Below are 140839 nucleotides of genomic sequence, written 5' to 3'. Positions count from 1 at the left end.
TCCACAGCAGACAGTCCTCCATGGGCTTCTTCAACGTGAGTCCTTCCCACAGGGGCTGCAGCTCTTCCCCAACTGCCCCAGTGTGTGTCCCTTCCATGGGGGAACTGACTGTTCCAGTGTGGGTCTCCTCATAGGGTCACATGTCCCCCTGACAAACCTGCTCTGGCGTGGGCCACTCTGTCCTTGGGCTGCAGATCCTGCCAGGAGCTTGCTTGGGGTCACAGCGTCCTTCACGTGTCTCCACCTGCCCCACTGTGGGGTCCTTTATGGGCTGCAGGTGGGATCTCTGCTCCCCATCATCCTCCATGGGCTGCAGGGGCACAACCTGCCTCCCCAGGGTCTTCTCCAGGGGCTGCAGGGAAATCTCTGGCATCTGGAGCTCCTCCTGCCCCTCCTTCTGCCCTGGGGGGGCTGCAGAGTTCCTCACATCTTCTCACTCCTTTTTTTTGGCCATGAAAACCTGCCACTTATGGGGCTTTTTCTCCTTTTTAACTCTGTTCCCCTGAGGTGCTGCCACCCTCAGGGGCTTGTCCTTGGGTCCGTCCTTGGGTCAGCCTTTGTTGGCTCTGTGGGACCTGGGGGAAACTCCCAGCAGCTTCTCACAGGAGCCACCCCCACAGCCTCCCACCCCCACTACCAAACCCTCACCATACAAACCCAAAAGAGGAGGGGAAAGCAGGAGCCAAGACAGACAGACACAAGCGTGTGGAGTTACTTCCAGCACCAAGCAACTGTTGCGCAATCCTCATCCCGCCTCTGCTCTGTTGGGGCAGAGATCACCCTGAGGAAGCACCCAGGGGCCTATAAAAGAGGAGAGAAAGAGGAGAAGGCCACACACCTCCTGGGACAGGGAAGGGCGAGCGACAGCAGGTATGTGGGGCTTGGCTTTGCTTGTGCAAGAGCGATAGCACCGAGCCATGGAAACTGCCGGTAGCTGCAGTGGGGCTGCTGGGAAGGGGTGGGAATGGAGGGGAGGATTTTGCTTTTCCTACCTGGAAAACTACTTTTTGAGCTTAGGCAGCTGTGCTGGGCGCTGCTGCTGGGCCCCTCAGTGGAACCCACATCAAGGACAGCAGGTTTTGTGTTTTATTGTGTCTTTGCACGCCCATGCACACTAAAGGGAATGAAATGAAATGCTGCTCCTTGACCTTGGTGGTCAGTGAAACGTGGCCACGTGCCCCCCGTTTTGCTCCCACCAGCCGTTCCGTTGCTGCCGGTGGTGTGGTGGAGTCGTGGGTCGGGTCTGGGGGCATTTGGGGGTGATGCACTGCTGGGTGTGCTGGGTCCAGCCTGCTTCCCAGGGCAGAGGCTCCTCTGGGCTGCTCCTCCAGCGTGGGCAGGGTTTGCCCGTGGAGAAGACTTGGCCAACCCATCACCTGTAACTGGGTTTTTAATCTCAAGCGGGGTGGGAATTCATGCTCAGGGTCCACCAGGGAGTGTGTCTCTGCAGCCTCTTCCCCCATGGAGACCTTTTGTGCTCATACTTGGAGCGAAGAAGGAAGGGAAACTCCATGGTCAGCCTTGCTTGCACAGGGCCCGGTGTGAGCGTGGCGGTGGGTGCTGCTCGGCTGCCTTTTCACTGAGCGCTGCTATTTATTAACCTTAATCACCCAGTGGCAATGGGCAGCATCCTCTAGGACAGGAATCTGTCTGGTGGGGTCCTGGACTGAAACCTTCTCCTGCTGCCGTGGTGTCCCTGCCTGACCTCCCTGTCGCACGGCCTGTCCGTGGGCTGTCCCCTCCTCCATGACTCCTGCTTCTGTGTCCCCAGTTTGGGGTGCCGTGGGGTGTTGTGCTGGCTGCAGAGGTGGTGGGAATTACCCTGTGACAGCCAGGGTAGGGCAGGAGGGGTCCAGCGAGGGATGATGGGCCCTGCTGCACCCATGGGTGGTGGAGTCGCTTGCCCCCTGGAGAGGGCACAGCAGCTTTTTTACTGCTCAGAAGCCCTGTTGGGTGGCAGCAGGAAAACACCCTTCTCTCTTAACCCTCATCAAGGGCTGATGACTGGAATGAACCCATCAGTTGTCAGTTCGCCCTTCAAGGCTGTTTGTTACCTAATGGGAGCAAAGAGAATTATAGAAGAATCCCAGACTGTGTTAGGTGTGAAGGGATCTTCAAAGCCCATCTAGTCCTACCCTGCAGTGAGCAGGGACACCTTCACTAGAGCAGGTTGCTCAGAGCCCCATCAAGCCTGACCTTGAATGTCTCCAGGGATGGCGCCTCCAACACCCCTCTGGGCACCCTGGGCCAGTGTCTCACCACCCTCAGAGGGAAGAACTTTGTCCTAATATCCAACCTGAATCTCCCCTTTTCTAGTTTAAACCCATCACCCCTCATCCTATTGCTCCATGCCCTTGGGAACAGTTCTTCCCCAGCTTTCCTACAGGCACCTTTCAGGTACTGGAAGGGGCTATAAGGTCTCCCCGGAGCCTTCTCCTCTCCAGGCTGAACCAGCCCAACTCTCTCAGCCTGGCTTCACAGGAGATGGGCTCCAGCCCTCACTCATCCTCGTGGCCTCCTCTGGACCTGCTCCAAGAGGTCCATGTCCTCATTGTGCTGAGAACCCCAGAGCTGGATGCAGCACTGCAGGAGGGGTCTCACCAAAGCAGAGGGTGAGAATTACCTCCCATGATCTACTGGCCACGCTTCTTTTGATGCATCCAAAATATGGGTGTCTCAGACAGGGTCAGCCTGGCTGCATTTCCTCTGCCTACAGGAAGCTGCAAAAAGTCACGTGCCGAACACACGGAGACTTTTTACAAGTTTCTTTCCCTTTTATGGAATTATTTGACATCCTTTTTCCTCTCCTTGTATGGCCAGGACAAGGCTTGGCCTGTGTCTGACAGCAGAGATCCATCCGGGCCTGTTACCGAATGACGGGGAGCTGCAAGAGCTGCTGGTAGAACCACCAAGCCCTTTGCCATGCCCGTTGGCGACTGGAGACTTTTTACAAGCTTCTCTTCCTTTTATGGCCTAATTTGACATCCTTTTTCCTCTCCCTGTACTACGAGGGCAAGGGTTGGCCTGTGTCTGACAGCAGAGATCCATCTGGGCCCATCACTGAATGACAGGGAGCTGCAAGAGCTGCTGGCAGAGCCACCAAGCCCTTCACCATGCCCATGGGCAATAGTCAGTACAAATGCAGTGCCTGCATCTCCATGGGTGCTGTGCTCAACCCACACCATCCAAGGGCTGGCAGAGGAATGTTTTTACTCAGCTAGGTGCTGTGTGAGTGTGTGATTCTTACATGACAGCGATCCTGTCCCCTTGAGCAGAACTCACAGGGACTAGCACCATCATCCTTTGCTTCCAGCCCGTGAACGCTGCCCCTGATTCTTCTTTTTGTTCCACCCAGCTTGAACAGGCTGCCCAGAGAGGGGGTGGGTGCCCCATCCCTGGGGGTGTTCAAGGCCAGGTTGGATGGGGCCCTGGGCACCCTTGTGTAGCTCCAGGCCTGGAGGTTGGTGCCCCTGCCTGTGGCAGGGGGTTGGAGCTCTGTGCTCCTTGGGGTCCCTTCCAACCCAGACCAGTCTGGGATTCTGTGATTTTATGATCCCAAAACTCAAGTCCTCCCTTGTCACGCAAGGGCAGGAGGGAGGGGAGGGCTGCTCAGCAGGTAAGGTCACCCACACACACCCATGTACATGCACACCCACGCACCCACACCCACCCACACGCCCTCCCCATCACCCAGACAGGATGCTGTGCTGCTGGCACGGGGAAGGCAAACAGGTTTGAGCTGGGCAGGGTCAGGCAGGACTTGAGCTGTCCAAAGGTGCTCGGTTACACATCCACAGCTGCAGCAAGGCCACCTGGATTTGGTCTTTCCCCGAGCTTCAGAAGCAGGGCTCTGCTTTGACCGCTGAACCCATGTGACCTCGGCGTCCTGTGGAGCTCCAAACCCAGCTCTGAGTTTCTGTTCCCTGGATGTGATGCTGGGGGGGGGTAAGGGGAAGAAGCCCTGCCCAGCCTGGGACCTCATGTGCAGTTTTAGGGAAGGCTCAGGAGCTGGGCTGGGGGCAGCCATCCTCTTGGGAACCATGCCTGAGAGTCCTGCCCCAGTTGTGGGTGGCATCACAGAAGGTGGTAAACTCCCATCACAGAAACACCTGTGGGCTGTGCAGGGATGCGGTGGCTGGAGAGGACCTCCCCAAGGAGCTGCTGGGGGACCCTTCCCAGTAACATGTGGAGCAGCAGCCTGCAGTTGTGGGGTCCAAAGCTCAGGCTGATGTCCCCTTGATGATTTCTTTGTTGAGGACACGTGGCTGTGTGTTGGGAGCAGGAGAAAGCCCTGGTAGCTGTGGGAACCTTTGCATCTTCACCCCCGTGCTTCTTAGAGAGCAGTGCTGAGTTTGGGCACAGGGCAGGGTCCTACAGGACCACCCTCTGTTTTATTTCCCTTTTCATTGAAGCTCCAAAGCTGAAATGAGAATGGCAGCCAGTTGGGCTGGGCCTGGCCTTGCAGGGCACAGCGAGGAGGAAAGGGCCTACACCTGGAGATGGAGATGGGGTGGAGTTGTGATGTGGGTCAGGTGGGGCTGGGGATGGTGTTCTGGAATGGTAGCTGTGCTGCTGTAAGAGGTTGTAGCCCCTTGCTGGGGCAGTAAAGTCCTAAATGAGGGCCCAGGGGCTCTAGGGAACTCTGGAAGAGAATGGCAAGGCTGAGATGCTGGTGGAGACAGGTCAGTAGAGGAAGGCTGGGGACTGGTGAGTGGGCTGATAGTGGAAATGGGCAAGGAAAGTCTGCTGAGGAAGCAGGTGAGGAAGGAAGGGAGAGGGGAAAGTGAGCTCGTAAAGGTAGGGAGGGAAGCAAGAACTGAGGTGACTGCTGAGGACTTGGAAAAGCTAGGGTAGAGCTGTGGTGGCTTTGGGGTGTTGTGAGCTTAAAGGCAACCCTATGTTTTAAGCAGGTAATGGTGAAAGGTAACTGGGGGTGAGAAGACAGGATTGAAGTGTTGAAGCGCTGAGGCTCTGATGGAGAGGACCTCTGGCTCTTACAGAGGTCTTTTACTTGTGTTGGCAGGGGATGAGGTGCTCTGCCTTTGGTGGAGGGCTGGTTTTGGGGAGGGCTCTGCTGCAAAGGACAGTTGCAGCTCTGGGCAGAGCTGTCCCCCCCCCCAGTTTGCCTCAGCAGTGGGGACCCCTTGGGGACCTGTGCTGCCCTCTCCCTCTTCAAATGCAGCAACCTGAGCAAGACTCTTCAGAAACACCTACAGGATCTTTCTCTGATGGCTTTTCCTTCCAGACCACGAACTGCTTGGAGGGACCTGACCCTTTGCTGGCAATGTCATCTCAACACGTGGTCACAGCCCAGCCCCAGTTTTCTGCTGCCCCAGGGGCAGGCCAATGGCAGACAGGGTTGATGGATTGCTTCTCTGACATTGGCATGTGTGAGTATATACACATCCCTTGTTCCTGGTGTTGGTTCATGGTGTGTTTCTAGTGCTTCCCCTGCCCCTTCCCCAGCATTGCCCCCACTGCAAACCCCACTTTTGTGGGCACCAGTGGTGGAGCAGCCCTCATCTGAGGTCAAGAGCCACAGTAGGATTGTTAAGGCTGGAAAAGACCTCCAAGACCATCCAGTCTAACTATCCCCCTACAACCTATATTACTAACCCATGTCCCTAAGGACCTCATCCAACCTTTCCCTGGACATCCTGAGGGATGGTGACTCCACCACCTCCCTGGGCAGCCTGTTCCAATGCCCAACCACTCTGAGAAGGAATTTCTCCTCATTTCTAACCTGAACCTGCCCTGGTGCACCTTGCAGCCATTCCCTCTGGCCTTCTTGCTAGTTCTGTGTCTGCATTGCTGTCTCTTTCCCCTCTCCCCTCTTTCCTTGCACCCCACCACCAAGCCCACGCCTTGCTGTCCCACAGGTATTTTTGGATCCTTCTGCTACCCCTGCCTGGGGTGCCAAGTGGCTGGGGACATGAAAGAGTTCTGCCTGTGTGGGACCAGCGTGGCCATGAGGACCCTCTACCGCACCAGATACAACATCCCAGTCAGTGACCACCCTCTACTGGGACTGCTAGGCTGGGTGCTGGGCTGTGGGCTTGAGGGGAAGAGCAGTGGTGGGAGGTGACACAGGCAGCCCCAAAGGCAGGGGCATGTCTGCATCCCAGCTGTAAGCTGGGGGCTGTCCCATTGGACACCACCTCATCCCAGTCCTCCTTACTGGGCATGACTGGCGATGTGCTGTGGGCCCAGGGGTGAGCTGCTCAGGGTGGGGGGGTGATGATGGAAACTAGGCAGACTTGAAGTGATGTGGGAAGGGGTTATTCTGATGTGCCTCACTCCACAGGGCTCTATTATGGAGGACTTCCTCTCCACCTTGTGCTGCCCCATGTGTGCGCTCTGCCAGCTGAAGAGAGACATCAACCGAAGGAAGGAGCTGAACATGTTCTGGTGAGATGGGTGTGCTGGAGCAGGCTTATGAAGTCACTGCTGTGCAGGGCAGAGTGCCTTCCCAGAGTCTCCCTTTCTGCTGAAGCCTGACTTGAGGCACAGGGCTGCTGTGGGGCCAAAACAGCAGTGGCTGGGTTGCAAGGGTGATGTGCAAGGTTCCTGAGACCCTCTTGCAGGACATGGGATCTGCTCAAGGCCCATCACCTGGGGTCCAGACAGCAAAACACACCTGGGACAGACACACACATGTTGTGGCAGGGCATGACCTTGCTTCCTGACCCTCCTCTCCCATCCTGTTGCAGATACCATCATCCTTGCTGTACCTGTGGAGCTGTTACGGGGAGGAGTTGCCACTGCCCTGGCCCTTGGGAAATGTATCTGGGGGGGGTGAGGGGAGAGGGGTGGGGTGTTGCTTTGACCCTGGTTGATTCCCTCTTCCTTGGGTAGCTCCAGCAATAAACAGCAGAATTTACCTCCCTGCATTGGCACTTATTTCTGTGTGTCCTCCTGCAGCACCAGAGGGTGGTGGTGCACTTGGGTATGTCGTGTGGTCAGAGCAATGCTCAAGCACTGAACCCATCCCTATTGCTACCTGGGCCAGACACAGAAGGTGGTGGTAAGGCACTGATGGTGTGGGGAATCTCAGTTCCACTATGTTTTCTCTGTACAAATCTCACTGGGAGCTTGTCCCATGGGAGCTGCTTCTCTGCAGGGGGAGAACCTCAGGGTTGTGTTATGAATATGTGGTTGGGGGATGCCCTCTTGTTGAATCCTGAGGTTCAGAAAGGACCCTCTTGCTTTCTGAGCTCCTTCTCAGAGAGGAGTCTAGGTGCAGCTAGGTCCAATCTTAGTTCCAGACCTGCTCTCAACAGTTTATGTCCAAAGGATTATGTGTGTGTAGCCACTCAGAGTCAACACTTGCCTGTTGGAGCCTTCTCAAGGACTTTTTCATGGGATGGTTTCACAAAGTTGAAAAGAAAGGTAATTATTAAGGTGATAGATACCAACAGCAGTTCTAAACCGGTTCTAAATACACTGGCTGCAAAAATTGAGCTCAAGCTCAATCAAACCTTCCAGATTGATGCTGTTGGTGAGGTGGGACGAAGTCATTTATCGCTCTTAACAAGGCTTGTTGCCTTGCCAGTCAAGGGTGGGGGAGCAGAGAACAAAGACATTCTCTTCAGGGGTGGGGTGGTCTTATCTTGTTTTCCTGAAGGAATGCTGGACTGTGAGACCTCTGTCTTACCCTGGGTGACACTCAGTTGACTTGAGTGAGACTCAGACTGCAAGCCATGGTGGCTGGCTGGTTCTCTGCAAGGTAAAGTAGCTCTGCTCCAGTGCTTGTCAGGGCAGGGAATGCCCATTGCTGGGTCAACACTCCTGCTGAGCCCTGTTACTCTCTGCTGAGTCACAGTGGCTCTGTATTTGGCACCAGCAAGGCTGGTTCTCCACATCACCCACCCCATGCTTCACTTGCAACTTGCAGAGAGAATGGTCATGTAATTCAGATTTAGGTGGGTCCAGGGATCCATCTCTCTCCTGTGGCTTTTGTCCTGGTACCTTTCAGTTGGGGATGATGTTAAAGGGATGTATTCAGCACCACAGACCTGAGGCATCCCCACTCCTGTAGTTACAGTTCTAATTATCACAGACATCACAACAGTCCAATACCAAGAGTAACAATCAATGGTAGAACCTGAGGGGACGGCGTGAAGCTGCCAGGGGAGGGTCAGGCTGGGTGTCAGGAAGAGGTTCTGTGCTGAGAGGGGGGTCGGGCGCTGGCACAGCCACTGATTTTCAATCAGTCCATATATTGACTGATTGGTTTTATCAGCTGCCAATTCCACTGCTCTTAGAGCTATTAATCCAGCTTTCTGGACCGATGTACCTGATGGAGGAGAGTCTGCCTCCAACATCTCATCATGACAAATCACAGCATACCCTGCCTTGCCCATTCCATGGGCTACAAAGCTGCTTCTGTCAGAGTAATTTTGGCTGACTCCCAAGGTACATCTTTTAGGTTAAGTGGTGTGTACTTGCTCAGTTGTGGTCCAGCAATCATGATGTAGTCCTGCTTCCCCTGGAGAAGGTAAGAAAGTCACAGGACTCAAAACTGAAGATGCTTGTGGTTCCACATCTCTTCAGCCAGGGGACAGGAGATGGGACGAGGGGGAATGGCCTCAAGCTGCGCCAGGGCAGGGTCAGCTCAGATGGGAGGGAAAAGTTCTTCCCTGGCAGAGTTGTGGGGCTGTGGCACAGGCTGCCCAGGGAGGGGGCTGAGTCCCCACCCCTGGGTGTATTTAACAGATGGGGAGATGAGGTGCTCAAGGATCTGGGTCAGCACAGGACAGGAATGATTGGGACTTGATGATCTTAAAGGTCTTTTCCAGCCTTGTGATTCTGTGTTGTCTTTCGTGAATGAACATTTCAAACGGTTCCCCTTCATTAGGCAGTCCGAAGGCTGGTGCAGTCACCAGGACTTGTTTTTATCTGACTGAACCGACGTTGACATCCCGGGATCCATTCGATGAGATTCCTGGGCCCTTTTACAATGACTTAGCCAGGAGTCCGACATTAATTATCCACAGGAGCCACCCTCTGGCCATTCTGAGAAACGCTCTCAGCTCCTGCTCAGAATTAGGCTCTGGAATCTGGCAGATTGATTCCCTCCAATCCATTCCCAGGCTTTATTCTCCTTGAGTAATAGCAAATCCTAAATAAGTATTATTTTCTGGATTATTTTCACCTTTTTTTTGATAACTGGCACCTCCCAGGAAATCCAGCAGTTGGATAGTGTATTGTTCACATTCTTCCCTTGTTCAGGAACCCAGGAGAACGTCATGAATATACTGCAATAAGGTAACTTCTGCGTTTTCTCTGTGTCAATCCTCCAACTCCTCAGCCAGCTGATTACCAGAAAATGTGGGACTATATTTAAATCCTTGTGGAAGGACAGTCCAGCACAAGTGTGTCTTTCAAGTGGTGGTAGGGCCTTCCTGTTCTAAAGCAAACAGTCTCTGACTACCTTCTTCCAATGGGATGCAAAAGAAAGCATCCCTGAAGTCCATAACTGGAAACCTTTGATCTGCCTCTTGTGGCAGTCAACAACGTGTATGGATTTGCTACCCCCAGGTGCATGGTCTGCACAACTTGATTTATAGCTCTCAAATCCTGAACCAATCTATATTCACTTAAAGACAGGCTGGGAGAGTTGGGCTGGTTCAGCCTGGAGAGGAGAAGGCTCCGGGGAGACCTTATAGCCCCTTCCAGTACCTGAAAGGTGCCTGTAGGAAGCTGGGGAAGAACTGTTCCCAAGGGCATGGAGCGATAGGATGAGGGGTGATGGGTTTAAACTAGAAAAGGGGAGATTTAGGTTGGGTATTAGGAAAAAGCTCTTCCCTCTGAGGGTGGTGGATCACTGGCCCAGGGTGCCCAGAGAGGTGGTGGAGGCGCCATCCCTGGAGACATTCAAGGTCAGGCTTGATGGGGCTCTGAGCAACCTGCTCTAGTGAAGGTGTCCCTGCTCACTGCAGGGAGTGAGACTAGATGACCTTTAAAGTTCCCTTCCAACCTTACACATTCTATGACTATAGATGGCTTTTTTTTACTGGCAGTATGGGACTGTTGCATTCTGATTGACATTGCCTTAAAAGTCCATGTTCCATAAAATTCTCTGTTAGAAGTTCAAGCCCTTTCCTGACCTCCAACTTACAGGATATTGTTTTTGTCTTGCTGTTTGGGCTTCAGATTTCAACTTGATTCTTACTGGTTTGTCAGGCTTTGATCATCCAGTTTTTCCCAATGCCCATATGAGAGGAACAACAGCATCTGAAGCTTTTTCTGGGATCTCAGGGGGCAGCTCAGTCTCTCTCTGCTGGAACAGGAAAACTTGCGCTTCCAACATCTTTTCCTCAGGTCAATTTTTTGTAATTACATGAGCTTATCAACTTGCTGATTGAACTGGGTAGCAACAAAAACTGATCAATCACGTCCTTTCACTCATCCAATAGGCCTCAACCTTTGGTCTCCTGTCTTTAATAGCTTTGTGGACTATTTACCTGCCAGTAACTGGTGTACCCGCTCTGTGGACCCCTTGAAAACAGCCAATGAATCAGTGTAGATTGTGGCTGGCACAGTGTTGTGTAGGACTAGCCTAAACTCCACCACTTGTAGGACCACCCTAAACTTCCCCCATGGCCACTATCAGTGCCACAGCCTTGTAATTCCACTCATAATACATTGGGCAACCATCCTTCTACCTTCCCTCAGAGGAGGTGCCTCTTGAATTGGAGGTGGTTTCTTGGAGGGGTTTGGAATAACAATGTGCTGTCCATGTCTCTCTGCAGTTGTTGATACTTCAGTGCTGCCTTCCATAATATAATTTCATGGATAAGCTTCCAGATAGACACACCTACCTGCTAGGTAGGCTTCTGGGCAATGACTGCAGGTGGTGCCATACCCTTGCAAACTACATCTAGGAGACCAATAGACCTTGGAATGATCTCACCCTGTCCTTTGTTACTCCCTTTCACCCATTTCATTGTTTGCAGTAAGGACACTGAGCCTTTTTCAAGACCTGAAGATGTCATTTCTGTGTGGGAGCGAAACTCTGGTAGTATCTCTGACCCTTCTGGTCCCTTGAGCCATTGATTACAATGCTGCTTGTTTCTCCAGGGCATGGTCAGAGTGTTGCTGGGGCTGTGTGGTGAGGTGGGAGGTCTGCAGCACTGCATGGGATGTTGATTTGGGGGGCTGCAGGTGCATCTCTTTGGGCTGACTGGTGCCAAGTGTGTGGGGAGCTGCCCTGGGCAGGTTTCTCCCTTCTCAGGTGGGTTTCTGGGCACAGAGCTGGCCCTGGGGACCTTGTCCTCTGTGCAGAGGCTGTGGGGTGGGCATGGCTACACCAGGCTGAGCTGGGCTGTGCATCTGGGAGCTTGGTTTTTTTCTTTCCTTTGCAGGGAGGGAACTCTGCTCCACACTGCTGCCTCACCTGCACCCTGTGCCCCCTAGCAGCAGGGCTGTCCCAGGAGAGCTGGGGGGGGACCTCACTTACACTTCTGCCCTCAGGACTGGGACAGAGCCCCACCAGAGAGAGAAGCACCCTGCCTAACCTTTGCTAGAACCTGGGGGAGACCCACTGCCCCGGCCCGCAGCACCCATAGGAGGGTTGGCCACTGATGGGCAGTGCCCATGGGAGACAGCTGGGCCCTGGATGCACTGGGCTGGTTCTGGAGGCTGCAGCAGAGCCCAGCTGGGCAGCTGAGGGGGGCACAGCTGGCAGCATCTGCCCCATATGTTGTGTGCTCAAACGCAGCCCCTGTACCGTGCTGCAGCCCTGCCCTGCGCCCCGAAGCTGCCACAGGGATAGTGTGGCCAGCAGGACAAGGGTAGGGATCGTGTCCTTGTGCTGGGTTCAGGTTTGGGCCCTTCCCTACAGGAAAGACACTGAGGTGCTGCAGCAGGTCCAGAGAAGGGCAATGGAGCTGGAGAAGGGTTTGGAGAACAAGTCTGATGGGGAGCAGCTGAGAGAGCTGGGGCTGTTCAGCCTGGAGTGGAGGAGGCTCAGGGGAGACCTTGCTCTCTACAACTACCTGCAAGGAGGGTGTAGCCAGGCAGGGGTTGGTCTCTTCTCCCAGGTAACTAGGAATAGATTGAGAGGAAATCCCCTCAAGTTGTGTCAGGAGAGGTTTAGATTGGATATCAGGAAAAGTTTCTTCACTGAAAGAGCGGTCAGGCCTTGGAACAGGCTGCCCAGGGAGGTGGTGGAGTCACCATCCCTGGAGGGGTTCAATAAATATGTAGATGTGGGGCTCCAGAGTATGGGTTAGTTGACAGACAGTTGGACTTCATGATCTTGAAGACCTTTTCCAACTTTAAAGGCACTATGAAAGCGTCAGTGTGAGCACACAGGAACACTGTGCCCCTCCAGAGAGGCTCTGCCTCAGGGAAGTCGCACGCTTCCTCCACAAGCTCACAGAGGAGCCCTGGCTCACACAGCTCCTCACGCACACCCAGAGCCTCTGTGCAGGCAATCCCCTCCTGGAACAGTCTTCCTGCAGTTCCAGAGTGGTTCCCTGAGGCTTGCAAGAAGCACTTCTGCCATTCCTTGGGTTTTGTTTCTCCTGGGGCAAAGTGGCAGCGGCAGTGGTGATGGGTTGTGCCTGTTCGACGTACAGGAAGTGAAACCAGACTGCCCAGTTCCACATCCCTCACTGATACTAATGAACAAATTCCATGCTAATTACTTTCTTCCTCTGGGCTCTAAGCAGCTCTGTGGTTTAGAAATCCTCTGCACAGCGTCAGTCCATCGCTGGAGGGCATCAGGGAAGAAGGATGCTGAAAAGGCCCCTTGCTTCTCTGCTTAAAAATAGCTGAGCATACAGAGGAGAGAGTTCTTCAGCAATGCCCTTGCTGCTTCTGGTGATTATGATGATCACAGAGTCACTTTCACCAGGTTGGAAAAGACCTTTAAGATCAGAGTCCATGATGTTTGCTGTTGGGCAGCTCCTCCATGACAGAGCCCTGGGACAGGCTGCCCAGGGGGTGTGAAGTCTCCTTCTCTGGAGAGATTCCAGCTCCGTCTGGACCTGTGTGACCTGTCCTAGGGACCCTGCTTTGGCAGGGGGTTGGACCCCATGGGCTCTGGAGGGCCCTTCCAGCCCCTGTGATTCTGGGATTCTATGACAGAACACTTCTGTGCACAAGCTCACAAGCAGCTTACCAGTCAGCCCCCGGTACGTAACAGTGATGGATGGATGTCAGGCTGAGTCTGCCTCTCAAGTTGTCTTTGCCCTGCAGGTGTTGGTGTTATGTCACAGCTGGAGCAGTGCTGGCCACCTGCAGTGCTTCAACTCCCTTCCTGGGACTTTGCTGTCTCAAAGGAATTGGACAGCTTGGAGGCAAAGTACAGCAGCAGACGTGGAGCAGGGTTATCAGCAGCAGCTTCTGGGAAGACCGGTCTGATGAAGCAGCAGTATTTTTACACAGGAAAACAGAGAGCAGCTTCTCCTGGTGCTCATACTGCCTGCTACACCATTTCCAGCAGCAAGTGGGATTACATGTGCATCATGCCCTTTGGCATCTTTCTTTCTCTCTGCAGCTATGGATGCTTCCTGGAGGACTCTCTTTCTCCCTGGGTGGTGGCAGTGAGTGCTCACTGAGTGAGCACAAGAGAGCCATGGTCACCTAATGGCAGGACAAGGGGGAATGGACTAAAGGTGAAGGAGGATGAGATCTTAGGGGGAAGTTCTTTACAGGGAGGGTGGTGAGGGGCTGGAAGGGGCTGCCCAGAGAGAGGGTGGGTGCCCCATCCCTGGGGGTGTTCAAGGCCAGGTTGGATGGGGCCCAGGGCAACCTTGTGTAGCTCCAGGCCTGGAGGTTGGTGGCCCTGCCTGTGGCAGGGGGTCGGAGCTCTGTGCTCCTTGGGGTCCCTTCCAACCCAGACCAGTCTGGGATTCTATCATTCCCCAAGTGCCACTGCAGCCAGTGTGCTGGGGCTGGCGCAGGGTGGCTAGGGGTGATTTCACTGCCATGGGTGGTAACAGCTCCAGGGACTGTTGTGTTTATGGGTCTTAAATGGAAGTTCCAAGTATGGAAGGCTTTGGTCTACAAAGGCAGAGGTAACTCACTTGTGAGACAAAGGACTGCAGGGCTGAGGAGGAGTACAGCTCTGAGCAGAGATTTGGGGGTGGACATGATACATCAGTGAAAGGCAACCCAGCCTGAGCAGCAGAGAACCTGCTGGGAAACCTGCTGCTCGAGGAAAACGCATGATGTTAACATCATGGTGATTCAACTGGTGCTTTTCTGGGCCATGGGTGAAATAATTTAATGGCTGAATGCCCTTACAGGGGAAGAGTCCATCACAGTGTTTCCAGGGTTAATGGGACAGACCAAAGAGACTCCTGGGAGATTTGCATCTGCTGCCAAGCTGTAAGTACCTGGTCCACAGCTCAGGAGTAATTCCTGGTCAGCATCATATTAGATCAGGCTCCCCAGCCCTTCTCAGTGTCCACCACTTTGGGTCTTTCAGTAACAAACACTCATGCAAAATGTACTCTCTTCTCTTCCTAATGAGTTATTCTTTTAAACATTGCCTCCAAGTGCTGGAGTGAAGGTGTAGAGCCCTTCTCACCCCTGAACAAAAAGGGTGCAGACCCAGGGACCTCACCATGCTTGGCATGGTGGCTTCACAGATACTAGCTCTTGTTAATGGACAGCCAGGATGGTGACCTGTTGCCAGATTTAATATTAAACAGCATATGCAACGCACACATGGTGTGTGGAGGCATTGTGTGTGGTAAGGCTAAACCCCACTCCTGGTGTGTACAACATCTCAGGGTTCATCTATTGTGAGCTGACCAAAGGTCAGCTGTATGGCAGGGGTGTGGCCACCCATCTGACCAAGCACAAAACACCAGTCTGAAAGGTTGAACTCCTCTGTGTTTAAACAGTTACTAATATTCAGCATTTTTGTGATACAGCCACAGGTTCGACCCACAGGTAGGTGAGGAAAGCTTTATGAACATGTGTCACGCAGTCTCACCTGATAAATAAGCAGCCATGGCCTTGAGAATGGCAAGATAAAGAATTTATTAGGGTAGAACTTCTTGGTGAGTTCTCTGTGGGCACGAGTTTCGAGCCCTGCTGCAGAACAGCAGCCCTGGGGTCATCCCATGCCCTTGGGAGCCCTGCAATAACAAAGCTGATGAGAGAGCAGAGCCTGCACTCTATCTGTGATGAAATCTGTAATCTTATCACCAGGGAATCATCTTCCTACACTGTCTGCCTTTCTGTCTCCAGTTCTGGGCTCCTCACCATAAGAAGGACATGGAGGTCCTGGAGCGTGTCCAGAGAAGGGCAGCCAGGCTGGAGAAGGGGCTGGAGGGCAAATCCTCTGAGGAGCGGCTGAGGGAGCTGGGGGTGTTCAGCCTGGGGAAGAGGAGGCTGAGGGGAGACCTTCTCCCCACCTCCACTGCCCTGCCAGGAGGGTGCAGAGAGGTGGGCGATGGTCTCTTCAGCCAGGGGACAGGAGATGGGAGGAGGGGGAATGGCCTCAAGCTGTGCCAGGGCAGGGCCAGCTCAGCTGGGAGGGAAAAGTTCTTCCCTGGCAGAGTTGTGGGGCTGTGGAACAGGCTGCCCAGGGAGGGGGCTGAGTCCCCACCCCTGGGTGTGTTTAGAAAAAGGGTAGGTGAGGTACTGTGGCTTTTCTTTAGGTAGTCTACTCGGAGGTGTTGACCCACTCAGAAATGATCTCAAGCATATGTGTGTCCACAGCTGAAAAACAAATAATCACAGTGGGTTTTAACTGTGGTGCAAATATCTGTGAGAACAAAACAACTATAGTTTTTAACCTGTATTTTATTGTTCTTGTTGTTTTGAGAGAGAGAGAGCCACCTCTGACTGCATCCTGTGCAGATGCTCCAGTTTTTCCCCTTCTTACCTGGGAACAGCCCAGATCTAATACCCCAAGGTGTCTGCTGAGGTGCCCTGGTTTAGGCTGGGGAGGTGGAAAAATCCCACTACTGGAATTTTCTTCCTAGTAGTGGGTACAGTGCTGTGTTTTGGGTTTAGGATGAGAATCGTGTTGGTAACACACTGAGGAGTGTTTACACCAAGTCAAGGACCTCTCAGCTCCTCACACTGTCCTGCTGGGAGTGGTCTGGGGGTGCACAAGAAGCTGGGAGGGGACACAGCCAGGACAGCTGACCCCAACTGACCACAGGGCTGTTACATACCCTGTGATGTCATGCTCAGTATGTAATGTGGAGGAAGCTGGCCAAGGGCTTTAGACCGTGTCTGGGGAACCAGCAGGGCATCAGTGGTCTGTGAGTGGTGAGCAATTGTTTGCATATTCTTTTACTGCTATTGTCATCTTCCTTTTCTGTCATAATAAAGTGTCTTTATCTGAAATAGAACAGGCTGCCCAGGGGTCTGTGGAGTCTCCTTCTCTGGAGAGATTCCAGCCCCATCTGGACCCCGACCTGTGTGACCTGTCCTAGGGACCCTGCTTTGGCAGGGGGTTGGACCCCATGGGCTCTGGAGGTCCCATCCAACCCCTACAGTTCTGTGATTCTGTGAATCAACCCATGAGTTTTGCTTTTTTTCCCCAATCCTCTTCCCCAGTCCCGCTGGGGTGGAGGGGTGAACAAACAGCTGTGTGATTGTTTTAGCAGCCTGCTGGGTTAAACCAAGACATGAGGTTTCCACACCAGACTGCAGATATGCTGCTGCTGAGATAGCGACTTTTACATCTATTCAGTCATATGTGCACCTTCTCAAACGCTGCTGGGACTATGCAATGGTCTTCACTAGCTTCTAGGATGCTTTATGAGCCTTGTATAAATACAGTACAGGGTTAATTATGATAAAATTGCTGATAAAGGAAAGAACAAGATCCCAGGAGCATGATTTCTGAGTGATGAGGTACTTACCTATCCCAGGTGACAGCTGGCTTTGTAATGTGCTGATCCAGACAGCTCTTACAGGTAGCCTTGGCGTTTACTCATTGGTGATGGGTCTTGCTAGCAAAATGAGAGCAAAAATCTCCTGCTTTTAACTGGAAACCATCTGTTATGCCTGCTCCCCTGTGTCCCTCTGCCAAGGAGAAGGATTGCAACCACACAAGTTAGTGCTCCTGTCAAAGAACTGGCAGAGCTTTGCCGGGTGGTGCCTGGGATGCTGACCAAGCACAGGCAGCCCAGCTGAACTGGAGTTCCTTCAGCATCCTCCAAAGCCTGGCTGACCTCAGCTTTGGGGTTACTGTACTTAAAAGCCACAGTTGTCCTGGCAAGCAAAACTGTGTCAGGGAGCAAACAGGACAGGCAGTGTGGCTTTGGATGGTAGTGCAGCTCCTGGAAAGCTGAGGTCTGGATGGTTCCCTCCATCCATCACATCAATTACCTGCCCACATATCACCCCATGAAAACCCTGCTCTCAGGGGCTCAGTACAGACTTGGTGTTCTTGCAGGTATTTCGAAGTGAAGGAAAGCATACCAAGGGGGTGCTCACCTGCAGGCCATTGGAGGAGAAGACTTCACAACCAGCTGTACCTCATCCAACGTGCCATGCTGGAATTCATCACACCCTGCCAGCTCTTCCAGGCTCGGCCATTGCTGCAAGCAGAGGTGGCTGGTGATGGGTCTGGGGCAGCTCCTGGTGAGGGGCTGTGCTGCAGCTTGCTTAGAACTTGCTGAACAGAAAAAAAAAACCCAAGGTGAAAGTTGTGCCTTGCGCTGGCCCTGCCCTCCCCATGAAGTCCTCTGGCTTCCCCAGTGAGCTGAGAGAGGGTGGAGACTCCTCCGGGGTGACAGAGTGCGGGGAACCCAGTTCCTGGCTGGCTGCTGCTCTGCTGCAGACGCGATGACACTACGGGTGGGACTGCCCTGCCCGCCCAGCTGAGCGAGCCGCCGGGTCTGTGCTCCTACACTCCACGCTCTTCTCTTCCCTGGCTCCTTCATCCCTTCCACCACCACCTCCTCCTCCTCGGCAGCGCTGACCCAGACCTGCTGCTGGTAAGTGAGACGGTAGCAACGGACCAGCTGGGTTAGTGAGATGTAAGTTTAATTCGGTGTAGCAGCTCACTTCCTCACCCACAAACTGTTTGCTCTGGTATCTCTAAGGAATTCAGTTTTCCTCCAGCAGCCAAGGAAAACACCGCCCAACGCTTGCCGACCTTCTTCCCAGCTGCTTGAGGGATTCTTATGGGGAAATCTGGCAAGAAATTATTGAGCATATTTTATATAGAATGGGGAATGAAAGCTTTGAGGCTTAAAGTAAAGCCAGCAAAAGGGCGATAAGTTAGGATGTTGTGCAGGGGGTTCTGTACTCAGGGTTTGCCCGCGCGTGTTAATGCACCGCGGATAACACACCCGAGAGCCTGCACACCCACCCTGCCGCTTACTCGGCCCCCAATTAACACACAGGGCTCTTTTCACAGCAGGTAGATTACAAATCCCTAGTAAGTCGGCTGGCAATTAACTTGCAGATTGCTTGAATCGCATTATCCTTATTTACTCAAACGGGTTTAATTTCCTACGCGTGTTCCGGAGGGAAAGGAGGGCTGTGCAGTGCTGGGATGGCAGTGCTGGGCTGTAGTGCTGCCTTCACACCCCCTCATCCATCCCCTGGCCTGTTGGCACCCCCTTTAAATGCTTGTGACTAGAGAGGGGAGAAAAAACACCCCATCTACTCACAGCTTCTGTGAATTTATACACATCCAAAGTCTACTGTACTGTACTGCTGCAGCGCAGAGGTTGTGAGGCTAAACTTTGTACCCTTTAAAAATAAGAGAAATAATAGCCTGCTTAATTATGGTTTCTCTGGCAGGTCCAAGTATTTGATAAAAGAAAGAAAACAGGCTGGTTTTTAAAAGGGTTTGAGCCAGCTTCCTTGAGAAAATGCTGCTGAAGGCTGCTTGTGCCTCTAAAACTCTTCCCTCCCTTAAGTCATTTCAATGTGTATTTTCTATAGAGATAAAATACTTTGAACAGCTGCCTGGATTTAAAATAATTGATTCAAATGCACTTCTGAATTTTGCCATTGAAAATTTTCCTGCCACTCCCACAGTGCTGCTGTTTTTCTATTTCTATTGATTCTTTTCAACTTCGGTGCCAAAAACTTTGCTGGAAGGCTGGCAGGAATTAATATGACTTAGCTTCTTATATAGACAATATATATGTGTATAAAATTCTTATATAGACAATATAATACTTTTTCAGTGATATATATATTCTATATATATATATATGCATCTTAAGGTATACAAAAAGGTTTAGTAGAACTGCTTGAAAGACCCCCAGGTGTGGTGTTGCTGTGATTCAACTAGGTTTGAGTCAACAGAACTTGGTGGTACATCTTCTTGTTGGTTTGTGGTTTTGTTTAGTGCCCCTGGGTGTGTAGGGAAAATGGGACTTTATGAGGAGAATCACAGAATTGTAGGGGTTGGGAGGGACCTCAAGAGATCATTGAGTCCAACTCCCCGAGGAGATTACTTGCCTGTGCACTGAAACAGCAGGCAAAGAGATTTCATTGTAGTTTTTAACAAAATAGTTTCTTTCTGCCATTCATAAAAGGTTTAATCTCAAGAGCAGATACTTTGCTTCCTGATAAAATATTCCAAGACTAAAAAATCTCTGAGGAAAAGGGGCTTGAACTGAAACTCGTGCTGAAATCAGTGGCAATCTTTAGAAAGATTTAGGAAAACAAATGAAATGTGTAAGGTTCCCAAAGATACCATAAATGTTATATTTAGCTGATGCAGAAGTAATGTACCCTACCCAGAGTTGATGAGGGTACGCAACACTTCATCGCATTGATGGGTATTACAGCAGGGAGTACCTATCATTGGATCTCCTGCTTATTCCTGATCTTGTCAGCCTCTGGCAATGAATTCTAGGGAACAATTTAAGAAAAATGCATAGAAAGATGATTTGATTATCATTTATCACAATTGTTTCTTTGTCCTGCACAAGCTCTGACTTTCAAATGTCTCAGGGCTCTACGACACATTAAACACAATAAATAATATTTTAATTTACTGTGGAGGCATTTACTCCATGGTGAAAGGTAGGTGTCCAAAAACCAAAAGCTAATGATAAGCCCAACTCCAGCGTGCTGGCATGCCATCTTCTCTGGGTGTGCTTTTAGCTGAGGTCTAAATCAGAGGTTTCCCAGGCAAAGCTTGCATCTCTGGCTGCCCTGATCTCATGGTGGTGGCAGTCCTGCTCAGAGGGAAGGAGCTGGGAGGGAGGGAAGGGAGCTTGGAGGGAAGAAGCTGGACTTCCCAAAGCCCCTTCCCACCAGCATGCCCAGTAATCTTGTCATTTTGTCATCCCAAGGAGCTGCTGTGACAGAGTCGTGGCAACAGTTACGGTCCTCTGAGAAAAGAGAGGGCTAACAGATTTCATAGAGCAACTGAAAAATAACCAGCCAAGTTTTAAGAGAATGAGTATTCTGCAATTTATTTCTGCTCAAAATCTTAAAATGTTATTTAATTGTCAGAATATTATTTTCAGTATTGGCCTGGATAATAATTTAATATTCCTTTCTTTATTCTAATGGTTGTGAGACACTGTCCCAGGGTGCCCAGAGAGGTGGTGGAGGCCCCATCCCTGGAGACATTCAAGGTCAGGCTTGATGTGGCTCTGAGTGACCTGCTCTAGTGAAGATGTCCCTGCTCACTGAAGGGTTGGGACTAGATGGCCTTGGAAGGTTCCTTCCAGCCTATTCCAGTCCCAGATTCTATTATTCTGTGATTATTTAATTGTAAAATATTATTTTCAGTATTAAACTAACCTTTACGATGAGAGGAAATGGTCTCAAGTTGTGTCAGGGAAAGTTTAGATTGGATACTGGGAAAAATTTCTTCACTGAAAGAGTGATCAGGCCTTGGATCAGGATGGTGGTGGAGTCACCATCCCTTTAGGGGTTCAGAAAATGCTTAGACATGGCACTCCAGGATATGTTTTAGTTGACATGGTGGTGTTGGACAGACTGTTGGACTTTATGACCTTGAAGGTTTTTTCCCACCTTAAAGATTCTATGAACATCTGAAATTAATTTTTTTTACTTTGATAAATGGCTTATATCCACAAACACACCTTTCCCCATCAGGAGGGGTGTCACACTGGCAATATCCATTCCTTCCACCTATAGCATCCTACTCTGTCCCTGCAAGTAGCATGAGCTTGCTGCAGCCATGAAGCTGACTTACACCAGTGGTCCAGCTAGACCTGTATCTTCTGCTCCTCACTGCCAGTAACCAGTGCCTTCACAAGGGAAAACATTATTTTTCTCAGTCAGATTTGGTGATCAGTGGCCTGTCTGCAATGGATATGTCTAATCCTTCTTCTAGCTGATTTATTTATCTAGCTTTTGCAATGTTCTTTGCACAGATGTGCACAATCTAACCATAACCTATTGGTAAACTAAATTTAACTTTAACATATCGTACATTCTTAAGAACTAACTCTCTGAAAGTAGTGTGATCCTGTGGTTTATGGCATTAGCTTCTGCTCCTCTGCTTCTTGTCTGACAGTCAAGTGCTGTCTGGAAGGTTGAATCTGTTTCCAAAGACCATCTCTGAAACTTAAGTGCAGGAACTGAAACTTTGAGCTGAGAAAAAGAGAGTCTGATCAAGTAAAATGCCAGTCTAGATGATACCTGATCAATGCAGAGATATATCATGGAATTACAGAATTGTAGGTGTTGGAAGGGCCTCCAGAGCCCATGGGGTCCAACCCCCTGCCAAAGCAGGGTCCCTAGGACAGGTCACACAGGTCGGCGTCCAGACGGGGCTGGAATCTCTCCAGAGAAGGAGATATCAAGGTCAGATTCACGTCCCTTCCTGAAGAACTCTCTGCTCCAGAGTTATCCAGCAGTTGGAGGGATTTTGTAATGTCTGTCTGTGGGGTTGACTTTGATGTTGAGTGTTTGGTACCTTGCTCAGCATCTGCTAGCCAACATCTGCTCCATGTACGGTGAGACTCCAAGTTTGAAGTTCTCTTTGCGTTTCTGAATGCACATCTCTCCTTTGAAATAGCAGTGATTGATGCCCAGCCAGATTAGCCCAGGAACTGCTACATAAATAGCCTTATCAAATTAGCTGCCCTTCTGCAGGTAGGTAAGTCTCCTCCGGCACAAGTCAAGAAGAATGTTGGCAGTTCATCGATAAAACACCTCCAGTCTTCAAATGTTGCATGTTTACTCAATGTTCACCTTACTCAAAAGCCATTTTAGCTTAAATTAGAGCTTGATCTATTACATTTGGAATACAATTTCTTTTCACTCTAGGAAAATGGGGCCAGGATGACTGATTATTACAGAGAAAGGGGTGAGGGGCTGGGATGGGCTGCCCAGAGAGGGGTTGGATGCCTCATCGCTTGGGGTGTTCAAGGCCAGGTTGGATGGGGCCCTGGGCAACCTTGTGTAGCTCCAGGCCTGGAGGTTGGTGGCCCTGCCTGTGGCAGGGGGTTGGAGCTCTGTGCTCCTTGGGGTCCTTTCCAACCCAGACCAGTCTATAATTCTATGATTATTAAAACATTAAGACTTTACATTTTTGCCAGCACAGGAGGCTGTGGTTTTGTCAGCAGAGGCAACTTTGGGCTAGATTTGGGGGTAGCATGATTGGGAGACAGACGAACCGATCTTTAAATGCAGCCAGGACTGCTGCTGAATGTAGGGCTTCCAGTTTCTCTGCGCTGATAGCCCCGAAGGAGAGTTCAGCTCTCTGTCAACAGCCTCAGCAAACTCACGAGATAAGGCCTTGGGTTTTTATGTGCCCATATGACTGTGTTAGATTAAATGGCTTTTTTTTTGGCGCAGCTTATTTTATTAACTGCTCCCAAATTCATTCAGCGTGCCTGGAACAGTCTCACAACGCGCCTCCTGCCTTGCCACAGGCGGTATCACTATGTGAAGGCATGGGGCTGCTCATCCCAGAGCTCCTAGCTGCTCCTCTGCCCTCTCAGTTCCCATGAACTATGGCATTTCCCTAGTGGCAATTAAAGCAATTAGACTCTGATGAGTCAGCATGATATACCAAGAGAGGCCAGATCCTGTCTCTCTCACCTGAACAGCCCTGTGCTGCTTAGGAAGCACAAAGGGGACAAAGGTCTGCATGCACAAGGGACAGCTGGGGATGGCCCCATGGTGCAGGTGGATGGCTCAGCTGGCAGCAGCCTGTCTAACTAACTTTAATTAGTCCACAACTACCTTCTCCTTTTTATATGGAAGGTAAAGCCAAGGAAGGGAATCACTTGGCAGCGGTGTTGGTTTGCATGTTCCTATATGCTTGGCAAAATTATTGTGATTAAAGAACAAAAACCCACAGCTTTTTAGATCTTGTTACTTCTGTGCAGGAGCACTAAAAGTAGGAGGAGTATCTCTACATACAAACCATTCAAAAGTATCTAATGAGCAAACTCTTAAGAACAGCCAAAAGCTAGAAAGAAGCCTGATGAAGTGGATGAGCAGAAGGCTGGCTGCTTTTGGACCTCACTAATTTTGAGCTGATCTCTTTGTGAGTCACCTGTTCTGCTTGTAGTTTCCCAGAAGTGTGTAGTTTATACGGACCTCTCTGCCCTCCAGAAAGAGCTAAATGCTGTGGTAGTGCCCGCTGTGAGAGGTGCCTACTCCTTCATTCAGGGAGAACTGATGCAGTTGGTGCCTGTGGCCAGGCACTGGGGCAGGGACGATGCTGGGATGGACTGTGAGAAGGGACCTGGGGCTGCCCCATGCTGGTGACAGCCGCCTCCAGCCAGCTCCAGTGACTGACTAGAGCCAAGTGTGTCAGGAATGCTGGTGGTGCCTCTCTGGAAACCTACCTAAGGCCGTGTGAAAGACACTGTGCAGCAGCTGTGAGAGAGGAGTGAGGAAACGTGGGAGAAAAGGTCCTGCAGGCACCAAAGGCTGGTGAAGAAGGAGGGGAGGACATGCTTCAGGTGCCTGAGCAGAGGTTCCTTTGAGAGGGCAGCTGGTGGCCAGCCAAGGTCAACCTACCACAAGAGGCCATCAGGGTCTCTACCTCCTCTATCTCTCTACTCTTCTACCTCCCTAACACCACAGGTAGTGAGAAGCCATCTCCCCATCAGCTCCATGTCATCTCGAGGTCTGAGCCCACAGGACCCAAACTTCCTACCTAAAAGAGAGAGTCCTAGATGGACATCTGCAAGGCCTGTAGTAGGCCCAGTGCTGAATGCTGGACCCAGTGGGCACATCTTTCATACCTAATAAAATCTTTATCCGTTTTTTTTTCTCATTTATAGGGGAAAAAATGGCAGAAGACCAGCCACACCTAAGTATTCAGATGTCAGATGCAAGTACAAACGGCATCCCCACCAGGAAGCAGTCCTCTCCAGACTTGGCTGGCGGGGGAGGAAGTGTGCTGACTTTCCACAACATCTGCTACCACGTGAAGATAAAGACTGGGTTCCTATGCTGCAAAAAAACAGCCCGTAAAGAAGTTTTGAGAGATGTCAAGTATGTATCTAACCATTCCTCTAGAGTATGTGTATGGTTCATTTCTGACCCTTGAGTCCAGTCATGTCACTGAGCCGCTAAACACAACGTGCAGAATTTTAGCAAGATTTAATTAAAAATATATGTCTGTTTGGCTTTTTACTCTTTGCTATCAACTTGCTTAAGCTTCTGGCCAGGCTCCAGTGGTGCTCAGTGGTTAGAGCCTCTACAACACACAGCTAACGCTGCTGGGCACGATTGCACATGTGCCTAGGGAGGGGACAGCTTTTCTGGCTGCTATCAGCACAGGGGCACACGAGCTAGCTTGGTTCTTTTTGCCCTACCTGGCAAGTGTCCCACTGCTCTGTGTTGTTTAACAGAGATACTGACAGCCTGGTCTTGATGATTGCTTCTCCTTCCCTGAGGTGGCCTTTGAGAAGGTTAATTTTTGTTTAAGGCAGTAATATCAAGGAGGGTTGGGTTAACTTTGGTGAGGCATTTTGTCTCTTATTCCTCACCCCCCCACCCTCAACATTGAGTGCTCCTGCAGTAAAGGAATCACATCATTATGGTCTTTGTTCAATAAGCAGTGCATAAAGTTTGCCCCTTCACAGTTCAGTAGTTAAGCTAAGTGTACTCACACAATACACCATTCCAAGCCACCCCGGGACTTTCAGCTCCCTAACTCCAATTTCTGTCATAAATATTCACCCTTTTGTGTAGCTCTGTCTGTCCTGCTCTTTGCCAGTGCAATTTCCACACCTCCTAAGCACGACCTCTTCAACTCTTTTCCTACTCTCTTCGAGAGCTGTTAAGTTATGGTGACTGTTGACTGGAGTGGGTCATTTCACAACCGTGTGAGCAGAAGACCCTTCTTGTTGGCTTGTTGTAAAAGGCCAACGTTCAACACCCATTATGCTTTCCCCTTCTAGAATATGCAACATCTGTGTTTGTTTTGTTACCAATGTGGGACACAGGGGGACATGGGCAGCCTCTTCTCAGTGTCTGTGGGGACAGGACAAGGGCCGATGGCCTCAAGTTGGAGCCCGGGAAGTTCCACCCCAATGTGGGGAAGAACTTCTTCCCGGTGAGGGTGAGGGAGCCCTGGGACAGGCTGCCCAGGGGGTGTGGAGTCTCCTTCTCTGGAGAGATTCCAGCCCCGTCTGGACGCCGACCTGTGTGACCTGTCCTAGGGACCCTGCTTTGGCAGGGGCTTGGACCCCATGGGCTCTGGAGGGCCCTTCCAACCCCTGTGATTCTGTGACTCTGTGTTGCACGATGGGGTTTTGTGTATAACTGCATGCTGCTTAATTAGTGGACCCCAAAACTTCCCTAATAAGAAACTGAAGGAAGCAAATCTGCACCAGGAAGAGGAAAAAACAAGAGTCCTAGGTTGCCTGTCATTAGACCCTAAGAACTGCTGTACTGGGCCAGACCCACATCTAAGGACTCAGATCGCTGATACCTGGATTACTGATAACAACCAGTATCAGAGTGCAGTTAAAGATAAACCGGTTATCGTTCACCTACAGACAGGAATTTGGATGTCCAGTGTGATTCTTGTCTACACCAAAGCTTGTACGGTGCAGATTTTAGGGGCTAGTCAGGAAAAAAAATATAGCAGTGATGCCTTCATGTGCTCCAGCAAGAAGACAAAAGAAAGGCAGTGGTATTTCCACATGCTTTCCATCATTTCTACATGAAAAAAATGCCTATTTTTCATCATTTCTATACAGTCTTTTCCACAAATACTTAAAACTATTTTCTATCTGGCTTTTGAGTTTCATGGGGCTTAAATTCAGATGCAAAGCAAACATCCACTGCAGTTTCTGCAGGCAAATCTCTAATATCTTCTGCCTACAGGGACCATTATTCTCTCTGCTGTGGGAATGATAGCTTTAAAACTGAAAGTTTAAAAGGGTGTGCTTCACTTCTGGAGATCCATGGTCCTGGGGAACCTGCTTTGGCAGGGGTGTTGGACCTGATGATCTCTCAAGGTCCTTTCCAACTCTTACAGTTCTGTGATTCTGTGAAAGCATGCACATGGGTTTGCAGCATTTCACTCAAGTTTCTGTGTGATTTTCATTATATGAAGATTAGATCTCCTCGGATTAGGCAGGAGTTAAGGTGGAGTTGTGTTGTAATTATTGTTCACAATCAGGCAGCTTCATTAATTCAAAAGTTAATGGGATGCTGAAGGTAGTTCTACAGGTAACTTACACTAGCCTACCAGATGAACCAGTAAGAGAGACTAAAAGCACTCTGTAAAACCTGTTTTGTCTGACAGTGGCATCATGAGACCAGGACTGAACGCGATTTTGGGACCCACTGGCAGCGGCAAATCTTCGTAAGTGCCTCTTTGCCCTACACAGAAATTACACCAAGGAGGAAACAGACCTGCATGGATTTAGCAGTAATGGACAATACTTTCAGGGAAAGATTTTTGCTTTCCTTTAGGTCTGTGCAAATCTCACTGCTTTTTGAGACATACCCTGAATTGCATCCCAAAGATGCAATCCAATTTTAGTCCACACTTCCCTGATCCATGATCCTCACGTACCATCCTAGGTTGAGCTCACATTACATCATGAGTGGACACAAACACACTGTGAAATTGCACAGAAATCCAGGGGAAAAGAAACTCGGCCCTTGAAAGTAGCTGAGATATTTCTAAATAGCAAATTCTTAAATTTTAATCCCATTTAAATGGGATGCCTTCACACAGCTGTTTGTTCCATGACCTGGGTTTGTGGTACCAGAGAGTTTACCTCTTGCACGCTCAAAGTAACCATCTTTTCTCCTAGTCTACTCGACATTTTGGCTGCAAGGAAGGATCCCCATGGACTTTCTGGTGACATTTTGATCAACGGAGCCCCTCAGCCTGCTAACTTTAAATGCACCTCTGGATATGTAGTACAGGTTAGTCATTTTTATCTCTCTAAGGATTTTATTGACCCCTTCTGGCTGCAGTTGTAAGTCGCTGCAGTGTTGCAAGCACCTTGCCTTGGTCCAAGAATCAAGGCTGGTGCAAAAGCAACTCTCCACATGTCCACCCTCATCAGGAAAGAGACTCTATATTTGAGTGTCCTTCCTTAATGGTCTACAGTCACTGGCAGAGGATGGCTCAGATCCTTCTTTGTTCTCCATGTGGGGGAACAGCCGTAAGCTACCAAGACGACAGGAGTGTTTTTCAAGTGTGATGCTTTCTGGTAACACAGAGCTTATAATTCCACTTGCCCAGGGACAATGTCAGTAAGTCCTCTTCTGAGAAAACCTTGGTCCTGCTGAGGTGGGATGGGGAGAAAGACATGGGATGGGCAAAAGAAGGAAAACCACATACCCAGGGACAGGATAAGAGGCAGTGGGCACCAACTGGAATAGAGGAAGTTCCACCTCAACGTGAGGAGGAACTTCCATACTGTGAAGGTGGCAGAGCTCTGGGACAGGCTGCCCAGAGGGGCTGGGGAGTCTCCTTCTCTGGAGACATTCAAACCTGACTGGATGTGTTCCTGTGTGACCTAAGCTACATGATCCTGCTCTGGCAGGGGGGGTCAGACTAGATGATCTCCAGAAGTCTCTTCCAACCCTTATCATTCTGTGATGCTGCCTCTCCATTTCTTTCCCCTCCCCACTCCCCATGCTCAGTAGCATGCATCAAGACCTGAAGAGGTGAAAACCCCTTAGAAAGGTACTCTCAGCATGTCACAGATAGGTAGTCTCTCAAAACACACGTAACCCTCTGAACTTCCAGCAGGTAACATCTCAAACCCTAACCCTCCTTCCTCCTTTGCTGAAGCGAGCATGGAAAACCTTCACCCTACCCCACAACGTACCCAACCTCTCCTCTCCCTCTCCTCTCCCTCTCCTCTCCCTCTCCTCTCCCTCTCCTCTCCCTCTCCTCTCCCTCTCCTCTCCCTCTCCTCCCCCTCTCCTCCCCCTCTCCTCCCCCTCTTCTCTCCTCCCCCCACGTAGCTGTGGTGGGATGAGGCTACAACAACACATACACGGTGATGGTCACCTGAGCTGTAACTGCTCTTTAGGTCCCCTTAGTCCTTCTTTATCTCACTCAACACCTCCAAAAACCCAAATAAGGTAAGAATACATGAGGGATAGTTTTGAATGCATCTCTACTTAAGCATTTTGATATCATGTGCGAAAGAGGATGTTCCTATATTGCTTTACTTTATGAATAAAGGCAAATATTGTCTGATACCACATCTCTGCTATGATGCAGGCAGTGAAGATGCACCTTACCACAAGTTCTGGCAGTTGCTGCTGTTCCTCTGCATGCAGGACAGCACAAAACACAGGCAGATGCAGTTGTCTCAGGAAAAATAGGAATTGCTAAGTCACCATCAAGTATCTACTCCTTTTTTTTGTTATTTTTAATGAAGGATGATGTGGTGATGGGAACCCTGACTGTAAGGGAAAACCTGAAGTTCTCAGCAGCCCTTCGCTTGCCAAAGTCAGTGAAGGAACAGGAAAAAAACGAACGAGTGAATCAGATCATCAAGGAACTGGGCTTGAGCAAAGTGGCAGATTCCAAGGTAAGGCGTGTAAACATGGGGCTTAAACAATGAGCAGATATCAAGTGATTTGTTTAATTAACCAAATGGCTCAGCGTGGCAGATAACAAGAAGTCAAATTCATCCAAATCTTCCAATAATATGATGATTAATTAAGTTTCTGTACGGAGATCTGTACAGACCCTGTGTCGATGCTGCCAGGTTGTGGGGAAGGGGAAAGGGAACCTGTGGTTGGACAACACCTCAAGTAACACTTAACATTAAGGAATGACCTATGGGTGAGGCAACATCTACACCTGTAGCTGAGAATGGGGTCAGAATTTCTCACAGCCCTTCCCAGATGCTGCCACGCCAGTAGGGTGGTCACCCAAATATTTGTCATCAGGCCAAACAAGACAAGTGTCTTGTTTTGTGACAGGTTGGCACCCAGTTCACTCGTGGTGTGTCTGGAGGAGAGAGGAAAAGGACCAATATCGGGATGGAGCTCATCACAGACCCTGCCATCTTGTTTTTGGATGAGCCAACCACGGGACTCGATGCCAGCACCGCTAACGCTGTCCTGCTGCTACTGAAAAGGTGACAGCCTTGGAACTAACACCGTTCAACTACACTACATTTCAGTGGTGTTTGTCTTAAATTACAGTTAGAATGAGCAAACAGGGAAGTCAGACATGTAATTGTTTACCAGTGAGCCCAGGAGGCACAGGGAGGAGGAAAAAGGCTGCGTGAATTCCCTCACTCCCAAGCAGCTGCTCGTGGTGGTATGCAAAGGGCCTTGTGTGCATGCTGGGACCACAATTTGTCTGTGACATGGACAGCTTCCTTTATTTTCATGTCTGCCTGAACTAGAACAGTGCTAAACACACCTGCTGTACAGTCTGGTGAGGTGGTAGTTAGAACACAGACAGCTGTTTCCTCATCACAAAATGTTGGGCCTACCTTGGGGAAAACAAGCACAACACAAAGCTTTGGCATCATTTTGCATTTCCAACAAGCAAAGAGGACTCAAACACCTCTCTCCAGAGCTTTCTGTTTGCATCAAAAGCTTCCCAGGACCTTCCCCTCCAACAACATGCCCACAAGATGGAACTTTCTTCTCTCACAACATTATAAATATCACTTAATTTTTTTAAAAATACCCCTTCTCTCTCTGGCAGGCCAAGTTAATCAAACTTAACCAAGGCTTATTTGAACTTGCAAATTCTCTTATCTAAATGCCAAATCAATTTGCAAAGCTAACAAGCCTGTCATTCTTCACATTCAGGATGGCAAGACAAGGAAAAACCATCATCTTCTCCATCCACCAGCCTCGGTACTCCATATTCCGCCTGTTTGACAACCTGACGCTGCTGGCTGCAGGGAGGGTGCTGTACCACGGGCCCGCTCAGCACACCATCGGGTACTTCCAGTCTATTGGTGAGCACAACTCACAGCAGGGCCAACTGCAGTAACATCTTTAGCTGGCACTAAACTCACATAAAGTACCAATAGAGCTTGATCAGAATCAGATGTAGCGTGTATTGGCAAGCCCAGGGTCTTAACAGGCTAAGCTTTCTCTTGGTGTTTCACCATTTGGCCCATATGTGGGTTTGGAAGACAGGGCTGACCTCTAATCAACTGCTTCTGGGAACATATTAATTAGACAAAGCCCAGACTAGGGTTGAGAAGAACACACTACCAGATGTCGCCTTGCTTTCACTGACAGAGCTGGTCATCTCCTGCCCTACAAAGAGAGGCTGAGGGAACTGGGCTTGTTCAGCCTGGAGAAGAGAAGGCTGCGGGGGGACCTCATTGCAGCCTTCCAGTACCTGAAGGGAGCAGAGAGACAGGAGGGGAATCAGCTTGTTCAAGGGCAGAGACTGGCAGGACAAGGGGGAATGGACTAAAGCTAAAGGAGGGAAGGTTTAGATTAGATATTAGGGGGAAGTTTTTTACAGAAAGAGTGGTGAGGTGCTGGAACAGGCTGCCCAGAGAGGTAGTGGATTCCCCGTCCCTGGAGGTGTTCAAGGCCAGGTTGGATGGGGCCCTGGGCAGCCTTGTGTAGATCCTGGAGGTTGGTGTCCCTGCCTGTGGCGGGGGGGGTTGGAGCTCTATGATCCTTGGGGTCCCTTCCAACCCAGACCATTGTATGATTCTATGATCTCTTGGGTAGCCATGGCCCTTTTGAAGCCCACAGTGCTTACGGTGCTCAGTGGGCACAACGGGATGGCTGTGTTCGTGATGGCCACCCACAGCCTTCCTGCCAGTCACACAACCGCCGCTTAGCGCTTGTAATTGTCGCCACAGGTTATGAGTGTGAGCCCTACAACAACCCTGCTGACTTCTTCTTGGACATCATTAATGGAGACTCCACAGCGGTGGCAATGAGCAAGACCGATGAAACTAACCCAGGTATGAAACCCAGAGCTGAGTGGGTCTGGAGATGGGCAATGAAACTGGTAAAGGGTCTGGAGCACAAGTCTTATGAGAAGAGGGATTGTTTAGCTGGGAGAAGAGGAGGCTGAGAGGAGACCTTTTTGCTCTCTACAGCTACCTGGAAGAGGGTGTAGCGAGGTGGTGGTTGAACCTTAAAGATTCTATCACAACATGTATTTTGCCAGAAGGCATCTAGCACAACACAGAAGGACCACAAGTGTCAACCAACCAGTAGCTGTCACACAAGCATACGGTGGGTTATTTGTGTGCATGACAGTATTACATACCACTGATCCATGTGGCTTTAACCAACAAAACCCAACCCCAAACAACAACAAAACCACACTATTCCTTTTCGTTTATACATGGAAAAGAATTAGCACAACCTGAAATACCAATTTCACATAAGGCTGTACTATATATAAAGAAGTATTTAGTAATGTATCCTTGCAATTCATTTCCTCATACACTGACCTGTATACTTTTGTGTCACACTCAAATTGCAAGACATTAAAGGCAAAAGAATCTTCTCCTGTGTTGAAGTTATAATGTCTAGGAGTGTATGAAACCATTTTGTTACCTCTTGATGCAGAGAAAGAGCTTCTTTCATCTTCAACTGAAGCCCTGCAGAAGCAGCAACCATAAACCACAACAGTTGTTTCAGTTAGAGACATAATTTGATGCCGTTATGACTTGGCTTTTTTACCTAATGGGGTGGTTTATCTGCTATGAAATTAAGTGATTTTCCTTCCCCTCCGCTCTGCCCTGGTCAGGCCCCACCTGGAGTGTTGTGTCCAGTGCTGGGCTCCCAAAGACAAAAAAGCCAGGGATCTCCTGGAGAGAGTCCAGCGGAGGCTGCGAAGGGGATGAAGGGCCTGGAGCATCTCCCCTGCCAGGAAAGGCTGAGTGAGCTGGGGCTGTTCAGCCTGGAGAGAAGCAGCCTGAGAGGGGATCTGATCAATGGGGATCAATAGCTGAAGGGTGGGACACAGGGGGACATGGGCAGCCTCTTCTCAGGGTCTGTGGGGACAGGACAAGGGCCGATGGCCTCAAGTTGGAGCCCGGGAAGTTCCGCCCCAATGTGGGGAAGAACTTCTTCCCGGTGAGGGTGAGGGAGCCCTGGGACAGGCTGCCCAGGGGGTGTGGAGTCTCCTTCTCTGGAGAGATTCCAGCCCCGTCTGGACCTGTGTGGCCTGTCCTAGGGACCCTGCTTTGGCAGGGGCTTGGACCCCATGGGCTCTGGAGGTCCCTTCCAACCCCTATGATTCTGTGATTTCCTTCCTCTGAGTAGGGTGGGAAGAGGGCTTAGATATAGGGGACCAATGTTCTCCTGATGCTTCCCTGAAGTCGTGGAAAGGCAGAAATTATCCCCAAACCAACAAATAAAATGTCACCTACATTCAGCAGCAAGCTTTTCCATCCTGTGTGTTGCCACAGTCTCTTCACATGAATGAAAAGGGAAATGAAATAACACTATGTACCCAAACACACTGGTTCACCCCACCTTCCTAGCAACCAGCATTTTACCAAATGCTGACCACGTTCAGGCCCAGACTAACATTATAGCTGGCAACACACGTTGTATTTGTCATTGGGAAAGCACACACTGGGCTACAAAAAAGGAAAAAAAAAAGGAGCTCCAGATGAAATTTCTTCACAACAGCCTCCAAAGTTTGGCTGAAGTAGACCTATGCCACTCTACCTCAATCTAAAAGTCTGGGAGGTCTATGATTACCTCGTTAGCTCTGCGATCCAGACCACTTACAGAAACCAACTGTTCTAGTTTGTTAGTAACTCTCCCACCCCAACACAACTGTCCAGTCTTAACTCCTAAATAATCTTCCCATCCCTTAGAGAAACAGCTAATTTGGGTCTTCTTTTAATCTTTTCCTCAGGGACCGCTGAAGACATCATGGAATATGAGAAAACCTATGCTGAGAAGTTAGCAGAGAAATACTCCAGCTCTGTCTACTACCAAGAAACAAAAGCTGTATTGGAGAATATTTCTTTGGGAAACATAAAGAAAACCAAAGCCATTTTCCGACAAATCACATATGCCAACTCCTTCTTTCATCAGCTGAAGTGGGTGACCAAGCGCACCTTTAAAAACCTGATAGGAAATCCCCAGGCTTCCATAGCTCAGGTAAGGCTACCCATGGCCATCCTTTCGTAGTGTTTGTGGAATTGTTCCCCTCCTGCATTGGAGAAGTCACGGGGATGGGTTTGCCTTTTGATATTTAACTGTGGTAAGCAGCTGAAAAAGAGCGTTCACAGGCTATAAATCTGATCCACTAAAAGGTGTCCCAAAGGAGAAGCACAAGGGACTGTTCAGTAACTAATTTTGGACCACTGAAAGACTTTGGGAAGCAAGACCTTTTCCAGCAGAGAATCCTGCTGCTTCTGGCTGGGAGATTATCGAAGAATCAGAATGGTTAGGGCTGAAAGGGACCTTAAAGATCATCAAGTTCCAACCCTCCCTTCACACATTTCATAGAATCCCAGACTGGTCTGGGTTGGAAGGGACCCCAAGGAACACAGAGTTCCAACCCCCTGCCACAGGCAGGGACACCAGCCTCCAGGCCTGGAGCTACACAAGGTTGCCCAGGGCCCCATCCAACCTGGCCTTGAACACCCCCAGGGATGGGGCACCCACCCCCTCTCTGGGCAGCCCGTTCCAGCACCTCACCACTCTCTCTGTTCTCTCTCTTTACTCAAGAACATTCTTCAAACTCTAATTGCCCAGGCTTGGCACTGTGGGGTTTGGCCTCAAATCATCTACCCCACTGAGGAAAGTTAATAGACTTAATTGAACTTCAGCACACAATGAAGTGCTGGCAGGTGGATCAAGTGTAGAAATATTCTACAGTCCCATAAATGCACATGTTGTTTGGTTATTTGGCTGTTAGTAACAGCAATGATACCTTCTGGAGAAGGTGTGATGAAGACCACAATACACCCTAACACCTGCCACGGAAAATGAGCGTGTTCTACATGACTGGCCCTCTTAGTGCTGCTTTTGAGGAAGAATCAAAGCCGAAAGTGTGGGTTCCTTCAAAGCTGCACACTGCTTTTGAAAGTAAGGAACGCCTGGCTGCCCTCTGCAGCACAACTAATCCCCAGGAATCCCCTAAATCATGAGCCAAACCCTCAAGTCCCAGCACCAGCACCGCTGCAAGGCTCAACAGTTCTAGAGAAGCCAACAGAAAAGCTGGTCCTGAGCCAGGGGTATAAATTATCTTCATCATGGCTTGTCTAATGAGTGAACAAACAGCCAGTATGGAGGGGAATTGAGTCCAGCATCCCCGAGGTTCAAAGGCTTTGAGCACGTGTGTGTGTCTGTATGTTGATACTATGGAGATCCTCAATAATTGCTTTGTAAAAGCTTGACCTTGTGACAAGAATTAGACTCCCAAGGATCTCGTAAATACCCCAAGGTTAACGGTCCTGGGCTGTTTCTCACCAGTTTTTCCTCTCTCCCCACCCTCATTAGGGATGGATTTTCCAAGCATTCTTTGAGAGGTACATGGCTCATTAAGCCTTCTCTCATTAATCTGCTCCAAATTGGTCTGGATCCCTGCTTTCCCCTGCAATTGGCTCAGGGGCCGAGTTATCCCTGACATTTGCTCCTTTCGGCAGGATCTTAGCGCTGGGGGACCACGGGTCAAGTGCTTCAGGGTGTTAAGACTCATGGTTCTCTCGGGCTTAGACATGACAGAACTGCCTGAGACCATCACTTAGTGCTGAGATCTGTTGTCATTTGTGTTTAGTATTACAAAGTTATGATAGACATGCTTCAGTCTTAAATTACAGTGGGCTGGAGAGCAAATCCTCTGAGGAGTGGCTGAGGGAGCTGGGGGTGTTCAGCCTGGAGAAGAGGAGGCTGAGGGGAGACCTTCTCCCCACCTCCACTGCCCTGCCAGGAGGGTGCAGAGAGGTGGGTGATGGTCTCTTCAGCCAGGGGACAGGAGATGGGACGAGGGGGAATGGCCTCAAGCTGTGCTAGGGCAGGGTCAGCTCAGCTGGGAGGGAAAAATTCTTCCCTGGCAGAGTTGTGGGGCTGTGGCACAGGCTGCCCAGGGAGGGGGCTGAGTCCCCACCCCTGGGTGTGTTTAACAGACGGGGAGATGAGGTACTGAGAGATCTGGGTCAGCGCAGGACAGGGATGGTTGGACTTGATGATATTAAAGGGCTTTTCCAACCATGAGATTCTGTGATACATCCCTGATAAACCCCTGCAGAAGCACTGCCCTGAAGGGCTGTGTTCAGCCCTAGAGCTGATTACCCTGGTCACTGACAGCAGGTGGGGAGTCACTGGCTGTCCCAGAGAGGACGAGTGGTGGTGAAGAGCATCAGTAGGGAGAGAGGAGTGAAGTTGTGATACATCTCTGATTAACTTAATTGCGACATCCAAGAACAGCCAAAACGATGCTTAGGGACAGCAGCTTGGCTGATGTGCATGATGCTGGAGAAAGGTGTTATTCCAACCTGCCCCAACAAGCCCCTCCCATTGTCCTCCTCCTACTGATGGTCCAGAATCGTCCCAGCACTTCCCTGAGCTGCCAGATGTTGCCCTGCTGATCAGGGGAAAGCTGTGACACTGCTGAAGGAACATACCTCCTGCCATTGAATGAGCAGCAGCTGAATCTCCTAAGAGTCCCTCCTTTCCAGCTGTCCTAGTGTCTTACGCTTCAATGAGGCAGCAGCATCGGGGTGCAACGCAGGGCAGGCAGCCCCAGGAGCCTGCTGTGACTCACAGACACCTCTTGAAGGACACTGTGGGGCAAGAGTTAAAGAACCGCTGTGCTGCAGGCTGCTAAACCCCATCAAGGGTAGATAATAGCAGGACAAGGGGGATGGAGTGAAGCTGGAGGAGGGAAGGGTTAGATGAGATCTTAGGGGGAAGTTCTTTGCAGAGAGAGTGCTGAGGGGCTGGAACAGGCTGCCCAGAGAGGGGGTGGGTGCCCCGTCCCTGGGGGTGTTCAAGGCCAGGTTGGATGGGGCCCTGGGCAGCCTTGTGTAGCTCCAGGCCTGGAGGTTGGTGTCCCTGCCTGTGGCAGGGGGTTGGAGCTCTGTGATCCTTGGGGTCCCTTCCAACCCAGACCAGTTTTGAGTCTATGATCAATTCCCTTCCCAGCTTGGGCAGCTTTTCCCCTTTCCAAAACCACTTCCTCTCAGTCTACACATATTTTAAAAGCCCGACCCACTGAAGCTTTGAAAGCCAACGAGAATAACACTTTTCCTCCTTTCTTTTTCACCTTCAGGTGTGTGTTACAGCTTTCCTAGGGCTGGTTGTAGGTGCCATCTTCTTTAATCTTACCGAGGACTCCTCGGGACTGCAGAACAGGTGAGTCAGTTCAGGTATTACACCTGTGTATGTACCTGAGCTAACAAAGGGCTTCACAACCACAAAGCTCTGGGATCTTCATCTCAGAACACATAGCATTTACATGAAACCAGCCTGGTTTTACACTGATGTGAAAGCAAGGCCTTGCCTTTTAGTGGGAAAGGTGGAAACAACTTCACTTAGTCCACAGATGGAGAATTTTTAAGGAACATTAATTTCTTTAGTTTCTTTTCTATGATTTGGCTGCATGGGGGAACATACTGTCCTTGCACACATATAACAAACATCTCCTGTCCCACATCACCCAGACCTGTAACCAAGCCCCTTCCCATGGCATTCAGGATGGGAGGTCACACGCTGCTGAGCTCTGGGCACTGCAGTTGGGTTTCTGTACTCTCCTGTGGAAAAATGACATTTACATCACCCTTTTTTTAATAACAGCTTGGTGTTTTGCTTCTTGTAGAGTGGGGGCGATGTTCTTTCTGACCACCAACCAGTGTTTCAGCAGCATCTCAGCTATTGAACTCTTTGTTGTGGAAAAAAAGATATTTACGTAAGTAAAATACACCAAAAAAAGGGTTCTCAGGGATTACTGTTACTTCCTGTGCTTGCCCTGCTGTAGTTATGGCTGTTTAAGTACAGGAAACACAGAGTTTTAAAGTTCTTTCATTATTAGCACTCATTGCAGGTATTACTCGTTTAGCCTCTGAGTTGTCCTCAGATCCCCAAATTGGGGGGATCAGTGATGGCTCAGAGGTTAAAATTATTAAAATATGTAGAGAAAAAAAACACCCTTAATACTAAATTTAGATATTAATAAACTTGTGACTTGCTAGTGAGGACAGTAAGTAGCTGCTCACTGTATTCCCTAAAGCTATGCAGGTTACACCATGAAGAAAATAAAACTTATCTGAGATTTACCATCTCTCTGTTTTAGTAAACACAGAGGTACCAAAAATTCTGTGCAATGGTATCACAGAATCCCAGAATCACAGGGGTTGGAAGGGCCCTCCAGAGCCCATGGGGTCCAACCCCCTGCCAAAGCAGGGTCCCTAGGACAGGTCACACAGGTCGGCGTCCAGACGGGGCTGGAATCTCTCCAGAGAAGGAGACTCCACACCCCATGGGCAGCCTGTCCCAGGGCTCCCTCACCCTCACTGGGAAGAAGTTCTTCCCTGGATTGGTGTGGAACTTCCCGGGCTCCAACTTGAGGCCATCGGCCCTTGTCCTGTCCCCACAGACACTGAGAAGGGGCTGCCCATGTCCCCCTGCATCCCATACTTAAGATATTTATAAACATTAATAAGGTCCCCCCTTAGTCTTCTTCTCTCCAGGCTGAACAGCCCCAGCTCACTCAACCTTTCCTCATAGGGGAGATGCTCCAGGCCCTTAATCATCTTCATAGCCTCAGCTGGACTCTCTCCAGGAGATCCCTAGCCTTTTTATACCAGGTTGCCCAGCACTGGACACAACACTCCAGGTGGGGCCTGACCAGGGCAGAGTAGAGGGGGAGGATCCACATGACAAACCCACCGTTACACAGTGTGTGGCATACTGGACATTTGGCATTGCAGCCTATGTGTGAAAAAACTCTTTTATTACTTCCCCCGCCCCCCAGTTTGAGCTGGAATTCATTTGCCTCCACATGACAAGAATCTTACTGGGTTTTACTGACTAAAATTTCTAATATGCTGTGTATCATCTCTGTTCCAGACACGAATACATCAGTGGGTACTACAGAACATCCGTATACTTCATCTCTAAGCTACTGGCTGACTTAATTCCCATGCGGACTTTACCAAGCATCATCTTCACCTGCATCATTTACTTTATGCTAGGCAAGTATGGTGTCCTACAGTCCTGTTACAGCCCCCTCAACAAATCAAGGTGCTCACATTTTTTTATATAGATGCATGTATACATGTCTGTTGGGCCCGGCTGATCAGGTGTTGCACTTGGACTGGAGGAATCCCAGACACAGATACAGACTGGGAGAAGAGCTCCTGGGGAGCAGCCCTGCTGAGAAGGGCCTGGGGGCTCTGGTGGATGAGAAGCTTCCCATGAGCCAGCAGTGGCTCCTGCAGCTCGGAAGGGCGATGGGATCCTGGGCTCCACCAGCAGAGGGGTGGCAGGAGGGACAGCCTCCCCTATGGAGAGAGGCTGAGGGAGCTGGGCTGGTTCAGCCTGGAGAAGAGAAGGCTGTGGCGGGACCTCATTGCAGCCTTCCCATCCCTGAAGGGAGCAGAGAGACAGGAGGGGAATCAGCTTGTTCAAGGGCAGAGACTGGCAGGACAAGGGGGATGGAGTGAAGCTGGAGGAGGGAAGGGTTAAATTGGATATTGGGGGAAGTTCTTTGCAGAGAGAGTGGTGAGGGGCTGGAAGGGGCTGCCCAGAGAGGGGGTGGATGCCCCGTCCCTGGGGGTGTTCAAGGCCAGGTTGGATGGTGCCCTGGGCAACCTTGTGTAGCTCCAGGCCTGGAGGTTGGTGTCCCTGCCTGCAGCAGAGAGGTTGGAGCTCTGTGCTCCTTGGGGTCCCTTCCAACTCATACCATTGTATGATTCTGTGATTTATATAGGCTAAAGACCTATGCTGGCATGGCAGTGGTTACTACACTTGCTTTTAGGATACTGTGCAGGAAAGACACACTTCCAAAGATTTAAGCATTCATATCCAAAATCTGTGACATCTGACATGTCTCATCTCCACTGTCCCTAGAAGGAAGCTGTAATCATTACTACATAGGTTTGATTTATTACTTTTCATTTATGGCTGTAGGTTTGATATATTCCTTTTCACATGGCCCTCTTAGGTGCCATGTGAAAAAAAGTCACCTCTTAGGTGACTTTTACAAGATGCTTCTTCCATCTTTTCAAATTAAGACAATCTATCAGAGAAAAAGTTGTATTTTAAAAGCTTAATGTTATATGAATTAATATTAGCTTGTTCTTTTTATGGTGAAATGCCTTCTGGTTAGTGAGCAGGCTTTGAAAATTGGCAGCACCAACTGTTGCAACCCTGGAACACCTTCCAATGTCATCCTCAAAACATGTCCCAGTCAGACTGTTTTCCCAGGCTACGGTTTCAGACCACGACATCCTTTGGGGATGTCCCAAAAGCTTGAAAAGTACAAGCAAAATTTTAAAATAATCCCAATTCTCTTTGGTCTGAGGGGGTTTATTTTTCCCCCTAAGGACAGGAAACCAAGGCCACATCAACAAGAGGTTCTCAGACACTGAAACTAGAGTGAGATAGACCTTGCTACCAAATCCACAGCTACCCAAGGTTGATTACAGAACCACAGAATCATAGAATCCCAAGGTTGGAAAAGACCTTTAAGATCATCAAGTCCAACTTTTCCTGTCCTATGCTGACCCATATCCCTGAGCACCTCCTCTACTCTTTTTTTTTTTAAACACATCCAGGATGGTGACTCAACCCCCTCCCTGGGCAGCCTTAGGAGCTCAACCCCCTCCCTGGGCAGCGATTAGGAGCTCTCTCTGCTGGGAACACGAGCAGTGCTGTACAACTGCTGCCCATGGAGGTGCACTAGAAATGTCTCCTTTGACAGACAACTTGAGGCCACAGTGAAGCCTTCACCTTGGACCACGTGGCGCATGGCACTGGAGCTTCTGCTGTCTCCAGTGTTATTGCAGACTACTTATCCCATCCTCTGTTGCCAGGGCAGAAGCATATGGGCTGTCACGAGCCTCACTGCAGTCTTGGGTCTCAGTGACACAGCCTGTGCCATCAGACAACGTGCATTCTGTGGGCAGGGAAAGCTGTGTAAGTCAGGGCAGAGCTTTGGGCAGGGTCATACTGAAACCCTTCTTCTTCTGATCTTTAAGGTTTGAAACCAACAGTAGGAGCCTTCTTTACAATGATGTTTACCCTTATGATGGTGTCCTACACAGCCACCTCCATGGCACTAGCCATTGCAGCAGGACAGAGCGTGGTGGCTGTGGCAAACCTGCTCATGACTATTGCATTTGTTTTTATGATTGTGAGTAGCACTGTTCTGTTTTTACTAGGCTGAGTCCTTCTGCTGAACCTTTCTGGGGTTGAATATCCTGATATTCTGATACCATGGGGTCAAATCTTCCTTTTAACTGACAAGAATCTAAAGGCTGGGGTGGGGGGGAACTGGGGTTGAGGGGGAGGGAGAGTGGCTCCTCTCTGTGGCCTTGTCAGCCAGCACACAGAAAAACGGCCTGTGCCAGAGTTACCCTTCCTTCACTCTCCTGTGGCTTTGCCAAGGACTAATTTGGCTGGCTGAGGACAAGGCAGCTTCCCCCTCTCTGAGACCACTGCTGTAGTTGTCCTCTTCATCTTCAGAGCCAACCATTGGGCACATTACAGCTGGATAACACACAAACAGCTACAGTCAGCGGACAGGCCCCGTGGTTCCGCGCTGCCTCATTGTCTGACAGCCATGAGCCACGCTGCCTCAGACTCGGGGCACACAAGGGAAGCTGAGTACACGCCTCCAGCAGCTCCACACCCCAAGGAGCAGCACAGAGCTCTTGTGAACCCATGTGGGACCCATAGACCCAACCCTGGGGGTTTCCCACAGGTGTGAAAGCATTCCCCATTACACACTTTGGCAGGAGGACATGGGGTTATGGGCCAAAGCTGGGTGACAGAAACAATTCCTTCCTCTAAGAACACCTTCCCACTTGTTTTTACCCTGAAGAAGCAGACAAGGGCTACAGAAGAACACATTGTATGGAATTACTAATTCTTTTTTGTTGTTGCTGTGGCTTTCTCTGTAATCCTTGCCTCTAGATTTTCTCTGGGTTGCTGGTCAACCTCACAAGTATCATGTCCTGGCTCTCCTGGCTCAAATACTTCAGCATCCCTCGATATGGAATGACAGTAAGTGCTGTATTTTCCTGTGTACAGACCTGGAAAAGGAAGGGATGAAAGGAATGTCTTTACTGATGATAAAGAAAACTTCAATTAATGAGCAAAAGGAAAGGTAATTAAACACAGTAACCTCAGAACATAGTGCAGTACCTTGAAACCAGAAAGGCTGCTCAACAACCAGCACCCACTGTTGTTTGAAGAGCTTGTTTCTGTAACTTCACAGAATCACAGGGGTTGGAAGGGCCCTCCAGAGCCCATGGGGTCCAACCCCCTGCCAAAGCAGGGTCCCTAGGACAGGTCACACAGGTCGGCGACCAGATGGGGCTGGAATCTCTCCAGAGAAGGAGACTCCACACCCCCTGAGCAGCCTGTCCCAGGGCTCCCTCACCCTCACCGGGAAGAAGTTCTTCCCCACATTGGGGCGGAACTTCCCCTGCTCCAACTTGAGGCCATGGCCCCTTGTCCTGTCCCCACAGACACTGAGAAGAGGCTGCCCATGTCCCCCTGTGTCCCACCCTTCAGCTATTGATCCCCATTGATCAGATCCCCTCTCAGGCTGCTTCTCTCCAGGCTGAACAGCCCCAGCTCCCTCAGCCTTTCCTGGCAGGGGAGATGCTCCAGGCCCTTCATCCCCTTCGCAGCCTCCGCTGGACTCTCTCCAGGAGATCCCTGGCTTTTTTGTCCCAGGGAGCCCAGCACTGGACACAACACTCCAGATGGGGCCTGAGCAGGGCAGAGCAGAGGGGGAGGATCACCTCCTTTACTTGGGAACACCTCTTAAGGAGAAACAATAAACAACCACATCCCTTGGAAAAAATGCCCTTGGACAAGGACAAGGACAAGGAATACCCTTGGACAAAACTGATGCAGAGTAAAAGAACAAACGTTATCCCTAAAAACCACCCCAATTCTTCTCCTTTCCATCAACTCAAACAAAAACTCGCCCATCAAAAACTTTTCTCCCCTTTGGATAATTTAAGCCAGGGTGATGCTTTGCAGAGTAGTTTGAGTTTTAAGACACCGGTGCAGAGTCTAGCCTAGGGCAGGTGTTAAAGCCTGGCTCTGCGGATGCATTCTAGGCTATGGGCTGCATACAGCAATATATGTTCTTCTCTCTTAGAACTGTGCTCCTCAGTCAAAAAAAAATGGGGATTTGGGCAACATAAATAGCGACACCAACATGTTTTCAGAATAAATTTGAATTTACTTTTATCTTACCTTGTTAACATATCATTTGTTTACCTACTCATTTCTGCTGCCATTGTTTCTTTTCTTTTGAAAGGCTTTACAGATCAATGAATTGTCTGGTCTGAACTTCTGCAAAGGCGGTAACACCACTACTTTAATCAGCAGTGATAACTATCGACAGTTAGGCCTGTAAGTATTTCAGTACATTCAAATGAATCCCACCAACACCAACTCCCCAAAGTCCTAGAGCATCAGTCTGTTTGAGATGCTCACTGATGGCCAGCAGAATCTGGGAGTTTTTATATGGAAAATCAAGTTTTGACTGGGTTTCTGCATCTTGGCTGCAGAAAACATTCTGCTTATTGTTGTATTTAGTATTTCTAACACTAGAAATATCTGGCATTGTGCTGCTTTCTTTCCTTTAAACTGTGTTTACTGAAACACACACTGCAATTTGTACAGCCTCACAAAACACATTTCAGCTTCCTATAGGAAACTGACTGTATAGAACATGTTAGGCTGGGAGGGGCCTTCAAAGCCCATCTAGTTCCACCCTGCAGTGAGCAGGGACACCTTCACTAGAGCAGGTTGCTCAGAGCCCCATCAAGCCTGACCTTGAATGTCTCCAGGAATGGCGTCTCAACCACCTCTCTGGACACCCTGTGCTGGTGACTAATCACCCGCAGAGTAAAGACCTTCTTCCTAATACCCAACAGAATCTCCCTTTTTCTAGTTTAAACCCATCACCCCTCATGCTATTGCTCCATGCCCTCATAGCTACAAGAAAAACAAATTTAAGAGTAGCCTATAGCTGGTGTTCACCCAGCCTATTATATACGTGAAATCACACAACAACTTCACAGAATCTCAAGGTTGGAAAAGACCTTTAAGATCATCAAGTCCAACTGTCCCTGTCCTGTGCTGACCCAGATGTCTGAGCACCTCATCTCCCTGTCTGTTAAATACACCCAGGGCTGGGGTCTCAGCCCCCTTCCTGGGCAGCCTGTGCCACAGCCCCACAACTCTGCCAGGGAAGAACTTTTCCCACCCAGATATCTGAGCTGACCCTGCCCTGGCACAGCTTGAGGCCATTCCCCCTCGTCCCATCTCCTGTCCCCTGGCTGAAGAGACCATCGCCCACCTCTCTGCACCCTCCTGGCAGGGCAGTGGAGGTGGGGAGAAGGTCTCCCCTCAGCCTCCTCTTCTCCAGGCTGAACACCCCCAGCTCCCTCAGCTGCTCCTCAGAGGATTTGCCCTCCAGCCCCTTCCCCAGCCTGGTTGCCCTTCTCTGGACATGCTCCAGGACCTCCATGACCTTCTTATGGTGAGGAACTTCTAGGGATCTTCCTAGACACTTCCAACCAAGGGTATGACTGTGTATTTATCCATAGGTGGTGTACTGGAGATGAGTATCTGGAAAATCAAGGCATCGATGCAAGTACCTGGGGCCTGTGGCAGAACCATCTGGCTCTCGCCTGCATGACCATCATATTCCTCACCATTGCCTACCTGAAACTCTACTTCATGAAGAAGTTCTCCTAAAACCAGAATGAAAAAGGCAATTCCTGCTGTTCAGTAGTTTCATAAACTACCTGTACATCTGCCTTGATTCTGTTTGAAGAGACTTTAACACTCCTTTGTAGTGTGGTTTATGCTTACACAAGTCAATGTGAATGCCATCCTTGCCTGTGAAATAGCTAGTGTGAATGGACATGGCTGAAAAGCCTCACCTGCCTCCATTCTCTTGACCATTAAAAGTAGACAGCTGTTCAGGTCTCCGGGAGTCCATTCGGTCTCTCTGTTCTAGCTTGGAGTTTGTTAAACAATAAAGCTCAGTATCAACAAGTACCTAATGGCTTAACCTGAAAAGCAATTAATGGTTGTGTAGCTTACGTGTTGCTTACATTACATTCACTAGGGAGTGATTCAGTCCCACGTGATGTGAGTCACAGGATCGTAGGAGTTGGAAGGAACCTCCAGAGCCCAAGGGGTCCAACCCCCTGCCAAAGCAGGGTCCCTAGGACAGGTCACACAGGTCGGCGTCCAGACGGGGCTGGAATCTCTCCAGAGAAGGAGACTCCACACCCCCTGGGCAGCCTGTCCCAGGGCTCCCTCACCCTCACCGGGAAGAAGTTCTTCCCCACATTGGGGTGGAACTTCCCAGGCTCCAACTTGAGGCCATCGGCCCTTGTCCTGTCCCCACAGACACTGAGAAGAGGCTGCCCATGTCCCCCTGTGTCCCACCCTTCAGCTATTGATCCCCATTGATCAGATCCCCTCTCAGGCTGCTTCTCTCCAGGCTGAACAGCCCCAGCTCCCTCAGCCTTTCCTGGCAGGGGAGATGCTCCAGGCCCTTCATCCCCTTCGCAGCCTCCGCTGGACTCTCTCCAGGAGATCCCTGGCTTTTTTGTCTTGGGGAGCCCAGCACTGGACACAACACTCCAGGTGGGACAATGCTTCACAAACAGCCTTGTTATCATAAAGCTTTTTTCAGACTAATCAATTCCAATGAATTACAGTAGCAACTTACAGCGCAGCAACCTTCAGCTCATGGTTTCTTTTGATTTTAAAGCAGTTCAGGCAGGGGATTTGAAAGAAAAATTTTCAACCACATTGAATAATTTCAGGCAAAACCTCAACCTCTTGTAAAATTCTCCTTGGGTGCAGATGAAATCCCTTCCTGCTCAACGTAAACCAGCTGAAACAGGAATTTCCTTAAATGAACTCATGTTTGTCAACCAAGTCAGTGATGTAATGAGAATGATTGAACCATTTTTTTTACAGCCAAGTTCAAATGACAACAGATCTCAGCACTAAGTGATGGTCTCAGGCAGTTCTGTCATGTCTAAGCCCGAGAGAACCATGAGTCTTAACACCCTGAAGCACTTGACCCGTGGTCCCCCAGCACTAAGATCCTGCCGAAAGGAGCAAATGTCAGGGATAACTCAGCCCCTGAGCCAATTGCAGGGGAAAGCAGGGATCCAGACCAATTTGGAGCAGATTAATGAGAGAAGGCTTAATGAGCCATGTACCTCTCAAAGAATGCTTGGAAAATCCATCCCTAATGAGGGTGGGGAGAGAGGAAAAACTGGTGAGAAACAGTGCAGGACCGTTAACCTTGGGGTATTTATGAGATCCTTGGGAGTCTAATTCTTGTCACAAGGTCAAGCTTTTACAAAGCAATTATTGAGGATCTCCATAGTATCAACATACAGACACACACACGTGCTCAAAGCCTTTGAACCTCGGGGACGCTGGACTCAGCATAGGGGTACTTATGCCCCTGTACTTGGCCTTGGTAAGACAGCACCTCGAGCGCTGGGTGCAGTTGTGGGCTCCTCTTTAGGAAGAGTTTGTAAAACTTATGCAGGGTCTCCACACCCAAGAAAGCTCCACGGTTGTTTATGAAGGAGGTGAAAAAAGTAACACTAACTTAAGTGCTGACAGCAGCCCAAGGAGAAGACCTGTATTAACTGGGAGATTCTATCACACGGAGGGCGACTGACACCACTGAAATCAGCAGTGTCCTATTTGGAACTGAATGCAGGTTATGGGATGGCCCATAGACTAAGGGAACGAGTCTCCATACATATACCCAAGACATCAAAAGTGGCAGCAGTTCATTAATTAAGTGCAGATGATATAGAATAAGAGGGGGATGATGTCCTGGTTTTCAGCTGGGGAAGAGTTAATGTCCAGCAGGACCCAGGAGGGGATACAGCCTGGAGGGCTGACCCAAACTTACCAGACATTCCTTACATCGTGCTCTGGATATAAAGGGTGCTGGCTGGGGGAGGGGCTGCTCCTCAGGGACAGGTTGGGCATCTGTCAGGTGAGCAAACTGTGTTGTGTATCACCCACTTTACATATTCCTTTCCCTCTGCTCTCCCAGCAAGCTGTCCTTATCCCAACCCATGAATTTTACCTTTGTCTTCCGATTCTCCTCCTCATCCCACTGGGATGGGGATGAGAGGCGAGCGGCTGCGTGGGGCTCAGCCACTGGCTGGGGCTGAACCCCAACAATGACAAAGCAACCCTCTTTCCAGAATCAAAGTTGAGGTTCTTGCAAGGGGACTTCTTGCCTGTTAACTAAGATGAAGAGAAGTACAACAAATTTTAGGCAAGTTACCTGTGCTCAAGTTTCTAAAGCCACCCCCCAGCAAATCCACCTCGGCCCTTGGTAAGCATTACTTTGGTGAAGAGAGTCATATTGGGAAAGGGATTCCTGATACAGGAAGGCTCTTTCTCCTGTTACACCCAGGACAGCTGCAGGCTAAAGGCTCTGGGGTTGTCCAGCCTGGAGAAGAGGAGGCTGAGGGGAGACCCCCACCCAGGTCTGTGGGGAGCGAAGGGGCAGCGCCGATCTCTCTCCTCTCTTTGGGGCCCAGGGCTGGAACCCAAGGGGACGGCGTGAAGCTGCCAGGGGAGGGTCAGGCTGGGTGTCAGGAAGAGGTTCTGTGCTGAGAGGGGGGTTGGGTGCTGGCACAGGCTCCCCAGGGAAGGGGTCCCAGCCCCGAGCTGGGCTGAGGGCAAGAAGCGTCTGGCCGCTGCGCTCAGTGCCCTGCGCTGCCTGGGCTGGGGTGTGTGGAGCCAGGAGTGGGACTGGTGGGCCTGAGGGGGCCCTCCCAGCTCAGGGGGTTCTGGGATTCTACTGTATGAATATGGTGATCTTCAGCCAAGAGCTTTTCAGAGCTGGAGCTGCCTCCTCCTGCATCAGGAGAAGGTTGGGAAGGAATGCAGCAGCTGGGTGCTGCCAACTGGGGAAGGAGGGTGCCCAGGAAGACCCAGCTGCTGATGCCTGTTGTTCCTCTGGCTCTGCAGCCATGGCCTCAGCAGGTCTCAGCTAGATGCTGAGCATCTCCAACACACCTCAGGTCTGCACCTCTCAGCATACAGCCATCTGTTAGCAGGGTGTGAGGGGACTTGGTCTTGCAGCATCTGTCTCAGCTGCAGGAAGAGCTGTTAGCAGTACAAACACGTGCTTACCTCAGATGTGGAATGAACTGGTGACCGCAAGCTTGGCCTGGAAGTACTGGTTTCTTGTTGGAGCGTTCCCTGGAGCTCTCATCACACCACTCTGCATGCAAGCAGTGGCACACACAGCTGCTATTTTTGTTAAGGCTGCACAAAGGGAAAACCTTTCTGACAGTGTTTTTTCCTGTGTCTCCATTGCACTAGACTGGTTTGGTTTGAAACAATTTTCCTTTGAAACACCTTCTATCCTTTTCTGGAAGACCCCGACCGTGAACTAAACATTTCTGAAGGGCTGGGTATAAAGCAGTCATGTTTTCTCTCTAATTTAACAAGCTTCAGTAAAAGATCATTTGTTTCCTCACAACTGAGAACCTATTTTTCCTCCAGCCACCCCCAGGTAAAGAGAGGGCACGGGCTGAGTTCCTACTGAAGAGTGTTTTTAGCACAACAGAAGGTGACAATTAATGTGAATTAATTCTGTTTGCATGCAGAAAGGGAAGGATAGTGTGTGGGCATGGGAATTTCAGCTGTTTGGTTCAGAAAAGAGGCTGACATGACTTAAGTGTCTCTGAAAGGTTAGGTTCTGCCTTCCCTCCTGAAAGCTGTGCTGCTTATTTACCTTCCCACCACCAATTTTCTATGGTCCCAGGGACACCAGCAAAGCCAGAGATGCTGTATGGGGAAGGGACAGGCTCACAGACAGCCTAAACCTTCTCCTGAAGGAGTGCTGGTGGAACAGACTCTGGGGAAGGACTCCTCCAGCTCCAATTTCTACCTTCTTCTGCATCTCAAACTGCACTTCCTGGAAGAATTTCCTAAGTCAGCAACACTATAGCACACACAGAGAATTAAATTAACAACAGTTCCCACTTCCTACACATTGTGACTTTTGTAACACACCAACTGAAGGCTTAATACACTTAACCTCAGCACACATGTATTTCACTGAAGGCAGAGATGGATTTGTAGTAAGCACTCAGTTTTCATTAATATGATATACTTTTGATGCACAGGCAGAACTATGGATCTTATATGTGAGCCTGGGATTTCCCAGGTCCAGAAAACCCCCAGATGCTGTAGGATTCCCTGAAACAAAGGGAAACATAAAGGGGAGCAGAGAAAAAGAGTAGAGGTGTTGTTCACTTAACTTACACAGCAACTGTGATGTAATGAAGGGACAGAGTTATTAGTGCTTGGAGCTGCTGAAAACAGACCCATGCACAAACACAAATGTGAAGTAAATCATTTTAAAAAGTCCTGTTTGGGGAAGGAAGCAGCAGTATCCCAGTCGGGGTTCTTAGTGTTCTGCTCTGAACAAAGCAAGTGAGAGGCACAGCGTTTGCTTTCCAGGTTATATAAAAGGTTTATTAGGAGGTAAAGTGCTCAGTTTTACAGCTCGATACATTCTTGATGGCTGCAGAAGACTTTGCATAATTAACAGCTCCCTAACGAGCCCAAACACCGCACGCCACGAGGGGGAACCTCCCCTTTGTAGCCAGTGACACCCGGTGCCATCGTGTGAAGCTGGAAAAGGGAGGAGTAAAAGGTTTGTAAGCGCTCCTCCAGCGGCCACATGCTGGCTGCAGGGCTCGCTGCCGGCACACGGGTACCCCGGGAAAGCTCAGTGCACTTCAAGATGAAGTTTGTTATTAAGTTACAGAAATTACACCTTAATTACAGCTGTTAACACAACTGTTTTCCTAATAAACACGTGCTACAAATGCAGACAAACAGCCCGACTGTATTTACAGTTTGTAGGAGACATTTTTATGGGAAACCTCTTGAAAACCATACCCAGGGGGTTTGTTTTGGTTTCATTCCACCCCTCAGGAAGGCCCTGCCTTGCCATCAGATGACTTCTGCACACCCCTGGTCCTTCTGGCATAGACCTCAGCATGACACATGCTTTGCAAGCCATGGGCACAAACCTTCACACACAGTATTCTTTGTAAGGTCCTGCTGATGGCTGGCCAGATGACCCAACTTGAGTTGTCCAAAGTCACAGAATCACAGAATCATTGAGGCTGGAAAAGCCCTCTGAGATCATCCAGTCCAACCAGCCCCCCCCCCCCCCCCCCACCCCCAACTCTATTACTCACTAACCCACGTCCCTAAGGACCTCATCCAGCCTTATCCTTGGACACCCTGAGGGACGGTGACTCCACCCCCTCCCTGGGCAGCCCGTTCCAATGCCCAACTGCTCTTTGGGAGAAGAAATCTCTCCTCATTTCTACCCTGAACCTGCCCTGGCACAACTTGCAGCCATTCCCTCTTGTCCTGTTGCTGGTTACCTGTGAGAAGAGGCTCAGCCCCAGCTCACCACAACCTCCTTTCAGGGACTTGTAGAGAGCGATAACGTCCCCCCTCAGCCTCCTCTTCTCCAGGATGAACAGTCCCAGTTCTCTGTTGCTCCCCATCAGACTTGTGTTCCAGCCCCTTCACCAGCTTTGTTGCCCTAAAGTCATTGATTCCAAGCACATGATTATTTAAATACTATCTTAGCATGTAGGTGACCTTTGACCCTGGAAACCCAACAGCAATAAGACATTATACCCATGTAATTAGTGAACATGTCTCAAAGTTTAAGTTACAAATCACATCACATGCTATATCCATGTCCAAAACATGTAAAGACATGGCTATTTAAATGGCTTTGTACTGTATGTTCTGTTCTCCTTGCACACCAGCTAGAATGTGTACAGTTAGTGGGGTTTTTTGGGTTTGTTTAAAGTCAGAGATGCCAGTTCAACACAGAAAAGCTTTCCTCTGGGAGCTTTCTAATGTCCAAAACCTTTCCATCAAGGCAAGACAGATGTCTCTTGTTTCACACACATGCCCTAACCCCTGTGTTGTTTTGGGAAGTTGAGGGGTGTCTCATGAAAGGGTATGGATTTCTCCCTAGCACAAGTCAAAATAACCCTGAGAAAGAGAAAAGCACCACTTCACAAGAATCACAACCTGTTTTCCCATGTTGTGCTGTTCTCAAGCCAAAGCTACTAAGGAATTCCAGTCTCCACACTGAACTTCCTCCTGCTCCACCTCACGTTGTGTTCCTGTGGGTATGGTTTCTCATGAATCTAAGTGGAAGGCATGAAGCCTGTGCAGCTTTAGCCAGGTCTCTGGTTAGAGGGAAGGCATCCTGAGGCACTGCACATGCAGGCAATGCAGTTCTAAGAACACACTTGAGATGTAAGCTTTGCCAAGCAGCACTAGAAGAAGAATGTTGTGCTAACCCATGGTAACAACCACTTCTTGAAACAAAAAGAATGAACCTAAGGAGAATTGAATGAGTTAAGGAGAAAGTTTTTCACTTTGAGGGTGAGGCAGCCCTGGGCCAGGCTGCCCAGAGAGGTTGGGGAGTCTCCTTCTCTGGAGACATTCAAACCCACCTGGATAAGTCCCTGTGGGATTTAGTCTGGGTGACTCTGCTTTGGCAGGGGGGTTGGACTAGATGAGCTTTCCAGGTCCCTTCCACCTCCTAACCTTCTGTGATTCTGTGAACATAACACATATATGCTATTTTATTTTGTTAAATAGGCATTTTTTCCTACAAATAGCCAAGATGAGTTTGATTACATAGCCTTCCATTTTCCATTACACCAACTCTTAAGTCCTTAAACCTCAGACAACTGCCATCTTCAGGGAAAAAAAAGCACAATTAACAACCACCCTCTGAAACCAGCATTGGGAAACACGTTCCCTGGCAAAGCTACAGCCACCACACCTGCATGATACCTGTAGGAACCCAGCGTTCACTTCAGTGCTGCCATCTCCTTTCAAAAAACAAAGCTGCTGTGACATGGAAAGCAGAGGAATGGAAACAGTAAAGAATAATAAATAATAAATCAGTGATTATGCTACAGACACCTTTGCAAAAGATTCACAGGCTGCACCTCAGTGGAAAAGCATATGTAGAAATATACCTGGTGATTTTACAAGCAGTTCTGTTAAACAGAAACACAGACTACAGAGATGAGACACAATTTGACCATGATAGAGCACAAGACGGGATGTTCCCACCTATCAGCAACTTCTCTTCCCCCTTCCCCTTAACACCCCAGGGAAGAGTTAGTATTTTCCAATTTTCTGTGCTTTTAAATAACATCTTTTCTGCCAAGCAACCATATTTAACTAAGAACCTGTGGAATGTTCATCCCAGGAATGCTCAGAGCCTGAAAACGTAGCATGAAGGGAGCGTATAAACAGGAGGGGAATCAACTCTTTGAAAGGACAGATAATGGCAGGACAAGGGGGATGGAGTGAAGCTGAAGGAGGGAAGGGTTAGATGAGATCTTAGGGGGAAGTTATTTCCAGAGAGAGGGGTGAGGGGCTGGAACAGGCTGCCCAGAGAGGGGGTGGGTGCCCCATCCCTGGGGGTGTTCAAGGCCAGGTTGGATGGGGCCCTGGGCACCCTTGTGTAGCTCCAGGCCTGGAGGTTGGTGTCCCTGCCTGTGGCAGGGGGGTTGGAGCTCTGTGCTCCTTGGGGTCCCTTCCAACCCAGACCAGTCTGGGATTCTGTGATTAAAAAATGGGCAATTCTCCACAAAACTGAAAACAGCAACATGAGCTGGGTGTGAAGAGGCAGTTGTCAACTATTACTTTGGAAATGCTAATGGAATGCAAAAACACATACAGTTTCTGTTACAGAATAACATGATTTACAGTTGTACAAGTTTAAGTGCACTTCTGTTTAAGGAAACATGGGATTTCTCAAAGACAGGGAAAAAAAATCAACATTTAAAGTTAATGAAAATGTTATTACACCAAGAGTAACTCAGAAAAATAGGGTAGAAACTCAATAATTTTTTTTTAAAAGTGCTGGTTTGTGTCTTTGAAAATCAGTATAATGGATGCAACAGCAAACTGACACCACCTTCTTTTGAAAATTGCTTTTAAAAATCCTATTTTCCAACAGAAAGCAGAAAACTCACAGCCTTTCCACTTGTTTTAGCCACAGCACTTTATGGGGAACACTTCTGTGAGGGCAGCAACCTTGGGACAAAATACCAGCCTGGAACTAAAATCCTGCCCAGGCAGGGTTGTGTCACACCTGCTCTGCGTTCGGCCTCTGGTGGTTTTTATTTCCAAGGCTGGCAGTCTCTCTGGTGGTACCCTGATGTATGGTTTACGTGCCTCATGGCGAGAATATTTACTCCTAAGAGCAAAAATTGTTCTCAGGGGTCTCGTGGGATGATCCCTTCATGCTGAGGACCGGTGGGGGAGTGTAGTTGCTGGATAACACTGACCTGAAGCGCTGAGAATCGCCCGCAAAGCGAATCCTACACGTGGATGTTGCTGCCCCCGTTCCCTCCTCCCCCATCCACCCCGTCTGACTGGGAGGAAGAGGGCCGGGAGCTCCTGGAGCGGGGCTGCCCGTTCAGGCCCAGCGGGGTGCCCAGCCGGTGGCTCATCTGGGATGCTGTGTCATCCGACTCCCACCGCTCCAGCTCCTCCCGCACCAGCCGCTCCATCTGTTCCCGGTGGATTTCGTTGTCCCGGCCCAGTCTTTCATCCTGCACGGATACAGAGACACAGGCTGGGAGCAGGGCTTCTGAGCTGCAGCCTAAGCAAGGCCCTACACAGATCTGAGTCCCTCTCTGTGTGAGTCCCTCTCTGCTCTGCCCTGTGAGGCCCCAGCTGGAGTCCTGTGTCCAGAGCTGGGGCCCCCAGTGCAAGAAAGATGTGGGGCTGTTGGAGAGGGGTCAGAGGAGCCACAAAGATGCTCAGAGGGCTGGAGCAGCTCCCCTATGGAGAGAGGCTGAGGGAGCTGGGCTGGTTCAGCCTGGAGAAGAGAAGGCTGTGGGGGGAACTTATAGCAGCCTTTCAGCCCTTGAAAGGTGCCTATAGGAATCTGGGGAAGAACTGTTCTTGAAGGCATGGAGCAATAGGACAAGGGGTGATGGGTTTAAACTAGAAAAGGGGAGATTTAGGTTGGGTATTAGGAAAATGTTCTTCAATATGAGGATGCTGAATCACTGGAACAGGTTGCCCAGAGACACAGTGGAGGCCCCATCCCTGAGGACATTCAAGGTCAGGCTTGATGGGGCTCTGAGCGACCTGCTCTAGTGAATGTGTCCCTGCTCACTGCAGGGGGGTTGGACTAGATGGGCTTTGAAGGTCCCTCCCAACCTTACACATTCTATGATTCTCTGTTGCGTCAGTGCCACACAGGTTAAGATGGGTTGTTAGATCTGAAACTTGCATCCCATCCCTAACACTTCATGTTATAAATGTCACATTCTCCTAACACCAAACTGAAATCACTTGGCCACTGCCAAAGCACCCACCTGATCTTTGCCACCAGCCCCTCAACCCTCCCAAGCCGAGCGGTGGGAAGAGGTGCTGGGAAGAGGTGGGAAGAGGTAAGCAATCCATGCAGGCTGCGACCACAAAGGAGAGAGCACATTTCTTACCTCTGTCACTCCATCTAAGAGTCTTCCCAACATATCTCTCCTTTTCAGCTTGGCTCTCTCCATCACTTCCAGCTTCACAATAACCGCATCGATCTTGGAGACAATGCTGCCGATGGAATGCTCCATGCGATCCACCCGCCTCATGAGCCTGAGGGAGCGAGTGTGAGCATCAGCGACTGATGTTTCTGGGCCAGTACCATTCCACCACACCAACACACAAAGGGAATAAGGACAGGACAGTGTTCGAATTCGAGCACACATCTGACTTTCCACAAATATCTAATCCTTAAGGAAGGAAGGTTTAGATTAGATATTAGGGGGAAGTTCTTTGCAGAGAGAGTGGTGAGGGGCTGGAAAAGGCTGCCCAGAGAGATGGTGGGTGCCCCGTCCCTGGGGATGTCCAAGGCCAGGTTGGATGGGGCCCTGGGCAACCTTGTGTAGCTCCAGGCCTGGAGGTTGGTGTCCCCCCTGTGGCAGGGGGGTTGGAACTCTACGATCCTTGGGGTCCCTTCCAACCCAGACCAGTCTATGATATGAGTCCGACTGTCCAGGAAGGGACAAGGTACACAGGAGCAAGGTGACAACACAAGGGTAAAGCAGATGGGAAGAAAGTATGTATTCCACTCTGATTTCCTTGCTTTTAGGGCATCCTCATCATAATGTGTTGGATTTAGTTACTCAAATTCTTCACTCAGAAGAATAATTGCTGTAACAATTTCTAAGACAGTCAATAGCTGTAGAATAGTTGCTCTATTAATAGGGTGAGCTATCATTGTAGATAAAATACACTCAAGTATCTTAAAATTATTATAACCAGCTAAATTTCTCACTGAACATAAAAGTAGTTACTAGTAAAAAGCCCAGAAGCCTTCTGGTGTTATTGTAGCATGATCATTGTCTCTGTCTTTTCAACTACCAGGTTTTAAGGCCAAGCTGGTGTTGAGGGGTTTTTTTGTTCTCTAACTGATCCCCATGAACCTCCCTAAAGTACAGTTCAGGTATTACTTGAAAGCTACTAAAGTGAGCGACACAAGCACCCTAAAAATATAACATTTACTTTAACAATTTGATTAACATTCAGGAAAGAGACAACTATATAACCAGAAGGAGAAAACCCTCAAGGAAAATTTAAAAAAACCTCCCACCATGAAGATTCATCCTCCTCAGAAGGATAAACTTACACTTGGAACTCTTCATAGGAAACTCCACTAGAGCTGCTGCCCCTCCTCCTGGAGCTGTGTCCGCTGTCTTCATCCTCATCCTCCTCAGAGTCGTCCAAGCTCCGAGGGAAGCTGCGGCTACTTAGAGGACGTGGCAGAGAGCTCCTATCCAGGTCCAGATCCTCCTTTGTGAAAACACAAGCCCCAGACAGAGAAGCTGTAAAGACTGTCACCTGTACACAGGGGATGGGGGTGTCAAGGTCAGAGACCTCCTGCCCTCCATCAGCTCCCCCCTGCCTTTTTACAGTTCTGCTCAGACAGCCAGGGATGAGATGGGAAAGGGGAAGGGAAAGAGAATGATCCTTTGGGACAGTAAACCATCATGGAGAGACTGGACAACAGTGGTGGTGGCAAACCACTCCCTAGCCCGGAACTCACCCTCTCTTTCTCTAGGTCATCTCTCATCTGCTGATGCTCATGCTCTGTCAATTCCTGGTCCCCATCCTGGTCATATTTAGTAAATATTGCTTCAATCTCTGCATCAGTGTGGCCCTTCCTGTAAAGGCAGTAAAAACAGTTCCATTACTTTCCATTTTTCAGGTGCTGAGCAAACTTCAAGTATTAGAAAAACCCTCAAGCAGACTTTGATCCCCAAGGGAAAGACACAACCGATCCCAGCGCTGCCTCTGAATTCACAACGTTGGTTGTGAACTTACAGCTCAGCCTCACCTTTCACTAGTTAACAGCACAGATCCCCCCTACACTGCAGCCTGCTCTTTCACAACCACCCCTTTCACACCTCCTTGATGTCTTACCATTCCTTGGGCTCCTGCCTGTTCACAAGCCCCTGCAGCAGCTCTGATGGAAATATCATCTCCTCAAAGGCCTTAGATCTCTGCTTCCTCAGACCCTTTCTCCCCCACAACACGACATCTCAAGGATTTTGGGTCCCAGAGCAGCCAAGCTTGAGACACTCACACCAAAGCCTTTCCACCACACGTCCCTGGGGATGCTACTCAAGATGAGCAGTAGCAGCTTCCTTACCCTTTTAGATCTTGCCGGAGCTCATCAAAATTTAGTTTCCCCCCACCTTGCCTCAGACTTTCTGAAATGTCATCAACAGTGGTTTTCTTCAACTTCAGTTTGATCATGGCTTTGTTGTAGCCCTAAAAGAGAAAGTGAAATTCCATGTTTTACTTGTCATGAAACCTTAACCCTTGATTTCTAATAACATTTTTGATTACAACAATCAGCTAGCGTGCACTATCAGTCAGTGTCTTCCAAAAGCCCTGCAACAATCTTGCTTTTCCTCCAGTTAACAGAATCCCAGAATCACAGGGATTGGAAGGGAGCTCCAGAGCTCATCAGGTCCAACCCCCTGCAGGGTCCCTAGGACAGGTCACACAGGTTGGCATCCAGACAGGGCTGGAACGTCTCCAGAGAAGGAGACTCCACACCCCCTGGGCAGCCTGTCCCAGGGCTCCCTCACCCTCACAGGGAAAAAGTTCCTCCTTATGTTCCCACAGAACCTCCTCTGCTCCAGCTTCACCCGCTGCCCCTTGTCCTGTTGCTGCCGTCCCTGAGCAGAGCCTGAGTCTGTCCTCCTGACTCTCACCCTTTGCATGTTTATAGACATTGATGAGGTCACCCCTCAGTCTCCATTGCTCCAGGCTAAAGAGGCCCAGCTCCCTCAGCCTCTCCTCATAAAGAAGGGGTTCCACTCCCTCCATCACCTTGGTGGCCCTGGCTGGGCTCTTCCAAGGAGTTCTATGTCCTTCTTGAGCTGAGGGGCCCAGAACTGGACACAATATTTCAGGTGGGGTCTCACCAGGGCAGAGCAGAAGGGGAGAAGGACCTCTCTTCACCTACTAACCACAGCGCCCCAGGATGCCATTGGCCTTCTTAGCCATGACAGCACATTGCTGGTTATGGTCACCCCAGAATCCCCAGATCCCTCTCACCTATACTGCTCTCCAAGACCAGTTTGATAACTCTCTGTGTACCCAGGCAGGGAAATGCTGTGTTGTTTTCAGTAGGCCTATCATTCAACACAAAGTCTCAGGTAACCAAAACGTGTTGTGATGCAAAGTCTTTATTCATTACATTTACACTCAGCTCAGCTTCACTTATTTTAACTGAGATGTGCACTTCCACAAGCTGCTGCCAGCTTTATTTGGTGTGGTTTAGGGAACATTTTATGGGGTCAGTTCAGATGTGAGGAAACAAGATGTCAAACAAAACGCTACACTTACCTTTCTGATAAGGTCAGACAGTTCCATTTCTGCCTTCTGTTGTGCCATATCAGATTTGACTTCGGAGTATGTATCATTGATAATGGCCAAAAACATGTTCTGTTCATGAGAGAAATGAAAAAAACCACTTAATTATAACAAGTCCGAGCCCTACTATTCCTATGACCTTCATGTGCAGAACTATGTATGATTTTTTTTTAAAAGGGCCAGGAGAAAATGTTGGGCTGTTGAAGAGCTCTAACATCAAGAGCTTGAGATATCGAAATACGATGTTCTGCTGCACAAAAGCTCTTAATCAAGTGGAGAATTACTTTCCAGAGGGGGTTCAAGCCTACACACAGCAGTGACAATAAACCATGCCATAAACATTGCACATATAAGTTTAATTCCTCAGACCTTGCAGGTAGCAGCCCAAACTTACACTGACAAGTGTGAATTACTCTAGGCAACACAGCTGGCAACAAAAATGCAAAAATGAGGAATTAAGTGAACTATTCATCCCATAATAACCAGCACAAAACCAATGTTCTTATCTAGTTACAGCTCTGCTTGCATTTCATAGAATCACAGACTGGTCTGGGTTGGAAGGGACCCCAAGGATCATAGAGCTCCAACCCCCCTGCCACAGGCAGAGCCACCAACCTCCAGGCCTGGAGCTACACAAGGTTGCCCAGGGCCCCATCCAACCTGGCCTTGAAAAACATCATTATACTGTAACACGGGTTCAGTACTGGCATTAACGGAGAGTATACAAAAGATGAGTACACATAATAAACTCACTGTCTGTATGTATCAATACTGTCTGTATGTATTGTCTGTATGACAGACAATCTCTCAGATAAGCTGAGCTTCTGATAACCCTTTCTGTCAAGGAAAAGAGGCCTTTGCAGGCAAACCTGCATGTCCAAATGCTGCTGATGAATTTGGCTCTTCTAGCAGACAAGCTGCATGTTGTGTGCATGAACTAGGCTGTTGCAAACACAGCCAGCCACACATTAGAACACTCTATAGACTAACGAGCCTGTATGGAACGTTACTCTGCATTGAAAGATGGGGCCTTGCTGTGTATGCCAACCAGGCACTTTTCTGACTGGAGAAAGAATAAATTCTTTATAATATTAAAAAAAAAAAAAGCACAAACTGAAAAAACACAATGTGAAACAGTATATGGGAATGACAGCAAACATACAACACAAATCCATTTTAAATGAAAAACAAATGAAAGTGTATAATGACCAGGCTGCACACTCCCCACTAGCAATAAAAGGCCCCCAAAAAAGGGCCAAAGAACAAGAGATACAGGAGACAGAGGAACAGCCACCTACCCACCCCACAAAAACAAAGGTGTACATACCAAAAGAATGAAGAACATAAAGAACACAAATGTAGTGAAATAAATTGGTCCCAAAATTCGATTAGCTTCTTCAACCTCTGTGAAGTTGAAGTCTCCCAGAATGATGCGGAACTGAGTAAATCTTCAAAAACAAAAGAAATCCAGCAGTTCAAAAAAAAAAAAAAGCCCATTCTCAATGCTCAGTGTAGTCAATCTCAATGTGTTTTACCCTGAAAGCCTGACTGATGGGCTGTGCTACCACAATACTTTATCTGGCACCACACCAGTCCATTCCCCAAGCCCATCTCTAGGCATAACGGAACTGGCAGTGAGATGCCACACACAGAGAACAAAACCAAGGTGTTACTCCTGGCTTGTGGTTGGAATCAGTAACAGGGGCAACAGGAAGCAGAGCAAACCAACCATTACCACTGCAAAGCTTTAAGATCCACTCCCATCCCTCTCCCATCGCTTCTTGTGTACGTACAATCTCAAACCTTTCCCTGTAAAGCTGTCTGCAGAGTGCCAAGGCTGGAAGATGCTCAGCACTGGACAGCACCAGCAGCATTTTGCAAGTTCCTGAGCTTCTGTGCAAGAAACTTTTTACAACACTTCCCCCTTTAAAGGGGCACAGGGAAAATCAGTAACTGAACAACGTGGTAATACCTCAGAATCAGGCTATGTTGGGCCAAATCAACAAAGGGAAAGTAGATTAATTGACATTAAGGCTTATCTTTCTCTTGGATTCCAGCAGATACTTAGAAATTTACTAGTTGGCTATGACAGACTCCATTTGTGAGCCAACCAACTACACATATACCAACCAGATGTGCCTGCAACATCTCAGGAAGCACTGCAAACGCAAGTAAGTGTAGGTACTCAGCTGCTAGAGATGGAGTTACTGCTTTGTCTAGGGATGTGGGCAACTGTTACGAAGCCCATGTCACTTCTAATCCAAACCTGCCACCTTTAGCTCATTTCTAGCATATTTTTACTCTCAGAGCAAAGACAGGTTTTGAACTAAACATGTTAACCAAAAACACAGTTGGTTCTCAGCTACATCAACAGTGAAATATCTGCAGCTCATCTCTTCAGATGGATGTCACAGGATTTATTTAGTCTCTGATGAGGGGATTATTCAATGTACTGAGAAACTCTTTTAATTTTTGTTATTCTTGTACTTACATACAGTCCTGGAAAGTGCTGAAGTCATCGATTTGAGTGCCAAAGACAAGGTAGGCCAGCTGAGCATATGCTAAGAATATAATAAAAAACATAATAGCAAAGCCAATGACATCTTTGACACAGCGAGACATTGTAGTAGATAACTGACTCATCGTCCTGTTGAAGTTCACAAACTTGAAAAGCTGTTAGAAGAAAAACAGAACACAAACAACAGGAGTGTCAAGAGAAGGAATACAAAAATATCTTAACACAACCGCCCCTACAGCTTTTTACATGTGAGATGTCTTACTCAACTGAACTGGAGACAAAGTCAGTTAATTTACATTTAGAAACACATCAGTGTTTTTACTCTGATGCTTGAAACATGAAGAAAATCCTGTGAGAATGCTGAATTCCTGTGTGGGTGTGGTGCTTTGTTTGCTTCACTCCTCTGTTTGGCACCTTGGCTTCAGAGCAGTGTCACCAAGATGCTTCTAAATGCCTAATTATCTTTATCTTCAACTGAGATGTTAGCTTTGAAGTAGTAAAATGTGAGAAAAGATCTCACACTGACTTTGCTCTGAGCAGGCAGTTAGACTAGAGACTTCCTGAGGTCCCCTCCAACCCACATCATTCTGTTACTCTCCAATTTATTTCTTAAAATGACCCACATTATTTCTTAAACCATTATGCAAAAATCATAGAATGGTTTTGGTTGGACAAGACCTTCAAGATCATTGAGTCCAATCACCTACCCAGCCCCACTAGGTCCAACTCTAGACCATGTCACCAAACGCAACATCTACTCTTCTTTTAAGCATCTCCAAGGTCAGTGACTCACCCCCCTCCCTGGGCAGTCTGTTCCAGTATCTAACAGCCCTTTCAGTAAAGAAATCATTCCTCATATCCAACCTAAACTTCCCCTGATGCAACTTCAGACTGCTTCCCCTTGTCCTATCACCAGCTACCAGGGAGAAGAGACAGACCCCCACCTCACTACACCCACCTTTTAGGTAGTTGTAGAGAGCGATGAGGTCTCCCCTCAGCCTCCTTTTCTCCAGACTAAACAATCCTGGCTCCCTCGGCTGCTCCTCCTAAGATCTGCCTTCCAAACCCTCCACCAACCTTGCAGCCCTTCTCTAGACATGCTCAAGCATCTCAATATCCTTCAAGACATCAAAGGAGATGCAGCTTTGTCTTACAGAACAGTGAAGAAATTGGGTAACTTGCTTGATAAACCTAAGTATCAGTTTGGAGTATCAGAGTGGAAATTCATTTACCACTGGTTTTAGATTTACTTTATAAATTGTCTTAATGGGGGAAAATGTTCCTCTGCAAATTTATACATACAGAGGACAGGAAAATGCATATGGACTTGAAAAGAAGTAGCACTAGAAAGGAGGCAGTAAACCAGAGAAATTAAGTTTATCTAAAGTAATATATCTAGTTTTTCAATTCATTGGGTTATTTTTATCAACCTTTCTAACAATTCAGGAGTTCTGAAGAGATAAAATAGGAATAGTTAAACCAGGCTAGGAAAAAGCAGTACCCAGTAAGAATTACTGACTTGTCAACTCAGGTTCAGCTCAGATGGGAGGGAAAAGTTCTTCCCTGAAAGAGTTGTGGGGTTGTGGCACAGGCTGCCTGGGGAGGGGGCTGGGTCCCCACCCCTGGGTGTGTTTAACAGACGGGGAGATGAGGTGCTGAGAGATCTGGGTCAACACAGGACAGGGACAGTTGGACTCAATGAGCTTAAAGGACTTTTCCAACCTTGTGATTCTGTGAATAATAAAACCATTTCTTTACATGCCTGCTATGGCAAAACACTAGCACTGAACACATCTTCTAGACTTAAACAAACCCACCACTAAACCCATGGCAAATCACCACCTTTCTTTTAACCTGCAAGAAGTTCCCCTTGTGCCCCTATTTTCCTGCATGACCAGTTTTGGGAGAAACATGACTAAACCTCAAAGAATGCATTGTGTGAAACTCAGAATACTGCTTATATTCTCAGGTTAGAATAAGGCTGTGTGTCTTGAAGTTACCTTAATCCAGACAAAGAACACAGTGACTGCAGCAACGTTGTTGAACTGCATCTGCCAATATGCCAAAGGTTCAAAATTGGGGAATGAGTTCTGATCTTCCAGCAGCTTCTTCAGAAGCATGTCAACAGTTGAGGTCCTATAAATGCTAATTCCTATGGCTACCACAGAGAGCTGGGTACAAACCAAACACACACATTTACACAAGGTGATTAGAGTTTTAAAACAACTTGGTTTAGCCACAGACATCAGGAACTTCCTGTTATTTAGTGTACTACCACAGTGTGAACATTAAGGAAAAGCAAGTAAAAATCACTGATCCAAGCTTCTTGCAGTGCTTCAGTGTCATCCCCACTGCTCACAGATCACATCACCTTTCACTCAGGAATAATTTATGCTGTTTCAGATTGGATCCAAACTAGACTTTCTGGATATAGCCCAAAATCCATGACAGCAAAGCCATTATAGTCCCAGACTACAGACAAACAGCCTGGGAGTAAGAAGACTGAGAGATCTCTTCCTTGCCACAGCTGGTGAGGTGATGGTGAGGCGATGGTGAGGCCTGGCAGCCTCAGAAAAATGAAGCTATCACAGAGAAGGAAATATAAGGAAAGAAAGAGGACAGCTGGAGAAGACAAAGGTGGAAAAGAATAAAGAGCAGAAAGACAGAGGAGCTAAAAAGATTCTAGAGTTTCTGTGAGTACAGACTGACCAGTATCACCCAGAAAAAGCAACAGCAGAGAAGCTGTAGTTTTACCATACAGGTAAGGTTCGTGCTCTGCCCTAATACAGAATCATAAAGTACATAATGCTAAATTTAAGCAGTGACCCTCAGACAGGGCACAAACTAAAGAATTTTGACTCCTTGTGTTAATTTTGCACTCATGCTTGAGTACACTTAACAGCAAAGCAACTTATTGCTGCCCCCCATCCTGTTAAGTATACTGAGTGGCACACAGGTCACAAACTTGCCCCTAACTGGTTCTTCGTTTACAAACCAGTGTGACACAAGTATGATTTCTCTAGTTCACAGGTACCAACTTCAAGACTTAAACCCTTGATTCGTCCAAGCCTGAAGATACAAAACGAGTGTGGGACTGGAACTGTGTCAGCACCACTGGCTTTGTGTATTTCTGGTGAGCACAGCTCGGTTTAGTCCAGAGGGAATTATATCATGCAGTTTTAAAGTCAAAGCTGAGATTTTCTGCTACACCAAGATCACTGAGGTGCAACACTGGTCACTTAGCCATGAAAGGAGCCCTGACAGCACTCTAGAATTTTGAGACACTTGTGAGCTGGTGAGTATTTTAATACCACATTAAATCCCTTTGTGGTACTTTGCAAAGATATTCAAAACCCAGTCTGACTCCTCCAAATGCAAATCACTACTTGAAAACAGATGATTTTCTTACTTGAAAGGCACTGCAATAATCTGTATCAGATATGAAGAAGAGAAGTGAGGGTGAGTTTGTTACCTCCCATAATGGCTGTGCCTTTATAGACAAAAAAGCATACTGGACACAAACACTCTAAGTTTTCATCAGGACACAAAGGTTAAAACCAGCAACAACAGACATAACACAGACTAAAGCTGTCTTACTCAGACTGAACAGTCCAATAGCCTGGAAGTACCTAGCCAGGTATTCAGATGAAGGCTCTATCCCTTAAACACACAATAGGAATACAGAGTCATTAATGTGCATTTCAGCCAGGAATTTTAGCTTTATAATAAAGATTACTTACCACAATGATAAGGATATCAAGGCAATTCCAGAGACTTCTGAAGTAGTGCAGTCTATGAATGTGAATTTCCAAGATCTCTTCCACCATATAATAAAGAACAAAGAGACAAAATGCCATTTCACAGGCTGCCAGGAAAAAATCAAACGTGGAGATGTAGTGAATCAGCCTCACTGGCCGGAACTGCCAAGATGTAACAAGGCCTCCAGTTGCTGGGAACTCTACTAACAACCTGCATTTTAAAAAAAGGCAAAGAAAAAGAAAATGCATTGATGAAAACCACTGCTAAAAGTTACAGGGTTATATAATTCTATTTAAATAAAGGAAACAGGCAGAAGCCCACATATGACTCAGAGAAAACACTAGAGAGAACTGAAGGTGTGAACCTGAACACATTAAATCCCTTTGTGGTACTTTGCAAGGAACAGTGAGAAAACAGAAAGACCTGGCTTCATCTGCACCCATTTCATGCTGTCTGAGCTAAAGACTGATGTACATCCATGTATTTAATAACACAACTCATTACAGAAGTTGCCTGCAAACTGCACCCAAGCTGCTACAGCATCAGCAAAGTCCAAATGATTTCCAGGTGGTGAGTGCAGCTGCCACACAGAGTCCTGCTTCTCTGCCAGGGATTCAATGAAATTAAGTTATGCTGAATAGACTGATGTAGATGTAGCTTAAGAGACAATTAATATAGATTTAATATAAGCATTTTCATGTTTTAAGAATAGATTTGGTTTGGTTTTTAGTAGAATATGGCTGCACCTGTGTGAGCTGTTTCCTGAAAGCAGCTACAAAACTGAGCCACAACAGTGCAACAGCCTCGAAGCTAAAGAAAGTGAAGAGAGGGAAGTCATAAATAATGAGCCCAACGACCAATTAAGAGACAGAGTATATCTTGTCTTCAGCAAAAAGGGGTTCCTAACTAGCTTGTGCAGGAATGTGTGTTTGAGCTCAGGAATGTGTTTTGGTAACTATGGAGAAAAAAGTAAAGAGCACAGGCTGAGAGAGAGGAAGACATCCAGCCTTCATCCCTGAAGAGCACCAGAAGACCCCCTGAGTGTCACTGAGCATGCTCTGTTTGGGAGGAGTTAATATAAATGACTTCCTGGAAATAATTTGTGCAACCCTGCCTTTTCTTAGAAGTTATAACGAATATGTAGAGTTAATCTGTATAAACATGAGAGATTTGGCTTTAATGGGGGCTCACACTATGTGCCTGGTGCTGCAAGAAAGGATACCTGCTTCAGAGTCACCCAGGCCACTGAGTTGTGATTCCAGCTTTCTGAGGCATCAACAGGGAGGCACATCACTTGAGCTGTCCATCTCCTTTATGCAAAGCTTACACTTACCCATGCCCTCAAAACAAAGCAATAGCAAGAGAACATCAAGGCTACAACCTACACTGTGTAACTGGGACTCTGTCATGGTCCTGTTCATACCTGACAACGCAGAAGAGGTTGATGTTTGCGTTGTATACTGAGAAATCAATGAAAGCTGCTCTGGTCCCTCTGTCCAGCCACAGGTTCTTCTTAAGACTAGCAATCTGCAGAGCTGTCATTTCTCTGGTCCTTGAAAGGTCTTGGTAATAACCAGCCCCGCTGTATGTGGCAATCAAGCCCCAGTGGGTGCTCCCATTCAAGTCCTTTTCATTGGTGTAGGTCCAACTAGTTCAGGAGTAAGTGAAACAGAGCATGTTAGTGTCTCTCCACTTTGAACTTACAGTTATCAGAACAGTCACCATCCATGGATGTGTTTAGTAAAAGGGTAGATGCTGTACTTAGAGATATGGTTTAGCATAGGACAGGAATGGTTGGACTTGATGTCTTTTCCAACCTTGTGATTCTGTGAAAACCTGGATAAAGAAATGTATCAGTTACTTAAAGCTTCTTTTGTTCAAGAGGTACTTGTAGAAAGCTTTGACATACCCTGCAGAAAGAGCTTACAAAGTTCCTTTGACTAATACACCAAAATTAAGATGGAAGGAATATTAATTGTGGAAAGAGAACACATCAATCCACTCACACAGAATTTCTATCCTCAGGGAAAGAAAGAAAATTGTCATTTACATAATTATGTTCCACCTCCAAAACCTTTTACAGTTCAACTCACACATCACCCTCCAAGCAAGGCAGTTCTATTCCCAATTTTCAGCTAGGGAAGACACTGCAGTACTACAGTCTGGAACTAGAACCGGTGCTGGGGAGCTGCAGTGCTGTCCTCAGACCACAGCGTGTCTCCCACGTGTAACAACTACCAACAGCACAATGACAGCACCTAAACTCAAGTGGATCGAGAGGAGATTCTTTTCCAGGTTCAGTAATGCTTCTCCATGAGCAGAACTGGCAGCTGCTCAAGATTTACCTGACTTCACAGACAAGAGCATACAGGAGATGCAGAGCTGCCTCTGCCAAGTGACTTATTGTGTCACCCAGCATAACCCAAGTGAGTGTCTACAGGGGCAAGATGCTGAGGTACTACAGGGATAGTACGTACGCTGTTCCGTTCCGAAGCCCAAAGGGAGCAGTATCTTCATTAGCTGCAGAGTAGACATCATAGCAGTCTTTGATCTCATCCTTTAGATCTTCAGGTATCGCACACGAACCGTTCCTGACCTTCAGCTGCCGAATGCGAGGCACCCCCAGGAGCAGGTTCTCGTAGTAAATGAAGCTCTTGTTTTCTGCCACCGTTTTGTTGTTGTACCACATCTCCCAGTAAAGACCATCCAGCAAAGGGCCTTCTGTGAACTGGGGAGGAAGACTGAATTTTAGTTTGCACGCTGCCAGCCCTGTTTTTATAGATCTTCAGTCTGCAGAGGTGTTAGAATTGCAGTTGGTATTTTTTTGACATGAGGCCTTACTGCTTCCAGTCCTCCACAGATGTTCTGCAACCCTGCCCTACCCTGACCCACCAGCATTACCTGGGGTCTGAACATTCAAATATTGAATATACTGCACATCCCCCCTACTTTTTCTAGAAACAAAAAAGACCTTACAGGTTTAAATTTAGAGGTGTGATAGGACAAGCAAATCACAGCAACAGGTAGATTCTAGATTACCTTCCAGAAGTCATCCATTGTTGACAAAGTTTTGAAATCAGTTTTCTCCATTTTTGATACAGGTGTTTCCAGGAAGAGCTGTGACATAACCCTTGTGTAATAGTACATACTGGAACTCACTGTCCCATAAGTCACTGCAAAAGATTTGTTAAGGAGCAAGAGGTAAAGGGTGGGGGAAGAGAAGAGAAGCAAAGAAGGAGGGAAAAAAAAAAGGGAAGAAAAAACTCAGTACTTTGCTTGTTTTGAATACATCAGGTTGCATTTGTATAGATTTTTGCACTGACAAGTTTAGGCTTCAGAAGAAAACAAAATCCATACCAAGCAGCATTTGTTTGTTAATTGTAATTGAAATACAAAAAGCAGTGAAGAACAAACTGATAAATCTATTTGAAATACTCAGATCTCCTTCCCATACCTCACTGTGTTATTAACACTTCTACAAAGCTAACTTCAAGAAAAACAAAGGCAGATTCAGCAGCTTGAAGAGAGAGGCAGCTAGTGCCTTCTGAGGTGCCTTCTGCTACCCAAGGCATTCAAAAGTGAGCTGGCACAGATGGCATGAGACCTCAGAACGACGTCCTGCTTGAGGAGATACTGACATTGGCCACCTATGGTTAGGCAATGCAATCCCACCCAAGATGTGCTGTGCTTCTGAAAGAATCTCCCCACAGAAAATAAGAGACTGTTACTGCCTTTCCTTGCACTGGGTCAAGCATTTGGCTGAATAACACAGAGAACAAATTATAAAATCAGGTACAAAACTAAGATGCCTTAGAGAAGAGAAGAGCCTCTGGCACTTCACTGCCTATAACTCAGAGAAGCCTGAAATATAAAGTCTATGTTGAACAACCTTGTCTTGATGATTTTATACAAATATTTTATCACAGGGAAGAAAATATGCATTCTTTAGCAACTGGAGAACGACAAATATTTGTTATAAAAAGCTGCTGTGGCACATGGAATGATTCTGCAATACCTGGATTCTCTCTAAAATGATGATGCCCACAGCATTTAGCCTGTGCTGGAGAGCTCTTTCCTCAGGCATGCCAAGCAACAGACCAGTCTGTTCCATAGTTACTGCTTACATGTAGAATTAAAAAGGATAGTACTTAAAAAATACTAATGACTTAGCAATATCTGAAGATAATTAACACACTATACTTTTCCTTTTGTTCTGTTACCAGAAATGTTTTTTTTCTGTAGCACAATATATTGTTAACAGCCTGCAGTCAAAGTTTTCCCACTGAAACCTGTTTCACTTTGTTTTAATGCAGGTCCCTGTACTACTACACCTCTTCTGGTGGTACAGCATCCAAGCCACGAGCATTCTCACACTACTCTGTCCATAAACCTGAAGTAAGCACTCTTAACAGACTCAGGAAGGAAAAAAGAGCCATGGTATTTAGTACATAACCCTGCTTGTAGTTCAGAAACAACACAGTTGTGTCAATGGTATAAAGTCTGGGGGGGGGGGTTAAGTAATTCTACTCCAGGCAGGCTCAGCAGATTTGCTCTCAGTCAGTCTACCACTGTAATTTTGCATCTTCTCTTCACTCCAAGATTCTCTCTCACAAAAATTAAAACCATCTTGCTCTATTACAACTGAGTATAAACAACAACTTAAATGTCACAACTTAAATGTTCAGGCATTCAGAGCAGAACTGCCCAGACTAAGCACCAGAGGCTTGAAACCTCAGCTTTGCAAAGATGTGCTAACTTAATGTGTGCAGATTTTGTTGTTATTCTCTCTAGTAACTAAATAAAACATCTAGCTCACAACTCCATAGTAAGGTCTGTTCTGCACTGCCTTGCTGATTTTTTTGTATAACTATATGCACATGACTTGTGCTATTAACTTACAAAGCCCTGGAAATCTTGGAGTAGAATTTTGTGAGGGCTTTGAGTTCCCAAAGCCACAATAATAATAATAATAATTTAAAAAGGAAAAGAGTAGGTTGACTGCTACTCTATTCTGTGTTCTATAGTATTATGATATGACATCATAGGCAACAAAAATGACACATTTAAATCATGGAGGTCTCCAGCTGTTATCTGTACGTGATCCTGTGTGGAGCCAGGAGTTGGGCTCGATGATCCTTACATGTCTCTTCCAACTCAGAAGATTCTAGGATTCTATATAGACTTGAGTATGCACAGGGTGCAGATGTGTTTAAAACATCCAGCTTCATGCAAACACAGACTATCAGGCATTTCCAAGCAACATTGGCTGTGCCTTTCCAACTACTATCAAGACCTTTTATTCTTAGGATAAACTTGGTGATAAATTGGAAAGTGATTGAATTTCATTTGTTGTCACTCTTATGAAGTGCATCAAACTTCAACCCTCTTCCTTTTCAGGTATTTTAAATGACCAACCTTTTAAAACAGCCACTGTTGTGGGGTTGGAGGGCAACTCCTCCCCTTCACATTTAACAGTTCTGTACAGTGATTTTGAAATGCATAGCAGAAGCATAACACTGCAATGTGATTCCACATTAAAAAAATGCTCTCTAAAAACCAAAGAATAAATAGATTATCATCCTGTTTAAAGGTCCAAAATTTGTTAAGGCACAGTTATTTTCCATCTCAAGCAACAATCTCTGCACAGAAACATGAGAAAGTTTTAATCCCAACTATCTGCCTTCACACCTGCCCCTAAATTCTTCTCCCACATCATGAAACAAGCTCAATTTTGGAGTCCCAGACAGCAAGAGGATAGTACAGAGCTGGATGCCTTAGTGCTGAGAGGTACTTACGGACACACAGGACCACCAGGAACACGCTGTAGGTAACCAACTCCCGTAGAACGCTCTTCAGGTACCGCTCTCTGCTGGTGTTGCTTTCCTCCATCAGTCGTGTCCACCACAGACCTGAGACAGAAAGCACATGTAATGACATACACAGATGTCTGATACTAGAAACACATCTGACATCCTAAGTTAAGTGGTTTTGAAAGCTTAACCTATGTCATGGCTGCTACAGGTTCTCCTATGGATTTTAAATTGATCTAAGTTCAAGCAAGAACAGTGTTTTCCATAGGTTGAAAGGGCTCTGAGGTAGGACTAGCTCATCACAAGGTGGCTTAATAGTTTTGTAACAGCTCAGCAGATCTCTAACAGAGGTGCTGTCACCTAAAACCACATGGTGTGAAAACAAGTATACAAACACACACAGACAGCCTGCAAGAAATGAAGTGCAGCGATTTGGGGTTTTTTAAAATCATTGAATCATAGAATGGCATGAGTTGGAAGGGACCCCAAGGAGCACAGAGCTCCAACCCCCTGCCACAGGCAGGGACACCAACCTCCAGGCCTGGAGCTACACAAGGTTGCCCAGGGCCCCATCCAACCTGGCCTTCAACACCCCCAGGGGTGGGGCACCCACCCCCTCTCTGGGCAGCCCCTTCCAGCCCCTCACCACTCTCTCTGCAAAACTTCCCTCTAAGATCCAATTTAAACTTTCCTTCTTTTAGCTTTAATCCATCCCCCTTGTCCTGCCATTATCTACCCTTTTAAAAAGTTGATTCCCCTCCTGTCTCTCTGCTCCCTTCAGGGACTGGAAGGCTGCAATGAGGTCCCCCCACAGCCTTCTCTTCTCCAGGCTGAACCAGCCCATCTCCCTCAGCCTCTCTCCATAGGGGAGCTGCTCCAGCCCTCTGATCATCTCCATGGCTCCTCTGACCCCTCTCCAACAGTCCCACATCTTTCTTGCATTGGGGGCTCCAGCTCTGGACACAGGACTCCAGCTGGGGCCTCACAGGGCAGAGCAGAGAGGGACAATCCCCTCCCTGTCCCTGCTGCCACCCCTCTGCTGATGGAAGCACTGTTAGCTGAATGAATCTGAATCAAACCTCCATTACTAGTCTTAAATAATTTTCTGCCTGGAATATGTCAGTCAAATATATTGTTACAGAAAACAAACAGTAACGTTCCTCTCCCAAATAGGCAAGGTAATGCCACCAGAGACACAACAGGGATCTTGATGAATTTTTCTACAGGATTTCCCTCCATGCACAACAGAGAGTTATCAACCTTATTAATGTCTGTGAGTATGTAAAGGGTGAGAGTCAGGAGGCTGGAGCCAGGCTCTGCTCAGGGATGGCAGCGACAGGACAAGGGGCAGCGGGTGCAGCTGGAGCAGAGGAGGTTCCATGGGAACATAAGGAGGAACTTTTTCTCTGTGAGGGTGAGGGAGCCCTGGGACAGGCTGCCCAGAGAGGCTGGGGAGTCTCCTTCTCTGGAGACATTCAAACCCACCTGGATGTGTTCCTGTGGGATTTAGTCTGGGTGATCCTGCTCTGGCAGGGGGCTGGACTTGATGATCTCCAGAGGTCCCTTCAAGCCCTATCATTCTGTGAAACATCAGTAGCCACCTAAATGATCAACCACCAGCGGTCAACTTCGTATTATACCTGACATTCTCTAGAAGACAGTGCAAGAGAAGGTATTGAATGGTGGTGATCCCTTCCAAAAGGGTCACAGAAAAGCAAAAATATCTTTTCAAATAATGTCTAAAAGAACCAACCATCTGAGAGCAGAAAGCAGTTACCCACCACCATACTTACTTCCTGTGCCTAACACAGAACAGAAGCTGGGAACTGCTGCTGATGCTCAGCCCAGAACTGCCACCTTCAAGGAACTTCTCTTTCTTTAAGCCTAAACAAGGCAAGGTGATTGGCCCTTGGCTTATGGTGGGAAAGCAAGCACATCAAAATAAAAATTCACAGAATCACAAGGTTGGAAAAGACCTTTAAGATCATCAAGTCCAACTGTTTCTGTCCTATGCTAAACAATATCCCTAAGCTCACTCTTACAGGAGTGCACCAAGCACCTGCCCTTTTCCTTTGAGGTATTTTAAATGACCAACCTTTTAAAACACCCTTTGCATTCTCAGTAGATGGAAATTAAGTAACCTAAACTCTGGATCCATCAAACATACCACAGTACTTTGGAGTCAAATGGAACAGCCAAAGCACAGTATAAAGCTGACAAGGAACAGAGAGTTCAGTTGCTCTGCAACTGCTGTGGTAACACTAAGGTGGATTGAAGAGCTAATCTGCCTGCTGCAGCACTTCATGTGCTAACAAAGAGATGGCAATAGGGAAGTGCTTCCCTCCACCTACAAACATGAGAAATATTCAGAAAAAAGAAAGCTTTTAGAAGCCTTTCAGGTAGTACATTTTCAAGTTGAGATCTAGCAGTGAAGTCAGCCAGGAAGCTTCTCTTGCACAGGCACAGCAAGCACTAACAGCCTTTGCATTAATCTCTGTTCACACTCCTTAATTAGTAACTCACAACCTTCACTACTGTCAGCCCCAAAACAAGAGAGCTTTTCCAGAGCTGCTCTTTAAGGCTCAATCTGACGATTTACAGATCAGGGACACAAAAATGATCCAAGGGCTGGAGCCCATCTCCTGTGAAGCCTGGCTGGGAGAGTTGGACTGGTTCAGCCTGGAGAAGAGAAGGCTCCGGGGGCACCTTTATAGTGGCCTTCCAGCCCCTGAAAGGTGCCTGTAGGAAGCTGGGGAAGAACTGTTCCCAAGGGCATGGAGTGACAGGACGAGGGGTGATGGGTTTAAACTAGAAAAGGGTTGGATATTAGGAAAAGTTTTTTCAGTAGAGTGTGGTGGATCACTGGAACAGGCTGCCCAGAGAGGTGGTGGAGGCCCCATCCCTGGAGACATTCAAGGTCAGGCTTGATGGGGCTCTGAGCGACCTGCTCTAGTGAAGGTGTCCGTGCTCACTGCAGGGGTGGGACTCTCAAAGTCCCTTCCAACCTAATGCCTCCTATGATTCTAGGACTGCAACTTTCCTACTCAGGATGCAAATCCTCACCATTAGGTCATTCCTGAAGACAGAAACACAAACCCAAGGACATTTCCAGAGCTCAACAAATTCAGCCTCTAAGGCAGCACTCCGTTGCACTAGCAACCCTCATAATAAAGGCAGGAAAACATTACAGAAGAGAGGAAGAAAAGGCTGGAACAGCCAGAGAGCTCAGCTGGCCAGCGCGCCGAGCCCCGGCTGTCAGCACATTACTCACCAACAAGAAATGTGGTGAGCAGAAAGCTCACAAGCTCAAATTCTGCCATGTTAGAACACTGTCAGGAGCAGCCAGGCAGCGAGGAGCAGAGAGACTTTACAGGTAAAGATTAAAAAAACAAAAGAAAAAGAAAAAAATAAATCCAGCACTAGAGATGCCACGACCATCTCTGTGGTTAAGAAGGTGGAATTCTCCCCGTGAGCCACCTTGGAGCTTCATTTGTTGTCGCTGCTCTAGATGATTAATGTGTTATTTCCCTTTTTACCTCATTAGAATATCAGATGTATCAAAACCAGTGGTGGTAAGCCGTGCTGGACTGAAGCTGGCATCTACTGCATGCACCAAAAATGTTTAGTTTCTAGCTTTGATTAAACATTTTTCAGGTCATTACTTAGATAAATTTGCTATTTTTGACAGATTCTAAGCACTCCTTATCAAACAAAGCTGCATCTAACAATTCTCTCACAGCTCCTTCTGGCCCTCAGACCCAAAGGACATACAAACTCCAAAGAGTTGTCAAAAAAATAATGAACAAGTGCAAATAAAAACCAGATAAAATATCATCTTAGAATATAAAGTCTAGATGGTTAACAGAGGAAATTAAAATCCTTCTGTATACACATATATAAAATGTTATATACTTGTATATATGCACACAAGTTGTGTATATATAAGGTATATGCTCTTACACATAGACATATACAGGCACATATACAGGCACAAAGCCAAGTTTACAAGGTATAAAGTAATTCAGTTTTATATAAAAATCTTAAACTTTAAAAGCCTCAAGCCAAGATACATGCCACTAGCTAATCTGCCTACACTGAAATTCAGATGCTGGGGAAAGAATAGGGCTGGGGAAGGAAAAGAAAGCAACCAGGCAAAGAGAGCCACAAACAGTGTCACAATCCTCAGTTCACCTTCTGGAGCCTGCACAGTAAAAACATCACAATGCATTCTTCATGAAAGATGCAATTAATGAGTGATTGTAAATGATCTTTGATGCTTCCATTTAACAATTACTAAGAGAACCTCCATGCACTCCTTAGTGCTGATGCACACGAGGACGCAGTAGCACTGGGTGACTAAGTACACCTCTGAGGGGCAGATCCCCTTCCCAGCCTGGCTCTGCACATGGACTTTGCTCTTACCCATCACCACTTTTGAATACTTTCTCCTTAACAGAGTTGAACAGTCATCCTCTCCATGCCCCTCAGCATCTGGGATGTTTGCTGAAGACATCTGCAAACCCAAAGGGACTAAAGCTATTTCAGAGACTCTAAAATACAGGTAGTAGTTGACTTTCTATTCACTTCACTAGTCCCTTTCTATTCACTTTGAAACCCTTGCCAATAGCTGCAATTACCAACATCCCATTACCTTAAATCCTCTCCACATTTTTATTTCACAACTGACAGCAAGAAAAGCTCAAGCTGTCGTCCAGTATCCTTGTGCTGATGAGTGGCGACTTGTTTAGCCACTATCATATTTGACATCCAAAGGATTAACCCCTCTTGTTGAATTCTGCCTAGTGAAGCAGAGTGTCATTAAATGAATCTATGCCAACGTTCCTCTGGTCATCTTGAAATACAACTGAGCACTGAGAATGCCATTTTCCAGCCTTCAAAACTCTTCATGGATATCCATGAGAGGCCAGAAGATCTACTGAGTGCTCTTCCCAGTATTCAAACATCAGTTATCTTTCAAGGGTCCTGTATTAATTTTGGGGTTGAAATCAGCCCTTTCACTGCACAGCCCACAGCAATCTCACTCTTCAGCGGCCAGTTCCCTACACATCAGGCGAGCACAGCACCCCACAGCACCCACAGAAGTCACACCTACCCATTTACTGTGCCCAGGAATTACAGAATCACAAGGTTGGAAAAGCCCTTTAAGACCATCAAGTCCAACTGTCCCTGTCCTGTGCTAAACCATATCCCTGAGCACCTCATCTCCCCATCTGTTAAACACACCCAGGGGTGGGGACTCAGCCCCCTCCCTGGGCAGCCTGTGCCACAGCCCCACAACTCTGCCAGGGAAGAACTTTTCCCTCCCAGCTGAGCTGACCCTGCCCTGGGGCAGCTTGAGGCCATTCCCCCTCGTCCCATCTCCTGTCCCCTGGCTGAAGAGACCATCGCCCACCTCTCTGCACCCTCCTGGCAGGGCAGTGGAGGTGGGGAGAAGGTCTCCCCTCAGCCTCCTCTTCTCCAGGCTGAACACCCCCAGCTCCCTCAGCTGCTCCTCAGAGGATTTGCCCTCCAGCCCCTTCCCCAGCCTGGCTGCCCTTCTCTGGACACGCTCCAGGACCTCCATGTCCTTCTTATGGTGAGAAGCCCAGAACTGGACCCAGCACTCGAGGTGCGGCCTCACCAGTGCCCAGTCCAGGGGCACAATCCCCTCCCCAGTCCTGCTGGCCACACTATTTTTGACACAAGTCAGGATGCCATTTGTTTTCCTGGCTACCTGGGCAAAATTATTAATGGCAATGTTCTCATGGAAGAGCCAGAAGAGGATCTGTCTGATCTGCCTGCTATAGAAACTTGAGCTACACTTGCTTAAAACACAAACCATTCACAGGTCAGAAATGAAGAGAAACATGGATAGTAACCACGGGGATAAATCCACTCCCAGCATTCCTAGAACATGAAACCAAGGTTTTTCATTTACAGCTAAAAATAGAATACTACCAGCATACGCTGCCTCGATCACCAAGAGGCAGCTTGGTCCCCAGCCATCACTGAAAATATTTGTTTTCTTGCACTGCAGGAACGTGCAATTTCAGACCATTTTCCACACAGCACACACTTGATTCATATGCTCACGTGCAGCCATGTGAAGAGAAGCACACGGGTCCAAAGGATGTTACCATGCCAAAGGTGGTCCTGGCCTTTCAGCCTGAAAGCAGACATTAAGAAGTTAAAGCATGACTTCCCAAACTGCTTATGGGAGCCCAAGATATGCTGCTTTTAGGCAGCAGGACAGGAATAGGATGCATCTGTCAGAGCAGAGCATCTTCTCTGACAACATATGCCTGATGCTGCTGAAAGCTCATCCTTCTGCCCAGCGTAGGATGCAGCTGCACCAAAAGCCAGTGCATCTTGGTTCTGCTGCTTGCTCAGCTCAACAAGGTAAAAACACATATATTGGGTTAAAAGCAAAAAAAAAAAAAAAAACCCTGCTAGAAAAAAAACATACTAAAAATAAGGAACCTTTCCCCACCCAAAACCAACTCAAAGGTGTAGATCCAGATGATTCAACAAAACATTTTACCAAGCTTTCATCAGAATAGCATCTTGGGGCAGGGGGAGAAGTCTGTCTGATGGGGTTTCTTTCCACCTTACACAAATCATGTTATCAAGCTCTGCCTTCAGGTTCTGAATGGCTCACTCAGCCAGTCCTGGTGTGGATAATCTGTTGTGAGGATTACTGCAGAAGCCAGGCAGAGATGAAACAGTAGCAGCTCACACCAGGTCATCATTGAGTCACTCACAAGCTCTTTCACCACAGTTAAAAGCACATACAGGAGGTTGCTTCCCAGCACCAATGAAGGGAGCATCTGAACAGCCTAATTAGATAAGAAATTTTACAGAAGGATTTCACTTTCTCCACATAAAGCATCTCTTTTTCTAGATGTCTAGGTATGCCTGTGACAGGCTGAACTGAACACACCCTTAAAGGCTCCCAAACAGAGCACTGCCAGCTCATGCATAACACACAAACATCAGTACCACCCACATTTTTTCCTGGCCATTCTGGTCCCTTGTTATGAAGTGACTTAGTTCACTGAATGCTGTTCAAACAAAAGCTCTGCACCCAGCTCTGGGGCCCTCAGAGCTAGATCCACTAGAACAGATACAGAGGAGGGTCAGGAAGATGACCAGAGGGCTGGAGCACCTCTCCTACAATGACAGGCTGAGAGAGTTGGGCTTGTTCAGCTTGAGGGAGAGGAAGCAGCCTTCCAGTACCTGAAGGGGCTACAGAAAAGCTGGAGAGGGGCTGTAGCAATAGTTTTAAACAAGGACAGGATAGGCTTAGATTAACTATTAAGGAAAAATTCTTCCCTGTGAGGATGGAGGGACACTGCCACAGGATGCCCAGAGAAGCTATGGCTGTCCCTGGATCCCTGGCAGGGCTCAAGGCCAGGTTGGATGGGGTATTGGGCACCCTGGGCTGGTGGAAGGTGTCCCTGCCCATGGCAGGGGGTGGAATTACATGGGCACTGAGGTCCCTTCCAACCAAAACCAGTCTGGGAGTCTGTGCAAATCTGCTGAAAAGAAAACATGCCCTATTCCATAATCACTGCACGTCTGACTTGCATCCAAGCAAAACACTGCAATCATCAAGATGGATTTATTTTGGTGCAAGGCGGCTGAAGTCAGAGAAATCATTATAGCAAATGATTTTTGAATGCAAATGAAAACCAAACTGAAGATACACAGGGCATACAACAGCCTAATTTACAAGTCCCTACTTAAAATTGAGCTTGTTTTTACACCTCTGCTGATGCTGCATGAGCCAGTAACAGTACTATCACTTCAGAAAGCTCAGTTTAGAAGAAGAAACCTTATCTTCTAAATACGGTTTACTTCTCCTGCAGCTTTATAACTGTAATTTATTTGTCTGAAACAAACTCCTACATTTAAAATCTTAAACAATTCCTACATTTGAAATCCTCATGATCTGATGCTGACATTTTAAGCTGCTCTGGCCAGGAAGGGTCTTTCTCTCCCATCACCCTGAATCCAAAGAACTCCCGGTTCATCATATTCTCTGCTGTGTCAAATCAACCTGGCATAGGGCCAGAGTTAAGGGAGTTAATGCAGTCAGCTTAGAACAATACTACAAATGCTCATTTGACGTGCTCCCACTTATGCCTCAAACTCTGTTCCCAGTCAGCAGCTGAGCATCAACAGGCAGCTCTCAATCCAAGGCAGCTCCAAGGCACCGCACGATACCACATAAAACCAAAAATTAATCAAACACCCTCACTACAACCCCCCACAGAGCACAACTGCCATCCTCACCCCCTATTTCATAGGGCAGAGGATGCTGAGATAGACAGACAAAGTATTCTGCTGCAGGTCTCCAGAGACCTGGCACTGGGTCTGAGAAGCCACATGCATCCAAAACCCACTCAGGGGTCTCCTCGAACGCTGAAAGAAGCCAGGACTAAGTCCTGGGGGCTCTGTGCTCCAGAGGAAGGAGAGGGGTGTGCATGCATCTGCGTGTGCCTGGGGGCACAGCCAGGGCAGAGATTAGGGTACAGGGACACAGACAGGGCCAGGCGCGGCCAGACAGCCAGAAGGGAACGCGGGCAAAGGAACAAAAAAGGGCCAAGGAGCCAAGGGGCGGGCGGGCGAAGAGGGAAAAGGGACTACAAGCAACTCGTGAAGGTTCCTCTCGGCCGAGAGAGCCCGGGAGCCCGGCTCCGGCAGGAGGGGCCGGGCAGCGGGGGCCGAGGCTCTCACCTCGAAGTCGCCGCGCCAGGCGCTTGGCCCAGGCCGCTCGGTGTGGCGCGGCGCCGTCGGGAGGCACCTGGGGGCGGCTCGGGACCTCCGCCCCGCCGCGACCCGACGGGAGCCGCCGCCCGCCGCCGCCCTGACCCGCCGCGCCGCTGCCCAACGACGACGAAGCGCCAGCCGCGGGGCTGCCCCATTCCACGTCCATCTCCAGCACCGGCCCTGCTGCTGCCGCCGCCGCCGCTGCCGCCCCCTCCTCTTCGGGCTCGAAGCCCGGGTTGTCCCGGCTCCACGCCTGCCGCGAGCAGGCGGAAAGCGGCGGCGACGGCGGGCAAGAGCCGGCTCGGGCCGCCTCACCCAACCGCTCCAGTTCCAGCTGCTCCCGGCCGCGCCGGCAGCCCCCTAGGACCGCCATCAGCCCGCCGCCACCGCCCGGGGCGGGGCGCCACCGCCTCCGCCTCTTGCCCGCCCCTTGCCCACCCCTCCGGCGCCAGCCCGGAAAGCCCAGGGTACGGAGGGAGATGTAGTTGCCGTCCCTCTCGGCGGGAGCAGCGGGTAGGGGCTCGTTCCCTCACCGCCACCCCGGGAGACCCACCGTGAGCCTCTCTCCTCAGGGCTTGAGGGCCCGAGCGCCTCAGGGGCCGGCGAGAACCCTGAGGCGGTACCCTGAGGCACTTCGGGCCCCGCCGGCCCATGAGGCACCCTGGGCCCGCTAGCAGCTTCCCCCCCTGTGTAACAGTGGATGGCAGCCCCGCGAAGGGGTTTTTGCCCACTTAATAAATCGCAGGCAAACATCTCTTCCCCGTAAACTCTAAGAAGGGAGAAGTATCCAATCTCCTCACGCAGCTGGAACGCTTTCTGCCCCCCCCCCCCGCTCCAGCCCCAGCCCAGCCCAGCGTAACCGCAGCCCACGGGTATGGAGTCCTGTGGTGTGGTTTTGTTTTTTATTTAAGTCAATTTTACAGCAAAATACAGGCTGGCGCGTCCGACAGCGTTCATCTCGCTTCCCCCGCGCCTCTGCCCCGCTGCATCCCGCGCAGCGCCGAGGGCTGGCGTTGCTGGTGGCTCTGAGGGGAGGCCGCCGGGGTAAAGAAGCGGCCCCAAAAACCTTTGAAAAGTCACCGCACGCTCTACATTTACAAACAGTTTACCTGAAATGAAGCTACTCTCCCACCCACCCCCTTCCTTAGGCAGGAAAATAAGGGAAACACGGCCTTTGCCTCCCTTTAAAGGGTGACCTCATTATTTTCGATGCTGTGGCGATCCTGAGCATCCTCTGCGCTCTCCAGTGTTTGATTGCTGTTATCAGGGACCTCTGCTGAAACATGGTCTTGGCTCTCCCTGCTTTCCACACTCTGGTGGCTATCCCCTCTGACACCAGCCTTGCTATTATCTCCTTCCACCTCATGGCTATCCAATTTCTGCCTGCTGTTGTTTTCCACGCTCCGGTCGAGCTGCTTGCTGTCCAGCTCACTGCTGTCCTGCCTGTGGCTCTTGTCAGCCCATTCCTCACTAAAGACATGCTTCCCCAGGGAGTGGCGGGCAGCAAGATCCTCCTGGGAGAGCCCTGCTTGCTGGCTGTCTGCATCCAGAGCACTCTCATCCTCCTGGGTGGTATCATACACAATGAGCTGTGTTGGAGAACAAGAAAAGAAAGAGCTGTGGTCACTCCTGAGGAGTTCATCCATCAAGCAGGTGGCTCCTGTGCTGTGCCAAAGCAAGCTGCATAGGCTGTGGGGACGCTCAAAGACTGCATGATACATCTCTGCCTGGAGATGCTGGCGTTTTGTGGAGTTCTATGAATCTTTCACATTATGAGGAACTTGGGTTTGATCATGGCCCCAGATTTCACATGTGCAAGTCCGTCATGATAGTGCAAATCACAGTAGCTTGCAGCAGCACGCTACACTCCTGCCTCGACACATCAATACCCCCTTATTTGGGGTATCCAGGGAAAGGAAAACACATTCCTTCCTTAATGTCTCCTTTCCCCCTCACCAATCCTTTTTCAAAATTGACTCCCGTAAAATAACAGGTCCATTTTCAAGTTCACTACCCTTTTCCAAAGCCCTGGGTACCTGGCTCAGCACCACTTACTTACCTTTTTTGCAGCTTTGTGGAGTTTGCTAGACTTCACCAGTGTGGCTTTTGCCCTCAGCCCATAGGCCACGCTGTCACCTCTGCCAGCATTGTCTCCCCGGGTGAAAGGGAATGGAGGGAAGGGTACGGTTACTGGAATGTCTGTGGGAAAACCTGTGACAGCCTCATCAGATTCATCCGTGTCGTTGGAATCATTGTCATCATCATCATCATCCCCATTTTCATGGCTCTTGCTTGACACATCAGGAAAGTGCTGGAAAACATTGATTAACTCATCAGGCAGGTGAAGGTAGGTGGGAGATGTGCAGACTGGAATCCATCTGCTCACCCAGCGCTTGCCGTGCTGCTGTGGAGCTACAAGCAGGAACTGCTCTGAATTCACCTCACCCTGCCTGAAGCTTTGTTTCATTTAGGGAGAGATGTTACCACAAGAACCACGTTTGGATGGAGGAAAAGGAGGAGTGCTGCTGCACACTGGCTGCCCTGCAGTGCTCAGCTGACATTTTGCTGTTCAAAACACTTACCAGTTGTACTGGGACATCCACGCTTTCTTCTGAAGAGTGAAGAGTCTGAAAAGAACATAAACCCCACTATTAGCTGGCTGGCTGGCTGCACCCCACTACTAGCACACAAAGGCTGCAGGGGGACTTGAAGGCTGTGGGGGGACCTCATTGCAGCCTTCCAGTCCCTGAAGGGAGCAGAGAAACAGGAGGGGAATCAACTTTTTAAAAGGGTAGATAATAGCAGGACAAGGGGGAATGGATTAAAGCTAAAGGAAGGAAGGTTTAAATTAGATACTAGGGGGAAGTTTTTTACAGAAGGAGTGGTGAGGGGCTGGAAGGGGCTGCCCAGAGAGGGGCTGGATGCCCCATCCCTGGAAGTGTTCAAGGCCAGGTTGGATGGGGTCCTGGACAACTTTGTGTAGCTCCAGGCCTGGAGGTTGGTGTCCCTGCCTGTGGCAGGGGGGTTGGAGTTCTATGATCCTTGGGATCCACTCCAACCCATGCCATTCTATGATGGGCATATACAGTAAAGCTGGTCAGCATGTTGACTGCTCTTTAAGCACTTAATCCTAAATAGCAACATCTTGGCACTGAAAGATGCTGTTTTCCCTTCCCGTTAGCTGCCTGTACCTGCTGGAGTGATGCCAGGTCATTCTGTGGGTCCTGCTGGCTCTCCCAGGACTGAGAATTCACATGATGATGCTGATACCTGTGTGAGTGATGGCCCCTGTGGTCCTTCAAGAGGAAAAATAAAGGGAAAGAGGGGATTTATTGAGTGAAATTTGGGGTTGGGTCTAATCACAGAATTGTAGGGGTTGGAAGGGACCTCAAGAGATCATTGAGTCCAACCCCTAATGACCATTGTTTTTGCTAATTCTCTTCTCCCCAGAGGGATTTATCTCCCACTTCATGAAGATTCTACACTAAATTCCATACCTGATTCTCAGAGCAAAGAATTGGTTTTACACATGTATTAGCTGGCTACAGAGTATAAAACAAACAGCCAGGTACAAGACTGATACCGTTCACTCACACTACTCCAAAAAATCCTAGGAATTGGATTGAAGTGTGCTTCCCTCACCAAATACTGTCATCTAATCCACATTAACATATGTGGGATGTAGTAGTTCTGTCATTACAATCATAACACAAGTATCAGACAATGTGTTTTAAAGAGGAAACATCCAAAGGGGGTTATTAAAGCAAATGAATAGAAAGCCAAAAGGAGCTTACATATTTTTCTTCGGAGCTGGTGGAAACAGCGTGCTGCTTGGATTTACTCACCTTGAAGGGAGTGAAGAGAAAAAGCATTTGTCAGTATTAATTTCTTCCTAATAGTCAAGGAAAATATACACAGATTGCTGATAGCATTTGTCATTTACTCACCGGCCAGGCAGCAGCGATGCTGATAAGGCACACACACAGGACTGCCACCTTCATTGTGATGCTTCACCTAGAAAACAGTTTGAAACAAAAGAGTCAACAAGGTAAAACACCACAAAAACACCTTAATTTTTTTTTCTTTCTCCTGGTGCACTTCACTGTGATGAGACCAGCTCTCTGCTAAGGGTTCAGCCTCAAGGGTGCCAGTCTTTTCCCTCTGTCTCCCATTGCCTCTCTGCACCCAGCTGGCTTTGTAATGACTTAGCGACTCAAAAGCTACAGGAATTGCAAAACCAGGTACTGAGAAATGGGGAGAGTAGCCACACTGGGAAGGTGAGCAGACTCCTTCCATGACCTACTGGCTTGTACTGGCAAAGGAGAAAGGTTGTGAAAAGCAATGCTATAAAGATCAGCTTTGGTTTATCTGTGTTTATCCAATGTTATTTTCATCAGAAGAGAACGGGCAAGACAAACTCGGCTGGAAATCTCTTTTCAGTTGCTTTAAAACTAGCTTTTGTGGAGGTACTCTGAGTACACTTGGTTTTTATGAACATATTGTCAGAGTTTTATTTTCCCTCCAGAAGTCTGAACAGAATAACCCATGCTTCCAAACCAGTGATTAAGAGAGATATTTGTTCAGCATTAGCAATTTGATAATGTCTGATTCCTGCTGAAATTAGGAGAGTGCTGAGCTGCAGTTTCTCATGTTCCTGAGAGATTGAACTGATTTACTGATGAAGAAGAGGCATTGAAAAGCTTTAGTAAATCACAGCAGGAAAAAAAGGCTTCTAGGGGCACATTTAAAATGCATTAGTAGGGCTGGCCTTGAGAAAGGATGCTGTTAGAGCTATTGCAGCTTCAAGAGTGATGCAGAGAAGGGTGTCCCATCCGTTCAGTAGTGTGCAGCACAAGCTGGAAGCCTGCCCAGAGAAACAGGGACACTGCCAGGCAGCAGTTACACAAGGAGGAAGATTTCTGTGTCAAGTACCAGCGCTTGACTCAGCGGCAGGGTTCTCAGCAACCTCCTCCTGACACTTATCAGCACCCCGGTTTAAAATCGGGATCATGTATAGTACCTGCATCATGACAGCACCCTTTCCCTGATACAAGCACGCCTTGTAACACAGAGGAACAAACATCCCTGCATCTAGTGAAGCAGCTTTTGAAGGTCTCCCATCCAACACTTCCTTAACTAAAGCTGCAAAGGGTAAGAAGGCATAAAACTGAAAGAGTAAGAAAGCATAAAAATTACCTTTTCTGGTGCTGGAGGAGTCAGCTGTGAGAAGAGTGCTCTTAGTGATCCCAGCAGCAGCTCCAACCAGTTGGTTCCCAGCAGCTCTGGCTTTTTCCCCTTTGTCCCCTGACTGCCTGGCATCTCCGACCCAGGGAATTTAAACCCTGTCCCAGGCACAGCCACCAATCCCTGCGTGGCGGAAAAAGATGAGGTCATGAGGCTCCTGGCCACCATCCTGCCCACGTTCTACTACACTTCCTCTTTGGTTTTGTGGCTTTTGAAGCAAACAAAAGCTACTCTATGGTTAAAACATTACTTATGGGCAAGATCATTAACCAGCAGGTCTGTTGAGTGCACAGCATTTGGTATCGTGTAGGAAGACTTGAGGGCACGTCTGTCCTCCTCTTGCAAAAAGGCAAAGCCCAGTTTCCCAGAAACCCTTCATGCCCTGTTCTGTAGGGGGTAAGAATACGTAATAGGTGAAGAAATAGAGAGAGAGGTGGAATTAAAACTCCCTGAAAGGATATTTTTCAAGCCAGCAGCAGAAAACAAAAAAAGCATCTCTATCTCCAGTATGAGGAGTGCCATGACCAGCACGGGGTAACAAGGGGCATCACGGGATAAAATCCCATGTCTGCTGCAGAGGAGCAGCGTGTCAGCCCTGCTGATGGGCAGCAGATCAATTCTCACTTGGATGGCCACAGCTTTGGGCAGATTCTACCTCATCTGTGCTGTAAGACTCCTGGACTATCTCACATTCGATCTTTCTTTAAAGTGACAAGGATGTGTCATTCAAACATGGAAAACCCATCCCAAACAGCCCTTTCAGAAGGCAGAATATTTATAGCTGCTTCAAAGCTGTTATCTCTCTCCTCATTTCTGATACCTAGATAACGTGTGTTGTGTCTTTGGTCAAGCAGCAAGGAAACAGACACCTTGTTGTCCCAGTCCACCCTACCAACATTCCTGTCCTTACCAACACTTCCACAGCGTGCTTAGAAGCACCATGAAAAGGTTAGCTCAGCATCCCATCACCACATGGACCCATGCAATTACATTTTTGAGCTGAGAGCAGCAACAGCTGGAAGTTTGACTTTGCTTAATAGACTATTCTATTATCCTAGGAGGAGAATTGGATAAAAAAATGTATATAATTAATAATTCTGCATGTTCATGAATGCATGCATGAATCATTTCTTTATTCAGGAAAGACTTTTCATGCAAAAAAAGCCTTCATATTTAGACAGCTTGGGTCACCTCCCATCATACCTGCAGCTCAGCACTTCTGGAAATCAGTCAGTTTACTGAAGCCCTTGATGCAGATGCAGGGCTCAAGCTGGAAGTTTAACTTCAGAAGTTTCCCTTTGAGTAGCAGCTGATACACCCAGGTTACACCACATCACTATTACTTAGTAACTAGGGCTGCCTCCAGAGGCCACTGTTTGCTGAACCCCAAACCAAGCAGCGAGTACCTTTGACCTGAAACACTGGTACAATTGAACAGTGTGTCTTGCAGCTCTTCTGACCCAAAAGAAAAAACTCCTTTCATCTGATGAAGAGAGAAACTGAGGCAGGGAGAAGTTGAATGCAGGGCTGGGTGTGCTGGGTCCTGATGTCCCATTCACTGGATCAAATTTTATGCCTTAACCCTCAAAACCTACTTTCTCTATCGGCCTATTCATCAAGAGACATGGAAAACAACATCCTGAAAAATCCTTTTGAGCTGTTGTCCGGTAAAAATAAGAACCCTCCAGCACCCACGATCTGTGTAGTGGCTTATTACTTTCAGGAAAATACTTATAAAACAACTTGTTTCACCAAACTGAGCAGCAGCAGTTATCAGTCACGCTGATGGGGAAGCCCAGAGCCATCAAACACAGGCTTTCTTCCTGCAGTTTCTTAAAGACCTTCCTGGACAGGTCGGTTATCACTGTGGCTTTTCAAGGTGGTGGAACATTTGTCTCCCAGCAGAGATGCTGTGTGACCCCAGGGACCTGTTTCTGGCATACAGCTGGTATTTCCAGCATGCTAGGAGATGGCAGCATTTCTGAGTGCTGTTGTCAAGGCTGTGTAGCTGGCTTTGTAAGCACTAAGGAACAGCAGTGGTGTTTCCCTGGAACCCAGAAGCAGGACATGAAGCGGCTGTTGTTACTAAACGGCTTCATTTTGTGCAGGATCAGCCAGTACAGGGTTGATGTAAATTTAGCACTTGTCTCATGCCCCTCGTTACGTGGTTAATCATTCTGGAAATCATTTCATCTGGCTGAGAAGTGCTCTGCCTTGGTTGGAGGCGGTGCTTTACATCCTCCCAGAGATAAGCAACAAGAAGGGCAGAGAAGGGGGAAACTTTCACCATTTTCACTTCATGGAATTCACAGAATTGTAGGGGTTGGAAGAGACCTCCAGAGCCCATGGGGTCCAACCCCCTGCCAAAGCAGGGTCCCTAGGACAGGTCACGCAGGCCGGCGTCCAGACAGGGCTGGAATCTCTCCAGAGAAGGAGACTCCACACCCCCTGGGCAGCCTGTCCCAGGGCTCCCTTACCCTCACCGGGAAGTTCTTCCCACGTTAAAATGCCTAATTCTGGCGCCAGCCCCTGGCTGGCAATGGTGCAGCAGAAGCAACTCGAGTCTGTAGAGTGGGAAGGTACACGATTCCAGCTTTCAAGAGCTGTCGGGGTCTGTGCAGATCACAACCACACCAGGCTGTAATTTGTTGTGTGTAGGTGACATTTTCTGCTCTGCTACCCTGTGAATCAAAGCTTTTGACCACAATTCCTTTCATCTTGGGCTGCATTGGGAACATGTAGTTCTCATGCCGCCGAGATGCACTATCAGCATCTCCCTGTGCAACCTCTGGTACCTACCTGAAATCCGGAGCTGAGACATGGGCGCTGTGCCCAGCGATACCTGCTGCATGGAAAATCCCTGTTCTGCCCAGTCTTACAGGAGGACTGGCCTTTGCTTCCATTTGTTGTAGAGATAGAGACCAGAGCAGCATCTTCTAGGTGGCAGAGACTTAAGACTGGGAGACAGCGACAATGACAGCACTGACCTAGAGCTGCAGTAGGTCTGTAGCAGGACAGAACAAAGACTTTCAGGGAAACAACCAGCATATTAGGAAGTGCTCATGATGGACAGCATGGGGTTTTTTTTCTCTCCCCCCTGCATGGAGAGAGCCCACTCACATGTCTCCTCTGAACTTCTGAGACCAGTTACTACCTGTTCACATTTTCAAATGCTTTTTTAGGAACAGCACTGCCTTACAACCATGACCACAGATCCTGGATGCTGAACAGGCTCAGGCAGATCCCAGCTTTCCCAGAGCCAAGAGTCAGCTCCCACTACAGCATAAATACAGTCCAGCTGTCTGTAGCTTCCTAAAGTGGAGCCCTACTGATGTTCCCTCCCTTGACATCTACAGACAGCTAGAAAAAACACATTTTCCAGATACTTCTTTTGTTTTTCTTGTTAAAATCTGTGTATTTTAACACTGGAGTCTGTGGAGCAGCAGGAATTAAACCAGCACAGAAACATGATGTTGTTTTCAGGGTATCATAGTTACCAGCGTGGGGAGCAAAACACCAGGTACTCCAGTGTTGGCTTCGTGTTTCAGAGCTGAATTGACAGGAAAATAACTGCATTGGAAAATTTAATTAACACAACAGTAGCCTGAACTGCTATTAGAAACAAAACCAACCAAAAACACTCTAGATGGTGTACATCACGTTTTCAGGGCTGTTTTGCAATGCATGGAACCCTCAAGAAAGCGATCGTTTGAGCACAGGAGGATGAGACTTTCACAGAATGACAGAATCACAGGGGTTGGAAGGGACCTCCAGAGCCCATGGGGTCCAACCCCCTGCCAAAGCAGGGTCCCTAGGACAGGTCACACAGGTCGGCGTCCAGACGGGGCTGGAATCTCTCCAGAGAAGGAGAGACACCCCCTGGGCAGCCTGTCCCAGGGCTCCCTCACCGGGAAGAAGTTCTTCCCCACATTGGGGTGGAACTTCCCGGGCTCCTACTTGAGGCCATCGCCCCTTGTCCTGTCCCCACAGACACTGAGAAGGGGCTGCCCATGTCCCCCTGTGTCCCACCTTTCAGATATTTATAAACATTAGTAAGTTCCCCTCTTAACCTTCCTTTCTTCAGGCTGAACAGCCCCAGTTCTTTCAGCCTGTCCCCATAGGGGAGATGCTCTAGTCCTTTAATCAACTTCGTAGCCTCTGCTGGACATTCTCCAGGAGATCCCTGTCCCTTTTATACCAGGGAGCCCAGAACTGGATACAATATTCTAGGTGGGCTCTGAATCTTTCAGCATCTCAGTGGGAGCTGAGCTCAATCTGCTCTCTGAAGATGCTGCCGCTGAAGCCTGAACACCGCCACAGAGATTAATGCTCCATGGTGGAGGAATGGGTGCAAGGTGCCCAGTCTTAAATCCTCTTGTATGCTCATGAGAAGGTAACAATGGGTTTGCCAGCACAGAGCTCTCAGTTTGAGCGTGGAGTTTTGCAAGCATTGCAAAAATGGTGACAAGTTTTTCCCCTACCACCACCCCACTATCTCAGTTTCCCGTTTCCTATCCCACCACAAAATGTTCTCCTCCCCCCCCCCCACCCCCCCAGCCCCGCCTCGCCCCAGTGAGAAAGGACACTAATGGAAACATCTGAATCTGCAGAATGGTTGTGGAAAGAACAGCATCTTACTGCTCTGCGTTGTGAAACTGTTGGAAAGTCACAAGATGACCGTTCCACCTAGTGCAGGGCTTTTGGCAGGACATCACACGGGAACAATCCTGCACACACGGCCCCCACTCCGCTTGTGTCTTCGCTAAGCTCCACTGGCAAAGCATGAAGAGCCACCCACCCCTTGCTGCGAGAAACTAAGGGTTCCAGCACAGCATGAACGGGGAAGGGGTGGACAGGGAAGACAACAGGCAAAGCCTCCTCCACACATCACTTCTGTGCATAACTCGAAATGAGTGACCTCACACTGCATGGCCCAGGGAGAGACAAAACTGCACCTGGGAAGGGATAACCGCTTGTATCAGTACAGGCTGGGGTGACCTGCTGGAAAGGAGCTCTGCGGAGAAGGACCGGGGGGTCCTGGTGGGTGACAGGGTGGCCATGAGCCAGCAGTGTGCCCCAGGGGCTGAGAGAGCCAATGGGATCTCAGATGGTATTAAAAGGAGCGTGGTCAGCCGGACAAAGGAGGGGATCCTCCCCCTCTGCTCTGCCCTGGTCAGGCCCCACCTGGAGTGTTGTGTCCAGTGCTGGGCTTCCCAGGGACAAAAAAGCCAGGGATCCCCTGGAGAGAGTCCAGCGGAGGCTGCGAAGGGGATGAAGGGCCTGGAGCATCTCCCCTGCCAGGAAAGGCTGAGTGAGCTGGGGCTGTTCAGCCTGGAGAGAAGCAGCCTGAGAGGGGATCTGATCAATGGGGATCAATAGCTGAAGGGTGGGACACAGGGGGACATGGGCAGCCTCTTCTCAGTGTCTGTGGGGACAGGACAAGGGGCCATGGCCTCAAGTTGGAGCCCGGGAAGTTCCACCCCAATGTGGGGAAGAACTTCTTCCCGGTGAGGGAGCCCTGGGACAGGCTGCCCAGGGGGTGTGGAGTCTCCTTCTCTGGAGAGGTTCCAGCCCCATCTGGACACCGACCTGTATGACCTGTCCTAGGGACCCTGCTTTGGCAGGGGCTGGACTCAGTGAGCTCTGGAGGTCCCTTCCAACTCCTATGAGTCTGTGATTCTTGCACCACAGCCTTGATTTCCTTCCAGATATACCATGCTGAGCTCACCTCATATTTCTACACACAACCTTACAAAGCTGACAGCATAAGGAGCAGAGAGTCCCCAAAAAGGTAGCTATCAATCCCAGAGGCATGTTTTCTGAATGCCTCCAGGAAGGGGCCAGAACAAACCAGACAATTTGGAGAGGTGCCGGGCATTATGCAACACGGGATTGCAGCCCACATATCTGTGGTTATCTGTACACAAGGCATCTTTTCTACAGCCTGCCCTGACTTTTCTATCTCCAAAAGGTCTTGGGAAGTTGAAGCATGTGCTGTACGAGCAGTGCATGACTTCTAGGACAGTTTGTGGCCTTGTCAGTAAACCTGACCTCAGACCCAGGCCAGGCTACACACCAGAAACCTTTCGGATCTCACGTCGCTTCAGGTTTTGTTGTGAGTGGTTTACTTAACTCTCAGCCTAGGGCTGCTGTGGTCTGAGGTGGGATGGGTGCAGAACTGAGTCAGTGTGAAAGCAAACATCTCCCAGGCACTGTGTGTCGGGGTGTGGAGCCCCTGCCAGTGGAGTGGGAGGAAAAAACCCACCCGTGGGCCTGATGAAGATAAACTGGTGAGTTAGGGACTGGATTTGGGGAGGAAATTGTTTGGTCAAGAAACTGATTGGATTTTGTGGGGGGAATCAAAAACCAGCAGGCTAGGGTCAAGACCTCTGCTGTCCCATCTGAGTCACAGAGAGATTCCTCCTCAAGCTCTGAAGTGATGAGGCTGTTTTCCCTCAAAGCCCATCCAAGCAGGAGCTCAGCAGGAACCAGGCTTCACTGCGGCAACGGATAGTTTCTGGCTTGGAAAATCAGGATATCTGCATGCCAGGATGCTTCAGCTTACATCTCAATACAAGGTGGCCACCTCTTGTACAACAAGAAATAAGTGTGCCAACAGAGACCACCACTCAGACCCAGTGATTTCTCCTTGTGTTTTGCATATTGAAATTGCATTAATCCTTTCATTTTTTAAAAAATATGGAGTTTTATGGATGGGATGAGAAGTAATAACTCAGACTTGACAGGTATTTCCATCACCCAGAAGTCTACATCTTAATCCTCCCAGGTTTTGGAATCATTTCACATGCAGTCACATACTACGCAGGCAAAAAACCAGCCATTTGGCTACATGGGAATACTATGGATCCATTGGATTCCTAGGCTTTATTGTATGAGCCCATCACATATTTACAGTCAGCATAGATGTAGACACCTGAACATACTTCACATCTGCCATAAATAATCATCACTATTACCTTTCTTTTCATCAGTCTTGAGAAAAGGAGGCTGAGGGGAGACCTTATTGCTCTCTACAACTACCTGCAAGGGAGTTGCAGAGATGTTGGGGTTGGTCTCTTCCCTCAGGTGACATGCAATAGGACAAGAGGGAATGGCTTGAAATTGCTCCATGGGACATACAGGTTGGATATCAGGAAGAGTTTCTGTACTGAAAGGGTTGTTAGGCATTGGCACAGGCTGCCCAGGGAGGTGGAAGAGTCACCATCCCTAGATGTATTTAAAAGGTGTGTAGATATTGTGTTTGGGGACATGGTCTAGAGGTGGCTAGGCAGGGTTAGGCTGTGGTTGGACTCGATGTTCAGGATCTCTTCCAATCCAGGTGATTCTATGATCAGAAAGGAACCTTCCTTGATCCCCTGCTCCTCTCTTGCTCAGTTACTCTTCTTTTCCTTCCCAGCCTCCCTTTTAGTAAGGCTGGAATGCAAAATGATTTTGTTTTGGAAAGAACCTGTGTACTCCCTGCTGAACTGGCAGCTCATAGACACCAAGCAGGTGCCCTCACTCCCCAGATTTCCCATCTCCCAGACCAGCCAGTCCCTGATCCTGCCCAGCACCAAGGACCACGAGCCCAGCAGCCTGCAACACAAAGGAACCACAGAGGCATGCTGAGCGTGGCTGGCCAGAAGGACAGACATTCTGCCAGGTACAGGAGCACGTCAGCACAGACACTTTGGGCAAGCCCCTGCTCCCCTTCCTTGCTTACCAGCTCTCTTTGGAAGGGAGATGCTTTTTTTTTTTTGGAAATACCCAGTTGAAAGATAATCACATCCAGATTTAGGAAATAACATTTTGTGCATAATTCCTACTGGTTACCTAGGCAGATTATTGGTTGAGCATGCAGCTATAAATTTGGCAGAATAAATGGCAAACTGTGGTTGGCATATGGGCACAAGGCAGGAAGCAAACTGCAGCTATACATTAACTAGAGGAAAGGAAAGAAAAGCCTAAGAAACAGGGTTAACCAGCGGGCTCTGAAGGAAACAATGAGGGGCAGCTGACAGAGCAACTAAGTCTTGGGGCACGTAGGCAGCATCAGGGCTCTTGGCATTACAGGTCAATAAATAACAAGGCAGAACTGCTGTTTTGCTCACCGAGTCTTATTTATCCCAAAGTCATCAAGTGACTTCTCCTCACCCATGGAAAATGTTAACACAGAGGATGACAAGCTATCTTGGGAAGCAAGATCTGCTCTGTACGGAGAAACTTGATCTTCTATACCCAAAACAAATGATGTTGAAATGCAGGCTCAATCTCTTCTAAGCAATCAATTAGGCAAAATGAGGGAGCTGGCTGCTTGTTGGAGCAGTGTTGGTCTCACCTCAGGCAGTAACAGGGTAGAGACACATGGGCTGAGCCAGACTGGAGAGGCAGGCTGTCCACAGAGACAGTCTGCTCTCAGCAGACCACCAAAAAGCATTTATTATGGCACCCAGTCCCTGAATGAAGTTTCCCTATGGAAACTCTTGCACTCACACCTTCATTGGCACTGATGCAGTCACTGTACCCTGGAACCCATTTCCCTGAGCCACACAGGACAGGGCTGCTGCCCGCAGCCCCAGTGCTCTTGTAGAACCCTGGCAGCACAGGCAACTCCATACCAACTCCACTGTGCTACCTGGGCTCCCTGAGTGTGGTACACAGAGGGAAAGAGTCTGGTGTCTGCAGCAACAACCAGAGCTAGATGCAGGTCAGCATGCAGCTGGCAAAGCTGCTTAGGTAAATTCTTTCTGCTGTAAGCTTGTGGTGGTTTGGCCCTGTCTGGAGGCCAGGTGCCCACCAAAGTCTGTCTTCAAGGTGGCTAGGATCTTACTGATTGCAGGCTGCAAGCAGCCCAGGCTGGAAGTCTGATCAGGGCAGGGTGCTTCAAAGCCCACATAGGGGCTTTGAGGTGTCTTCCAACCTAAACCAGTCTGGGATTCTATTAGACAGTCATCAGGTCCAGTTATTGGACAAAGACTATTAATTATATTTTTTACAAAGGAGGAAACTAAGACCTGATGCAACAATGGTCTGTCCATCTTCTTTTTCAGCTCCTGGATCAATATTGCCCACACATCAAATAAGATATAGATGCCTTAGAGTTAAAAATCTTACTCTGAACTCACATTTATGCCAGTGTAACTCATTGATTTCTTATTATTCACATAATGACAAGGTTGAAAAAGACCTTTAAGATCAATTCCAACCGTCCCTGTCCTGTGCTGACCCAGATCTCTCAGCACCTCATCTCCCCATCTGTTAAACACACCCAGGGGTGGGGACTCAGCCCCCTGCCCGGGCAGCCTGTGCCACAGCCCCACAACTCTGCCAGGGAAGAACTTTTCCCTCCCAGCTGAGCTGACCCTGCCCTGGGGCAGCTTGAGGCCATTCCCCCTCGTCCCATCTCCTGTCCCCTGGCTGAAGAGACCATCGCCCACCTCTCTGCACCCTCCTGGCAGGGCAGTGGAGGTGGGGAGAAGGTCTCCCCTCAGCCTCCTCTTCTCCAGGCTGAACACCCCCAGCTCCCTCAGCTGCTCCTCAGAGGATTTGCCCTCCAGCCCCTTCCCCAGCCTGGCTGCCCTTCTCTGGACACGCTCCAGGATCTCCAGGTCCTTCTTATGGTGAGGAGCCCAGAACTGGACACAGTTAGTCATGGTTATTATAGTAATGGAAAGCAAGGAACAATACAGAGGCAAAATAGCAAAAAAAATAACCTTGTCAAGTAATTGCAAATCCTACTGACAGAGAATGAACATCTCTCTCAGAAGCCTTCCCCATGGACTCCAGTGGAAACCAGCTACATTCACACACAGACAGATCATGTATCAGAGGTACAGAAAGAGGACAGCTTCTTTTATTACACAGGCTACACAGACACTGCAAATTGATGCTTAAAAAACCCAAGGCTGCTCCTGTTTCACCATGTTACAGCCTGCTGACAATTAGCCTGTCTGCTTGGGCTGCTCTTCTTCCCTACCCATCCCTGCATAGCAATTAAGCAAGACTGATGCTCCCATGTTACATGCTGGAGCTGCTGCTGGGGCTATCTGCAGGGTCCAGGTCAATGCCTTGATGATCTTTCCTGGAAAGCCAACTCTTCCAGGACTGAATTTGTACTACAGACAGACTTAAAGAGTTGGTTATTACCATGTACCAGCAAGTGAGGATCTGTGGATTTTTAAAGCTAAATCAGAGCATCTTTTACTCTGACCCCTGCAGAAATGAGACGGAAGGACCAACTCCAGATAGTCCTGAGCCTAACAGCTTGCATTTAGCCAGATACAGACATCCCTCCCAAACTGGGGCTATTCTGCATTAACACCAGTTCCCATAAAGTCACATTGATGAGCACTAACTCCACTGCCCATCCATAACTGTGGGAATTAAATTATGCCCAGGCTTTGGGATGGGCTTTTTGTGGGCAAAAGGTTATTCACACCATTTACACAACTCAGCTGTGTATAACCACAGCAGCCTGGCTCACAATCGCCAGCCCCTCCAGACCGGTGTTAACAAGTTAGTCTAGCTTTAACAGGGATAATCCTGACAGCAATGCTGGTGAAGTTTCTTCTCACAGCTGAAAAAGCCTCCCTAGAGCACTGGCTCCTTCACCTGCTCCAGTTCCAGACTTTTCTGCCCAAGAAAGCTTGGCTTTACTGTGTGGCAAACAGGTTTATGCTCTCTGGGCAAACAGGAGCTCCCCCAGCTCCATCAGGTTGCACACACATCTCCTGGCTTTCTGGAATTCAGGCTTCTCCTTCCAAGGATCAATTCTGAAAGACAGCAAGATGGTCAGAGTATCTGAGCTGCTGATGGAAAAGGGTTTAGAAACACAAAGGTACTAAAAAAAGAATCCTAGAAATTAGTTCTGAAGGAAACAGCAACAGCATCGCTCCTCTCCCAAAACAATGCAAACTCCTGTTGTCCACTGTCCTTTTATCCCACTCCAAGTTCCACAGAATCCCAGAATCCCCTGAGCAGGAGTGACCCCTCAGGCCCATCAGTCCCACTCCTGGCTCAACACAGCCCAGCCCAGGCAGCGCAGGGCACTGAGCGCAGCGGCCAGACGCTTCTTGCCCTCAGCCCAGCTCGGGGCTGGGACCCCTTCCCTGGGGAGCCTGTGCCAGCACCCGACCCCCCTCTCAGCACAGAACCTCTTCCTGACACCCAGCCTGACCCTCCCCTGGCAGCTTCACGCCGTCCCCTCGGGTTCCAGCCCTGGGCCCCAAAGAGAGGAGAGAGATCGGTGCTGCCCCTTCGCTCCCCTCGGCAGGAAGCCACAGACCGGGGTGAGGCCTCCCCTCAGCCTCCTCTTCTCCAGGCTGGACAACTTCCTTCAGCCTCTCCTCATAAGACTAAATTTCTGCCATAGAAATCCAGTGGAATAACTGGATTCAGGGGAATTAAAGAGGGATCCTTCCCAGCTGACACCTCTTGAGTATCTCAGTGCCTTGGCAGCATCATCACAGCTTTTCAGGTTACTCAGCACAGTGTAACCCAACTGCCCTGTGCAAGGTGCCCACCTTGGTGGGGTCCCACCTTTCTCAGTGATGACCAGGTAGGGTCAGGATTTGTCACCAACACCTCTGCACACTGTCACTCAGCCAAGAGCAGCTCTTCTTCATCTGCCACTCTCCAGGAAACCTCTCCATCAGCGTAAACCCTACTCCAACAGGCACCAAGGCGGAAATTAGGCTCTCCAACAAAAACATCTCTTGGTTTATTTGTTTTGGGGTTTTTCATATTTCAACATAGCAATCTCCTCCCAGAACATTCTAGGAAAGCACAAGAGAAATGTTTGCCGAAAACAAAATTAACATCGTTTTCTTCCTATCACAAAGGATAATTGCAAATACAACCCCAGGCACAAGAATGGGGTTATTTTGGACCATGGTTTGGGCATTTCAAAACACCGTGATGAGTTTGGTTTGTCAAGCTGAAGGCAGGGCAGACGTCTCTCTCCCTTCCTGTTTAAGCCAGTGGTCTGGGGCAGGCTGCTGTAACCTATAATGACCGTTAGCTTGCCGAAAGCATCTTGTTTCCCCCAGTCTATAAATGCCCAGTGGAACACACACCACAACATGTGCATGCTTTGTGATCCCTGCTTGACATGGCAAAACCCTGCTCTGCTCTCAAGTAGTATTAAAACTTACACAGAAATACTCGTCTCTGACAAGCCTGGTACATAAGACTGTCTCATGCACAGCTTAAAGATGTGGAATATTCCTTCAACGTCAGAGAAATGACTCAAGCTTTCCCCTGCAAAAGCATTTCCTAACCCTGGAAGTACTTTGACCAAACCACAGGACCCTTTTTTCTTTCTCCACATTTCACTATGCATTTGCAATCTCTTTTGAGGTGGCAAAGCATTTAAGAACCTGTACAGCTGAGTCCCAGGAGATGCTCAAGAAGCAGAGTCACATCTTAAGAAAGCAGGAATAAGGCAGCTCCTGGCCAGAGGCGATGTAACCCAGACAGGTGACTCCCTGCACTGCATCCCCACAGGCAAAGATGTGTAATCCAAGACAGAAACATAGGACTGAAATAACTAATGGCTTATTTCTCCCTGCTCCACAAGCAAGGTCAATCATTAAACACAAAGGAGAAACAATCTGTGGGTGGAAAGCCTCACGAGCGTACATAGGCCTCCCACAATTACTGAGCCTGGCCCAGTCTTTCTGAGCCAAAGTACCTTAAAAATAATAAATATCAGCTACTTCCCATCTTATTTCCTTAATTCACTGCAGGGATTTTACAAGTACACTACTCTGGCCATCTTCCATAAGAAAAGATGGTGCAGCACAGGCTGCAGAGCTGGATGAGCCCCTGGGGAAGAGCAGGACACGACGTCGCACAAAGCCCTTGCGTTGGATGTAGAGCAGGTCAAGTGAAACAAGGCTCCTCGTGGGAGCAATACCCATTTGCCTGAGAGCTGCTGTCCCCCAACGCTTGAGTGCACCGCCATGGCCCTCTCCTTGGTCTGTAGAGCCTGCCTGGCCATCCCTGGGGCTGACAGGGCCAAGGAGCTCTGGGCAGGTTTGTGCATCTTGGTGAAAAATGTGCTGAGCCTTCAGCAGCAGCATCACTGACGCTGCCCAGGGAGGTAGCAAAGTGACCAAGGGACATCAAAGGGTGCTTCTCCCATAGGTCAAGGCATGTGTTGGAAGGCCATAGGAGTGTACATGACTAAGCAGAAGTGGTATCTGCACACAGAATACATTATACAATTTCCTAGATGTCAGAAGATACCTGCATATCTATCAGAAGCTGTTCCCATGCTACCTGCAAGGTGTTTGTTAGGATCTAAACCACATTTTCCAAAACAAATGAGGAGCAACATAGGAAAAAGAAGCAAAGGTGGAAAGATGGCTATATATTTTGATTTCCAGGTAGTCACATACAGGCTACTGAAGACCTTCTTGAATCAAAACCCTGCTGAAAGCCAGGAACCTGAAAGGTGTCCCCTTGCATCTGTTTAGAATGGTTTGGCTCATTCAGTCTGGCAACTGACACTGTCATGACACTACAGTGACAGCTACAGCTCACCAAGGGGGTTCCCAGAGCCCTGACACTTCCAGCAGGCATTTAGTATTGGAGACTCTTGTAGCTGACAGGTCTAGCCTTGCAGCAGGAGCAGATTCACATTCTTAGGGGTTGGAAGGGACCTCTGGAGATCATCTAGTCCAACCTCCCTGCTAAAGCAGGATCACCTCAAGCAGGCTGCACAGGACAGCATCCAGACAGATCTTGAATGTCCCCAGAGAAGGAGACTCCACAACCTCTCTGGGCAGCCCAAGAAGTTTTTTCTCATATGGAGATGGCACTTCTCGTGCTCTAGCTTGTGCCCATGGCCCCTTGTCCTGCCACTGGGCACCACAAAAAGACATAACCCCCTTCTAGACACTCACTCCTCTCTCTGGCTCTGCTTCTGCAGTAGGTTTTGTTCCCCTTAGCAATGTTATATGAGGCTGCAAGATGCCAAGGACCGAGACACTCAGACTGTTTCTCTCCACAGCCAACGTGCACCCAAAACACCATTGGGGTGCTCCTGCGAGAGGCTGCCCTCCTGCCCATCCCAACCCCAGGCGAGCAGCAGCGAGCTGCACACAGCCTGGGGCACCAGACACATTTCCCTCTCTCCTGCCAGCACCATACTGCAAGGACAAACCCGGTCACGAGCACATAAGTCACTTCCTTCCCCAGCCAGGAGATACCCAACCCTAAACCAGCCCCATTACTTGGCAAAGCTACGAGGTCCCACTGTGTCCTGTACTGGGTGCTGAGAGCAGAGGGTGTACCTGTAGCACCCAGGGACGCAGTGGCCTGGGTAGCCCTTGTCTGGCCAAAGGCATAACACAGGCAAAGCATGGATTTGGCATCCACTGGACACCAACAGCAATCCCAGGAATAGCTGCAGGGTCACAAATCATGGGCATCTCTCCCCTCAAGCATAGGAAAAGGCTGTTCTTAAGGAACAGCAAGCAGGGAAAGGCACAGAAAATTTATCAGGCAAAAGAGAGCCGGCCGGGTCATGGGGAGGTGGCTTATGTGCATAGCAAGAGGAACTCTGCTTGTCCCCATCCGCAGGCTCAGGCTTGCTTGAAGCCTGTCACAGATACACATCTCCCACCAAACACCTGGTACACCTGCAGCCTTTGGAGAAACAAAGGTGGCTGTTAGAGGTGCAGAGGTCCAAATCGCCCCTTTGTGTATCAAACAGACACTGAAATCCGTAACAGGCGGCTTTGTTTCCGTAAAATGTAAAGCTTTTAAATCGGGATTTTCCATCAGCCTCCCAGTGCCAGGCTGGCAGCTTATGAATCATCTTTTGTCTGTCACATCAGCAAGGTAAGCATACCATTTCCTGCAGAAAAGGGATTAAAGCTCTCTGTTCTCACCTTCACAAGAGCAAATCCCAGGCTGAGCAGGACTTGTGGCCAGCAGGTCTGGGGAGAGGATTGTGCCCCTGTACTTGGCACTGGTGAGGCTGCACCTCGAGTGCTGGGTCCAGTTCTGGACCCCTCACTCCCAGAAGTACATTGAGGTCCTGGAGCGTGTCCAGAGAAGGGCAGCCAGGCTGGGGAAAGGGCTGGAGGGCAAATCCTCTGAGGAGCAGCTGAGGGAGCTGGGGGTGTTCAGCCTGGAGAAGAGGAGGCTGAGGGGAGACCTTCTCCCCACCTCCACTGCCCTGCCAGGAGGGTGCAGAGAGGTGGGCAATGGTCTCTTCAGCCAGGGGACAGGAGATGGGTCTGCAAGGTCTGAGAAGCAGAATAGCTGTTGTGAAAACATCCTAAGCACTCACACAGCTCCAGCTCCTGAGCCCAGCATCCCTGGAATCCCCTTGCTTTCCTGTGCCATGAAGTTGCATGCTAGCCACTTCATCCCTGACAAAGTGCTGCTTGAACGGGAAAGGAACTGAGGCTCACATCAGCTACCAGGGAGCCTTTTGCACCACAAGGCAGGAGTATTTTATTGCTGTCATTAAACCTCCAGCGCATTCCATGCTTACTGAATCCCATTTCCTAGTTAGCCATGAACTCCTGTTTGTGCCTTTGAACAAACAGGACTTACAGGGGTGAAGTGTGGCTCACAGCTCACCCCTGCCAAACCCAGCTCATACCTTCCCCTCCCTTTAGGTGTGTGGGAGGGTGCTGTTGGGCCAGCACAGCCCAGGCCACAGACCTCGACCCCGGGGGCATTGGCATCTCCATTTCCCCACCCAAAAAGCGGATGCAGCGGCCACAGGTTGCAGCAGAGAGGATGAAGGCATCTCCTTCACCACAAAGCTCCGCTGGATGACACAGCCGCCCCCCAGTTCCTCTCCACATCCCCAAGGGGAGGCAAAACCCCACCTCCAATCCTCACCCCAGTGCATGCCCCCACCTGCCAATTTGGGAGGGGGTTGGAGCAGGGGCCAGGGTTTGGTTTTTTCAGTGACCAGAGCGATGCTCTGCTCTTCTCTGGCCTTTTAAGTGGCCTGGAGCCAGGCAGCGCTAGTTAAGCAATAGCAAAACAGCTCTGGGCTAGCACAGCCCCCATTAAAATCTCACTCCTGGCTCAGTGAACAGGAAGCTAAAGATTAAACTACCTCCCCCAAGCACACCTATACAAAGCCCCTTTTGTAAGGCACAGCGGTAAGGGCAGGCAGGAGAACATGGGGCTGTGCAGAGCAGAGACATCCTGCTGAGCAGGGAGAGAGAAGAACATGTTACACCTTGTGTATCACCTCATCTCAACTCAAACACATTCAGCACCCACCACAGCCAGGGCTGCTGACAAGACAGAGGGCACCCAGGCAGGACAGGGATTGCTTTTTCCCCTTGGGAGAAAGGCAGATTTTCCTCCCACGGGTTTCCAGGATGATTTACTCCCTGCTGGGAAGTGAGAGCAGCAGGTTTCCCCCCAGTTATCCCACAGCAAATCCCATCTTGCCCCCAGGCATGTGTTAGAGCTGGTTCCCAGCAACCAAAGGAAGCTGGGGAGGCAGCAGGGCCATCACTGGGTCTTAAGGAGGGGATAAAATCATCAGCTCCTTGTGACCCACCTCAAACGACTTGCTCCAATCTAGGTCTCCAACTTGATCTTCAGCATCTCAATCCTTCCATCACTAACATGAGGGTTATTTATTTTCTTTTACAGGTGACCATTTCACAGCCACAACCATTCCTCTCCACTAATGATCTTGACTGTGATGCATTAATAATACACAGGAATAAAAAAGCAAACACTCTCCAGGCAGTGAATGAGATGCTAAGGAGGTCTGTGAGATCACACCAGCACTGGGCCTCTTAGGTGTCCCCAACAGCATCTGCCTTTCACTCCTGTTTTGGTTCATTTCAGAAAGCAGAAAAACAAAGCTCAGGAGCATAGGAGAGTGTAGATCTACACTGAGTAAGCAGGAGACCAGTCCACAAAATGGCTAGCTAAGGAATTTCGTTAAGGAATTGCCTCCAAGCTCCATTTGGCTGGGCCATTTGGAGCAAGAAGTCAGCACTAGTTTACTCAGGATGGAGCAGGGAAGGTGAGCACTGACAGAAGGCAGAGCAGGGAGAAAGGAAACACCTGGGTGGAAATGCAGAGCAGAAGAGGCAAGGCTGGAAAAACAGGGGGAGGGAAAGGCCTAAGGGGAAAAAAATGCCAGTGGAGGAGGCTTGGAGCACAGGTAGCTGGGGAAACTGAGCTGGAAATTGGGGAGGGAAAGCAAAATAAGAAAGAGGAATCACAGAACCACAGAATATTAGGGACCTCAAAAGATCATCTAGTCTAACCCCCCTGCCAGAGCAGGATCACCCAGACTAAATCCCACAGGAACACATCCAGGAGGGTTTGAATGTCTCCAGAGAAGGAGACTCCCCAACCTCTCTGGGCAGCCTGTCCCAGGGCTGTGCCACCCTCACAGGGAAAAAGTTCCTCCTTATGTTCCCATGGAACCTCCTCTGCTCCAGCTGCACCCGCTGCCCCTTGTCCTGTCGCTGCCACCCCTGAGCAGAGCCTGGCTCCAGCCTCCTGACTCTCACCCTTTACATATTGATAGACATTGATGGAGTCACCCCTCAGTCTCCTCTTCTCCAGGCTAAAGAGGCCCAGCTCCCTCAGCCTCTCCTCATAAGGAAGGGGTTCCACTCCCTGCATCACCTTGATGCCCCTGCACTGGGCTCTTTCAAGGAGTTCTATGTCCTTCTGGAACTGAAGGGCCCAGAACTGACATTCCAGGTGTGGAATGTCTGGATACCGACCTGTGTGACCTGTCCTAGGGAACCTACTTTGGCAGGGGGCTTGGACTCAATCTCTGGAGGCCCCTTCCATCACCTACAATTCTGTGATTTAATATATAACCCCAAAGCATGCTCTACAGCTCTGAAGTCCCATGTTTAGCGCAGGAATCAGCAGCTGCAGGCACAGAGTACGTCGTGGCTGGTGATGCCAACTCCAAAGGAGGCAGGCGACCAAAGGAAGAAGAGATGCTCCTCAGCAAGGATGTGGGACCACGACCTGACCAAAACAAACTGTTTAACATGTGATGGCCGATCCACATCATCACTTCCCGCAGCAGCATCCCCCGGTCCCCGCCAGACAATCATTACATGCTTCTGTAAAGTTTCTATATATGCTCTTCTCTGTAAATTTGAAGAGGACCTTCCCTTCCAGTAAATTACAGCTTTCCTTTGGCTTTCAGGCCAGTCTGCAGCTCATGTTTTCATACAGTCTGAGTCGCTCCTGTTTAGCTCCTCTGGCTGCAGAGAAGGTTAAGCAGTTCAGCGGTTGAATCCACTGGTACAAAAACAAACCTACAGATTTCAGAGCCGGAACAGGCACCAAAACAACACGCTACAGAGGGACAGCCCAGCTGGAGCCCAGTATACGTGCTATTGCCTTACACACCCCCATGTTTAGTTACAAAACAAGCCAAGCAGGACTGCTGTCCCTCTGGGTTTCCTTCAACACAAGGGTTTTGTGCCCAGGAATTGTCCTTGGATGGGGTTTTTGGTGGGAAGAGGGTGTGTAAAGTGTCTGTGTGTGCAGGACCTTCGGAGAGCAGCCTTCTCCAATGCATCTACCCAGAGGTGGAGTGCATGGGAAGGCTTGTCCTCAGCTGCTGTGGGCTTCTGAGGTACCCAGGAAAGCTGTGGACTTTCTGCCCCTGCACCTTGGTTTGAATCACAGAATCACAGGGGTTGGAAGGGGCCTCCAGAGCCCATGGGGTCCAAGCCCCTGCCAAAGCAGGCTCCCTAGGACAGGGCACACAGGTTGGCGTCCAGACGGGGCTGGAATCTCTCCAGAGAAGGAGACTCCACACCCCCTGGGCAGCCTGTCCCAGGGCTCCCTCACCCTCACCGGGAAGAAGTTCTTCCCCACATTGGGGCGGAACATCCCCTGCTCCAACTTGAGGCCATGGCCCCTTGTCCTGTCCCCACAGACACTGAGAAGAGGCTGCCCATTTCCCACCATGTCCCACCCTTCAGATATTGATACCCATCAATAAGATCCCACATTCCTCCCAGAGAGCACAGCAACTGTCCCACCTGGGGGACCTCAACTCCCACCACATCAGAAAACACCTATTCAGAGACTCCATTCACACAGCCATCCCCACACACCACAGCGCTGAGCCAGGCCAGCGCCCCCTGACAGCTGCAGAAGCTCTCCAAGCTTTGAAGCAGACCAGTCCAAGGTTTGGGGGCACCAGCAAAAAACTGGCAAAGATGGCCCAGAAAGGGGAATTTAGGGAACCGCTTCACAAAACCCTGTGTTTTTCTGCCCTCCATAGCTACCCTATTAGGGAAAACCCATTCCCCCCACCCTTCCCCAAGTGAAGGGGTAGTTTAACTCCCTCTTCAGCAACCTTGAACGGGCTACAGTACAAGATCGGTGGAGGCCACATCATAAAAATACCTCTGTACCCTTTAAGAGCTGAAACAGCCTGAAAGAGCTGAAACAGTGAGCACTAATAACCATTTTCCAACAGTTGAAACAGGCTGTTAATTACCATTTTCCAAAACCCCACTGACATTCATTCACACTATTTGTTCAAGGGCGCAAAGTCCTCTAGAACCATGGCTCCAGGGCAACAGGCTCCTAATTCCCTATGTAACCATCACCACCAGAAAAACCAAGCCTGGGAAGGTGTCTGAGTCTGTGTTACAGATGGAGAAGGCCATGAGCAGTAACAATGCATCCATCAGGCTTAAGGAGCCACAGGTACCTGTGAGGCACCCACCAGGCCACGGCCACACCAGGCCCAGCTGTGACTACCAAACATGTCAGAGCAGCTCCCTTTGGCACGTAGGCCCTGACACAGCCCCAAGACATAAGGCCACAAAGAGCAATTACAAAGGGAATTATTTTTTAGCCATGTAGCAAAGGTTTAACAGAGTGTGTTTTGCCATTGCAGGATGGCAGGGGCCTCTACAAATCATCAAGTCCAACCCCCTGCCAGAGCAGGATCACCCAGACTAAATCCCACAGGGACACATCCAGGTGGGTTTGAATGTCCCCAGAGAAGGAGACTCCCCAACCTCCCTGGGCAGCCTGTCCCAGGGCTCCCTCACCCTCACAGTGAGGAGGGGTTTCCTTGTCCACCCTCCTCTAACTAACAGCAAAAGTGCTGGGGAGGCAGCCACGTTCCCAATCTCCAGCCAGCCAAGCCTAGACAGGAGAGCTCAGGAAAGGCAGAGGAGGCCCAAGGACACACATCCCCACTCACACCCTGCTGGTGCTAATACCTGCAGTGGTGCTGGCCCACAGCTGAGAAGACAAAACTCCCACCTTACTCCTATGGTCTCAGCACGGGGTTTGCAGAAGGGCTGGTGCCTGGGCCAAGAAGCTGCTCACAGCCAGCTGCTCCCACCCTGGAAGAAACAAGGAGCCTGGGACAAGGGGGCTAAATACCCACAGGCTGGGCTCAGCAGGTTTCCTTAATGAGGGTGCTGCTGCAAGATAATTCCCTGGAAAAGCCCCTGCAGCTGTGTGTGTTTTGGGGGAAGCACCTAATCTAAGCTTTGCTCAGCTGGCCTGCTGCTGCAGACCCAGTTAGGGGTCATGGCTCTCCCCTTCCTCATCTGGCTTGCACAATGCAGGGGGAAGCTGACCCCCTTTTCACCCAGCACCTGCTTCCTCCAATGCTGCTTCACCTGCCAGCCCCCCATGCCAAAACAGCCTGAAGAGAAATACACTTAGGTGAAACCTGAGGGGTTTCCACCTCCACAGCCTCTGCAGAAAGCCATCTGCACCTCACCTCGGGTGCTAGGAACCAGTGACAGCCCACACCAGCAGATGGTTCTCCTCTAAATGTTCACCTGGATAAACAACCACCTATACTCATGGGGCCATATCCCCACCATTGGTATTTGTAAAGGGAGCTGGGATTTTTTGGGGCACTCTATGGTTTTGGGTACTCCAGTGTGCACCCAAACGTACTCCCGTGTGCACAGCACTTACAGGATGAGAAACCTTTCAAGCACTTCAGCAGCAACCTCTGCCGTCCCCAGCTGCAGAAGCGCTTGGTGATAAATCACTGCTGCCCTCTAGTAGAGAAACACATGGGAGCAGGAGGTAAATGCCATATATATATATATATATATATATACTGAAGGTCTAAATTAAAGTTTTACCCCAAAATACACAGCTCAGCAGGGCCAAAGAGCCCCAGAGGAACACCTCCCGGACCTGGTGACCAGGTCTAGCCAGCTGTAAGCTTGCTGTGGGTGTTGGGGTGCAGGGGGAGCTGCCCTGGCCACCTCCCACCATGCCAGCACTTCACTGCAAGGACAATACACCTCCTCGATTGGCTCCGATACTCCAGGAAAGCCTTTCACTGGGAAAGGCTTTTTGTCTGTGCAATACCCACTTTGTGCTACTTGGCAGGTGAGTTTTGGAAGAGCAGAGCCAAATACCTCCATGGTGGTGAGGAGAGGACTCAGGAGAGCATCCCAACATGCCATGTGCCCCAGGATGCACAGCCAGAGTCATGGCACAAATATTCTAGGCACTTGGACATCAGCCATGAGAGGAGGTAGCGCTGGTTTAGAAGTGTATCCTACTGATCCCTGGACTAGATGGGTTTACTCCTGACCTCGCTGTTTGGGCAGGCTTCCTGGAGAGCTGGGGGAAGCAGAGGGTGTAGCAGTGGCCGTCCCTGCACAGGGCATCATTCAACAGGCACAAATTTTTCTTCCACTAGATGGGGCCCAGGCCTTGGTTATGGGTGGTGTTTAATGGCACGGCCAAGGATGAGGTCAGGACTAGCGATGGAGGTGGCTAAGCATCATGCCCGGGCACCTGTGGGGCTGCAGAGCTGCTGGGCCCAGCCCTGTTAGCAGCAAGACCCCCAAAACCAACCCCTTCCTTTGCCAGGAAACAGCAGATGCCAAGCCTGAGCTCCCTGGAGCATCTGTCTGGTCCATCAGCCTTGGGGTGCCTGTACTGTGGGATTCCCAGAGTGAGTCACCCAGCCCGCTCTGCCAGCAGCCCCCTTCAGCTCTGAGCAGGGTGGGCTGGCACAGGACGCCCATGAGCTCTTGGGGGTCTTGTGAATGCTGCCCCATGCCCAGGAAACTGCAGGCAAACCCCAAATCAGGGCTGCCCAAACCTCCACATCCCTGCAGCGCTGGTGTGGGGCCTCATGCCCTGGTGTGGGGCACAGTGGGCACGCATGATGTGAGATCCTGTCTGCTGGAGAAGCACCAGTGAGATACACCACGGTCCCCTCATCCTGCTCAGGCATCAGTCGCCCGTGCACACCCCCTATAAATCAAGTCTGTGGCCACAAATGGGACCTACCCCTCCTTCCCCACACATGAGGCCACGCAGGTACATCGCATCGCTGCCGCCATAGCCACCCCCCCACCCCATCTGGGAGTCCCCTCCTGCACGTGCCGCAGGCGGCACCTCTCCCAGCGAGGCTCCACACCGCTCCCACCGTGCCATCTGCTGCGGCACGCTGCCAACAGCACCCTTTTTTAGCAGCTTCTCAGACAGAAAAAGCAACCTGCAATTGCATAAACAGTTATTAACTTCAGGCACTACCGGCGGCACGGCTCCGGCCTGGCGAAGCCCAGCCTGGCTGGCGTGTGGGGGCCGGCAGCCGGAATGGTGGCGGCACAGCTGAGGTGTCACGGTGCTGCTGGAAGGGCAATGGGGACAGCAAGTGCCCTGGCAGCGTGCTGGGGGGAGGTGATGGGGGATTCCTCTCTGGCAAAGATGGATGAACTGAGGCAGGAGATGATCTGTGGGGCTCCTCAGCAGGGATAAACTGCCTGGGGAGGCTGGTGGGACCTGGCAGGAGCCCCGTGGGGTGTAATAGCCCAAGGCGGGGTATGTGCAAGGCCAGTTGGCCAAATCACAGCCCCAGAGGTGCTGGCTGGGACAGGGATGAGCTGGGGAGGGAATCCTAGAATCACAGAATCCCAGACTGGTCTGGGTTGGAAGGGACCCCAAGGAGCACAGAGTTCCAACCCCCCTGTCACAGGCAGGGCCACCAACCTCCAGGCCTGGAGCTACACAAGGCTGCCCAGGGCCCCATCCAACCTGGCCTTGAACACCCCCGGGGACGGGGCATCCACCCCCTCTCTGGGCAGCCCCTTCCAGCCCCTCACCACTCTCTCTGCAAAGAACTTCCCCCTAAGATCTCATCTAACCCTTCCCTCCTCCAGCTTCACTCCATCCCCCTTGTCCTGCCAGTCTCTGCCCTTTGAAAAACTCCCCCCTCAGCACCACCGTGCTGGGGACTCTGTCCTCCCCCTCAGCACGTTGCTCATGTCAAAGCAGCTTCTTGAAGTCCCGCCGCGAACACCAAAGTGAGTGGAGCCTTTGGTAGGGAAATGCCTTTTATTTCTCCATGAGGCCTACAGGAAGTGAGGCTGGGAGGCCAGAGGCTTCCTCTCGCCGCCTGTTCCCTCACTTCACATCAGTGCACGAGCGATGCTACCCTACGCCGTGTAGCACAACTGCTCTTACGTGGCTGCCTGGCACAGCAAGCCCGTGTGTCACAGCCCCCCCACTCCCCACCCCTCAAAAGAACAGCAGGATTGCATGAACCAGTGATTTGTGTTTCCTGGGCCGCAAAGCACCGCACAAACCCCCAGCAATACGCAGCGTGCCCCTCACCCGGGCAAGAGCAGCGCCTGTAGTGAGGATGCTGTGCAGGGGGGGTTGGCGACATGTGGGACCCCCTGACTCTACTGCTGGAGCCCGCCAGGATGGGCGCCGGCAGCCCCTCAGAGGGTCCCCAGGCTCCGGTGGCCGTGGGGGTGCCCTGGGGCTCACCACCCCGAGGGCCGCCGTCCCATCTGTCGGCTGTCGCTGTGGCTGCCCAGCTCCCCCTCAGAGGACTGGCTGCTGTCAGCACCCACAAAGCCCGTGTAGTGGCCGCGGGGGCTGCCCCCCGCACCGCCGAGGCTATAAAAGGCCCGCTCGCGGACGTGGAGCTCGTTGGCGCGCTTCACCTGGTCCACCCGCCTGCTGTGGCCCAGCGCTGCGAAGGTGCCCATTGCCACAGCTCCTGGCCTCCTGCCACGGCGCCCAGGGAGCCGGCCAACCCCGGTCCCTGCCACTGCCACACCGGCCTCGCTGCTGCGTCCCCGTCCCTGGCCTTCGCTTGCCACCGCCACGCTTCCCCTGGCTCGCCCAGCCTGTGGAGGGAGGCCAGCCCCTGCTCTGGTGGCATGAGGCCTGCCCCCGACATCGCTGCCATGGCCCTTCACCTGGGCCCCGCTTGGTGCCCAGCCACCAGCTTTCCCACGTGGGGACGGCACTTTGTCTGTCCTGGGTTGCTTGTCCTGCCCTGCTCCTCCCAGCTGGCCCCTCACCTCCAGCTTGGGCTGTCTGTCCCCATGGGGCTGAGGGGTGGCTGCTCCAACTTCCCCGCTCGACCCTCTCCCTGCCGCAGGGCTCTCGCTTGCCTTATGGCCACTGGCTATCCCCAGGGCAGTGGTGCAGTCCCCCTCGCTCACGCTGGGGGAAGCCATGGTGGTAGCCATGTGGATGCTGGCCCCCTTGGCTGGGACAGCACCTGCAGTCTCTTTGTCACCTCCCTGGCGAGGGGTGGTGACAGCCGGGCGCCCTGGCCTCCCCGTGAACCTCTGCCCCTCACCTCTCACCTCATCATCAGTGTCCCCATGGATGGCGGCCCCTGTAGGGACAGTAACATCATCACCAGTGACTCTCCGGGGGCTGGGAGCCACTTGTTCTTCTCTGTGGCCAATGGTGGTGGCACCATCCTCATCATCTCCTGTGGGATGACGAACCCTGGGGCTGGTGGTGATGCTGTCCCCATGGCTCGGGGTGGCTGTGGTGGCCAGGCTTTCAGGTTGCCTGTGAGCAGGGATGTCATCGTTGTCGTTGCCACTGTGTGCCACAGTCATACCCAGTCCAGGCAGCGGGCTGCTTGTTCCCGCGGTGGGGATGCCATCGTCCTTGCTGCCAACAGCAGCACCAGCCTGGGTGGTTTCTTGCTCCCCTACATGGATGTTGGCCCTCCCAATGAAGATGTTAACCTCGTCATCCTTGTCTGGAGAGATCTGGGTGAAGCTGGTGGCCTTCCCTGTGCTGCCTGGCTTCCCATGGGTGACAGAGATGCTGGCTGATTCCGGGATGTAAGCATATTCATTCACACCTTCAGCATCAATTTGGACATCCTCCATCTTCTCAGTGACAGAAGCATGAGCAGTGCCTCCCACCCCTGTGCCCTGCATGACGCTCTCTTGCCCTTGGACAGGGATGGTGGCCTCACCACTGCCCTCATCCCCAGCCCCTCCGGTGGCAGGGGCCCTCTCCCTCCCAACTGTCATGACCTGCTCCACTGGACCCCCCCCAGCAGCACCATCATCCCTGTCCTCACTCCTGACACTAGACTTATTCCCCACCATGTCCTCACTGGGCTGTCCATCCTCGGGGAGAAGGGAAACACCACCATTGACCTCAACCACCAAATCCAGGTCACCACTGCCCTCTGAGCTGGCCAGGGGGAGACCTGCGATGCCGACACCCCCATGTGCACGTGTGCTGGTACCCGGGCGAAGACCATGAGCATCCCCACCAACGCCTGGGGCACTGTGGTTTTTGTCCTTGAGGCCAGGCCTGTTCTCAACCGCACTGGTGCTGATGTTGTCACCTCGCTCCAGGGATGTCTGGTCATCTGTCAGCCCCAACCTGGCATCGTCCTTGCCCAGCCGGTGACCGGGGACAGTGGTGTGGCTGTCGGCCTCTTCCTTCTGCACAGTAGACATGAGGGAGAGGTCAGGGCCTGCCCCAGGACTCATGGGCCACAGGCCCCACCATGCCACCTGGCTGCCTCCTCACCTTTATCTGCGTCTGGTTCTTCCGTGTGGAAAACGAGTAGACGTATTTGAACATGTAGAAGCCGTGCTTGGCATTGCAGCCTTTCAACAGGATCTGGTGGGGAAGAAGATAACCCAACCCACAATCTCCTTATTAAACGTGATGGCAGCAGGGTCCCATCAGCACACGCTGGGGCTCAAGGGCAGGAGGTCGCTCCCAGCACCTCGTGGCCACCAGTGTGGGCAGGGACCTGGGTAGGACATGTGTGTCCTGAGCTCCAGGGTTTGGTTTACCCCGGGCTCCTTGCTTTCAGGAGCCGCAGGTTGTTGGGTTGGGGTTTCTTTTAGCAAGGTAGCTTGAATAAACCACCTAGTTGATGGTCCTGCAGACATGAGTGATGGGAATGACCACAGAATCACCAGGTTGGAAAAGAGCTTTAAGATCGAGCCCAACCGTTCCTGTCCTGTGCTGACCCATACCCCTAAGTACCTCATCTCCCCGGCTGTTAAACACACCCAGGGGTGGGGACTCAGCCCCCTTCCTGGGCAGCCTGTGCCACAGCCCCACAACTCTGCCAGGGAAGAACTTTTCCCTCCCAGCTGAGCTGACCCTGCCCTGGCACAGCTTGAGGCCATTCCCCCTCGTCCCATCTCCTGTCCCCTGGCTGAAGAGACCATCGCCCACCTCTCTGCACCCTCCTGGCAGGGCAGTGGAGGTGGGGAGAAGGTCTCCCCTCAGCCTCCTCTTCTCCAGGCTGAACACCCCCAGCTCCCTCAGCTGCTCCTCAGAGGATTTGCCCTCCAAATGATGGAGGCATGGTCATGATGGTGACCAAAGCTTTGGAAGGAGAGCAGCTGCCTGCCAGTAGGCAAACCCAGGGATTTTCTTCCACGTTACTCCTCTGAATTCTGCTACCGATGCATTTCAGGCTGACACACCTTGAAAACAACCCCAACCAGAGTTGGGTCTGGATCTTTTACAACCTCACCTCTGGGAACACCAAGCCCTGGGATGGGCAAGAGCAGGGAAGCCTTAGCTCATCCCACTTTCCCCCTCCCCTGCTCTTCATAAAGGATGCTTAGGTGCAAAGAGAACACCAGTCTCTTTTTCTGGGGCTCTCTGGGATTCCCTCTAAAAGCCTATTTTTTTTCCCCTGCACCCCATGGGGTCCAGATGGGGAAGTGGGGGCGACCATACCCGGTGCTGTCCCATGCAGTTCCCAGCAGCTCTTCCAGGCAGCGGTGGTGGGACCTACAGGAAGCAAAACACAAGCAAGAACCAAGGCATCAAATGCTGCACCAGCATCCAGGCAGCTGCCAACACCTGCTGCTGGCCACCCACCCAGTTTAAATACCTGGGGCCACCACTCACACCAACACTGCTCCAACTCATGGCTGGGAACTGACTGCAATGGGATCCTGGAGCTGAGGATTCCCAGTTCTTAGTGGGCAACTGAGCAGCAATGCCAGTGCATGCTCACAAGCTTCCAGCTTCCCAATTCTCCTGGTATTTTGGAGTATGTATTAGCCAGTGCATCCCTCAGAGATGGGAGACATGGAGGTGGGAGCATCCTGTGAGCTCCACCAAGCCATGCCAGGGCATTTATGATGTGCCAGTGAGGGAGACAGCCCCATGGAAAGGACCCTCTGGTCTCAGCAAAATGAGCCACTGGAGCTCCCCAGGCCCCTCTGGGAGGGGCAGAAACACCCCCCTGATTATTAAATTACTCCCAGCTTATTCCATTCATGGTGAACAATGTCAAAGGCTGGATTACAGCCCCAGTTATGCAGAGGAGCATTAGCCAACTCTCTTCTGCACCACTATACAGCAAATCTCTGCTGATTTATCACCTGCCCCCCACAGATTTTCACCCTGGCTGTGCATTTAGCATCCTGGGTGACAGTGATGCAAGGCAACAGTGACTACTATCCTGTTTCTCTGAGTTTACTATTTGTTTTGGTTATACCTGTCTAACTTTCCCATTTTCTGACTATAACTGCAGGTTCTGACCCGTTCCCCGCATCCCTGAGATGAGCATCCTCCCCACACCTCCCTGCCTGCAGTTCCAGTGTGGCTGTTCCCAAGCCAAAAGCTCTTGCCAGACCCCACATCCTCAGAAATCAAGGAAAAGAGCCACAGTGACCCAGCCTGGCCCATGCACAATGCCCTAACTGCTGGATTAAAGGGATGTGCTCAGGCACCTCAGTGCTAATACATGAGCCAGCACCTCAAATCCCCGCCTCAAGCCCCAGGGGTGCTAGATGCAAGCACAGTTCTAAGTCCCTGCTGCCAAAAGCGTGCTGGGATGCACTGGGGGAGGCACCCCATGCTGTCCAGAGGGAGTGGTACTCACGGGTGTGGCGAGCGCTGTGTTGAGCAGGCACAGGCACAGGCACAGGAGTGCTGTCTGCATCTTGGGCAGCTCCTGGGTCCAGGGGCACAAAGCAAGGAATCACTGGAGTTTTTCTGCTCAAAGCCTGCAGTCCCTAACAAGCCCAGTCAGCAGCAACCCCAAACCTGCTGTCCCAACCCCCCCATACCCATAGCAGTGACCCCCCCTGCTTTTCCTAGGCCCGTAGCATCACTCTCCCTCTCTGCAGTCCAGGTAGGAAAGGTGATGCTCTCGCTGCGTGCCCGCGGCAGCAAGGTGAGGACACGTGTGTGGCCAGGCAGCACTGAGTGGGCGCTCTGATGCTGGGTGTTAGAGCTTCCTCCTTGGCAGCTCAGGTGGGTGTTCCCAATAAAGGACCACCGAAGCTGCTGCTTGAAGCCACACAGTCCTAAGCCCGGTTTAACAGGACCCACGTGCCATTTTCAACAGCAGGAGATGCTCGCAGGGAAAATGTCCTGTGAGCATCCCTGTCAGCTGATAATCCTCCACCCCAGCTTGGGTGCAGGGGTCCAGCCTGGAGATGATTCTTCAGCCACCCAAGTGTTACATCAGGGACCATCAGGAGGAGGTCTGTGCACAGGGATCAGCAGTGCGAAGCAGCGCAGGCTGGAGAGCCGCGTACACCCGAGGCTTGGGATGCGTCCCCATCCCCACCGCGGCGTGGGGGGTGATGCCCTGGGCAGGGAGAGCAGAGCCAAAGGGCTGGGGGGGAGCGAGGGTAGGAAAGCTCAGTAAGAGGGTTACCTTTCGCTGTCAGAGGCAGGTCCCAGCGATGGAGCCTGGTGGCTGAGCCCACTTTCCTGAAATTTAAAGTTGGCCCCGGGGCGTGTGGAACCAATCAGCTGCTGCCCAGGGACATTTGTCAGGGCTGGCAGTGCCCACAGATAACCAGGGGGAGGGGGGGGGGGGGGGAGAGTAATTTCCAGCTAAAAATGTGTTTGCGGTGGAAGGCAGCTATCAAATGTTCCACCTGGCTGGATAAACAGAAAAAGCAGGTTATAAATATCTGTTCTGACAGGGAAATTGCCTGATGATTAGCATAGATCTTAGCGTGGCATGCAGCCAGCCAGGTTATTGATAAGGATGGGGGGGTGCAGTGCTCACCCTGACCAGCATGGGAAAGCTGGTGGGGCTATGGAAAAGGAAGGGTGATAACCTGCCCCTGCAGCAGGCACAGCCATGTCCAGCACCATGGGGTCGGCACTGGCCATGCTGAGAGACTCTGACACACTGTAGTTCCCCCAACACTTGCTTTTTGGGTTTGAACTTGACCCCCCCACCCCGGGCTAAGCCTGATGTGAGTTTATTCACACACTGCTTGCACGGGTCTCTTCAAGCCCACCCTTAATGTGGGAAGGTGCTACAGGGATGCTCGCCGTGTACGTCCTCTCCTCCTGCCCCCCTCTAGGTTCGGCGATACGCCGGTGGCCTGTGCCGACGTCAAGGTGGGGAGACAGGGGGCTCCCCTTCTGTGCCCAGCCTGGCTCCGCTGCTCGCTGAGGTAACGGTGACAACAGCTCCCATCCCACACACCTCCCTGCCCTGCCCCAGCCTCCAGCAGCACGCACGGCTCTCACACCGATGCCAAGAAGTGCTTAAACCATCCAGCCTCAGGCAGGAGCGAGCCTGGGAGCCAGTGGGAACTCGCCCTGTCCCTCCGCAGCCAGGGAGCTGGCGTGGGTGCTGCCCCACGGGTCCCCGGAGCAGCATCCCAGAGCGCCTTGGCTCAGGGAGGCAGAGCCTTGGCTGGGTGCCCGGGGGGGCTGACGCACGCGGGGCCAGGCTGGGTGCCCCGTGGGAGTGGGACCCGGCCGCCACCAGTGCCGGGGCCCTTTGTTTCTGCTGGTTCCTTGACGTCTTTGGGCAACCCCCCGGGGATGCGGCTCTTGCGTGCGTCCCCGTCACTGATTGCGAGGGTGCCACTGTGGGGATTTGGCCCCGGGGGTGCCCACCCTGGAGGCAGCACCCCATGACACCCTGTTTTGTACAGTGGCCAGCAGCTTCGGACGATAAACTCGTTTCATCTGGAGCTGAACGTGGGTTTTCCTTCCAGGAGCATGAGGGCAGCACGGTACCTGTCGGATCCCACATGTGAGGGCTTCTCCTAAATTGGAACCCAGCAGGATTTGGTCCTTCCCCATCCCTGGTGCTGAGCCCCAGGTGGGCCGCTCTCCCCTGGGCAGGAATGGCACGCCAGGCATCCCCCCAGGCATCCCCATTCCTACCTTGCCCCGGGGATCGAAGCTGCGTGGTGGGGAAATGTGAAGCCCTCGGTGTCTGAAACACAGCTGAGGTGCTCAGCCTTGGTGGGACCCCCAAGCCCAGCACAGGGATGCAGAAACAAAGCTCTCATTACAGGGGGAGGGATTTACCTACAGCTAGGGATGCACAGAAAGAGAAATTAAAGTCATTACCTTAATTAATATTGCCCGATGCATGGTCAGGCTGTGGGAGCTGAAGACACGGCCAAGTTACTGCCCCCCACGTATTGCAAATTCACGTCAAGCCTACATGAGATGTGGCAGTGATCCCTAAAAATGCCCTTCCAATTTTTGGAGGGGAGTCTAGGGATGCTTTCCTAGTTAAGCCTTTCTGTCCCTCCACCCTTCTGTGCAGAGATTTAACCCTGAGCAGCATGAGCACCTGTAGCCCCTCAGCACCTACTATAAGCACGGTGCCGCTCCGCTGACCCCAGGAAATTTGGGAGCCAACCTTCTGTCCCCAAGGAGCTGAGTTTGGTTGCTTTATTTCATTTTGCTTTGCAAGATACAAAACAAAGAAAGAAAAAAAAGCCTGGGGTGGAGGCAGCACACACCCCAAGCTGCCTGGCATCTCCTCTGGTGCACCGCGGCCGCAGCGAGGTTCCTGAGTGGGATGGGGTAGGTGGGGGGGCAGCACCCAGGCCGCCCCCTTACCCCGATTACTACTGGGTGTAGTAGTAATCGTGGCCATACACGTCATAGCCGTGGCCCTTGTAGTAACCGTACTCGTCCTCGTAGGCCCGGTAGCTGTCCCCGCGGGCGTACTCGTCCTGCTCCCCGTAGCTGCCAGCGGTGGTGCCTTCATCCCCCCGGCCATGGGCCCCAGCTGTCACTTCATACTCCCATTGCTCCCCGGCTGTGGTGGCGTCCGTGGGTCCCCCGTCTCCTGTGGTGGTCGCCTGGGACAGCCCCTCTTCCACGGTGGTGCTGGCAACTGTGGTGGCTTCAGTTTCCTCCTCCTCCTCTTCCTCTTCCTCTTCTTCTTCCTCCTCCTCTTCCTCCTCCTCTTCCTCAGCCATGCCAGTGCCCTCCTCAGCCACTGCGGTGCCGTTGCCGTGAGGTCTGTCTGTCCCATTGGTGGTGTTGGTGCTTGTGCCGTTGATGCCATTCTCATTCTCAGCTACCTCTTCTTCCTCCTCCTCCTCTTCCTCCTCCTCATTCTCATCACTGTCTTCATTTTCGGAGTCATCCCCCTTGCCAGCCTTTCCTCCCTTTGGGGACCCTTGGCAGCCCTGGCACTTGTGCAGGGGGAATAACGCAGCGTTAGCTGGGTGCAGCTTTTCATGCCGTGTGGCACAGGGCAGGCATGGGCACAGCCAAGCATCTCCCCCCTGCCTGGCACCTTTTTGGGGTGCCCCTTCCAACCCTCCTGCCAGGTCAATGCCCAGCTGTGGGCACCCTGTGCTGCAGACCCCCAAGCAAAATGGGGTGAAGGGCATCCCATGGGTGCAAGCAAGCATGCAGTGAACATCCCCACCACCACCACCATCACCCATGGATGCTCTCCTCCGGGCCCCCCAAACTACACCTGCTGAGGGGATGCAACATCTCCTCCCAGCCCACCCTGGCTGTCCCCAGGGGCTGCTCCGGTGGGATGGCCAGCTGCCTCAGTGCCAGCATGGGATGTCTCCTGCAAGGACAAGGAGAAGACAGGGCAGGGGGTCAGCAGTGGGAGCAGAGCGCAGCCCTCCCAGCAGCAAGGGGGGCACTCAGCATCCCCGCACAGCACTGGGGTGCTGCTCCGAGTTTCCTGCTTTCCCATGGGTCTCCCCTTGGGATGCGATGGAGAAGCTGCAGCACGGCAGCCCAAAGCCATGCAGTTAAGTGGCTGGAGTCGGGTGTTCCTGTCCTGGTGATGTCTCAGTGGGGTGCACTGCAGCCCCCTCCCTCCCCCCAAAAAAGGCAATGAATAATCCAAAACGCCAGCAGAGCAACCACAGAGGAATGGGGGGTACAACCCCCCCTGGGAGGAGGAGGAGGAGCTCCTTGCCACTGGTGAATGAACCCAGCAGTAGTGGGGAGCACAGGGGGCACAGCCAGCCCTGCCCTGGGCTATCCCGCTGCTCGCACGCCAAGACCAAGGACACTCACTCTAGAGCTTTGGGACAACTTGGACACTTAAAGATGGGGGCATCTGATGCTGGAGCAAACCCAGGCTGTGCTCCTCTCTGCCAGAGGAGCCACCAAATTGCTCAATCCCCCATCTAGCAGCCAATGCAACAGCGCTCTCTGCACACCTATAAGTGGCCTTGGGACCTTTCCATTGTGGTTTATCTGGTGTCCTCTGCCAGCAAAGGCACGCAGCATCTCTGCCAGGGAACAGCCACCACTCCCACGGCTGGAAACGAAGGAGGCAGAGCCCCAAATGGCAGCTGCATTGCTGCCTATTGCTCAATTTCTTCCTTGGGAATGAAATTCCCCCTTTGGCTGTCTCATCCCAAGGGATATACTCAAATCTATCCCTTAGTGATCACAGTGGTGGAAGAGACCAGTCTCTATTGAGGCAGAGGAGGCAGAAAGGGGTAAACAGGGCACCGGGAGGTTCCAGGGCTGCAGAGGCATCTGGAGGATGGGGACCACCCCATGCTGCACCCCAGCTGGGTCTCCAAAGGGTCTTTTAAGACCAGATGCTCAAGCTTACCCTCCTGTTAAAAATATCCCTAAATTAAACATTCAAATCATTAAATTAAATAACAAAGATGCAATTAGACCTGACACATAGGCTTTCGAGCCTGTGGGATCCCTGTCTCAGGGTTAATAACCTCTGGGTTATTTCAGAGACCTTTGTAATCCCCGGGGTTTAATTTTGGACCTGGGTGGCTCCTGCAAACACAGCAGTGCCCAAGCTCCTATGGGCAGGACAGACAGGAGCGGTGAGACCAGCCGGGCTGGTACCAAGGTGCATTTCCCCATAGAACATGGGTTTGTGTCCCTGCTTCTGCCATCCCATTCTTTCCCAAGCCACTGCAAATGGCAAGCTGGAAAGTTTGTCTCAGGGTTGTCTGGTGCATACCCTGCCCATCCTCTTTCTGGAAAAATCAAAAAAAAAAGGGGAAAAAAAAATCCCAACCCAAAACCATAGTAAAGCCCAGAGTAGAAAATCCAGTCGCATCCAGAGCGCGAGGCTGTGGGTGGCCAGTGGCCACCAACGCTGATGAGCCAAGAACAAAACTAAAGAGAGTTCCCAAGTTCCCATCTTTGTTTGGAAGGCTTCTGGTTTGCTGTACTCACCCCTTCTTCCTCCTCCTCTGAGCCGTCCCCCTCTTCCTCTGATGAGTCACTGCCCTAAGGAGAGGGAAAACTAGCCAGGCTGATGGGTCTCCACTGGTGTCATGAGCATGATGATCTCAGCCCAGAGGCAGAGAGGGTGCAGATTGCTACCCCAGCTGATATTTGGGCTGGTATCTCTGTATGTGATGGGTGGTGGAGCATCGGCACCCCCTCCAAAACACCCACCTGGTACCGTCGCTGCAGGGGATGCGCGTAGGCGTATCTGTACAGGTAATACCGGTGCCTGTTCTTGAACACCTACCAGGAGAAGAAGAGGGGTAAATCCCATCAGTCTGGGGGTTCAGGCACAGGAGGGACCGAAATGTCCTTGTCCTTGAGGCCAGCGCTGCGTGGGGCTGGGGGGAAGGGGAGACCCTACCGCGTTTTCTTCGGAGTCATCCGACTTGTACTGCCGCAGCCAGCTCTTGACCTGGGGGGGAAGGATGGGGTGGGTACGTGCCCCACATCGGCCCCAGCAAGACTGGGGAGGGTCCCCCCACTGCCCGGCACTCACCGAGAAGGCACATGCCATCCCCACCAGGCAGGCAAAGACCAGGACAGTCCTCATGGCTGCTTGCTCTAGAACAATCATAGAATCACAGAATCCCAGACTGGTCTGGGTTGGAAGGGACCCCAAGGAGCACAGAGCTCCAACCCCCCTGCCACAGGCAGGGACACCAACCTCCAGGCCTGGAGCTACACAAGGTTGCCCAGGGCCCCATCCAACCTGGCCTTGAATTCCCCCACGGATGAGGCACCCACCCCCTCTCTGGGCAGCCCCTTCCAGCCCCTCACCACTCTTTCTGCAAAGAACTTCCCCCTAAGATCTCATCTAACCCTTCCCTCCTTCATCTTCACTCCATCCCCCTTGTCCTGCCAGTCTCTGCCCTTGAACAAGCTGATTCCCCTCCTGTTCCTCTGCTTCCTTCAGGGACGGGAAGGCTGCAGCCTTCTCTTCTCCAGGCTTGATTTTCGTCTCGAAAGCATCACTACCCCAAACCACAGAGGTGTTTGTGTCCACATGGGAGAGCTGTGAGGAGAAAGCCTGACCTCCCTTCATCATCTTTCAGTAGGGTCACTCAACCCCTCTGGAGACCCTGGGAGCAAGCGGGGAAAACCAGCCCCCAATGGAGATGCAACAGGAAGAGCGGTGGGAGGGCTGGATACCCCCCTTCCCAGCCCTGCAAGCTGCTCAGGCTCTGTCCAAGAAGCAACCACCTCCCCTGGGGATCACACCACTGGGTGTGATTCTTCACAGAGGAAAAATAAACAAGCAAAGAAATAAATGAACATAATTGGCTTCTACAGGCTCTCGTTTGCAAAAATAGCAAGGTGCTGGCATGAGGAACTCCCCAGGGGCATATCTTGGGGGGGAGATTTGGCTCTGGCCAGGTCCAAAGCTGTCCCCCCACCCAGCACCAAAGCCTTCTCCATCCAGATCCCAGCAAGGAACGTGCCTGACCCTTCCCGCAGCGCCCCAGCCTCCCCCTGGGGAGGGATGCTGCCTGCATCCCCCCGGACTCACTCAGCCCCACTGACCTTCCTTTTCCCTTCCCTTTTCCCTTCCTCTGGTGAACCCCACCACCAGCTGTGCCGAGCTTTGAGGGGGGAGCTGTTATCACCCCATCTTCATTTAACTCCAGCTAGAAAACAACTGACCATGAGCATTTTTCCCTGGCCACATGGAGAGGCTCCGGATACTCACTCCCTCCACCTGCCAGTCTCACGAAGAGCCCCAAGAGAAGGCTTAAAAACCCCATCCCACCCTGCCAACAAGCTGAACCTCCCCATCCCCATGGAAAAAAAACAAAGCCCCAGCAATGCACAACCCAGCTGGGAAAAGCAGGAACAACCTTACCCAGACACAGCACCGACGGCTACCGGCCGAGTCAGCAAGCAGAGATTTCCTCCCACTCCAGCCCTGCCGGGATATAAGGTCTATTTTTGCCCCCTCCCCCCCCCCCTCCCCAAAACCAGTCACCGCCCTACCCAGAGTGATGCCAGCCCACCAGCGTACGCCAGAAAACCCCCAAACTTCAATGCTGGCAGATTTGGTGCACAAACATAGCACCCCCAGCTGCTGCCAAACCCTGGGGAGGTTTGCACCGCGCCGCTTAATTGTGGGTCTGGGCTCTGAGGGCTGGAGGGTATAATAACCCTCTGGGTTGGAATTAAAATAAATATTGGGAAATCTGTTCTCTTGGGGGGAGGGGGGTGGTTACCTCCCTTTTTTGGGAAATTCTGTCATTGTTTTTTTTTTTGAGAAGACAAAAAAGACCAACCTCAGAGGCCCACGGTCACTTGGGCATTGCTGCTGGATTGAAAGAGGCTGAAGCCAAGCCTGTGGCTGTGGAGGAGAGACAGCAGAAAAGGGGACTCAGATACAGGTATTCCCAGTCATCCTTTGGGAGCCCCAGTGATGCTACAGAACGCATCTTTGTTCCCAAAACCAGGTGTTCCCCTGGCTGAAATCTGGCTCTGGATGGACACATCCCCAGCACAGTGGGAGGACTGCCTGGGGTGAGTGGAGGGTCTGGCGTCTGGGGAGAACAACCCCAGGTACCACTGTAAGCTGGGGACTGGGCTGTTGGGGAGCAGTGTAGGTGAGAGGGACCTGGGGGACAGCAGGATCACCATGAGCCAGCAGTGTGCCCTCATGGCTAAGAAGGCCAATGGCATCCTGGGGGGTATGAGAAGGGTTAGGAAGTCATGAGAGGTCCTTCTCCCCCCCTGCTCTGCCCTGGTGAGACCCTTGTGTCCAGTTCTGGGCCCCTCAGTTCCAGAAGGACATAGAACTCCTGGAAAGAGCCCAGCCAGGGCCACCAAGGTGATGGAGGGAGTGGAACCCCTTCCTCATGAGGAGAGGCTGAGGGAGCTGGGCCTCTTTAGCCTGGAGAAGAGGAGACTGAGGGGTGACCCCATCAATGTCTATCAATATGTAAAGGGAGAGAGTCAGGAGGCTGGAGCCAGGCTCTGCTCAGGGATGGCAGCGACAGGACAAGGGGCAGCGGGTGCAGCTGGAGCAGAGGAGGTTCCATGGGAATGTCAGGAGGAACATTTTCCCGGTGAGGGAACCCTGGGACAGGTTGCCCAGAGAGGTTGGGGAGTCTCCTTCTCTGGAGACATTCAAACCCACCTGGATGTGTCCCTGTGGGATTTAGTCTGGGTGATCCTGCTCTGGCAGGGGGGTTGGACTGGATGATCTTTCCAGGTCCCTTCCAGCTCCTAATGTTCTGTGATTCTGTGATAAAATAAAACAAAAATAGAAGCAAAAGCCTCACCCTCGTGGCCACCCAAAGCTCAGCAGGTTCTGTGGTAGCAGGGGATGGGGGCATGCAGGGACACCCTTTCCCTATCTGTATCATTTCCTCCTGGGATCCCAGCTGTCCAGCTCTCCAGCACAACTCAGTTCCCTCCTTCCCAGATCCTTCTTGCAGTCCTCAGCAAAAGCCCCTGGTGGCTTCTGCGACGCTCCCGTTCAGGGGCGGGAAGGTGGAAGCCTTCCATGGGGGACCATGAGGCACAGGTCAGCTGCTGATAAAGCTATGGCTATTCAGGGCAGGAACATCCACTTTACCTGAGCGTTCAATGTTTCTGCTCAAAACCAGGGGCTGCACTTGCCAAAAGCCTCACCCACAGCCAGGGGAGCCCAGTTTGGAGCCTGATTTTGATCAGGAAGCAATGGATTTCCAGTTAGCCTGATTCCCAGGTTAGGGCCAGGAGGACAAAGCTTTTGTTGTTGTTGTTTTGTCACCACCACCTCAACAGGTATGTTGGCAGGTGTTGGTCTCTTCTCACTAACAACTAGTGACAGGACAAGAGGGAATGGGTTCACGTTGCACCAGGAGAGGTTCAGATTGGATATTAGGAGAGATTTCTCCACTGAAAGAGTGGTGGGACAGGCTGCCCAGGGAAGTGGTGGAATCAGCACCTCTGGAGGGGTTCAAGGAACAGGTGGATATGGTGCTTTAGGACATGGTTTAGAGGTTACGGTGGTGTAGGGCTGATTGCTGGACTTCACAGAGTCACTAGGTTGGAAAAGACCTTTAAGATCATCGAGTCCATTGATGATCTTGAAGGTTTTTGTCCAACCATGATGGTGATTCTATGGTTCTATGGTCACCAGGAGTTGCTAACACAGAGAATCATAGAATCCCAGACCAGTTTGGGTTCGAAGGGACCTCAAAGCTCATCTAGTCCCACCCCCTGCCATGGGCAAGGACACCCTCCACCAGCCCAGGCTGCCCAAAGCCCCATCCAACCTGGCCTTGAGCCCTGCCAGGGCTCCAGGGGCTCCCACAGCCTCTCTGGGCACCCTGTGCCAGGGCCTCCCCACCCTCAGAGTAAAGAATTCCTTCCTCACATCTAACCTAACCCTGCCCTCGTTCAGCTTGCAGCCATTTCTCTGTGCACATCACATGCTTTCAAGGAGGGAGAGGTCCCTTGCAGCCCCCCTGGGGTCCAGCAGCCCTGCACCACATCGGGCAGCATGCTGGAGGGGCTGAGCTGTGCCTGTCCCACGGGCTTCAAAGCCAGCTGTGGCACTGAGAGGACACGTAATTACAAGGGAGGCCTGGAGCTGGCTGTGGCTTTGGGCTGGCGCCTCGGCCAGGAAAATGCACACACACCAAAAAAAGAAGGGGGGGGGGGAAGAAGAAAGAAAGCAAAAGAGAAAACAAAACAAAAGGAAAGATTAAAGAAAAAAGGGAAGAAAATTTTTAAAAAGGAGAAGAGAAAAACAGAGGAAAAATTGGAAAGGAAATGCAAAAGAGAAGAAAGATAGCAAAAAGAGGAAAAAAGAGGAAAGAGAAAAATAAAAAGGAAAGGAAAAGGAAAAAAGGAAAAAGAAGGAAAAGGAAAACTGAAAAGGAAAATGAGAGGAAAAATGAAAAAGAAAAAAGGAAGAAGGAAAATTGAAGAAGGAAAAAGGGGAAGGAAAAAGAAAAAAAACCCCTGGAAATTAAAAGGAAAACTGAAAAGGAAAATTAAAAGTATAAAAAGGAAAAAGGAAAAGGAAAAGAAAAAAGGAAAAGGAAAAGAAAAAAGGAAAAGGAAAGGGGGGAAGGAAAAGGAAAATGGAAAAGGAAAAGGCAGCCATGCAGTTTTCCAGTGCCAACGCAGTGGCCTCCAGTAAAGAGAGCCACCAGCATCCTGAGGGACCGCTGTGGCTGGGGTGGCTGAAGCAGCTGCTCTGCTGGGGGTGCTGGGGGGGGCCAAGACAGAGACCACCCCCCCACATTTCCCACTGCCCAGGCCTTCCCAGGCTGCCCCACACGGCAGAGCAGTGTGGCTTTGAGCCCGGCTTTGAGCTTCGATGTCATCAGCGAGGGGCGCAGAGCGTGCTGGCGGGAGGTGATTTTTAATCTAATTAAAGGGCAGCTGCTCCAGGCTGCTCAAAAACGGAGACAAGTGACTCTAAAAAGGCATCTTTCACCCAAGATCCCTAAAAAGCACCAGGATAATTAACGTGTGCTGAAGGGCCTTGTGCAGCCAGCACCTATCTTTAGCTCCTGGGCCGTGGAGTGGGTGCTGCCTGGGCAGGTCATTGGCTGCCTCATGACAGGGACATGGGCAGGGAATTCGGCCACACATGTTGGGACAGCCATAACAAATGTCAGAGAGCATCACATCTCAGGGTTGGAGCAGTGATCTCTTAATGTCCTGGTGGGTGACAGGTTGGCCATGAGCCAGCAGTGTGCCCCAGGGGCCGAGAAGGCCAATGGGATCCTGGGGGGCATCAAAAGGACCGTGGCCAGCAGGTCAAAGGAGGGGATCCTACCCCTCTGTTCTGCCCTGGTCAGGCCTCACCTGGAGTGTTGTGTCCAATGCTGGGCTCCCTGGGATGAAAAAGCCAGGGATCTCCTGGAGAGAGTCCAGCGGAGGCTGCGAAGGGGATGAAGGGCCTGGAGCATCTCCCCTGCCAGGAAAGGCTGAGGGAGCTGGGGCTGTTCAGCCTGGAGAGAAGCAGCCTGAGAGGGGATCTGATCAATGGGGATCAATAGCTGAAGGGTGGCACACAGGGGGACATGGGCAGCCTCTTCTCAGTGTCTGTGGGGACAGGACAAGGGCCGATGGCCTCAAGTTGGAGCCCGGGAAGTTCCACCCCAATGTGGGGAAGAACTTCTTCCCAGTGAGGGTGAGGGAGCCCTGGGACAGGCTGCCCAGGGGGTGTGGAGTCTCCTTCTCTGCAGAGATTCCAGCCCCGTCTGGACACCAACCTGTGTGACCTGTCCTAGGGACCCTGCTTTGGCAGGGGGCTGGACCCCATTGGCTCTTGACCCCTACAATTCTGTGACTATACAAGGTTCTGTGAATGCTTTGGCAACAGCTCCAGCTCTCCAAGGTGGCAGGGCTTGGAGTGGTCACCCATTTACCCCAAAACAGCATTTGGAGTCTGTTATGAACAGAGATGGCAGGACAGGACCTGGCAGCCTCATGAAAGGATCTTGCCTGTGTAGGTCAGCACAACATAGAAAAGGTGACAGCAGCAACCCCCCAGCTTTCAGAAGCACCTTGAGATGAGTCAGGCGTGCTGCGTGGAGCCCGTGCATGCAAAGCCAATCGTTTCCTTTAGAGTCATAGAGTCATCAAATCTTTAAGGTGTCACCTCCAAGATCATCAAGTCCAACTGTCTGGCCAAGGCCAACATGGCAACTAAACCATGTCCCCCAGTGCCACATCTAAATTTGTTCTGAACCCCTCCAGACTCCCCAACCCTCCCAGGAAAGAAGTTCCTCCTCATGGTTAGGTGGAGCTTCCTCTGCTCCAGATTGTGCCCATCACCAGTTTGTGCCCATGGCCTCTTGTCCTGTCCCTGGGCACCACTGAACACAGACTGACCCGTCCTCCTGAGCCCACCCCTCCAGGGTTTATCAGCACTGGCAAGTTCCCCCCTCAGTCTTCTCTTCTCCAGGCTAAAATGTCCCAAGTCCCTCAGCCTCTCTTCATAAGAGAGAGAGAATCATAGAATGATTTTGGTTGGACAAGAGCTTCAAGATCATCAAGTCCAACCATCTATCCAGCCTTACTGGGTCCAACACTAGACCATGCCACCAAGCACAACATCTACTCTTCTTTTAAACCCCTCCAGGATCAGTGACTCACCCACCTCCCTGGGCAGCCAGTTCCAATGACAACCCTTTTAGTAAAGAAATTGTTCCTAATATCCAATCTAAACTTCCCCTGGTACAACTTCAGGCTGCTTCACCTTGTTCTGTCACCAGCTACCAGGGAGAAGAGTCCAACCCCCACCTCACCACAGCCACCTTTTAGGTTGTTGTAGAGAGTGATGAGGTCTCCCCTCAGCCTCCTCTTCTCCATAGTAAACAACCCCAGATGTTCTAGTCCCCTCAGCATTTCCATAGCCCTTTCTTGTCCCCTCTCCAGTAGCTCCCTGTCCTTCCTGACCCAGGAAGCCCAGACCTGCACACAATATTCCATATTCCATACCGTATGATGTCATGCTCAGCATGGGGGAAGAAGAAGGAAGAGGGGCTTTGGAGTGATGGCGTTCACCTCCCCGTGTAACCCTGTACGCGTGACGGAGCCCTGCTGTCCTGGGGACGGCTGATGTCCTGCCTGCCAATGGAAAAAGTTAATTCCTGATTTGCTTCGCTTGTGTGTGCACTTGCTTCACTCATTAAACTGTTCTCATCTCAAACCATGAGGTTCCTCACTTCCACTCTTCCAATTCTTCCCCTCATCCCACCAATGATTCACAGAAGGGTTGGAAGGGACCTCCAGAGATCATCGAGTCCAACCCCAAATGATGCCTGGTGCTCAGCTGGGGTTAAACCACACCACCCATACAGCTCCAGTGTAACTATCCAAGCCCTTGGAGACCTCCTGGTCAGCGTGTCCCTGCCTGGCACAGGCTGGCACAGCTCCTACGTCCCAAGCTAATTAGTATTTTTGCAGGGCGGTAGATGAGCAGAGCACCATGCTCCTGTCCTGCCCAGGTCCACTGTGGGTCCGAGGTTGTGGTTGGGGTTGCTCCATCCTATTTCCACGCCCTGAAGCTATTCTGGAAGGAAACCTCAGGGCTGAAAATAAGTAAAGGGAAAAAAAAATATAAGGAAAGAAAACAAAGCCAGGAGGATGCTGTGAGTGAGCGGGGAGAGGATGAGGTGGCAGGGGAAGGGGCACCCAGCATGTGATGCAGGACAAAAGGGAGTCACATTGTCGAAGCGCGGGCTGTGGGTACCCCTGGGACACAGACACCTCGAGGCACCTGAACCCTGGGGAACAGAAAACCAGAAGGTCACTGAGGCAAGGTCACAGCTCTTTCCAAACCCCAGCACTCGCCACCACCCAGGTCCCTGTGTGCTTGAGCAGTATCTGCACATCCCATTCCTGATGGCTCTTTGCTTGGGGGTTTGGGTTGGGGCTTTATTTCAGGAGGAGAAACCATGCACCAGCTAGGATAAGTTACTGGGACTGGTCCCAGCACCAGCCTGTTGTCTCCATCCACATTTCAGAGCCCTCAAGCACAGACACAGGACAGAGACAGGATGGAAACCCCCAAAAAACTTCACAGAATCACCAGGTTGGAAAAGAGCTTTGAGATCATTGAGTCCAACTGTCCCCATCCTCTACAACCCATATCCCCGAGAACCTCATCTCCCCATCTGTTAAACACACCCAGGGGTGGGGACTCAGCCCCCTCCCTGGGCAGTCTGTGCCACAGCCCCACAACTCTGCCAGGGAAGAACTTTTCCCTCCCATCTGAGCTGACCCAGCCCTGGCACAGCTTGAGGCCATTCCCCCTCGTCCCATCTCCTGTCCCCTGGCTGAAGAGACCATCGCCCACCTCTCTGCACCCTCCTGGCAGGGCAGTGGAGGTGGGGAGAAGGTCTCCCCTCAGCCTCCTCTTCTCCAGGCTCAACACCCCCAGCTCCCTCAGCCGCTCCTCAGAGGATTTGCCCTCCAGCCCCTTCCCCAGCCTGGTTGCCCTTCTCTGGACACACTCCAGGACCTCCATGTCCTTCTTATGGTGAGGAGCCCAGAACTGGACCCAGCACTCGAGGTGCAGCCTCACCAGTGCCCAGTCCAGGGGCACAATCCCCTCCCCAGACCTACTGGCCACGCTGGCTCTGACACAAGCCAGGATGCCATTGGCCTTCTTGACCACTGAGGCACACTGCTGGCTCGTGTTCAGTCCCCCAACACCCCCAGGTCCTTCTCTACCTAACAGAAGACATTTCTTTTGTTCAGACTGACAGCAGTGATCCCATCTGAAGGTTTTTCCTCCCCACTGAAAAGGACAGAGCAGAAATGCAACCAGACTCTCCCAGCCTCACCACATGGTTGGCAAGGAGCAGTTCCTCTCACAAAAACCCATCCCAGGGGAGCACAGAAGGGACAATCCCATCAAATTCTTTCTTCCACAGGTATTCCCATTTTCCCAAAGACAATCTGGAGCCAAAATTAAGCCCCACAGCCAGCTAGAGTGCTCACCTTGTCATGGGAAGCCCAGACTGCTTTGGCCAGGGCTGGATGGAGAGGTGCTCTGTGGGTCATGAGGGTCTCTCCGCTTCTCCCACCAAAGCCAGGAAAATAAGAGGGGTGAATAAACACCCCAAGTCAAACTGCTGCAGCTGGGCTCATCGCTGCTGCCTCCCAGCGCTTTGGCCACATGGGTTACTTATTAAAAATAGATTTTATTTTTTTTTCCTTCTTGGGAAGGAAAATAGAAGAGAAAACAAACAAGCAGAACCTTTTCTTTTAAGATGCTGCAGGCTCGTGGTGGCACTAACCCAAATGTGACCAAAAAAATACCTGCTTCAAACCCCAATGCTGATTCCTGGGTAAATCACTGCTCTCCACTCCTGGCAACCCCCCACACCCAAAAAATGCTGCCTGGGTGGGTAAGAAGAACCCACACGTGGACACGGGCGGGTTTTATCCTTGCTGAACCCACTGGCAAGCTGGGTTACAGCTTCATGCCTGAAAGGGGAGGCAGGAACACCTCCAACCGCAGCGGAGCCCGCAGCCGACCTTCTGGGCTGCTTTGGCTGCTTGTCCAAGAGGAGAGAGCTCTTGGATGCTCCCAGGACACTCCCCTTGGATGCTCCCAGGACACTCCCCTTGGATGCCCCTAGGACACTCCCCTTGGATGCTCACCACACACAGGCACACGCTGCAAAACCCAAACCCACGAGCTGCTGCTAAAAATGCCTTGAAATCCTCCAAGCAAGCATCTTTTTGGCCAGGCTGTCTCTTCCCACCCAAAACCTGACCCCTTGTGAAGCACTGCTCACCCTTGAGCCCCTCTGGACGGCATGTGGGGTGACCCTGCTCGTACATGGGTGATCAGCGTTTGATGGGGACAACCTGGTGCCACCAGTGTCCCCCAAAACCTGACTGTCCTCACAGACACGTGCTGCCAGGTGCTGGGCACATCCCTGCATGGAGCCAACGTGAGCAGCTCCCTCCCTGCTTCCAGAAGGGAGGTTTTCCCAGGGAAGGGCTGAGCTGTCCGTGGGTCCATCCCCCTCCTCCCCATGACGCTCGGGAGGGACAGTGCTGTGGGAAGCTGTCCCAGCAGGCAGCAGCCAGCTCTGGCACACGCTCCCCAGCCTTTGGGGAGCAGCCAGGCAGCGGGAGGCGAATTTTGGGTGTTGCTGTCTGGGACATATGTGCAGCTGCAGCAAGTCACTGGGAAGGGACGACAAGGGGACCCACGTGCAGGGGCAGCGTGTTGGGGTAACCATCCCACTCCAGCTAAAGCCAAATCATCCCACACTTGAAAGGGCTGTGCGTGCACACATGACATCACTCGCCTAAGGATGAGGTCTCACAGAGGGTTGTGACACCTCAGCCACGGGCTCACCATGGAGCTGTGGGACATCCCACGCTTTCCTGGAGGGACCCCAAAAAAACAACCTCCTTCCCAGTCCAACATCCCCACCAGTTATCTCCACGCAGACACCTCCAATGGCCCCGGGGATGCGATGCGGCAGAGCTGGCATCAGAAACATCCCCGCTGCCGGAGCGGCAGCACCACTCACTGGACACAGCAGAGCTCACAGCAGCGAGCCCATTATTACTGCAGTTCCAAACCCAAGCTGCTACCCAGCTCTTCTTGCTCCTCAGCTCTGCAGCTGGACCGGTGCTTCCTGGCTTCCACCCCCACGATGGGGCCTCACACCAGTGTTTTGGTACCTATGATCCTGACGGGCATCGGTACATCACAGCTTCCCCAGCTCCTCATGCAGCCAAAGGGTCTAAAAAAATAAGGGGCAAGTCACAGCTGAGGTATCTGCTGTGAAAAGCAGGGAGCAAAGGGGTGGATGGGGCAGGGAGGAGGGAGAACCTCGCTGCCAGCTCGGCAGCAGTGTGGGGAGTGGCACATGAACTCGTACAGAAGTAGAAAAAGCTTACACCAGGGTGAAAATTTAAACCATAAACCCCACCAACTGTTCATCTCCGGCTTTTATAGTGATGGAAGAGCCTACACATTAAGGGTAGTTTTCAGTAGCAAAAAAAAAATGTAGGATAGTTTTTACTGGTGATTGAATTTGGTATTGCAATGCCCAGCAATGGCAGCCGGAAAGGCGCCGAGCATCCTCTTGTGCAGAGCATCCCCCTGCACTGAGCATCCCCTTGTGCCGAGCATCCCCTTGTGCCGAGCATCCCCTTGTGCAGAGCATCCCCATGTGCCTAGCATCCCCCTGCACCAAGCATCCACCTGCACCAAGCACCCCCTTGCACCGAGCATCCCCCTGCACCGAGCATCCCCTTGTGCAGAGCATCCTCTTGTGCTGAGCAGCCCCTCGCGCCGAACATCCACTTGCGCCGAGTATCCCCTTCAACTGCCTATCCCTTTGCACTGAATATCCCCTTACACTGACTATCCCCTTGCACCAAGCATCCCTTTGTGCCAAGCATCCCCTTGTGCAGAGCATCCCCTTGCACTGAGCATCCCCTTGTGCTTAGCATCCCCTTGTGCAGAGCACCGAGCATCCCCTTGCACTGAACATCCCCTTGCACTGACACCCGCACTGCACAGCTCATCAGACGCATCCCAACAAGAAGGGCACAGGCAGGATTTTTACTTGTTAGTAGAAAAATAAGAGGCACAGTGAGTAAAAGAGGCTCTACCCGTGATCTGCCAGCCCAGGATAACCCCTTTTTCCCTGCAACAGAGCAGGGGACCTGGCACCTGGGGCCACTGTGGGCCCCCAGTGACCCAGGACAGCCCCTGTGCCCTGGGGTATCTCCCTCCCAGCCCCTGAGGAAGAGCAGAACAACCCTTGTGCTGCCATAATAAAATGAAACCCCCCTGCCCCAGCTCAGCAGTGGGTTATTAGCCAGCTCTTCCACCCCGCTACTGGATCACCAAGTGGCAGGTGCAGCCCTTGGGGTGCCTGGGAGCACCCCTGAGCCTCTGCTTCCCACCCTTCTCCCCGCACACTGCAAACAGCTTTTACCCCCACCCCAGGGTGACCCCAAATTACAGCACCTAGCTGCCCCAGGGGAGAAAATGAGCATCACCTCTGTCCATGCCACCGCGAAGTCCGATGGTTTTAATTGGGTAATTAAGGAAATCAAGAGGGTACAATGCAGCTTTGAAGTACAAGTGCAAAAAGAGAACAGTACAAAGGGTTCTGTACATTTCTTACAAAATATTACACATACCCCATCCTGAAAGTGGTACTTCACAGAGCGCAGAGCCCGTGGGGTCACGGGGCCATGCTGGCTGTAGATTCTCTTCCTTACAGGCAGGATGGGGCCCAACAGAAAGCTTCTGTGGAGGCTGGGCCGGCACTTTGAGGGCAGTGGTTGGGAAATATGAGGGGTGAACGTAGGGACTTTCCCACCCAGCGTGCCCAGGAGCAGGTCCTGGGGTGTCAAGCACCCCGTGGTGAGCAGGAGAGGGCACTCCGTGCTCTTGGCCGTGCTCTGGTTTGATACAGGAAACAGCTTTGGAGCTTTCCCTGTGTCTGATTGTCACCTCCCGCTTCGAGGTTGAGCCCTGGCAGACCCACCTCCATTTTATCCACAGCATCTTCTCAGGAAGAAGTCAACCAGGCTATATTGCAAATAAATTAAACCCCTTCCTCCCCCCCCACCCCGTAACCCCCGGGACCAGCACGGCCGTGGGGCACGTGTCAGTACCCGTCCTGGCAGTCGTTGTCATCGTAGTCAGCAGCGGGCTTGTTACGGTAGGCACCCGGCCGCCGTTTGCGGCTCCCGCTCTCCAGGCTCTGTGGTGAGCTGTTGTCCCCATGGCTGCTGGATTCACGGGTGGCATCCTCTTGGGAGTGGCTCTCCTCAGCATCATCCTCCTGAGACTCGCTGTCGTTGCTCTCTGGGGAGCTGCTGTCCTCTCCTGCATTGTCCTCTTGGCTGGTAGCATCCTCTGGGGATGCGCTCTGGCTCTCGGCTGATGTACTCGGCACATCCCCGTGAGAGTCGGAGTCATCCTCATCCTCCTTTGACTCTTCCGCAGAGTCCTCTGGGGACTGGCTCTGCTCACCATCATCTTCCCTGGACTTGCTCTGGTCACCCTCGTCCTCCCTGGACTCGCTGTCAGGTGTGGATGGCGCACTCCTGTCCTCAGCAGACTCCTGGTCCTCTTGCACTTCCCGGGACCTTGACGTGCTCACCACCTCCTGGGAGTTGTCCTCCGGGGACTCCCCTGGCTCTTCATCTGACTGATCAGCAGTGTCCTCCTGGGACTTGCTGTCCTCGTCCTCCCTAGACGGGCTGTCCTCTCCATCCTCCCTGGAGCGGCTGGTGCTGTCTTCCTCTGATGGGCTGGCAACAACCTCTTCAGACTGACTATTGTCCTCCACGGATGGGCTGTCTTCTTCTGAGTCAGTGTCCCCCACCTCTGGGGACCTGCTGTCGCCCTCCTCCCAATGGTGGGAGCCAGCTCCCTGTCTGCTTTCTCGGCTGCTCCTCGCAGCACGGGGACCAGTGCGGTGCCCCTTGTAGCTGCTGCCTGGGCCATCGAAGACAGAGGGGTCATCGCCCTGCATGGCTTCATCCTCAAAGTTGTATGTCTCCTCTTCTTCCTCCTCCTCCTGGCTGCTGCTGCTGCCCCCTCCCCACCTGTAGGTCCGCTCGTAGTTCCTGTACCGCCTGTGCTCCACCCCGACGCTCTCACTGCTGCTGCTGCTGCTGCTGTCGCTGTGCCGTCCGCCAGCCCCGGCGTCTCCACGGCCAACGTCATAGCCGTGTCCACCTTCCCCATCAGCACCAGCCACGTAAGTAGGACCTTCACCCTCTGCCTCTTCCCCATTCTCCTCGAAGGTGTCATCCCCGCTCTCGTCCTCCTCATCCAGGAGCCCCCCGTCACGGAAGGGAAGCCCGTTGCCTCCAGTGCCATGGTGTGCTTCGTTGTCACCATCATCGCGTGCGTCCCCCTCCTGTGGAGGTGACAAATGGAGATGAATGCAAAGGTTTGTGGGTCACAGGCACCAACAGCACCCCTCAGCTCACCCCTGACCGGCATCAGATTTCCCGACAAGAGCAAAACACCCCTCAAAACTCACTCACCAGGAAACCAAGGCTGTTCCCATCCCGGACACTCATGTCCTTGTGATCCATCCAGTTCAGATGCTGAGCCTCTCCAATGTTGCTTCCCTTGTCTCGGCCACCATGCTCCTCAACCACGGCGTTACCACCTGCCTGGTCCCCAGTGAGGGCATTATCCCCCCTCTCTGCACTGGGAGGAGGGTATCTGCCATCTCCACCACCCAGCTTGTTGATGTAATCTTCACTTCTTGTGTCCTGGAGGCAAAACATGACTTTAAATACCACTGCATGTTTACTGCTGTGGGGTGATACGCCTCTCCCAAGCCATGCAAGTGCTCAACCCTTCTCCACTGCTTGCAACTGAAAACCCTAAAAAGAAGCCACCAGACAACCCAGAAAAGCCCAAACTGTGATGGCCCAGGGCACAGAAGCTCCTTGTTCAGGACCAATGCAGCAGGATGCGTTAGGTGAGCTGGGAACTCACACAGGGAAGAGAGGTGAAATGAGGGCAAACCAAGCAGCCGGAAAAGATTGAGCAGCCAGGCAAAGCTCAGACCTGCAGAAGCAGCAGCTCTTACCCCAGTACCAGGGATGAGGGCCCAGGGTGGGCTCCCCCATCCTGGACTGGGGCTGAATGGCTGCCATGTGTGGGGCTGGGGACCCCCAACTTACCTCTTGCTGGACGCTGGGGTGGGCGGGCTCGTGGCCGGGCACCTAAACACATGCAGGAGACATCGGATCAGTGATCGGTGCGCCTGGGTTAGGCAACACAGCTGGGGGTTGGGGTGCAAGCACCCGTCTGGTGGGTACTTACAGGGTGAGCACAGGCTACAGCCCAGAGGAGGAGCACCAGGAACACTGTCCTCATGTCGGATGCAGTCCCCACGTCTGCAACAGGGAGCAAAGTATTAGCATGTCTACCCATATGTAACTTGGCCCCACAAAGCCCTTCCAACTGATAACAGCCTCACTGTCCCAGCACGTGGCACTCAGCCTGGCATATCAACCAACCAGCCAAGGACTTGTCCTCATGCCACTTCCTGGCACCCCCTGTGCAGGACTGACTTTGTGATCGGAAATCGCTGGCTGTGGTACGCAGAATCACAGAGCGTTCGGGGTTGGAAGGGACCTCGAAAGATTGTCCAAGTCCAACCCCCCTGCCAGAGCAGGATCACCCAGGAACTCATCCAGGCAGTTCTGAATGTCTCCAGAGAGGGAGACTCCGCAACCTCTCTGGGCAGCCTGTCCCAGGGCTCCCTCACCCTCAGAGAAGTTCCTCTGCTCCAGCTTGCACCCATTTCTTCTTGCAGGTTTCCTGTCTAAGCATCATTAAAGAGCAGAAAAGCCCCTGCAAAGTCCCTGTTCCTACTCGAGCATCACCCAGCTGCCAACCAAGCTCTGTGGCTGCAACAGGACCTGGCAATGCTGCAGTGTGACGAGACCACAGAGCTGAACCTCCCACCCAGCATGGTCCCTACAGCCCCATAAAGCCTCCTGCCACCCCACAGCAGAGGTAAGACAACTCCACAGAGACCTGCATCCCCCCAGGAACCCCGGCTTGGTCTGGCATCCCAGCGGCACTGCTGCTGGCACCGGCAAGCGAAGCTGTGGGAGGCTTCCCTCCAGCTCCAGTCTCATTTTCCAAGTCCCTTGAGGAGCCCAGCATGATGTCTCCTCAGGGCACTGCACATCACCCTGAAACACACTGGAGCAAAGGGCCACGCTCGGGGTTTCTCCCCTTCCAAAGCAACGCCTACATCCCACCTTACAAGCCTCTCCTGCTTTCTCCCAAAACTAGGAGGGAACCCACCACCCCTATCACCAAACATTGCCATTTTTGCTCCAAAGCCACCCAAAACCTTACCCTGAGATGTAAGGGATGCCAGCGTCCGCTCCGGTACTCGGGATGGGGTGAGCTGGCTGCCTGTGCTGGGATGTCCCACGCTGTGTGTCCCGGCGTGTCCGCACCGGCATTTAACCGCTGGCTGACGCAGGCCCTGTGCAGGGGGCAGCCAATGGCACCGGGCGGGCAGCGCTGCCGCGCGCGGAGGTGTCGCCGGGAACCGGTCTCCCACGCTTCCTCTGGCCTCTGCCGGGGCGCCGGCCCTAAAAAAAGCTCTCTGTGGTCTGAGGCTGACGAGAGGCGCTGGCAGTTAATGACTGACTGCACCGGGCCTGTGTTTTCACTGCTAAATTTGTGCCGTTCACACACACTTCCCGCTGTGACACAGGCAAACAGCTACGGCAGTGCCCACGCTCAGCATCAGACCCCGTCCCGGGGGTGACACCCCAAATAACATGAGCACTTGGGAGCGGCATTTGCCACAGGCCAGGGGGGTGAAACCCCACATGGGGCTGTTTCTTTCCCCCCCTCCGCTGTGCCATGAGACAGAAGTACAACACACCGTGCTAGCGGGAGAGGACACGGCTGTTGTCACCTCCACACACGCACTTGCGTGAGGGAGAATGGACACGATACCCGGAGGTGTGCGGGGAGCACCCTGAGCGCAGGGAGCGCAGCATCCCAGTGGTTGGCTGGGAAAAAGAGCCCTCTGCTCTGGAAAACATGGCAATAGCATGAATCACAGAATCCCAGATTCATAGGGGTTGGAAGGGACCTCCAGAGCCCATGGGGTCCAACCCCCTGCCAAAGCAGGGTCCCTAGGACAGGTCACACAGGTCAGTGTCCAGAGGGGGCTGGAATCTCTCCAGAGAAGGAGACTCCACACCCCCTGGGCACTCATATGTGTGGTTCTACACACAACGTACACACACCCCACGTATACGCTAGGTTTCCCGTGCAGCACGGATTATCTATCCAGCGTGGTATGGCTGGGGCACAGAGAGACCCCCCCTTACTCACAGATAAAAGGAGATGGGGTTTGCAAACCTCCCACTGTGCACACACACCCTGACACTGCCACTGAACCTCTCCAACACGTGGGTTAGGATGGGACCGGCACATCCCAGCTCAACCCCCAGTGTTTCCCTCCGTCCCAGCCCAGGCGGAAGGAAAGTGACTTCCTTGCCTGTATTTGGCCCTTGCTAAATCCTCCGTGGCTCTAACCCCCCCTCTCTGCTAATAAAAACACACTTCCAGTGCAAATAGGTCACTGGGAAGCAGGCGACGTGCCGCTGCTCTGCCAGCTGGGCTCTGCCCAGAGCCAAGCTGTGGGTGAAGGGCACAGCCACAGGGCAAGGGGGCCAGGAGGAGCCTGCCTCTGAGTGTTTTATTTGAGGGGGAAGGTAAATGATGGCATTGATGCTCTGTGAGGAGGGTTTGCACATCTTTCCTGGGTAGGAGGAGGTGTTTCTGTTGCCCTGGGTAGAAGAAAGAGGCCTTCAGACAGCAGAGCCTTGCTCCTAGGTGCAGGGGAAGCCTGTGAAACACGTCTCAGCTTAAGAGGTGAAGGGGTCCTGTCCTGCCCTGCTCTGAGCCCTGCCAGGGACACAAGTTCCCAGAGGTGGGCACAGCCCAGGGGACACGAAAACGATGAGAGGGCTGGAGCAGCTCTCCTACGGAGAGAGGCTGAGGGAGCTGGGCTGGTTCAGCCTGGAGAAGAGAAGGCTGTGGGGGGGACATCATTGCAGCCTTCCCGTCCCTGAAGGGAGCAGAGGAACAGGAGGGGAATCAGCATGTTCAAGGGCAGAAACTGGTAGGACAAGGGGGATGGAGTGAAGCTGGAGGAGGGAAGGGTTAGATGAGATCTGAGAGGGAAGTACTTTCCAGAGAGAGTGGTGAGGGGCTGGAAGGGGCTGCCCAGAGAGGGGGTGGGTGCCCCATCCCTGGGGGTGTTCAAGGCCAGATTGGATGGGGCCCTGGGCAACCTTGTTTAGCTCCAGGCCTGTAGGTTGGTGGCCCTGCCTGTGGCAGGGGGTTGGAGCTCTGTGCTCCTTGGGGTCCCTTCCAACCCAGACCAGACTGGGATTCCACGACACGCCGTGGGCTGCAGGCTTACCCAGATTCACAGGGGACGCTGGTGCTGCAACATCAGCAACCTAAGGATGCTTGAGCGGGGTGAGGATGGAGCCAGGGCTCTGCAAGCAGCAGGTCATCCAAATTTGCCCAGGATGTACCATCCACAGACAACAATGTTCAAAAAGCATCCCCTGGTCTGTAACACCACACTGTGACACCACTGAGGACCTCGTGAAGCCAACCACACCAGCCTGTGCAGACGATACCTGCTTAATTTCATCCTAGAACATCTCCTGCCTGTTCCCTGCACCATTACCAGCCAGGGGACCATTGTCCACCCGCCCTGTGAGGGCTGTGCAAGAACCATGTAGGTGCAGACTGCAAGGAGCATCTTTTCTCCTTCTGCCTCCTGCCCCCCACCACACAGGGACCCCCCAGCGCTGCCCCAGCCCCACTGCTCTCCCCACATCCCCTCAGACACCGCGGAGACGCACAAGCACCTCAGGGAGATGTTTTCCCTCTTCTTCCCTACCCAACCCCTGTCACAGATACCATGAGACATATTTTCCTCTTGACCTGCAAACAAAATTATACCCCTGACCCAGGCCAGAGATGAGATCACGTTGCCAACCTTTTTTTTGAGCACCTCCCAACAATTACCCTGTTTTGTTGTGGGTTTGATTTGAGTTTTTTTAATGTCAAACCTGAATTTAACTCAGCCCCCAAGGACCTGGTGCTGGCTCGTGTCCAAGCACTGCTACATGTGATAAACACCAAGATGTGTGTACCTGGCTTTATTATTGCAAGGGTCACTTGATGTACCCCCAGCCACCCACCCCAAGGTCATCTCCCTCCTCTCTGGGCAAGGGAGGACCTGAGCTGAGCCCCAAGTCCTTGCGACCTCTGATAGTCCTGGTTGCAAAACCAAGGTCTGCTCAATAAACCCCCTGGAGGGAGCATCCCGCAGCATCAGGATGCTGTTCAGGCAGCTCTGCCTTTCTTCTGCAAGGAAAGGAAACCCCAGTCCACACATTGCTATGCTACAATAAGCCTTTTAAAACAAAAACCCAATAAAATTTAGGATTATCAGTATTACTGAGGTGAGAAATGGACCAAGGGTGGGGGATGCAGCTGGCTGCATTACCCCTAGTCGCCCCCTCCTGAGATGCTCTGTGCCAGGAGGTGACTGGGATGGCAAGGAGCAGGGTGAGGAAGATTGGGGAAACTCGTTCTGGCTGAAGCTGACACCCTCTGGCTCCTGGGGAGGAGGTGGCCAAGTCAGAAATGAGAGGAGGGGAAGGATGCAGGAATACCCCTTCTCTGGGTGATGAGCTGAATGGTGTGGTGTTCATAAGCAGGGAGGAGAGATGTTGTCACAGTTCTCTCCCCATTACACAAACCAATGACTTTTGACAGCAGCATCCAAAGGAAAAGGATCAGAGAATAGGATGAGAGCAGGACTCAAGGCACGTGTCCTCAGCCCCTTCCCAAACACTCAGCACCAGTTCCTGTCTCACACTCAGATCCAAACCCATATCCCTTTGTTGAGCGCGTTTCTAGTGACAGGCGCCGCAGTGTGTGGCAGCATTTTTGGCTGGGAGGAGGCAAGAATAAACCTCACCTCCTAAATAGTAATTTCCCTGCTACGTGTCACATTAGCACCAGGAATTGCCCAGCACCCAAATCCCAAGGGATTCGCTTCCCAAAGTGCTCCTCTAAAAAAGGGCACTCGGCTTTGCAGACCAGCCGGGTTCCCAGGCCACTATGTGCTTTGGGACACAGATCCTCCCCCTCTGCTCTGCCTTGGTCAGGCCCCACCTGGAGTGTTGTCTCCAGTTCTGGGTTCTCTGGGACAAAAAAGCCAGGGATCTCCTGGAGAGAGTCCAGTGGAGGCTGCGAAGGGGATGAAGGGCCTGGAGCATCTCCCCTGCCAGGAAAGGCTGAGGGAGCTGGGGCTGTTCAGCCTGGAGAGAAGCAGCCTGAGAGGGGATCTGATCAATGGGGATCAATAGCTGAAGAGTGGGACACAGGGGGCCATGTGCAGCCTCTTCTCAGTGTCTGTGGGGACAGGACAAGGGCCGATGGCCTCAAGTTGGAGCCCGGGAAGTTCCGCCCCAATCTGGGGAAGAACTTCTTCCCGGTGAGGGTGAGGGAGCCCTGGGACAGGCTGCCCAGGGCGTGTGGAGTCTCCTTCTCTGGAGAGATTCCAGCCCTGTCTGGACGCCGACCTGTGTGACCTGTCCTAGGGACCCTGCTTTGGCAGGGGGTTGGACCCCATGGGCTCTGGAGGGCCCTTCCAACCCCTACAACTGTGATTCTCTGACTCACACACACAGCTCCAGGCTCTTCTGGGCAGGGAAATGGCAAAGCCAGCACCTCACCCTGATGGCTGTTTAGATGAAGCCCACAGGAGTCATACCTGTTCTGTGCTCCTTTGCTGTGGTTGTGGTTCCCCATCGCAGCTGGAAGTTGTGGTTTGGCAGATGCCTTGTGCCATCTCTGCACATGATCAGCTCCACAGGTCCTGTTAAACACATATTCATCAGTTAATTTGTGTGAGCCCATTAATTCAATTCATTTAATTCTATGAGGAGTGACTGAGGGAGCTGGGGCTGTTTAGCTTGGAGAAGAGGAGGCTGAGGGGAGACCTTCTCACCACCTACAACTACCTGAAGGGAGGTTGTAGAACTGTGGGCAATGGTCTTTTCAGCCACGTGACAGGAGATGGAACAAGGAGAAATGGCATGAAGCTGTGCCAGGGCAGGTTTAGATTGGATATTAGAAAACAATTTTTCACTGAAAGAGCTGTCAGGGCCTGGAACAGGCTGCCCAGGGAGGGGGTTGAGTCACCTTCCCCGGATGTGTTCAAAAAAAAGGGTAGATGAGGTACTTAGGGATATGGTTTAGCAGATGGGAATGTTTGGACTTGATCTTCAAAGGTCTCTTCCAACCTTGTGATTCTGTGATTCTGTAACTTCAGGCCACGGCTTCATCAGCCTGGTTTCTGTCTGGTCACTGTTAAATCTAAGCCGCCTTCCTGCACACAGGTACTGCTGGAGCTTGTGCCCTTGGTCAGGTACTGGCATCGCTGGCACAGGCACCAAGCAGTCAATAGCAAAGGGTAGTTACAGCTCCTAGAATTTCATTTGGAGCACACAGTCTTCTACAGTCATTCCCTGCTCACAAGTCAGTCACACGGGCAGCGGGAGCAGTAAGTGTTTGTCAATCACAAGCTGGGAATGGAATGATAACAGAGCCATAAGATGAAAAGCCCTCTCCAGCCACATCCCAGCACTCCCATCTCAGCTGGAATCCCCAAGATCTCTGCCAGGCACCCCCAAAGCGTCACGATGCCAGTGCTCTCCAGAAATAAAATCCAGCAGTGGGCTGGAGCTGGCTTTGCTGTCACATCAGCTGATGGCTTGGGGTGACCTGCAGGTCTGAAACACAGACAGCCATGCTGGGCATGCCTGTGGGATGTCTTGAGTGTTCCCCAGCACCCCAACTTCTTGTCAGAAGGAATAAAACCCCCATCTGAAGGAAGTGATGGATTGAAATGAAGCTGGGACTGCACAAGCACAAATGGGGGATGCAGAGGCACAGGCTGCCCAGAATGGGCGGAGAGGTCAGGACAGGGTTGGCAGCTCGAGGGATGAAGACATCTGTATGGAGAGCCAGACCCTCCTCCCAGAGAGTGGTCAGCTCTCCTCGGGTTCCTGTACTGTCATCAGCTCTCCTCGGCTTCCTGTACTGTCATTACAGCTCACTTGGTCTAAATTTATCACTGCTCTGTGTAGCTGGACAGGAAGCATTACCACAGTCCCCTAGGAGCCTGGAAAAGCTGGATAGACACCATCAACACAGCCCAGACCGCATGGAGCAATAGGACAAGAGGTGATGGGTTTAAACTAGAAAAGGGGAGGTTTAGGTTGGGTATTAGGAAAATGTTCTTCACTCTGAGGGTGGTGGATCACTGGAACAGGTTGCCCAGAGACACAGTGGACGCCCCATCCCTGGAAACATTCAAGGTCAGGCTTGATGGGGCTCTGAGCAACCTGCTCAAGTGAAGGTGTCCCTGCTCACTGCAGGGATGGGACTAGGTGGGCTTGGAAGGCCCCTTCCAACCAAATGCCTTCTATGATTCTTTGACTGCACATGCTAATTGCAACCTTTTGACTCAGGCCATTTCCCTCCTCACCGTTCCCCCTGGAAGCCCCTCTTACCACACCATGCTGGTTTTCCCCTGTATGCCCAATGCATAGGAAGAATATTGCATAGGAGAGAATACAAGCAGAAGTCTTAAAGAAGATCCTCCTAAGAAATGAACACTGGGTAGGTGATTACAGAAGTCATGCTTTCACATCACCAGCTGCAAACAAAAAGATGTGGAGATATGGTTGATGACCAAGCAGGCAAAGTCCTGGCTGGGGAAGCAGGGCCAAGAACCACTGCCTGCTCCCAGCCTGTCATCCCACAGATAGAGTTGGCACACAACACTCCCCTGCAAACTTTTCAGTAACTTCAGGGCTCAAACCATTGGCCAAAACTTCCCTGAGGGTTTCTAGGAGCCTGCAAGCTCCAGTACTGTCTGCTGTTCCAAGTCACGTATGATGCCTGTGAGGTGCCTGTGCTGTGGGAGCAGCCTGGCTCTGCCCAGACATAATTACATGGTACACCTAGTGGCTTCCTATGAGGAAGTGGCATCACCAACTCTTCCTCATCACCACCTCTTCCTCATCACCACCTCTGTCTTCCGCCGGGCACCTCTCCAGAAGCAGCCTAAATGGGAATGCAGAGCCATGAAAGAACTTCCTCTGTCCACCCAGCCTGGAAGCATCACCCTAGCTTACACACCACAGCATCCTCTGCCTTCAGCACAGTCCAGGCACTTCTCACTGAAGAAATCAGGCCAGGATCACAAAAGGAACAATCCATCTCACCCCTGCTCCCCACAGCACCGCAGGGTTAAGCACTTCACCGCCCAGCCCACGTTCAAATCCCGCTCACAGCCATCACCTCTTCATATGACTAATGTGCTCCAGCAGTAAGCTCAAACCTTTCCATTCCCCCATGAACACCCCCTCACACAGCTGGAAAATAAGAGGA

The 140839-nt window shown here is 50.8% G+C and overlaps 6 protein-coding genes across 6 annotated transcripts; 2 read left to right on the top strand and 4 right to left on the bottom strand.

Annotated features, from left to right (window-relative positions):
- Window positions 1-5284: 5284 nt before the first annotated feature.
- On the top strand, window positions 5285-6767 carry PLAC8 (placenta associated 8; the record flags this gene model as incomplete). The annotated part of the gene is made up of 4 exons (XM_084266628.1): window positions 5285-5390; window positions 5880-6004; window positions 6305-6408; window positions 6711-6767. Coding segments are annotated over 4 exons (336 nt in total). The 3' UTR covers window positions 6712-6767.
- Window positions 6768-24181: 17414 nt separating this feature from the next.
- On the top strand, window positions 24182-44244 carry ABCG2 (ATP binding cassette subfamily G member 2 (JR blood group); the record flags this gene model as incomplete). The annotated part of the gene is made up of 15 exons (XM_084266882.1): window positions 24182-24387; window positions 26654-26713; window positions 27171-27285; window positions 28761-28913; window positions 29311-29468; window positions 30157-30308; window positions 31179-31283; window positions 33203-33450; window positions 36569-36651; window positions 37115-37204; window positions 38365-38498; window positions 40497-40651; window positions 41434-41523; window positions 42797-42891; window positions 44094-44244. The coding sequence occupies 15 exons, from the start codon at window positions 24182-24184 to the stop codon at window positions 44242-44244; spliced, it is 1995 nt and encodes a 664-aa protein (XP_084123008.1).
- An 8711-nt stretch (window positions 44245-52955) lies between these two features.
- On the bottom strand, window positions 52956-78760 carry PKD2 (polycystin 2, transient receptor potential cation channel; the record flags this gene model as incomplete). Its single annotated transcript, XM_084267012.1, has 15 exons — window positions 52956-53189; window positions 54090-54237; window positions 55271-55434; window positions 55688-55805; window positions 56294-56415; window positions 57502-57600; window positions 58856-58976; window positions 60020-60201; window positions 62047-62217; window positions 63787-64015; window positions 65229-65453; window positions 66283-66533; window positions 66845-66978; window positions 69601-69714; window positions 78355-78760. The coding sequence occupies 15 exons, from the start codon at window positions 78758-78760 to the stop codon at window positions 52956-52958; spliced, it is 2718 nt and encodes a 905-aa protein (XP_084123138.1).
- Window positions 78761-79282: 522 nt separating this feature from the next.
- Window positions 79283-83708, bottom strand: SPP1 (secreted phosphoprotein 1). The gene is made up of 7 exons (XM_084266822.1): window positions 83584-83708; window positions 82335-82401; window positions 82182-82232; window positions 81579-81683; window positions 80970-81014; window positions 80447-80698; window positions 79283-79976 (listed from the first exon to the last, which is right to left on the bottom strand). Exons 2-7 carry the CDS (start codon window positions 82386-82388, stop codon window positions 79572-79574), a joined length of 912 nt encoding a protein of 303 aa, XP_084122948.1. The 5' UTR covers window positions 82389-82401; window positions 83584-83708; the 3' UTR covers window positions 79283-79571.
- Window positions 83709-114630: 30922 nt separating this feature from the next.
- IBSP (integrin binding sialoprotein) lies at window positions 114631-117898 on the bottom strand (the record flags this gene model as incomplete). Its single annotated transcript, XM_084266797.1, has 6 exons — window positions 114631-115298; window positions 115589-115690; window positions 117292-117345; window positions 117517-117588; window positions 117710-117760; window positions 117845-117898. The coding sequence occupies 6 exons, from the start codon at window positions 117896-117898 to the stop codon at window positions 114723-114725; spliced, it is 909 nt and encodes a 302-aa protein (XP_084122923.1). The 3' UTR covers window positions 114631-114722.
- Window positions 117899-130442: 12544 nt separating this feature from the next.
- On the bottom strand, window positions 130443-132702 carry DMP1 (dentin matrix acidic phosphoprotein 1; the record flags this gene model as incomplete). The annotated part of the gene is made up of 4 exons (XM_084266938.1): window positions 132629-132702; window positions 132487-132528; window positions 131836-132069; window positions 130443-131705 (listed from the first exon to the last, which is right to left on the bottom strand). The coding sequence occupies exons 1-4, from the start codon at window positions 132680-132682 to the stop codon at window positions 130443-130445; spliced, it is 1593 nt and encodes a 530-aa protein (XP_084123064.1). The 5' UTR covers window positions 132683-132702.
- Window positions 132703-140839: the final 8137 nt, after the last annotated feature.

This window comes from Gallinula chloropus (genome assembly GCF_964237585.1).
Source record: "Gallinula chloropus genome assembly, chromosome: 7".
Classification (NCBI taxonomy): Eukaryota; Metazoa; Chordata; class Aves; order Gruiformes; family Rallidae; genus Gallinula; species Gallinula chloropus.
This window is presented reverse-complemented; position numbering and strand designations above follow the sequence as displayed.

What these genes read in the sequence shown, in the direction of transcription:
- SPP1 (XM_084266822.1), bottom strand. Translation starts at nt 82,388, where the DNA reads ATGAAGGTGGCAGTCCTGTGTGTGTGCCTTATCAGCATCGCTGCTGCC. An exon ending in TGGATGTCCCAGTACAACTG is followed by an intron (nt 80,699 to 80,969) that starts GTAAGTGTTTTG and finishes AATGTTTTCCAG; the next exon opens with CACTTTCCTGATGTGTCAAG. An exon ending in TCCACAAAGCTGCAAAAAAG is followed by an intron (nt 79,977 to 80,446) that starts GTAAGTAAGTGG and finishes TCTCCAACACAG; the next exon opens with CTCATTGTGTATGATACCAC.